We start from the raw sequence: 110,355 nt of genomic DNA on the forward strand, positions 1-110,355 counted from the left end.
GGAGGCAGAGGCGGGCGGATCTCTGTGAGTTCAAGACCAGGTCTATAAAGCGAATTCCAGGAAAGCCAGAGCTGTTACACAGAGAAACCCTGTCTTGAAAACCAAACAACAACAACAATGACAAAAAAAGCTATCTAGGGAGTCAGAGGGAAAATGCATCATTGAGAAAGGACAATGCACAGAGAGTGAAGTGGCCTTGGCTTGAGAAGATGCTCAGCAGGAGGTAGTTGGTGTTCCCACTCCAGGCCTCAGAGATCTGGCAGCAAAGTGAGTTAAAATTGGCCTTAAATTCTCTTGGCTGGTGCAGGAATTTCAATGTCATCTCTAGAAAGAAATAAAGAAAGAAAGAAAGAAAGAAAAAACATTAATCTGCTTCTATTATTTATCTTGCTACTCATGGCAAACCCCCTCTCTCCACGGGAGTTCTGGATGTTTTGCTCACCCTGGAAGCAATGATTCCTATTTCTGATACCCTGTTCCATACCTCCTGAGCATCCTCAGCTGGGGAACAGTGACAGTTCTCTTTGATGTGCAAAGCAGGCTGCTCTCTCCTCTTTGTTACCACTGACATCCAGGCTGTTAGCTGCCACTGTTGTGACAATTTACATTTGTTCATGGCCCTTTCTTCTTGTCAAATTAAGTACATATGTTGATTGCATTTTGTTCCAGCTAGGGATGGAAAAATGAAAGAGGAAGCAGGGAAGAAGACCGATTGGGATAAATTGATTATGGTTCTCAGTGTCCAGTGCCCTCTCACTCAAAGCTCTCATGGTTCACTTCTCTCAGCAACTGGAGGCCCTGGATACTAACTAGCCCTACATCTCCAAGGGAGAGAGGAGAGAGAGAGAGAAGAGAGAAAGAGAGAGAGAGAGTGGATCTTGAGTCCACTCCCACTCAATTTGCTTTACAAAGGAAATATTCAGAGGAGCTTCTGAAAACCTTCATTACTCTGGGTGGGGGTGAAAGAGGGTGAAGAGGAAGCAGGAGTATGATGTTTAAGAAGTTAGAGAGTGTAAAGGTGGGATATGATATTAAACGCACATACACAGGGACACACCCAACCACTAGGAATCAAGATGACTTTGAATTGATCATCCTAACTCCAACTTCCCAAGTTGCCGGGGTTACAGGTGAGAAATATTATGCCCAACAAAGACAACTGTTGTCAAAAGACAGTCGATTTGGGTTAGGTTTGTTGCCAGTTATAAGCAACTGAAATATGTATGTCCACAGCAGTTCTGGGTGTTTATTGCTTGATGGTTGCTGCTGGGGACATTAACACCTCGGCTTTTCTGGTCTGCCCTGTGAATGAGTCAAGCATTCTCTGGTAAACAGGGAACTCTTTCAGACAGAGCATTTACACTTTCCAGAACTTGGGTGCTAAGCAGATGTGATTGGGACCTGAAGCATTTGCTACAACCTCAGAACCTCTTTTCCTGCAGCTTAGAAACATGTGGACTCAAGTCTGAGACAGGAGGATTACTTTGAGTCTGAGATGAATGTAGGCTACCTATTAAGACCTCGTCTCAAAAAAAAAAAAAAAAAAAAAAAAAAAAAAACCCACTATTTGGAGTGAAGACTGGGGAGGATATAACTCCAGGAGACATCCCACACCTGGGCTGGGGTAGGGGTGTCAGCACAGTGTAGAGTGCTAGGGTGGGACTATCAGAACCTCTGACTTTGGGTCTGATCTTGTTCTGTTCTACCTCTCAACTGTGTGAGAGCAAGGTCTCACAGCTGATGGTCTGTGCTTAGATTCAAGTCTAGATCTTCCCACCCCCATATTGCTTAGGCTTGTCATTGTTCTCTGGCCCCTGGCTGGGTATGTATGTTGTGGGGCCCAGAACAGCTTGGGCACTGCTGCCATGGCAGGCTTAATAAAAACCAGCTAAAAAGTAGGCCCGAGTTTCAGTTTACTGGTGGGTTCCAGAAAAAGCCATAAGCTGACACCACCCAGGGAAGGACAGCATCTAAGTGGAGATTCCAAACATCCTAACCATTAGATTAGATAAGACCCCCAGATGTTTTTTTTTGTTTGTTTGTTTTTTGAGACAGGGTTTCTCTGTGACTTTGGAGACTGTCCTGGAACTAGCTCTTGTAGACCAGGCTGGTCTCGAACTCACAGAGATCCACCTGCCTCTGCCTCCCGAGTGCTGGGATTAAAGGCATGGGCCACCACCGCCCGGCTCCCCCAGATGTTCTTGAGTCCAGCACACACCCATTCCCCTTTCGCCAAGACACCCCTAGACAAAGGTCAGCCAATCAAGAGTCTTGAATCCTAAAAATCCCCTCACCCCCAACCTCTGCTATGATAAAAACCCCACCTCCACCCAGGCTGGGCACTCTCTGCTTTCAACCGCTGCCTTGGACAGATGGAGAGTCCAAGAGCTTGAATAAAGGCTCTATGCTTTTGCATACAAGTGTGGACTCTATTTTGGGGGGACCCCTCAATCTGGGCATAACATATGCGAATGTGCCTGTGTACATGTAAGCGCAGGTGTCCGCGGAGACCAGAGGTGTCAGATCCCCTGGAGCTGGAGTTACAAGTGGCAGGTCCCGCCTCCAAGCAGACAAGTCAGGTCAGCATGCAACAGATCACAGTCTGCACCGCCCCCCCCCCCCCCGTTTTTAGACTGTCCTAAGACCAGGTCTGCCCAGAGACCTAAATGGGGAAGGTAGCTCAGAAGGAACCTCGTGATGGTGAGGATATGTGTTGTGTTATGATAAAGCGCGAGGGGAACCTTGGCGGATTCCATGGCAGGAGAGGTTGGGGGGGGGGGGCGGAGAGGGGGAGAGGAATGTGGATGTACAGGGACGGACAGACAAACATGCCAGGCAGACAGAGCTTAGTGAGAAGTCTTATTAGAAAGGGGGTGGAGGGAGAAACGAAGTAAAGAGACACAGAGATAGAAGACAGAAGAGGGAGACAGGAAAAGTCCTGTCTGGCCCAGGGGAACAGCCGGAAAGAGAGCGGGAAAGACAGCATAAGTGGACGGGGGTCTTTCTTTTAAAGGGGTCCTTTGCACCTGCGAGCAGACTTTACAACCATGGAACCCTGGGCTAACCAGGGTGCTTGCCTGAGTGCATTCTGCCAGGTACAGGGCAGGCCAGCATAATGCCTGAGCCCTTAAAACCTGTCTTAAGGCCAAGTTTGTGCTGTTCTGCTCACACCCACTTCAGTTTGCTCTAAATCAATGCTTTCCTGCTATTGGGACTTCTAAAGCTTAGAGAAAGATTTTTCTGAAGAGATCAATGAGATGAAATGACAGGAAGTATCAGGGTGAATTCCTCCATTATTGCACAATAGATGAGCTGTCCTAGGGTCTAGGCTTGTTCCCTGGTACCAAATGTTGTGAACTGACATTTCAGAATATTTTGGAAGGTTACCAGAGAACATTTTCTGAACACTCAAAATGATAAAAGAGAGGCCAGTCATGATAACAGCACATGCCTTCATGCCTTTAATCCCAGCACTCAAGGCTGGTGGATTTCTGTGAGTTCGAGGCCAGCCTGATCTACAGTGTGAGTTCCAGTGCAAAGCAGGGCTACACAGAAAAAACCTGTCTCAATAAACAAACAAATAAATAAAAAGGAGGCCTGAAGGACTAGGCAGATATCATGGTCAGTCGGTCAAGAGCCTGTTGTACAGCATAAAAATGTGAGTTCTATTCTCATCACTCACATAAACAAACCAGGTGAGGTGGCCTGTCTGTCTGTCTGTCTTTCTTTCTTTCTTTCTTTCTTTCTTTCTTTCTTTCTTTCTTTCTTCTCTTCTCTTCTCTTCTCTTCTCTTCTCTTCTCTTCTCTTCTCTTCTCGTCTCTTCTTGGTTTTTTGAGACAGGGTTTCTCTGTGGCTTTGGAGCCTGTCCTGGAACTCTCTCTGTAGACCAGGCTAGCCTCGAACTCACAGAGATCTGCCTGCCTCTGCCTCTTGAGTGGCCTTTGTTTCTAATCCTAGTGCTCAGGAGGCTGAGATAGCTTATCCTTAGGGCTTTCTGGCCAACCAGCCTGGTCTAATCAGAAAGCTTCAGGGCAATGAGGATCTCCATAAAAAAAAAAAAAAAAAACAATGTGGATGGCACTTGAGGAATGACCTGTGATCTCCACAGGAACACACACACACACACACACACACACACACACACACACACACACAGACGCGCGCGCGCGCACACACACGCACACACGCACGCATGCACAAATACCTACCTGCATGCACACACAAAGACAAAGGGCTAATTCCTGTAGTCCCAACTTTCAGGAGATGAAGGCAGGAAAGTGAGGAATTAGAAGCTATCCTGGGCTACATAGCCCATTCTAAGCCATCCTGATCTACATGACGAAACTGTCTCAAAAGGGAAAAAAGGAAGTTTTGTGGATACATGAAGATGAGCCAAGTTCCTGTATTTGGAATACAAGGAAGTGGTTCTACCGGAGACTGAATAGCTTTACTTCCAGTTTATCAGACCACAGGAACAAAACTCATAGCATTTTGCATTAGGTGAGCAAAGACACTCAAGTTAAAACTATCCAAATGCAATAAATTCACTTTAAAAGAAAACCTTAAGGGGCTAGGACGGCTTGGCTGGCAGAATGCTTGGCTAGCATGCAAAAAGCCTAGGTTTGATCCCTAGCATTGCATAACACGGCATAGTGGTACATGGCTGTAATCCCAACACTCAGGAGGTGGAGGCAGTAACATCAGAAAGAAATTCAAGGTCATCCTTTGCTACAAATTGAGCTCAAGGCTATCCTGGATTATATGAGACTCTATCTAAAACAAAGAAACCAGGCAGCAACAATGAAAACAAAGTAAAATACAATTGAAAAAAAGAAGAAGAAAGGAAGAAAGGCCTTTAAGTCAGGTATGGTGGCACACACCTTTAATTCCAGTACTTGGGAGGCAGAGGCAGGTGAATCTCTGTGAGTTTAAGGCCAACCAATGGAACTCCCCGGTCTAAACAGAGAGTTCAAGGACAACTGGAGCTCTATAGTGAGACTCTATGCCCCCCAAAAGCAAACAAACGAGCAACAGCAACAAAAGAACCCTCAAAATCCTGTAATCTTAAATCAAAGATTAGAAGACATGGTATATTACTAAGGGATTTTTGTGTGTGTATGATTTTTAATGTTTTATTAAGTGTGTGTGTGTGTGTGTGTGTGTGTGTGTGTGTGTGTGTGTACATGCACACATGCCACAGCATGCATGTGACCAGAGAACAATTTACAGGAGTCAGTTTTCTCCTCCCATCACATGGATTCTAGGATGGAAGTCAGATCAACTGTCTTGGTGGCAAGCACTTGTACTTGTTGAGCCATCCCTCCAGTCCCACATGGTATATTATTTATATCTCCTCTAGGTTACCAACTGTAGCAAAAGTAAACAAATTGACTTAATTTTCTTATTCTACTATATGCTGTCTCTTATGATAGTTAATTTTTTGTTATTCACATCCAAAACTTCCATTCATTTTATTTACCCTTGGGATGACATCTACTACGCCAGCCAATTCTAGTTTAAATTCATGACCACACAATTCAGGATGGCTCTCTGTGCTGCCAAGCAACCGTGTTATGCTCTCCCAGTATGTTTTCTCCTATTCCCTAAGACAACTGTGACATACATTCTCTGTTCTCTGCAGAACCCATCTTCTCCACTTCCTCAGGTTGCCCCTCTTTCTCAACTTTTCCTAGTTCCCTCCCACCCACCCTGACTCTTTTCTAAAAGTTTCTTTCTGTTCCATGGACATAGGGACTCTCTGTTCTGCTGCAGGGCCTTTGTAAGTTCCCTTCCCTCTACCCCAGTGGTTCTTACCTTCCTAATGCTGCAACCCTTTAATACAGTTCCTCATGCTGTGGTGACCCCCAACCATAAAATTGTTTTCATTGCTATATCATAACTGTAATTGTGAGACTGTTATGAATCATAATGTAAATATTTTTGGAGGTTTGCCAAACTGATCTTGACCCACAGGTTAAGAACCGCTGCAATGTTCTCAAGGATAGAGTCTAGCTGGATTGCTCTTTATAACCCTAGTTCTCTGCCTTCTCCTTCTTCTGCCTAAACCTAATGTCAAATTCTGAGTTTTTTTTTGTTTTTTTTGTTTTTTTTTTGTTTTTTTTTTTTTTGTGTGTGTGTGTGTGTTCCACATGCATGCAGATGTCCAGAGAGGCTTGTACAGGGCATCAGAACCCCTAGAACTGGAGTTGCAGATAGTTGTTGGTTGCCATGTGGGTGCTGGGAATTGAACCTGGGTCTTCTTGAAAAGCAGTCAGTGCTCTTAATGTATAGATATGTCTCCAGCCTTTGTTATTTTTTTGAGGAAGGGTCTCACGTGGCCCAGGGTGGCCTCATGCATACTTGGTATGTGGCTGAGGCTGGCTTTCACCTCCCAACCCTGCTACATCCAGCACCAAGCATGTGGTTCTCCAACACCAGTTCTCTTATTTCCTTTTCTATTAATTTCTCCCCAAGTTCATTCAAATAATTCTTCATGTCTACAGGGTCTTGTGCATCTGGAATGTTTCTGAATTCTTAACATTTAAATCATAGTTTTTTACAAAATAACTAGTAAGCACCTCCACACACACACCCCACGCCTCCCTCCCTCTCTCTATTTTACTTGGTTTCTCGATACAGGGTTTCATTGTGTAGCCCTGGCTGTCCTGGAAGTCACTTGATAGATCAGGATGTCCTTAAACTCATAGAGATCTGCCTGCCTCTACCCCCAGAGTGCTAGAATTAAAGGCGTGGGTCACCATTGCTTGGCTTCTTTTTTCTTTTTTAAAATTATTTTAAGGGCTGGAGAGATGGCTCAGAGGTTAAGAGCACTGACTGCTCTTCCAGAGGTCCTCAATTCCCAGCAACCACATGGTGGCTCTCAACCATCTGTTATGAGATTTGGTGTCCTCTTCTGGTGTGCAGATATACATGGAAGCAGAATGTTGTATACATAGTAAATAAATAAAATCTTTTAAAAAATTATTTTAAGCCGGGCGGTGGTGGTGCATGCCTTTAGCCCCAGCACTTGGGAGGCAGAGGCAGGCAGATCTCTGTGAGTTGGAGGCCAGCCTGGTCTCCAGAGCGAGTGCCAGGACAGGCTCCAAAGCTACACAGAGAAACCCTGTCTCGAAAAAACAAACAAAACAAAACAAAAAAAAAATGGTTTTAACAGTGTGGTGGTGCACACCTCTAATGCCAGAACCCAAGAGGCAGAGGCAGGCAGATATCTGTGAGCTTGAGGTTAGCCTACTCTAAATAGTAAGTCCCAGGACAGCCAGAGCTACATCGAGAGAGATCATGTGTCTCTGTGTGGTTATACACACATAAATGCAGATACCCCTGAAGACCAGAAGAGAGCACTGTATCATCTGGAGCTGGAGTTAACATTGTGCAATTGTGAACCGCCTGATCTGGGTATTGGGAATTGAACTCAGGTCTTCTGAAAGAACAGCAAGTACTCTTAACTACCTAACCATCTCTCTAGTCCATGCCTTTTCTTTTTTTCCTCCTTCCCTCTCTCCCACCCTCTCTCCTTCCCTTTCTTTCTGATTTTTGAACTTTTAATTTCCTGAAACCTTCTTAGTGTTGAAAATTAAAGTTGTGTGCCACCATTGGTTTTGTTTTATTTCTTGAGACAGGGCCTTGAAATCCTGGGCTCAAGTCATCCTCCTGAGTCACTAGGACTTGAGGCATGCATCACCATGGCTTACTAAAAATACATTTTTGTGGTTTTATTTGTTTGCAGACAGGTCTAGTTATATAGTCCACACTGTTGGGAAACTCACTGTGTAGGACAGACTGGCATGGAACTCATAGCAATCCTCCTGACCCTGCCTCACTGAGTACTAGGGTTATAAGCATGAATCAATCACCATGCCTGACATAAAAATGAATATTCAATGAATAAGTCAGTTTTGTCTTTTTTTTTCTTCTGAGCTGAGGACTGAACCCAGGGCAAATTTTAGAACAGGCTCAAAAGCTACACAGAAAAATCCTGTCTTACCCCCTCTTTGAGGAAAAATAAAAAATAATGATTTGAGGGGCAGAGATTTATTTCAGTATAGAGCACTTACCTAGTAGGGGCAAGGCCCTCCATTCAGTCCCCAAAATAACAAAAATAAATAAATTTGAAAAATGTATTTGGCCTCTGAGGAATATGTGTGATTATGAAAAACATTTAAGACAACTTCAGAATGAGTAGTCAAATTCTTCAAGGGGAAAAACCCCCAAGGAGATGCTGAGGACATCTGGCTGGACAAAGCCTATGCTAACTAAAGAGTCACACAGCTGGACTGTTCCCAGACACTTCTGGCTGGCCTCCAGTCTCGGCCTTCCTTCCTGTTTCCTCCAGGCCCACAGCATCTAGCCACCTGCGGTCTAGTCCAGTTGAAGTCATACTGCTAATTTTCTCTCCGTGCTCCCATGCTTAGGTCATTTTTATATATAGACAGTCAATTAAAAAATCCATCTGTGGTAGTGTGAGACCATGTCTGAAGAACCAAAAACAACAGCAACCACAAAAACAAACAAACAAACAAACAAACAATGCAGCTGTTGGCCAGTGAGATGGCTCAGCAAGTGAAGATACTTGTTGCTAAGGTAACCTGAGTTTGATCTCTGGGACCCACTGGATGAAAGGACAAAATTAACTCCTAAAAGATGTCCTCTGACCTCCATACGTGTGCCATTGCATGTGTGCACATACTCACATATAGAACAAATAGAATGGAATGAAATATACAGATAAAACAATGCAAATATAAGAACATACAGACTCGTACCTGTTCCCTTCCAGTTTCTAGTATTTAATACATAGTTGAAAATGACTCTACAACTTGTTATGTAACCCAGGCTATCTAGAATTCATAATCCTCCTGCCTCAGCTTCCAATTGTATCTGGCTCTGGATTATGTCAAGGTTGTAATTCAACATACTATCTGTCTTCTCCTTTCGTCTATGCTCCCACTGGTCATAGAGCAAAGCTGAATCTTGTTGTACTTAGTAGTGAAGTGGTAACTTCCACAGAAGGGGAAAGTGTGGGGATTTTGCCCTCTTTGATGACAAGGTATAATTAGATACAATAGCTCACATTCATTGATGTCCAAGTTCCCACATGTGTAATATAACTCAGATGGGAATTCTGGCCCAGACCATCTACTTCTTCCCTATATAGCCGCTTGCTGAAAGGCATTTTCCTTCTAATTGCACTATTCCCTCCAAATTGAAACATTTGCTCCAGGAAGGAAATGGAGGCTCAAGAGCCTCAGATGGTAACAGAAGGTCACATGCCCAGAGAACAAAAAACTTGGAAGATTCTTGAGGGTCCCTCAAGATGTTACATATGGCAGTTAACAGTTACTGAGGTTAAGATTCTGTTCAGGGAGGATGGTGGTGGCGAACACCTTTAATTCCTCACTTGGGAGGCAGAGGCAGGAAGATTTCTGTGAGTTTGAGGCCAGCCTGGTCTATAGACCATAGACAGATTTTTCTTTGGGCTGCCAGATCACAAATAACAGACTTATTAGTTATAAAAGCTTGGCCTTAGCTTAGGCCTTTTCTCACTTGCTCTTACAACTTGAATGAATAAGTTCCAGAACAGCCAGGGATACACAGAGAAATCCTGTCTAAAAACAAACAAGATTCTGATCTGGAAAACCTCCTAAAGAGAGAGAGAGAGCTGGAAGAACACTCCATAGCTGCAGTTTTGAGCTGCCATCATGTTGGGCTGGGCTTTCTGGTGATATAGCTGCCTTTGTCAGTCATCACTGCTCCTTGTAAGTAACTACTCATCCACACTCTTGTTAGTGACCCCAATACAAGAATCATTGGTTCATCAAAGTCTGTTGTGGGCGCTCTTTCTGGGGCCAGTCGATGAGTGTGTTGTGTTTCTGTGTTTCTCCAGGAAATGTGTCACACAATGCCATTGCTATGCTATTGCTCTACATAAGGTTAGAGGCATGGCCTTTGAGCAGGACCAATCTATATATAGCCTGTTCTCGGTCATGACCTGACTTTAGGCAAGCATGTTAGGGATGGCACATTGGTCAAGACTATGCTTTGGGCCTCAAGTTCTCAGCAATCTTCTTGCTTCAGCTTGAGTTGGGCTTGAATTGACTAAAGACACAGACTTTGTACTAAGGTGGCATATACCATGAATCTTATGTATAGTGCCATGAGTTATTAAAGGAATTGTTGAATATATATATATATATATATATATATATATATATATATATCATATCAGTTGCCAGAATCCAATGATCAGCAGCTGGTAGGCTCTCAAACTACCTAACATTCTTAATCTTTCTGGTTAATACAGCCCTTCTGAACTGAGAGGTAAGGATGTAAGCTCAGTGGAGTGAGTACTTGGCTACAAGTTGAAGTCCTGGATTCTGTCCCTATCGTAAATAAATAAAAATAAATTTAAAATCCAGGAAAGGTTATCAATCTTTTTCTCAAAAAAATCCACATGTAGGCTGGGTGTGATGATGTACTCCTTTAATTCCAACACTCAGGAGGCAGAGAGAGGCAGGTGGTCTCTGAGTTCTGGGTCAGTCTTAAGTCTACATACAAAGTTCCACCATAACCAGGGCTACAAAGAGAGACCCTTTTTCAAAAAGCAAAAGAGGAATTCACATTTATCACACACACACACTTTTTATTGTTATTTATTTTTTTTTAAAGACAGGGTTACTCTGTCTTGAAACAGCCCTAGGTATCCCGGAACTCACTCTGTAGGCCAGGCTGTCCTTGAACTCACAGAGATCTGACTAACTCTGCCTGCCGAGTGTTGGGATCAAAGGCATGTGCCGTAGCCACCTGTGCTATTGTTGGTGCTGTTTTGAGACAGGGTCTGATACAAACAAGAATGGCCTGGAACTTGCTCCACAGCAGAACTTATGGGTAACATTAAACTTTGAATCTCCTCAGTGCTAAGATGACTAGGGCACACCAGGATACAGCTTTTGATACAGAAAATATTGCCAATATAGAAAAAGAGGACCTACGAACTGCTGAAACCCATGTAGGGAATCTCTTACATGCTAGACAATAGGTTACCTCTAGAGTTGTGCCTTCTTGGTGAAGGACTGTAACCCTGGGTACTCTGGCTGAGCCATGAGGATGGCAAGTTCAAAGCCTGCCTAAGCTACAGAATGAATTCATGAACAGTCTGGATAATTTAGTGGGACTCTGTCTCAAAGTAAAAACTGTTAGACCCCCGGAAAACTCAAGTACCTGGGGTCCCAGGCCACGTTTGCGGTCACCCCAATCACCAGGCAGATTCGAGAGCTTGCTGCAAACTGCACGAGGCTTTATTGTAATTTAACGAGCTAACCCCTTGTTAGCTCGGGTCTTTCACCCATCCGCCATGGCGGATGGCTCACAAAAGACGGCTCCTAGGGCCTCCCAAGAGATCTTATAGGACAGCATAAGGGGAGTGTCTAGGGGTACGCACAGGCTCAGGATTGGTGTGCCTCTAGGCTTGGAGGGCTTGCCCTGTGTTGATTGGTCAACTGGTTGTTATGGCCCATAGGCCCTCCCAGGGTGGTTGCTATACTTTGTGCGTCATTGCTGTGCGCTTGTCCATAAAGCACACCCAGGGTCGTAAAGCATAGAGCCACCAGCTAACTTCTGATTGGTTCCTTGTCTAGTGTCTAGGACAAGGTCGTACATAGAACCACGGTGTTTGGCCGTTATGGCTGCCAAAAGGGAAGCTGGTCCCTTCAAAAACAACAAAATGGTTGGGAGTATAGCTGACTGGTACAAGACTCGTGCTAGGTCGAATGTTCAATACCTAGTATCCATGGTAGGCAGGGGTTTTTGCATTGAGGTTTATTTCTAGCCCCTATATATTCATTGTATGTTGTTTGTAACAACTACCCTCCGCCTCCAGGGGCACACACCTTCAATCTCAGAACTCGGGAGGGAATAAACAAAACAAAAAACAAACTTAACCAACCAACCAAACACCACCACCAAAAACCCTGAGGTAAAATGCCCTGTTCTGAGCCTGGCATTGGTGGCTCATGCCTTTAATTCCAGCACTCAGGTGGCAGAGGCAGGTGGATCTCTGTGAGTTCGAGGCCACCCTGGCATACAGCGTGAGTATACAATACAGAGAAACCCTGTCTCAAAAAACAAAACAAAAAAAAGCCGTGTTCTGGATTTTTCAGGAGGGTGTTACTGACATTATGAATGATGAATAGGTCTTGAGCAGACATAGCTGAATCACTCAACAAATATTTAACGAATGCCTGATACATACAGGCACCGTGCCACGGGCCGAGTTTCCTGAGGTAAAAGACATTTCCTCGATGAGGCTAATCACCTGGGAAAACGTAAATGAGGTTTCTAACGGCCTGAAAAAGTTTGAGAGGCAAGGCTTGGGAGCTAACAACCTGGTATTGGGTTTCTCCACATCCCATATACGAGTTTGATAAACCAATCTAACCTATCTCATCTATTAAACTGCGATTAATAATAGACGAGAACTGCCTGTGTGCATCTCTGAAAAGATAAGCTTTGTAAAAATGAACTTAGTGGCACGGTGGTGCATGCCTCTAACTACCAGTCATGGGGACACAGAGGATCTGGAGTTTAGGGTCGGCCTTCCCTACACGAGCCTGTACCATAATCAAGTAAAACATGAAGTTTGTTGGAATGGTACTTGGCAAGATTCCCCCGGGAGAGCGTCGGCCTCTTTAAGTCTCCAGGGCCGCCCCTCGCACACACGCGGTCCGCAACCGCTCAATCAGCCCTTCCCGGAAAGAGTGGATTCCGTTTCCGCCGGCAGATCTTCGCGGTGGGTGTGGCCGCCAGACATCCACCCCACAGGCTCCGGGCGGCCCTCGTCACGCGCATGCGCCCGAGGCGGGCCGGAGGCCGGAAGTGCAGGGGCGTGGCGAAGCGCTCCCGACAGCCGGCTCCCTGCGCGGAGGCCGTGGGGGCACGCGCACTGCGCGCTCGTTCGCGCGGCCGGCTGCGTACAGTAGTGACGGCCGCGCGGGAGCGGTCACATGACCACAGCGGCTGCCTGTACAGTAAGAACCCAATATGGCAGCGGCGTTAGCAGTGGCAATAGCAGCAGGACCGGCAGCCCGGTAGACACCCCCCCTCACTGCGCGCCTCCGCGGCCGCTTCTTCGCTGAGTTGCTCCTCCGCTCCCACTTCCCCTTTCTCCCACCTTTCCCGGCACCGCGGGAAAAGCAGTGCAGGGCGCAGCAGGCAAGGGAAGGCAGCCGGAGCCGGGGCACGGAAGCCTCCCAGTCAATTCAAGACCCGACATGAGGGAAAAGGGCCGTAGGAAGAAGGGCAGGACCTGGGCGGAGGCCGCCAAGACGGTAAGAGGAGGGAGCAGAGGGGAAGGCCGGCGGGAGTTGGTTTTTCTCGCCGGCTGCTCGTCGCAGGGGAAGGGAGGTCACTCGGCCCCGCGACCGGGCTGAAGGGGCACGAAAGCGCGCGCAGAGGGCGGCGGTTAGGGTCGCGTCGGCGAGCCCTAAGGAGACCGAGGCGCCGGCGCGAGGGGTTGGCCGCGCGGCTGCCGCTGCTCCCGGGGGCTGCGACTGGACCCCTCGGTGTTCCGAGGTTGTCTGTCGGGGGGTCCCGTCGCTGTCGCCCCCACACTGCTAGCCCTTGTTTCGGCACCGTGTGTTGTGCTTGCCCAGTAACCGGTTCTTCTCCCTTGTGCGCCTTGGAGAGCCCCGATTGGATGCAGACAGGAGGAGGCTTGTGCGTGCATCCAGCCCCGGAAAGGAGAGGGGAGCGCTGGAGCTCGGTGGCGTTACCCCCGCCGAGGCAGCCGTGCCCCCCAGACCCGGGACCCCCTGCTTATCCGGCTCTGGGAGCCAACTGGAGGTCACGAGGCTTTTGTGTTTGCCGTACGAGCTGAAAGTGCTGGAGGTGTTTAGAAACGAAGTAACAGGTGGGACTTGGAGAATTTTTTTTCTGTTTCCGTAGAGACCTACTCTGAATAAGGCAGCAATGCATGGTGGGACGTGTAGTTTACCCGGCCTTCACTTTTCTTTAGCCAAAGCGAAGGTGGACGGACGAAATTGTGATTCGTGGGCACCCCACCCCACGCGCAGTTTTGTTATAAAGAATTTAGAAGTCATTTAAGATTGAGTATTAGTGGGAAGTCTTGTTTTGAAAAAAAAAGTTTAAAACGTATTTACGAAGAAACGGAAGTTTAAGGAGAAATTAAAATTTCAACATTGAAATTCTAACAGAAAAATGACAGGACATTAACATTAGTAGCACCTCCCACCTCTTTTGTAAATGGACAACATAGTGGGTCCTAATAACTGAACCCTTATAGGCTATAAGGTGTATTTTTCTCCTCAAAAAGTGTGTGTGTGTGTGTGTGTGTGTGTGTGTGTGTGTGTGTGTGTGTGTGCGCATGCATGCATGCATATATGTATGTATTGGGGGTGGGGCATGTGCGGATGGCCATGGAGCACCTATAGGGGATCAAACTCAGGTCATCAGGCTTGGTGGCCAGCACTTTTATTTACTGATTAATCTTGCTGGTCCTGGTTTATTTATTAATTTATTTGCTGGTTTCCTGAGACAGAGTTTCTCTGTGTAGTCCTGGCAGTCCTTGAACTCACTGTAGAACACTGTAGATTACTGTTACCTCTAAAAGACAGACCAGGCTGTCCTCTAACTCGTAGTTCCCCCTGATTCTTCCCCTCAGGTGCTGGGATTAAAGGCATGCACCACCATTGCCCTGCTCCTGGTTTTTGTTTTTTTGTGAGACCTTCCGAATTCAAAAGTAATGTTCATCATGGAGAAATTTAGAAAAGTATGAAGAAGAAAATAAGAACTCTGTTCACTCTTTTACTGCCTAGTCTTACTTGTTTCCCCAAATCTGAGTCATTATTTATTCAGTCTGTATTTCGTTTTGTAAACTATGTGCATTTGTTTTGTTGAATGTTTTCCTTATATACATTTATTTACTTATTTTTGGGAATACAGTCTCACATATTCTGAAATGCAGCCTGAAATGCAGCAATCCTCTTCCCTTTGTCCCTTAAATGCTGGGATTATAGGCTTGCACCACCATGCCCACTTCTATGGGATGCTGAGGATAGAACCCAGGGCATCACGCTTACTAGGCAAATGCTCTTCCAGTTGAGCTACACCCGGCCAACTTAGAATCTGTCTTTGTGACGGTACTGGTAGGTTCCTCTAATAAGAGACAACTGTAGAAATAATTTTTTGGTGGGGAAGAGTTTTTCTTCCACAGAAGTTCTACTTTCTACTTCAGGGACACCTCAAGACTGCTTCCTGTTAATAAAAGAGAAGGTGCTTTTTTAGTTATGAGTATGCAAATCTCAAAATTAATTGTGTGAATTAATTTTACTTATTTATTAGGCTTTAGTTTTTTTGAGATCAGGTTTCACTTTGTAGCCTAGGCAGCAGGCCTTAGCACTGGAAGTGGTAAGATTACAGGCATCTCAGCAGTCTCTGTATCTTTTTTTTTTTGAGATGGACTCTTTCTGTATTCCAGCCTATTTAGCCCATTGTATAATCCAGGCCTTAAACTTGAGGTGATCTCTTGCCTCAACCTCTTCAGGACTGGGATTATAGACTCATACAGCCATGTCTGTTTAAATCTCTACCTTGTGCATTATGATCTTTCTGAGTTAAATAGTTTAATGATTAGGAGGTTGTGACAACTAGGAAGAATAATTTTGCATCTCTTTAATTTCTCGAAATAATAAACTAGAACATTTGCTTATTTTGTGCCCCAGAGACCTATGTGAGAAGTAGTGTTTAAAAGACAGAGAGTAGGCTGAGGAGATGGCTCAGTGTGCTAGAGCACTTGTACACAAAGGCACCTTTACATATCTCATTAAAAAATTCATTTATTTACTTTTCTGCTTCTTTTTTGGGGGGGGGATGTTTATGTATGTGTGTCTAGATGTGTATGTGGAGGCCAGAGGATGATATCAGGTGCTTTTCTTAGTTTCTCTCCATTTTATTTACTGAGGCAAGCACTAGTATTTTAATATGGAGCCACCATGCACACCTGAACTTTAAGAATTTAAAGAATTTATAAGAATTTATGTGCATGTGTATTTTGTCTGCATATCTGCACCACATGCATATCTGGGCTTAGTAGGGGGTGTCTGGCCCCTGGAACTGCAGTTACAGATGGTTGGTTGTAAGATGCCATGTGGGTGGTGGGAATGGAACCCTGGTCTGCTGGAAGAGTGCCTTTATCCACTGAATTATCTTTGTAGCCCCCATACCCTGATTTATTTTCGGGGTGTTCTAAAATCTGAACTCTGGGCCTTGTTTTTGACCATTGAACCATTTCCCCACTCCTCTGTCCTGTTTGTATATTTCTGTCCTGAAAGCCCACATACCTTCTACCTTGTTGAAGGTAAAAAAGAAAATAAAAATCTATTTTGGATATTTAAGTTAAAAATTTCTAGAGGACCATGTTGGGGCAGGGTTGTTATCCAGCATCATGGGGTGAGAAGCAGACATAACTTGATATCTTGTTAACAAGGCCAGCTTGAGTAGGTAGCCAGGCCTATTCCCACCCCCCCCAAGATAGTTAAAAAAAAAAAAAGCGCCTTTTCTACAAAAGGAGCTACTGCTGTATTTCCTAGATTATGAAGAGTTGAGAAAATCTCAGATTTTCAGAGCTGCCTATTGCCTTTTCTTTTGCTTTTTTTTTTTTTTTTTTTTTTAAATATAAATCCGTGTGCATTGGTGTTTTGCCTGCATGAGGATGTCAGATCCCCTGGAACTGGAGTTACAGATAGCTGTGAGCTGCCATGTGGGTGCTGGAAATTGAACTTGGGTCCTCTGGAGGACCAACTTGTGCTCTTAACCACTGCACCATCTCTCTATCCTCCCTTGGTTTGTTTTTTTGAGACAGGGTTTCTCTGTATATCCTGGCTATCCTGGAACTTACTTTGTAGACTAGGTTGGCATTGAACTCACAGAGATCCTCTTGCTTCTGTCTCCCAAGTGCTGTGTTTAAAGACGTGGGCCACCACTGCCCAGCTGCCAACTACTTTTTCTTCTACAGATTTTATCTGCTTTTAAGGCAATTTTGTTATGAGTAAAATGACATTCTGTTTTTGTTTTAATACATGATTTCATGTAGCCCAGGTGTCTTTGATCCTCCTGTCTCCACTTTCTAAGTTCTGAAATTAACAGGTGTGCAATCCCTGCACCTGGATTTTGTTAATGTAAATATTGTTTAGAGCTAGGCTTTTTGTAGCACATATCTAAAATTCTGTATTTGGAAGCTCAAGTAGAGGGTCACAAAGTTTGAGGCCAACCTGGATTACATAGTGAGACCGTCTATTACTAAAGAAAATAAAAAGAATCTATGTGGTAGGAGGTGGAAATGTGACTATAGAAATTGATCAGTGCAGATGGCTCAGTGGTTATGAGCACTAACTGCTGCTCTTGCAGAGGACCTGGTTTCAATTCCCAGTACCCACATGGCAGCTCACAACTATCTTTTTTTTTTTTTTTTTTTTTGAGATGGTTTCTCTGTGTAGCTGTGGAACCTGTCCTGGCACTCGCTCTGTAGATCAGACTGGTCTCTAACTCTCAGAGATCCGCCTGCCTCTGTTTACCAAGTGCTAGGATTAAAGGTGGGTGCCACCATTGCCTTTAATCATGGTGGGGTTCCCCGCCCACCATGACTGTCTGTAACTTCAGTTTTAGGGGATCTGACACTCACAGCAAAAACAACAATGTACATAAAAAATAAAAATAAATTAAAAATTAAAAAGAAATTGATCAGTGCATAGCCGGGTGGTGATGGAGCACACCTTTAATCCCAGCACTTAGGAGGAGGCAGAGACAGGTAGATAGATACCTGTGAGTTAGACTCCAGCCTGGTCTACAGAGGGAGTTCCAGGATAGCCAAGGCTACACAGAGAAACCTTGTCTCGGGACAGACACACACACACACACACACACACACACACACACACACACTCTGCTCATTACAAAAGCCAACCTTTGTTATTTTACAAAAGAATTTTGACTACCCCTCTACTTCCATATTCTTTCCACTTGGAGTTCATGATTCTAAAGTTTCTGATATTGTATATTTTCTTCTTTTTGGTGCAGTGTGATTCATTATGTTTTTAGTTTTGTCCTAGGTTATTGAATGTGGTAAACTTAAAAACTTTTCAGTATGACTTAAATAGTGTCACAACCTTTAAATCAAATATAGAAGTCCCCATGGTGCCTCATGTCTATAATCCAAACTCACAGCAGGATCAGAAATTCAAGGCCAGCTTCAGCTACCGTCTGGGTACATGAAGCTCCCTAATAAATAAAACAAAAAAACAAATCAAATACTATAAAATTTACATAAACCCATTATTGAAAAAACAAGAATAGAAGTAGTTAAATTCCACACATCTAGTCTTCTGGAAAGTGTGCATACTAAAATACTAAAATGCTTAGTTTGGAGCTGGAAATGCTTCCTGCTGATCCTTTGGCACCAAGCATACAGGAAGTACACATACACACATACATGCAGACAAAACACTTATACATAGAAAGTAAAATAAAATAAACATTTTTAAAAAATTCTACTTAAGTTAGCTATGATTGACCTTTTGCTAAATATAAAAGCAGGTGGAGATGTATATTACATAAAGTTCTATAATTTGCTTTATGAATATCATGGGTGTCTTTTCATGCCAATAATTAAATAGCTGCCACCTCCCTGTTTTTTGAGACAAAGTCTCATGGTGGCAGGTTGGGAAGAATAGAATGTGCAAGTGCTAGCAAGCTAGTACACAGACACAAAGAAACAAACTGGGACAAGGTGGTACATGTGCCCTGTCTCTAAGGACCTACTTCGGTTTTTTCAAGGCAGGGTTTTTCTGTGTAGTTTGGCTGTCTTGGAATGTGTTCTCTATACCAGGCTGACCTCAAAGGTGTGGGCTACCAATGCCTGGCTAAGATATCTATCTATCTATCTATCTATCTATCTATCTATCTATCTATCTATCTATTAATCTAATCTAATCTATCTAAAGACATAGTCTCTCTACATAACACTGGCTGTCCTGCAACTTGCTCTATAGACCAGACTGGCTTTGAACTTGAACTCAGTAATCTGTCTGCCTCTGCCTTCTAGAGTGCTGGGGTCAAAGGCATGCGCCACCCCTCCTGGTTTAAGACGTACTTCTTAAAACTAGGTCCTAACTTACGGAGTGCTGGTGGTGCCTGCCTTTAATCCCAGCACTGGAGATGCAGAGGCAGGTGGATCTCTGTGAGTTGGAGGCCAATCTGATCTACAGAGTGAGTTCCAGGACAGGCAAGACTACATAGAGAAAGCCTTAACTAGGCCCTGTCTCTAACATTTCTGCTATTTTACAATAAAGCTATCAGATTGCAGATCCATCAATCAATTTACCCTTTGATGAAATCATGCCTCCACAATCCATTCACTTCCTTGGATTCCCCCCCCCACCCCACTTGAACACTGACTCATTAGGAACCAAGTCTTCAACACTTAAGCCTTTTGGAGAGACACTTTATACTAGAATTATAGTGGTATCTGTGTTGTTATGTACTAAAAATATTCCATGGCCATTGAGCACCTAAAATGGCTACTATGATTAAGAACTGCATTCAACATCTTATTTAATTTTAATTACTGTTAAAAATCAGAATATGACTAGGGGCTATTATTGCATAATACAGAGCTAAAGTAAATTCCCGTATTTATTGACTATTGTGATACTCTACCTCCTACTTCCAGTATTGGGGGTTGAACTTAGGGCCTTTGCCAGTCAGGTGCTACATCCATGTACATCCATGGTGTCATGCTCCTGACCCTCATTTTAAGTTTTGAGACAGTTTCACCCAGTTGCCCATGCTGGACTTGAATTTACTGTGTAGCCCAGGCTGGTCCTGTATCAGTCTCCTGAGTAGCTGGGATTGCAGATGTATGCCAACATGGCTATTTGTATTTTTTGCCAGTAAACTGTGCTATTCAGACCTTATCTTTTGTCTTTGTTTTCTGTCTTATTTCCTGGTAAGATATTTATATGTATGTATTTGTCTCTCTGTGTATATGCCATGTGTATACAGGTACCTGCAGAGTCTAGAAGAGGGTGCTAGGTACCCAAAGCTGGAGTTAGAGCAGCCTGGCATGGGTGCTGCGATCCAAACTTGGGTCCTGGAAGAACAAAATATTCTTAACCACTGATCTTTCTCTCTAGTCCCTATTGTCTGTCTGTCTGTCTGTCTGTCTGTCTGTCTGTCTGTCTGTCTGTCCTCAGTGTTGGGATTTCCTTCAAGTCAATTTCTGAGGTGTTTTTGTTTTTGTTTTCCGAGACAGGGTTTCCCTGTGTGGCTTTGGAGTCTGTCCAGGCTGGTCTTAAACTCACAGAGATCTGCCTGCCTCTGCCTCCTGAGTACTGGGATTAAAGGTGTGCGCCACCACTGCCCAGCCTGAGTAATAGTATAATTTGTTATATTACAGATCTGTTTCCTTGTTTTGTCTTTTGAACAGATTGATGGAGATTTTTCTTCTCTGTAAAGATTTTAATTTGTGTTTGATGTGTGTACAAAATGAAGGTCAGAGGGCAGCTTTTGTGAGTTGGTTCTCTTCTGTGGGTTCCATGAATTTTGTAGATTAAACTCAGGTTGTCAGGCTTATTTAGCAAAAGCATTTATCTACACTGACCCATCTTATTGGCTCCTGTCTTGTGCATGTGCTCAAGTGTGCACCCCCATATATATGTGTGTGTGTGTGTGTGTGTGTGTGTGTGTGTGTGTGTGTAAATATATATGTGTATATATAAGACTTTTATTTATGTGTGTGTCTATATGAGTGTATACCATGTGTGTGCAGGTGCCCATAGAGGCCAGAAGAGGGCATTTGACCTCTTGGAACTGGAGTTACATACAGGTGTTCGTGAGCCATCTGACATGAGCAGGAAGTACTCTCAACTGATGAGCCATTTCTCCACCCCTGCACATATATATTTATTGTTAATGTAATCAAGTTGATCAGTCTGATATGGGATGTCCTTCTGTGGGCTTTGAATATGTGTTGCTTTTATTGGTTGATGAATAAAGCTGTTTCAGCCATTGGCCAGGCAGAATATAGCTAGGCAGGAAATCCAAACAAAATTGTGTAGAGAGAAGGAAGGCATAGTCATGTAGCCGCTGAAGGAGTAATGTGCTGGAGCATTACCAGTAAGCCACAGCATCATGGCAATACACAGATTAATAGAAATGGCCTAATTTGCTGGGCGGTGGTGGTGCACACCTTTAGTCCCAGCACTCGGGAGGCAGAGGCAGGTGGATCTCTGTGAGTTTGAGACCAGCCTGGTCTACAAGAGCTAGTTCCAGGACAGCCTCCAAAGTCACAGAGAAACCCTGTCTCGAAAAAAAAACCAAAAAAAAAAAAAAAAGGAAAGAAAGAAAAGAAGTGGGTTAATTTGTAAGAGAGAGCTAGCCAGTAATATGTCTGAGCCATTGGCCAAACAATTGTAACTAATATTAAGCCTCAGAGTGTTATTTCATAAGTGGCTGTGGGGACCCATCTGACGGAAGAGAAACTGGTCCAGTGGGAATGGTCAAGACAGAGTAAAACCTCCAACTACATCAGTCTTTACCTTTTCTTCTTTCTAGGTTTTGGGAATCTTAAATATTTTTCAGGGGCTGGAGAGATGGCTCAGAGGTTAAGAGCACTGACTGCTTTTCCAGAGGTCCTGAGTTCAATTCCCAGCAACCACATGGTGGCTTACAACCATCTACAATTCAATCTGATGCCCTCTTCTGGCATGTAGGTAGAACAGTGTATATGTAATAAATAAATGAATCTTTAAAAAAAAGAGAAAAGAAATATTTTTCAGACCAGTAAAAGATTATAAATTGTGGGTTGGGGATGTAGCACAGTCTGAAGACTGCTGGCCTAACATGATTGAATTGATCCTATTCCCAGCACTGAATAGTTTCATGGCTTAAATTCAGTGTGTTGCTTTACTCTTGTATGGGCTTATGTAAATGTATTTCCATCTGAAGTAGTTCTCACAAAATTCTAATTATTTTTGTGTTTTTAATTGTGTTTGATTTATCAACATTTCTTCCTCTTAATAGTTTCCCTCTAAATATTAGGGGGGTGTGTTTTGCTTATTTTTGAAACAGTCTTGCCGTCTATCACAGGTTGACCTGGAACTCAAGATCCTTCTGCCTTCAGTGTGCGATCCTGAGCTTTCCTTCTTTCCTCCCTCCCTCCCTCCCTCTTTCCCTCTTTGTCTCTTTTCCCTCCATCCCTCCCTCTTTCTTACAGTGCTTTCTTTGGATAAGTATTTTCTCATTGATCTTTGTGATAATGTTTTCCAACTGGCTTTTCTTTAGACTATGTTTATGAATGCTTGCATGTTACTTCACATAATACTAGCTAGGGTTATCACTTTTACATCATAATTGCAAATACTTTACTTTATGTGTCTCGTTGGAAAGTAGACTTAAAGGTAGAATCCACCAAAGGGAATGTTTGGTTACATAAAGCAAAAAAGCTCTAGGTTAAAATAAAAACTTGTACATAATAGGAAATACAGAAAAGACAAACAAGGAGAAATCATTTAATCTTCCCACTCATTGTCACTGTTGTTGATAGTACAACTTACCCTTTTTAATTTAATACTACCCTCCTTCTCCTCCTCCAGTAACCTTGTCTTGTTTGTGGCATCATTAGTATGTAACAGTCACTGATGTTGAAGAAGTAATCCTGGCTACTTGGAAGGAGTGTTTCTTAACTTAGGTGGAATCTAGGAAGAGTATCGCCTGAGTAGGGAGTACTGTTATTAGAATGTTATCATAATGGAATTTAGAAACTTGTTCATGTAAAAGCAACTTGAAAGTTTTATTTTCTTCCCCTTGGTTCTTTGTGCAAGTTTCCCCTCATTATTTAGCCAGCCAGCCAGCCAGCCAGCCCACCCCTCTCTCTCTTTTTGGAGACAGGGTTTCTCTGTGTAACTCTGGCTGGCCTGGAATTCACAGAGCTCCACCTGCCTCTGCCTCTTGAGTGCTGGGATTAAAGGTGTGCACACTACTGCCTGGCTAGTTCTGTGCTCATTTTGAAGTACCTATGTTCCTTTCTTTCTCCTTCTGCTATTCCTCCCTCCCTTCCAACAGGATAGGATGGCTTTCCTGTGTAAAGTTCAATTTCTGAGCTCTCATTCATAGTGTTTATATATATATATATATTGAGTTTGGTAGATGGGAAAACAACATCTTGACTTTATTTTGTTCCTTAGTTTCAATATCAGGTGGTAGAAGTTTGGATGATGAAGCAATTGTCAAAACTGTACCTGCTTCTCATGTTGGGATCAAAATTTGGAATGGGCAGATCTCTGTGAGTTCGAGGCCAGCCTGGTCTACAGAGGGAGTTCCAGGACAGCCTCCAAAGCCACAGAGAAACCCTTTCTCGAAACCACCCCCCCCCAAAAAAAAAAAAGAATTGGAATGGTTAGGATCTCCTTTTGTCTTGGTTTGGAAATTCATTTTTGTCATTGGCAAAGTAGTTAGTTGACTCCCATCCCCCATTTTGATGTTCTAGGAATACTTAAAGTTAGTTGTTGCCCCAGGATGCCAATTCACTGCTAAGCTTGCTGAATCAGATGCCTTTCCTCCTGATTAAATGGAGTCTTGAGTTGTCATAGCTAGGTAAAACAATTTTGTTGCTGAAAAATAAAATGTTTCTATTAACCTTGCAGTTTGGATATTGTTGACCACTATAACTTCAGAATAAATTTGGCTTTTTAAAAAATGATATTTTTATGTGTTTGAGTGTTTTCCTGCACACCTGGTGCAATAGAGGTCAGAAGAGGGTGTTGGATTCCTTCTAACTGGAGTTATAGAGGCTGTGAGTCTTCATACTGGTACTGGGAATTGAACCTGGATCTTCTGAAGAGAATCCATTGTCCTTTGCTGATGAAATCTCTCCAGCCCAGCTTATCTCACCTTTTTTTTTTTTGGGGGGGGGGTGTCAAGATAGAGTTTCTCTGTGTAGCCCTGGCTATCCTGGAATGAATTCTGTGGACCAGGTTGGCCTTGAACTAAGAGATCCACACGACACTACCTCCAAGTGCTGGAATTAAAATCCTGTATCATCACTACCTGACTCTTTGACTTTTCTGAGGGCACTAAAATGTTTTTGTTTTTCTTCAGACCCATTAGCCATCTAGTCTATCTGATAGTTTTTCTTCACTGGCTTTTAGGCATCTTGTGTAGCACAGACTTCTGGAACCTTCTCACTCTGCATGTGTTCTGGTTGTTCTCTATGACTATGAGAGTATTAGTTACCCTGTTTAAGGCTTTTTGGTCAGTAAATAATTCTTACAGCAGGGACAGACATTTAGAGATTATCATATTGTTAACATTTTTATGTAAAATGAAATGATCCAGGTTATATAAAACTCAGACTTAATCCATCTTTGCACTTCTAGAATATACTTATTAGGTCATTGATAATTTTTTAAACATACTCTTTTTTTAAAGATTTTATTTATTTATTATGTATATAACATTCTGCTTCCATGTATATCTGCACATCAGAAGAGGGTACCAGACCTCATAACGGATGGTTGTGAGCCACCATGTGGTTGCTGGGAATTGAACTCAGAACCTCTGGAAGAGCAGTCGGTGCTTTTAACCTCTGAGCCATCTCTCCAGCCTGATCATTGATAATTTAAATACTGATTTTTGCTTTGTTTTGCTTTGCTTTGTTTGCGATAGGATCTTACTATATAGCCCTGGCCCACTTGGAACTTGCTATGTGGATCAGGCTGGCCTGGAACTCATAGGGATCCAGTGCCTGCCTTTGCCTCTCTGCCTCTTGGGTGCTTGAAATAAAGGCCTACTTCTGGCTAAGGAGTAATATTAGATAAGTACTTTAAGAACCTGTTTATTGCCCTTGAGTTCTCTGTCTTTAAAAATTATTTATTTTTATTTTATGTGCATTGTTGTTTTGCCTGCGTATATGTCTTATGTGAGGGTGTTGGGTTCCCTGGAACTAGAGTTACAAACAGTTGTGAGCTGCCATGTGGCTTCTGGGAATTGAATCTGGGTCCTCTGGAAGAGCAGTATGTGTTCTTAACAGCTGAGCCATTTCTCCAGTACTGCTCTTGAGTTCTTTATACTGTTTAAAAAATATTTATTTATGTATTTTATATATATATGAGTGCTATTTGCATGTATGCCTGCATGATGGAAGAGGGTATCAGACAGAAGGTATCCACATGGTAGATGGTTGTCATCTACCATGTGGGTGCTGGGAGTTAAACTAAGGACCTCTGAAAGAGCAGGCAGTGTGCCTTTAACCACTGAGCCGTCTCTCCAGCCCTATACTGTTGATTTTTAACTTTTTTTTTTCCATTTTTAATCATAGTGTTGTAAGAGTAATTTGTAAATTATGTTTTGTAGTTTGAAGAGTTCCAGTAGAAATTTTTTGTAGACAGACACTGCCCTCCTGTGGCTATAATAAGGTAGCTGTTTTGGAAAACTGCTAGCCTACATTGAGCTTGTCGTAAAAAATATATACTATGGTATGCCTCCCTTGGCATCCTTCCCCCTTTCAAGAGTTTTCCTCACTTTTTCTTAGTAAATCTACACAAAGAAGGTTTAGTGTTTCTGCTCAGAAATATTTTAATTTTTCTTTTCAGGTTCTTTCTAATATATGTATGTATTTTTTTCATTCTTTATATTTTCTTAGGGGAATTAAGATAGTTAAATATAACCTGGGCAGTGTTGGTACACGCCTTTAATCCCAGCACTCAGAAGGCAGATGCAGGTGGATATCTGAGTTTGAGCCCAGCCTAGTCTACAAAGCAAGTCTAGCAGCGTAGCCAGGCCTGTCACACATAGAAATCCTGTCTCAGACTCCCCCCCCCCCAAGATAATTAAATATAAACAAAAATTGTTATTAAAAGGAGAAATTGCCCTTTTTTATCAGTAGTATTTATTTGTGAAGTCATATGCACAAATCTCAGAAAACAACTTGCAAGAGCCACTTCTCTCCCTCTCCTGCTTTGGTCTTAGGGATTGAACTCAGGTCATTAGGCTTGGCAGCAGGTGTTCTCACCTGCTGATCTGATACCTCACCATCCCTGGTTTTGTTTTGTTTTGTTGCCCAGCTGTTATGGAACTCATTATGTAGTCCAGACTAACATTGAATTTTGCTGCAATATTCCTGTCTCTCCTAAGTGTTGTAGTTCCCAGCACAAATCACTTTGAGGGGGCTACAAACTCTACATATGTCGTCTAGGCTGGCTTCTGACTCTCGGTACTGCTGCCTCACCCTCTAACGTGCTAGAATCAGTCAGACACCTTTCTGCCCAGCTTAACCAAAGTACTGTTGCATGTGAACAAAAGTGTTTTACTCATGATATTTTAGTCTTGGTTTTTCTTGCAGCATAGTGTAATTTCTGAACAGGAGTGATTTTTTTCACTTAATTAATTAGTTTATTTTGGTTTTTCGAGACAGGGTTTCTCTGTTTAACAGCTCTGGGGCTGTCCTGGAACTCACTTTGTAGACCAGGCTGGTCTCAAACTCAAAGAGATCCAACTTCCTCTGCCTCCCAGTACTGGGGTTAAAAGGCATGCACCACCACTCCTGGCTCAGAGGGGTGACTTTTATAATGAGTTTTGGAATTTATGATTATTTTCTGTTTGGTTTTGTTTAATTAGTAAACATTAATACACTTATAGTGAAAACTTCAGAAAAAACAAAAGGTTAATAGCCCAAGGAAAACATGCTCTTTTGTTTATTTCTTCTGAGTAATGCTGGTGAAATTTTTGATGAAGAAATAGAATGTGGCAAAGATTTTGGTGAGCAGAGGCAATCCTGCTTCAGCATTCTGAGTGCTGGGGTTAAAGACACACATCACCATTTCTTTTTCTTTTTAAGATTTATTTATTATGAATACAGTGTTTCATCTGCATGTATGCCTGCAATCCAGAAGAGGGCACAAGATCTCATTGCAGATGGTGTGAGCTATCATGTGATTGCTGGAAATTGAACTCAGGACCTCAGGAAGAGCAGCCAGTGCTCTTAACCACTGAGCTGTCTGTTAAGTGTTTTACTTCTGCATACTAAATTCAAGATATCACCATATCTTGAAGCATAGTTTCTTGTGTCTCATAATCTTAACATTTGGGTCTGTTGTATGTAATTTGTCTTTTGTGAGTTATGTTGAGTGATTTCACATTATGTATTTTGACATTTTGATGCTGTTAGGATCACACATCCACGAGGGGCCAAGGATATTACTATTGGGTACAGTGCTGCATAGCATATAAGAAGATCTGGAATCCATCTCTAGCACTAACCAGATGGATGTAGAGTGTCTGAAATTGTAGCACTGGGGAGGTAGAGAGGGGAAGATCAGAAGTTCAGGGCTTACTTGGCTGTGTAGGGAGTTTATGGATAAGCAACCTGGGCTAGAGAGAGAATCTGTCCTTAAACCAAACTAAAAGAAAATATCAAATGCTTGTTTAAATCCTTTGGGGAAATTTTTTGTTTGTTTTTGAGACAAGAGTCTTACTGTGTAACCTTGACTGGCTTTGAACTCACAGAGATCTGCCCATCACTACCTCCAGTGCTGGGATTAAAGGAATATGCTACCATGCCTGGCATTATTAGCTTTAATTCCTAAGTTTCTACCAGTCTTCTGCATACTAAATTTCAAAACATCTTAATTTTTAGAACTCTTGCAGCTATCTGCATCTATTTTGAATTTATGTCAGCTAGTGGCTAGTTTCAAAGTGTGATCTTTGAAAGTCTATAGTTGCTGCTATGTTGCCTGGGTAGATGTAGAGAGGAACAGGACAATGACATACCCTAAATCCTAAAAACAAGTTGGAAGAATTCTCTTCCTCTGTGACATTAGTAAGGGCTCCTTTTACTGTGCTTCAGAGCAAAAATGACAAAATTTGTCTTGGATCACCACTTTCTGTTTTAGTGTGCTCTTGGCGTTTCAGGTTGCTGTTGAGGTTGGGCCAGGAGGTTGTAGAGAAAACAAAACCAGGAAACCCACTTCTGACTATACTGTGTTTTTTTCTAATTGTGTTTTCCTTTTATTTGCTACCATTTTCAGTGTCCTCAAATACTGATTCCATTCATTCTGTCCAGATTTTTAATTAAATTTAATGAGAAAGAACAAACTAAGTTTGCTGTCTTTATTGCATCCAAAATACTGACACTTTTTTTTTTTTTTTTTTAAATAAATGAAGCATGGATTTAGCTGGGCATGGGCATGGTGGTGCATGCCTTTAATCTCAGCACTTAGGAGGCAGAGGAAGGTGGATCTCTAATTTCGAGGCCAGCCTGGTCTACAAAGTGAGTTCCAGGACAGCCAAGGTTTCTTTCTTTCTTTCTTTCTTTCTTTCTTTCTTTCTTTCTTTCTTTCTTTCTTTTTTTGTTTTTCCAAGACAGGGTTTCTCTGTGTAGCTTTGGAGTAGCCAAGGCTATTTTACATAGAGAAACCCTACTGGGGTGCAGGAGGAAGCATGGATTTAACTTAGTTTGAGGGCGTAGTTCATAGTGGGGAAACATGATGGTAGGGGTGTGAGCTAATACTACATTTACAGTCAATAGAGATAGATATTCCACAGAGGCACCTTTAATATAGTTATATGTTCATTTATTTGATTAAGAATTTATTGTGTGTCCATGTAGTAGTAGTAGTAGTAGGGTTTTTTTGTTTGTTTGTTTTGATTTTTGTATGCAGTTATCTGCATGCATGCTTGCACACCAGAAGAGGGCACCAGATCTCATTACAGATGGTTGTGAGCCATCATGTGGTTGCTGGGAATTGAATTCAGGTCCTCTGGAAGAACAGCCAGTGCTCTTAACCTCTGAGCCATCTCTCCAGCCCTAGTAGTAGTTTTTGATAGAAATGTAAAAAAAAAAAAAAAAAAAATTTAGTCCTGACTGTCTTGGAACTCACTCTGTAGACCAGATTTGCCTTGAACTCACAGAAATCCACCTGCCTCTGCCTCCTGAGTTCTGGGATTAAAGGTATATGCCACTATACCCTGCTAAAGCAGATTTTTTTTTTTTTTTTCCCCTTCAAGGGGGAAAAAACCCTTCAAGAGAGGGTTTCTCTGTGGCTTTGGAGGCTGTCCTGGCACTTGCTCTATAGACCAGGCTGGTCTTGAACTCACAGAAATCTGCCTGCCTCTGCCTCCTGAGTGCTGGCATTAAAGGCGTGTGCCACCACTGCCCAGCTCTAAAGTAGATAATATTAAAATGCATACAGTGGTGGCTTATGGGAGTGGAGACTAAAAGTAAGCAATTTTATATTTATTAATATGAGTAATTAAAATGTTAATTTTAGCCTTTTGGATCTATTTCTGCTTTAGAATTTGACTTATTTGTGATTGAAAAAGATTTGGGTGAAGTCTATATATGTATGTTTTAGATCTAATTATTGACACAGTTATAATAATAGACAGTTATAAGAATGAGAACTTAAAATAAGGATTCATTGTTACTATTTCCTTGTTTCTCAGGTCTTAGAAAAATACCCCAATACACCCATGAGTCATAAAGAAATTCTTCAAGTTATTCAGAGAGAAGGACTAAAGGAAATCAGGTGAGTTATTAAATTTTACTACTAATGATTATGTTTGGAAGGAGGGACTAGGCCCTCCCCCAAACAATATGACAGACTTTGAAGGTCCCTGATTGGGGGGGGCTCACAATCTCTGGGGAGGAGTTGGGGGGTGGTTTGGGGGGATTGGTGGAGAACATGGGAGGATGGGAGGGCAAGGGAATGGGGGGGATAGATATGTAAATATGAGTAGTAATTAAAGAATTTAAATAAAAAAAGAAAAAATAATTGTTTGGTTAGAGTATCTAATAATTAGTATATATTGGTATTCTTTGTTTTAAACATTCATTGGGAGGATAATGTACTTTATGAACTTCAGTTTATTCATCTGTCAGTCCTTTGGGTTCTTAAGTCATAGTATTTATAAGATTAAAAGTAAGTAATGCAAATTCTTTATGAGAAGGTAAGTAGTTGTCTTTCAAAGACCATGCACCTTGATTTTTAGGAAGGCTTGGAGTCATCTTTAAGCTGTCACCTATCACTTTGTGCTTGGTAATTGGATAAAAACTATTACACAGCAGCTTCAGAAGTAGGCAGTGTAAGAAGGAAAAAGATATGAAATGGGGCTAGGCTGTGGTGTCGCACAGCCTTTAATCCCAGTACTTGGGAGGCAGAGGCAGGTGAATCTGGTCTACAAAGCTACACAGAGAAACCCTGTCTCTAAAAACCAAAAAAAAAAAAAAAAAAAAAAAGAGAGGGAGAGAGAGAGAGAAAGAAATGGAAAAGATCTTTGTGTGTCAGAGAAAGTCTTTACTCGGGCATCATGACACAAGCCTATAGTTCAAGATGCTTGAAAGAGGCTAAAGCTGGAAGATCACTTGAACCTATGAGTTCTAGACCAGCTTGGGCTACATAGCAAGATCCTCTCCCCCAAAACAAACAGGGCTGCCAAGATGTCTCAAGGAGTTTACAGTTAGAGAAGGTGCTAGAACAGTGGTTGAGAGCTTCCATCTTGATTCACAAAGCATGAGACAGAGTGAGCTAAGCTGGGAATTAGGTGGGATTTTGAGTCCTCGAAGTCCACTCCCAGTGACACATTGGGATGTTCCCAAACCATCCCAGTAGTTGGGGACATTTAAGTATATGAAGCTATGGGGACCATTCTCTTTATGAACTATCACACCCTGTTTCACAACATCAACCCAAAATAAAGATACACAATTTGTAGTGTTTTTTTTTGAGACAGGGTTTCTTTGTAGCCCTGGCTATCCTAGAACTCATTCAGTAGACCAGGCTTGCCTTGAAATCAGAGATCCTTCTGTCCTCTACCCCCCCCCTCCCCCCCAGTTTGGGATGCACTACTATGGCCAGGCAAGCAAACGAACAAAAACAAGAACAAGACAAACAAGAACTCTTCTCTTGTGAAGAGCTCTTCACTTCTTTTTTCCCACCTCTCCAGCACCCCTTCATTTGTCCTGGTGGCATTGGGGCCTCTGTGTGTCACATAGTATACCATTCTGTCCTGTCAGATTTACTAGCAGATTTTGATTGCAGTGAAGCACTGGTCTGTTCAAGGCCTCTGGTTTCTGGTACATCATCATCCCTGGATCCTCACTGGAACTTGCCCTGAGTCATGGAGATCCTGGCAGTATTGTTCCACAGGACCAATCCCTTCACAAGCTCCAGCATGTCCTGGATGGGATAGAGTAGGGTGGGCCAACCCAAGGACCAGCTGTGAGCCTAGATGGTAACTGAGCTGGTCAGTATGGACCACTGGGACCTTCTGTCTCAGGTGAGAGGGCAGAGTCAGCTCCCCTATATCCATACCCTCAGGGTCACCCATGCCCTCAGGATTGGTTTACTCTCACTTGCAGTGAGTGGTGGGGCCATCTCTCCCATGAGGATTTGGGCTGGCTCTCTTGCTGCAATGTCCAGCCATAGGCAAGACCAGCTTTCCCTGGGCCAGTGAAGGGTGAGGCTGGCTCAGCAGGGCCCTCTGATTTCATCTCCATGGTTCCTATGGGCCCCTGACATGACACAGGTCACAGACATCAACACAGACCCCAGCTGCAGCTGCAGCTGCAGCTGGGCTACGGACCCAAGGCATGGACCTTGGCAGCAGCTGGGTCTGTATTTTCCCATTGCCCCAGGTAGCAGCATAGGCCACTAAGATTGGCATGGGCCCCAGTGTTAGTGTAGCCCTCAGACACTGACATGTCCCCAGACCTTATGTGTCTGTAATGTTTTCAATGGTAACAGGAGCCTCTGAAGTCAACACAGATGCTGGCTGCAGTAGGGCCACAGACCCAGACATGGCCTCCACCTGTAGCTCTGGCCCGAATGTCATCATGCCATTGGCTAGAAGTGTAGGCTGCTCAGATCTGCATAGCCCCTATGATACCACCCTGGGTTCAAGTGGCTCACCTGACCCTGGGCACTCTCATGGCCCTTTGTGGAAACAGGAACAACATACGTCAATCCAGACCTTGGCTGTTATAGGACTAAAGACTCAGACATGGCCTTCAGGAGCAGCCTAGGCCCAGATGACAATGTGGGCCCGGGTATCAGCACAGACCACCCAGATCTATATGGCTCCCCAGACTTCAACAGGTCCATAGGCTGCAGCCGAGATCCCAGGCCTTTGTGTGGGTCCTAGTGGCAACTTTGACCACAGACTTCAACACAGACCCCAGCTGCAGCTGGACCACAGACCCAAACATGGTCCCAGGTAGTATCCTGGCTCCAGGTGGAAGCACTGACCACTCAGATCAGCATGGCTCTGGCAGCAGCATGGCCCCTGGACACCAACAAGGCCACGGGTTGCAGCCCAGACTCCAGGCTTCGTGTGGCCTTTGGTGGCAACAAGGACCACAGACCTCAGCTGTATGATCACGGACCCAGCCAGATAGGATCCTTGGCAGCAGCTGGGGTCTTTTTGTTACCATAGCTCCAGGTAGTTGTGAAGGCCACCCAGATTGTCACGGCCCTAGCGGCAGTGTGGCCCCTGGATACCAATACAGCTCCAGGTGGTGGCCCAGACCACTGGAATTGGCTTGGCCCTCGATGGCAACAGGAGCCACAAACATCAACACAGACCCTGGCTGCAGTAGGGCCATGGACCCGGACATGGCCTCCAGCTGCAGCTCTGGCCTGGATGTTGCCACTGCATCAGGTACATGTTACTCAGGTCTGTATAGCCTTGGCTGCATCATGGCCCTTGGGTACCAACATGGTTTCAAGTGGCTGATCAGACTCAGGCAGCCAACCAGACAGCCTTTCGTTACAACAGGAGTCACAGATGTTGGTTCAGACCCTGGCTGCTGAAGAGCCACAGGCCCAGACATGACCCCATGTGTCAAGCAGACCTCCCCCATCGGCCTATTATTTCACCATGGCCCCAGGTGGCAAGCAGGCCTCCAACATCAGCCTTCTCACTGTCTTAATTTCTTCTGTTCTGTATCTTTCCACAGCATATGAATCATTATTTCTCTTTCTCTCACATTTCTCCACCACATACTTGCTCACCATTATGGGACTTACCTGCCTGATGCCTGGCTAGCCCCCTCTTGAGCAGAATTGTAAAGGGGGGGCGGCATGGATGTCTTTCTGCCAGCCAGGGACTTGAGGACACTAGTTGACCTGTGGCTGGCTAGCACTCACTTAAGCAGAACTACAGAAGGAGCGGGGGGGGGGGGGGGGTGGATATATCTTCCTGACAGCTAGGACTTTTAGGGCCCCCGAGATTCTAATTTTCTTTACTGTGATATGCTTCAGATTTGCTTTTTTTTGTGGTAGTGGCGATTAAATACAAGGCATCATTGGATTCCATGTAGGTGAGAGATCTGCCCCTGAGTAATGTACCCAGACCTTGAGATATTTTCAATTGGTTCTTTTCTAGAGCAAAAATTTCCCCTCTGCGTGCAAGGGGCACAATAAAGAGAACACTGAAATGGCTTCTTCATTAGGGAGAAGGTATTTATTGTGAATAAGAGAAAATATCTAGAAGCATCTGGAAGAGTTCAGAGCAGTGAGAAAAAGAAGTAGACTGGTTATTAGACAGGGCTATTTGCAAGAGAAGTGAGAGCATGGGGTAGAAAAACCATGCCTGTTACAAGGAGGACAAGAAGCTGGGGAGAGGAGGGAAGCGCCGGGAGGCTAATGTGGACTTTGACATGTGTAAAAGGTATTTGTGATACCTAGGGAGCCTGGAGGCCTGCATGGGCTTTCATATGTTGATAGCTGCCACAGCCGTGTCTCTTCTATAGTCCAGCTTGAGCTCATTTCTATATATGTGAACTGTCTGAGACAGAACTGCCCTTCCCTTTTGAGCTGGTGCTGTGGTGAATGTCTATATCTCAGCTTCTTGGGAGGTTGAGACTGGAACATTGCACATTTAGTCTGGCTAGAGTAACCTAGTAAGACCCTGTCTCAGAAAGGAACAAACCAAAAATCAGAAAGGGGCCAGTGAGATAGATCAGCAGTTAAGGTGCCTGCTGCCAAGCCTGACAGTCCCAGTTTGAGCCTTGGAACCCACATGGTGGAAGGAGAGAATCAGCATCCTGTATGTTCCCTGGTGTCCATGTGCCTATCATATGAGGTAAACCCACCCACACAAACTTTAAAAACAAACAGCAGAAGAAAAAGAAGCTTTGATTGTGGTTACTTGTCAATAAGTTGAAAATTAGTGAGCCTACCTCATTTTGATGTAATAGCTTCCTGAAAATTTAAGTGTAAGCATTTATAAAACATGAAAAGGCTGTGGTGGTGGTAGCTCATGCCTTTAATCCCAGCACTCAAGGCAGAGGCAGGTAGAACTCTGTGAGTTTGAGGCCAGCCTAGTCTACAAAGTGAGTTCCAGTACAGCCAGGGTTACACAGAGAAACCCTGTCTCAAAAAATAAAAATAAACAAACAAATAAAAAAATAAATAAAAGAAGGAAGGAAGGAAGACAGACAGACAGATGGGCCCTAGGTAGAGAGATGGCTCAGTGGTTAAGAGCACTGACTGATCTTCATAGGACCCAGGTTCTGTTTCCAACAACCACATGGCATCTCACAACTGTCTGTAACTAGTTTCGGGGGACCTGATGCCCATGGTATAACACCAATGCACATTAAAAAGTAAATAACAACAAAAAAAATGGAATAAAGAGTGAAGAATTTTTTTAAAAGATTTTTTAAAAATTTATTTCTGTCTCTGTCTATTTATATCTATACAACATTCTGCTTCCATGTATATCTGCACACCAGAAGAGGGCACCATATCTCATAATGGATGGTTGTGAGCCACCATGTGGTTGCTGGGAATTGAACTCATGACCTCTGGAAGGGCAGTCAGTGCTCCTAACCTCTGAGCCATCTCTCCAGCCCCCAAAGAATGAAGGACTTTCTAAGATGACTCAAAGATAAAAGCATTTGCTATACACACCACAGTTTGACTTCGGGATCCTATGGTAGGAGTGAAGGGGAGAACCAATTCCCAAAAGTACACAGGCTTTTTTTTGTTTGTTTGTTTATTAAGTTACTAACATGTTTTTCTAAGATTACCTTATGCCATTATGGTTAAGCCTTTCTCTTCTTATCTACTGGTTGTAGTCTGTCAAGCCCGCAAACTTGGTAGGATTGTCAAAAAGAAAAATATTTTATAAACAAAACCAGTAGGTGTTGATAGAAAAAAGTTTTTGTTGTTTTCTTTTTTTCCCTCTCCTTTTTTGGTGGGGTGGGAGGAAGGTAGGATCTCAGAATACCCAGGCTGGTCTGGAACTTTTGAGTCTTGTAAGTGATGAGATCACAGGTGTATATCACCTTTCCCAGCTTCCTGTTGTGTTTTTTTTTTTTTTTTTTTTTTTTCCCTTGAGCCAGGATTTTCTAAGTAGCCTGTGTTGGTCTAGATATAACTCATAGATCTCCCGAGAGTACAAGCATGTGCCTCTAGCCCCAGCAGCAGCAGTAATGTGTTCTCATCTGTTGTTCAGATTTGCATCAACTTCTATTATAGATCAAAGAGAAGAAAATAACCCCCAAGGCCCATAGTTGATGGCTTTATGATGACTCCTTGCAATCAAAATGCATGGGGAAAAAGGACTATTACAAAATTCACACTTAACTTGGAGCTGCTCTGATAATTACACTTTTTCATAGAATTGAAGTATTTCAGTTGTTTTTCCAAAGTAATTTATTGAGACTATATAGCTGAATATAAGTGTGCAATTTAAACATCGATGTTTTGGACTCATTTGTGCATTTAAAAAAATTGTTTTATGTAGCAATATGGGGATTGGTACTAATTTGAGGTTTGTTAGTATTGTTGGAAGATCAAGGTATAGCTTAATTGGGGGAGCTTACTGTTGCTTGTAAAGAAAAATTAAAACCTTTTTTTTCCCTCTTTTTGTTTTCTTGGGGTGCATTCCAATTCCAGAAGGTAAGAAGTATTACTTTATTCTAAAGGAGCATTAAGCAATTATAATGCAATCTTTTACAAGTTTTGTTGAATGTGCCTTTGAATGCCTGATTTTTTACTTTTTAAAAATAATTGGCCTAGAAATGAAGTAATAGTGATAGTATATAAATGTTAGTTACTAAATAAGCTTTTTTGTTGTTTGTTAATATTTACAATTTGTAACCATTACATGGCCATAATTTTAGAAATTGTTGACATTAAGATTTATCAAAATTTCTGGGTGGTGGTGGCACATGCCTTTAATCCTAACACTCGGATGCAGGTGAATCTCTGTGAGCTCGAGGCCAGCCTGGTCTTCAAAGAGAGTTCCAGGACAGTCTCCAAACCTACAGAGTAACCCTGTCTGAGAAAAAAAAAAAAAAGAGAGAGAGAAAGAAAGAAAGAAAAAGATTTATCAAAATTGTCATTTGTCTTATAACACAGAAGTACTATTCAGCATGTTAATGAAAATACTTATAGACATGTGTGTTACCTATTGCTTATGAGATTGAAAATATATTTGCTTGACTGATAACAGAGAAAATACTGGTAAATTGTCTACCCTAATGCTTACTTTAAACTAGGCAGAACAGATAAAAATTCATAATCTCGGTCCTATATTGAATTGACTGTTTGTCTGTGTTTGCTTGTCACTTTAGATAACCTTTGGTTATAGCAATTCCCTTGTTTATAGTATAGGTTTTTTTTTTTTTAATTTTAGTCATGTGACTTTCATGTGAGGCTTGAGAACCAGGAACCATATCTGTATTTTCATGTCATAGACATGCCATGTTTGGTTATAGCTTGAGATTAATCTCTCTTAACTTTAGTTAGTACTCTGTTAAGCTCATTTATAATAACATACTCATTTTGTTATGAATGATGCTAAATTAAGATTTAAAATTTTAAGTTATTTGTGTGCATGATCTGTGAATGTAGTTACTTGTGTATCATGGTTCTCTTGTGGCAGGATCTTTGATTTTGGTCTGAAGGACACTTTGCAAGTAGTAGTGGCAGTCTCATGTTTGGTCTGTTTTTGGTTTGTTTTGAGCAGGGTCTTAGGAAGCTCTGTATCCAAAATGCTTAGAGATGTGTACCACCATTCCCAACTTTTTGTGGTCTTACCTACATGCATGAAACCACCTAATAACTCACTACTATTTTAGAATTTGTTTTTGAGGCTTGAAGTAAAAGCCATTTAATGTAACTTAAGATTTGCCTTAACTCTAAGTTACTTCTCTGAAAGAATTTCTAATAGAAAATATCAGTAATTGATTAAATGATTGGTTCATACAGCGACTTAAAAACTCAAGTTTCAACATCCACATCCATGTGTGGCATGATAGCTCTGTTGCAGAAGCAGAAAGCAAAACCTGTCAAGAGGGACAAGAAGTTGCCAGTCAAGAGCACTTGCTACTCTTTCAGAGGACCCAGTTCAGTTTCTAAAAAGTAGTTTTTTAAAGACACAGAAAGCAATTTGTTATAAAAAATTACATTGCTAAATAAGCCATAACTACCCAGTAAGGACAGTGATATAAAATTTTATCTGATTTCTGTGTTTTTATGTCTCCAGTTCAGTTCTTGTATAATTATACCCATAATTTATTTTCTTCACAAAGAGTCTGGGTTTCAATTTTTGTGTTCACATTGGCACCCCTTTTCCTGGAACCATTAGGTTTTATTCTTAGTTTGGAGACAAACACTGTTTGGGATTTAAGAACTTTAAGCATCCCAGTTGGGCCGTGGTGGTGCACTCCTTTAGTTCCAGCAGTTGGAAGGCTGAGGCAGAGGGATCTGTGAGTTCTGGGACATCCAGGGCTACAGAGAGAAATCCTGTCTCCAGGAAAAGAAAGGAAAACAAAACAAAAACCCATAGGCATCCTAATCATCTGTAATAAGATAGTAAATATGTCATCAGTACCTTTATTATAGGATTGAAGAAGCATTCTGTTTCCTTCAAAACTACTTTTTAATTTTATGACCTGTTTGTCATAAGATTAAAAAATTAGGTGTTATAATAAACCAATATTTGAAATGACTATGGCTAAAATGGGAGTTAGGTATTTCATGTGAATTATGTTTGCACAAACTCTTAGACATCTGTCTCATAGACATTAAAACAGGGAAAAATTGCATAGCTAGTTAGTGACAGAACGTGAACTCACATCTTTGCCTCACTTTTGTGTAAAAGGTAGGTGTAGGTGATTGGGCAAGGATCTTACTTCGCCTCCCTTGGTAATAGGGATTGAACCCAGGGGGCCTTACAAAGCATGGGAGGCAAGTACTTTGCCAACCCTTGGACAAGGAATTTGTGTGTGTGTGTGTGTGTGTGTGTGTGTGTGTGTGTGTGTGTGTGTGTGTTTGTATTTTAACAGCTGGGCTTTGAGGCACATCATACCTTTAATCCTAGCACCCTTTGTGTTTCAGCCATCTCTAAGCATTTTGGATACAGAGCTTCCTAAGACCCTGCTCAAAACAAACCAAAAACAGACCAAATATGAGACTGCCACTACTACTTGCAAAGTGTCCTTCAGACCAAAATCAAAGATCCTGCCACAAGAGAACCATGATAAACAAGTAACTTTGATATACCACATTATCCCAGTTCAAAGGATGTCCATTAGAGACATCCAAGGCAGTTTTAGCTGCCTTGTGGGTGCTGGGAATTGAACCCAGGTCCTCTGGAAGAACAGACAGTGCTCTTCTGCTGAGATCTTTCTTTTCTTCTTTCTTCTTTTTGGTTTTTCAAGACAGGGGTTCTCTGTGTAGCCTTGACTGGCCTCAAACTCACAGAAATCTACCTGTCTCTGCCTTTCTTAATGTCAGTTCCTCCACTTCTGTCCACGTTGCTTCAGTAGACTTGGTTTGGTGTTTTGAGTATCACCACCAGAGAGCCGAGAGGAAGATGAGTTGAGAATGTCCACTTAAATTGTTTTGCTCCTCAATAATTGTGAGAAAAAAAAACAAACAAAACTACTTGAGGCTGTAGTCAGACTCCAGACCATCCCCTGACTCTGTATACTTCTTTCTATATGAACTGTCAACATGTTTTCTTGTTACTTCTGTTTCCTAAGATACATGAATACGTTACTTTAAATGTTGAAGCACCAAATGCCAGGCATAGTGTCCCATACCTGTAATTCTAGTGCTTGAGAGATTGAACTAGGAAAATTGCCTTGCGTTTGATGCCAGCGTGGACACATCTAAAGTTCCATGCCACTTCAGACTTGAGCTACAGAATGAGGGTTCTGTCCCCAAAGAAATTCTATCAATCATACAAAAATATTAATCTACTTTTGTGAATACTATATAGCCCTTGACCTTAGACTAACAGTTGATTTTTAGGAATATGTTCTATCATACTTTATTTTCTATATTTCATTTCTGTCCTTAATTTGAAGCTTTTGTTTGTTTTCCAAGACAGGGTTTCTCTGTGTAGCCATAGCTGTCCTGGAAGTCCCTTTGTAGACCAGGTCAGAGATCTGCCTCTACCTCCTGAATGCTGGGGTTAAAGGAATGAGCCACTACTGCCCAGCTTGAAGCTTTTATTTTAATGACTATTTCTTAGTTTGTTTTTTTTTTCTGTTGAATAAAATCCATAGGGTTGATCATCTGAGAACATAAATTTTACTCATTTTGGGGGGGTCAGTCTATAATTTGACTTTTAAAAGATTTTAAAGAATTTGTGTATGAATTTGTTTTTTGAAGTGGAGTTTCACAATGTATCCGTGGTTGGCCTAATACTCATATTAGACCAGGTTTGCCTCTTGAGTGCTGGGATTAAAAGCATGTGTTGTCATTCATACCTGGCATGTATCAGTATTTTACGTGTGTGTGTGTGTGTGTGTGTGTGTGTGTGTGTGTGTGTGTGTGTGTGTGTGTGTGTGTGTACCACATGCATGCCTGGTGTTTACAGAGGTTAGAAGGATCCCTTCGAACTGGAGTTATAGATGTTTGTGAGACTCCATATGGGTACTTGGAATTAAACTTGGGTCCTCTGCAATAGCAACAAGTGTTCTAAACTACCGAGCCATCTTTCTAACCTCTACTACAATTTGACAGTTTATAACATACCCCATTTTGTGTGTGTGTGTGTGTGTGTGTGTGTGTGTGTGTGTGTTGTTGTTGTTGTTGTTGTTGTTGTTGGCAGGTCTTACTCTGTAGCTCAGGTTAACATCTTCCTGCCTCAGCCTCTATAGCAGCAGTTCTCAATGTATGGAGTTGAACGATCCTTTCTCAGGGATCACCTAAGACCATTGGAAAACCACAGTTATAATGTAGCAATGAAAATAATTTCATGGTCGGGGTCACCACAACATGAGGAACTGTGAAAGGGTGGCAACTAAGGAAGGCTGAGAACCACTGGACTAGAGGTGTGAGTCACCACGCTCAGGTGTTCTTTTGTTCCTTCCCTCTCACTTTCCTACCTTCCTTCCTTCTTTCATTCCTTCCTTCCTTCCTTCCTTCCTTCCTTCCTTCCTTCCTTCCTTTTGTTCCTTTCTTTCATTTTTTTTTTGGGGGGGGCGTTCAAGGAAGGGTTTCTCTGTGTAGCTTTGGACCTGGAACTAGCTCTTATAGATCAGGCTAGTCTCGAATTCTGCCTGCCTCTGCCTCCCGAGTGCTGGGATTAAAGGAGTGAAGTCACTATGCCTGGTGTTCCTGTTTATTAATGTATAAGTACTTAACATTAGACTTAAGGTAGAACATTAGCTCCATATTCTTTTCTTTTTCTTTTTAAAAATTATTTGCTTTTTATTTTATGTGCATTTGTGTTTTGCCTGCATGTGTGTTTGTGTGAGTGTGTTGGATTCCCTGGAACTGGAGTTACAGATAGTTGTAAGCTGCCATGTGGGTACTGGGAATTGAACCTAGGTTCTCTGGAAGAGCAGCAGCTGGTACTTTTATCTGCTGAGCCTTCTTCCAAATCCTAGTCCCATTTCCTTAATGCAATGACAAACCATGGTAACGATACCTATTAGTGAATCTTATTGCCCCCCCCCCCCCTTAAGAGTATAATAAGGTCTGATGACAACTTGGAAATGAATTAAATGCATTCTTCCCCCCTTAGGAACTTGCTTTTGTTTTGTTTTGTTTTTGTTTTTTCGAGACAGGGTTTCTCTGTGTAGCTTTGGAGTATATCCTGGCACTCGCTCTGGAGACCAGACTGGCCTCAAACTCACAGAGATCTGCTTGCCTCTGCCTCCCGAGAGCTGGGATTAAAGGTATGCACCACCAACGCCTGGCAGTAACTTGCTTTATAGTAAAGAGTGGCATTGAACTTGTTGGCCTCAGTCTTCTAAATTCTACTGTTATAGTTGTGTGCCATCATGTCCCACCCAGAAAATATTTTTTTGCATTTACATAGTAAATTATTATGTACTTAAAATTTCAGAAAATGGGAAAGAAAACTAATCCATGCAAAATAAGAAGTCTACTAAATATTATTTGAACCTGTGTGTTGTGTGTTTATGCACAAGTGTGAGCACGTATGAATGCATGTGTGCATGCTTTCTACTTTCATGTATCCTTACATTGTTTCGTGTGTAAATAAAGTAGGTTTAAAAAATAAATTTGATATTGCTCTATGTGGTTTTTTTTCCCCTTTAGATACTCAAGGATGATTTTTCCATTTTCTCTATGACGATCTCTTTCTATATTGATTTTTTTTGTAGTTAGTAAAAATTTATTTAAAGAAAAGAATAATGATAATTTAAAAATTAAGCCAGAATTACAAAGAATATTGAGAGATAATCTAACCACTATGCTTTTCACCTTCTTTGCCTTGTAGCGGGACTTCCCCTCTTGCATGCTTAAATGCAATGCTGCACACAAACTCCCGAGGTGAAGAGGGCATCTTCTATAAAGTCCCAGGTAGAATGGGAGTGTATACTTTGAAGGTAAGTTCCTGGGGAGACAAGAAATAGTAAGTGATAATATATAATAATTGAGTCACACAGACAGAATTCTGTTTTTGAGGAACTTGTTTCTAGGAAGAAATAATATTTCAACCCTAAAATAAGTAAGTAAATAAATTTTGGGGAGGGAGGTGTTCTGGGAGTTGAATTCAGGGGTCATGAATACTAAGAAGGCACCTATTGTATATATTCTTATTTAAAATAATTTTTTTTGAGATTTTATGTGTATTGGTGTCTTGCATGCATGTATGTCTGTGTGCCACATATATGCAATACTCATGGATTCCAGAAGGGGGTGTTGGATTCCATGGAACTAGAGTTACAGGTGGTTGTTAGCAACTATGTGGGTACTAGGGATTGAACCTGGGTCCTCTGGAAGAGAAGTTGGTGCTCTTAACTGCTGAGCCCTTTCTCTAGCCGATGTTTCTTGTTTTAAACATCTTCAAAACATTTACATTACAAATTGGGAATTATTTTGAAACATACTTTGTAGAGCTATAGATTCTTTACTCATGGAATTCCCCACTAAAGGTTATTATTCCTTTTTTATAATGGAGAAAACTAAAGTTCAAAAGACATAATTTCTTGATGAGTGTTGGCCATATTGTATCAGAACACAAATAGGAACTTTGATCCGGGTGGTGGTGCCACAGACCTTTAATCCCAGCACTCCGGAGGCAGAGGCGGGCACAGCTATGTGAATTGGAGGCTAGCCTGGTCTGCAAAGTGAGTTCCAGTACAGTCAAGGCTGTTACACAGAGAAATTCTGTTTTGAAAAACAAAAACAATAACAACAAAAAACAAACAAAAAAGAATAGGAACTTTGATCAGATTTAACTCCCACATTTCTTCTTCCATAACAAGCTGGCTGATATCTAATTTGTACACTGAAATGGTGACCTTTTCACTTATGAGTAGGAAAGCCAATCTAAATGAGCTTAGTAAGTAGGCTAGAGAATTTATTAGCTCATGCAGCTAAACATTCGTGGGAAATCCAGGCTGGATCCAGCTGATCAAAAGATGTCATCTGGTCTTGGTCTCTGTTCTTTCTTTTAGCTTTATTCTCAGTCAGCCTCTCCTCATCGTATATGAATTCATTCTGCGTCTCCATTCTACAAACTGTAAGTCTAGAGAGACAAGAGTCCAGTGACTAAAGCAAGAGGCTCCCACCTCATTAAGATTTTACTTACTTGGTTTGGCCCAACCCATGTGAACACCATACATGAATTATGGCTATTGACATATGTATCATTATCACCCTTGATGTAAGGTTGTGGTTAAGCTTGTGACAGCCTGATAATTAAGGAGAGGGTTTGTTTCTCAAAGGCAGTTTATCAGCAAACCAGAATGAATGTTTGGCAGACAATTACCCAAAGTGACACATCCATAGGGACCTCTGTCCCACTACCTTTTACTCAGAGCTCATCACAATGCTCAGTGGTATTATAGAGTCCACTAACATTAAGAACATCTAGCATGGGGTGCTGAGATGGTTCAGCATCTAAAGGCACTGGCAACCTGTTTTTGTTCCCCTGGGCACATATAATTGAAGGAAAGAACCGACTCCCACAAGTTGTCCTCTAACTTTCATGTGTGTGCTATGGCATACAGGTGCCCATAATTACACAGTAAATAACATAAAACAGAACACAAAACACGAACATCTTCCAGGTGTGGTGGCCATGCATCCCTTTAATCTCAGTACTCAGGAGGCAGATGTAGTTATCCCTGAGTTCTAGCCAGGCAAGCCTGTGATGCACAGTAAGATCCTGTCTCAAAACAAAACAAAAAGATGAACAAATCCTCACAACTAGTAGCTGAATGTAGTGGCACGTGGTTATCAGTCATAGTACTGTCATAGTACTCAGGAGGGCATGGCATGATGTCCAGTTTTAGATCACTCTGAGCCAGAGTGTGCTCAAGGCCAATCTGCAATATAGCTCAACCCTTGTCTGCTTTTTAATATTAACTTCTTCTGATTCTCTGCAGTATTTAACTTGTGGGTGTTATAGGACTTTAGTTCCAGATGAAGCTGTTACTTTCAGTTTTGATATTTTAGTTATTGTAGACCATCCATGATTTTAATTGCATTCATTAAATGCATACTGTGCTGTAGAGATGGGAAGAAAACCCCAAAATGTATTTTTTATTATTACATACCACTTAGTACAGTTCTTCTGATACGAGGTGTTTGGAAGCTTCCACATATCAAGCAGGTCTCCAACTGTAATCAGCTAGGTGCCTTTTAATTTAACTCAATTTTTACACTGTCTGGCTATTGTGTCAGTCAAAGGGCCCAGTACCAAAGGTTATCCTTCACTTGAGCTGTTAGTTACAAGTCTTTGGTTGTGACCTAAGCTCTGATAGACCAGCTATAATTGATGTTCCCATGTCCTTATCCTTGGATTTGATTAACTTTCTAGGACTGATTATGAAAGATGTCAGAGGAAGAAATGTAGATAAAAGACATTTATAAAGTGAGGTGTGATCACGGAGTATGGAATCTGTCTTGGCAAACCAGCCCCAAGCACAAACTTGACTTTAGCCATGTGCAAGCTCATCCAAAACCCTGGTCTTTAGAGTTTTTATGGAAGATTTGTGATATGAGCATGATTCTGTTATTGACCATCAACTTAACCTTCATCCTTGAGAAGCTGGGCTTAAAGTTCCAATTTTATAATCACATAATTGTCTCGATTAGAAGTCAGCCTCCACTCCAAAGCGGGCCATTCAGTAGCAGACAGTCATCTAAACAGACTCTTAATACTTAGGAGGTGTTAACTCATTTGGATGCTCTGTTTCCTCAACTAGAGTCAAAGACCAAATAGCAGAACAATAGGTTTTCCTAATCCTGCTATTGGTCAGTAAAGTACAAAAGTTTTGGCGCTCTCTATATATCAAGAACTCATAGTTGATTGTGGACAGCAGTGAAGAGTACTTGCTGATATTAAAGAGGAACAGGATTTAGTTTCCAGCCTGATGGCCTCTTCTATTATGTACAGGCACTGTACACACATGGTGCAAAACTCTCACACACATAAAATAAATAAAATCTTTAAAGAAAAAAAAAACTTGAGTTCAAATAATATGTCTTATCATATTGTCAAACCTATGCCCGAAATAAAGAGATTGTTGGATAATCTGTAGTTTCTGATCTCTTTAATGCTCACATTTTAATAATCAAAATATTTTATATTTATGAAATATATTGTGAAACTACCATTATAATGAAGCAAAATAAAGATTAGTTTTGGGTAAAGGGGTCTAGAAAGTTTGTGTTATTTACTTGTAAGATTTAAGCTGGGCTTGAACATATTCATAAAAGGAGTGAAGGCCTTCAAAGATAAGTAGAGCAAATGAAGGGACAGATAAAATAATGAATTTGAAAGAGAAAATTGGATTAAGTGATAATCACTGGAGTTGTGATAATTGATGAACATGAGTTAATTATAGTTCCACCCTGATTTGAGCTCTGTGTTTGGGTGGGGTGTTGAATAAGTAGATGGCAGTGGTCTTTAGGAAGAACCATGTAATCAAATCATATATTTTAAGATTTTCATGAAAAGGAAATTGCAGTTTGGAGTAGGAACTCACGTAGATCCAAGAGACATTTGAGGCATAGAACACATTGTGTCTGATATGTGTAAAACAGTGGATGAGAAAAAAGATATTAAAATTTGGGGCATGAGCCATTGATCCCAGAGGGATCACAAGTTTTTTGCAAAAAGAAGATAATTATATTTGTATTTCAGATACTTGTTGAACCTACAGGTCAAGATGTCTGGCTGGCAACTAACTCTATAAAAGCTGTCCTGCATTTTGAAGGAAGGAATATAAAAATATGGGGTCTGTATTTTAAGAAAGTGTATAACATAAGAGATGGATTGAAGAGCAATTTAAGTGGAAAATAACTGTTCTTATTCAGTCGGACTTAATAGTCTTGGTTATATGTCATGTGGTGCTAGTTAGATGTAGGGCAGTTTTTTTGTGTGTCAGTTCACTTTTTAATAAGTATTTGGGACAACAAAGTGCAGGTGGAAAGAAAATCCATTAGAGAAATAACATTTCCATTATTTGTATGCTTTTTATACTAGGTAAATACATAGTAACTAATATTGAGCCCTCGTCAAGGCACTATTTATTGTGAACATTTAATATTAATTAGCTCATTTATTTTCTATATGACTTTTTATGGTAGGTACTAATACCCCACCTTAGAAAGTGAAATTGAAGTGTGAGAGATTAATTTAGACTAAGGCTGTGTAATTGGGAGAATATAAAGCCAGAAAGCCCTACTTTCCTTGCCTATCATATGCTACTACCCTTTTTTTCTCATATTAAATGGTCTTAGTTATCCTTTCTAGTTAACATTCTCATTACTTAGAGTTAAAAACTAAAGAGATTGATGTGCTTCTTTAAAAAAAAAAACAAACAAAAACTGGCTGGGTGGTGGTGTCCAACACCCTTAATCCCAGCACTCAAGAGGCAGATCCACGAAGGTTGAGTTCGAGGCCAGCCTGGTCTACAAAGGGACAGCCAGGACTGATATACAGAGAAACCCTGTCTCAAAAAGCAAAAGACCAAAACAAAACATATAAAGAACAAAACAAAAACTCCTTTTCTTGCTGCTACTCTTTAGTGAATATTGAGGACCCAGTTAGGTGAAAATAATGTGATAATCTTGTTCTCCTGACTTTAATTCTATAATTGAATTTAGAATACATAGGGTACCTACACACAAATGTGTCTAAACTTGAACATTATATCTTTTACCTGGATTTATAACTACCAGTTTTGGTGTAATTTAAATATATGTTGTGCCTGCATATGAATGTTGTGTCTAATTTTTATCTTCTGGATGTAGATGGAAAATTAACTTATTTGACCTAAAAAAGGGAAGTATCAGGATTTCAGCAAATATTGGTGGGTTTACTATCTTATAATAGTAAAAATTAATCAGTTAATTAAGTTACTGCATTACGTATTAGAAATTTAGTTTCCATTTGCGAAAACGGTAATAATCCTAACAGGATGCCTACATTTTCAGAAAGATGTGCCAGATGGAGTGAAAGAGCTGTCAGAAGGTTCAGAAGAAAGCAGTGATGGTCAGTCAGATTCTCAGAGCTCTGAGAACAGCAGCAGCAGTGATGGTGGCAGCAACAAAGAGGGGAGAAAGAGCAGGTGGAAGAGGAAAGGTAATCTCCACTGCTGCAGGGCAGTGCTTCATCACTCTTCTCAGACCATCAGCTTATTCCCTTTTAGCATAGTGCTCTGCAGCAGCTTCCTGCAGGGGTGCAAGTGTTTGTATTTACCCTGCTGGACACAGTGAGTGCAGCAGTCACCAGCCTCATGGACCTCTTGGACTGTGTAACTGAGGAATTTTCAAAAAACCACTTTTCTAGCCAGGTATGGTGGCACATGCCTTTAATCCCAGCACGTGGGAGGCAGAGGCAGGTGGATCTCTGTGAGTTCGAGGCCAGCCTGGTCTGCAAAGTTAATTCCAGGACAGCCAGCTCTGTTACACAGAGAAACCCTGTTTCAGAAACCAAAATCAAACAAACAAATCTATATCTCTATATTAATATCTCTCTCTGTAGATATCTATATGCATACTTTTCTTTTAGGGGCTGGGAGAGCGCTCTATGACTAATAAGCTGTGTAAGCATAAATATCTGAGTTTGCATCCCTACCACCTATGAATATATAACACCAATAAAGGGATGAAGTGTTATGCATTTTGTAGGTCCCGCTGGCCATGCAGCCAGCGAGCTCCAGGTTCAATGAGAGACTCTATCTCAAAAAGTCAGTCTCAGTCTCCCTCGCTCCCTCGCTCCCTCGCTCCCTCGCTCCCCCCCCTCTCTCTCTCTCTCTCTGTGTGTGTGTGTGTGTGTGTGTGTGTCTATGTTAGTATCTGGACTTTGTGGGTTGACAGAGGGGTATATTGATGGGGTTAGGCTGGGAGAAGTAGTAGGGAAATATATAATAAGCATAAGGACCATAGTTCAAATCCCCAGAATGTAAAAGTTGGAGCCGTCATGATAGCCACCTATAATCAGCACTTAAGCAAAGACAGGATCCTTGGTTAGCTAGACTAGCTCAAGTTGGCAAGTTAGGGGTTTGGTGAGAGAGCCTGCCTTGATAGACAGTGGATAGTAGTAAGGGAGGACACCTGACATCAGTGTTCAGCCTCTGGACACACATGACATCACACAATACATATACATTCAAGAGGGAAAAAAAAAAAAAAAAACCATGGAGAGTGATCAAGGAAGACCCTTAAAGTGAGCTCTGATCTCTACAAGTGCATGCACATACCTGCACGCAGTGTCCAGACACTAAATGTCCTTTTGGAGAATACTTTTAGGTTCCAATTGGTTGTAAAGTATGGCGTTTCCTTTTGCTTTCTACTCTTACAGATGCACAGACTTGCTCACATCAGGTTTTGTTGGTTTGTGCTTTTTTTGCTTACATACTTTTTGTTCTTGGCTTTTTGGGGCAGGGTCTCCCTATGTATGTAGCACTGGTTTACAGTTGGATATATAGACTGGGCTGGCATTCAATTGGCTGATCATCTTACCTCTCTGTCTCTTGAGTGCTCAGTTACAGACCGGAAGCTACGTTTTGGTGGTAGTTGTGTTTTAGCAGTCAAGTTTGTCCCATGTCTCTTCTTTCTTTTGTCTGTTCTACATTTGTTAGTTGTACTTTGTAACTTGTACTAGCAAATTTTTATTACCCTGATTCTGTTTACTTTGGAATTCACTCTTGATAGTGTACTTTCTAAGAGTTGAGACACACATTTCTACAAAGACATGTATGCACGTGTGTATCATACAGTATACTTTCACTGCTCTAAGTAGTCTCTGATCCATCTACACTGTCTTCTGGCTAACTTGTGATCTTTTCTGCTGTCTGCATAGTTTTGCCTTTCCAAGACTGCCAGAAAGTTGAAATCTTTTCAAGTGGGCATTGTCTTTATTTATTTAGTTTTAGTTTTTTGGTTTTTCAAGACAGGGTTTCTCTGTATAATAGCACTGGCTGTCCTGGAACTAGCTCTGTAGACCAGGCTGGCCCCAAACTCACAGAAATTCGATTGTCTCAAGTCTCCCAAGTGCTCGTATTAAAGGTGTGCACCACCACCACCAGGCATCAAATGGGCCTTGCTTTAAAAGTGACATTAAAAATGTTTTTAGTGTGCGCCTGTACACACCTGCATTCACTTGTGTGCTGGGGCCATAGCATTTGCATACAGATCACGGGACGTCTTAACAGGAATTGAGTCCCTCCTTCTACCCCTGTCAGTAATAGGGATCAAACTCAAGTGTGGTCAAGCTTGCCGGCAGGGTGTTTTCTAACCAAACAACCTCACTTGCTTTAGATTGGCCTCATACATTTAGTAATCTGTTTTGGAGATTTCTTCATGTGTTTTCATGGCTTATGGTACATTTCCTTGTAGAACTAAATGGTATGTGCCATAATTTGCATATAGCCATTCACCAACCAAAAGATGTATTTGTTGCTTCATGTTTTAGCAATTATGAGTGAAAACTATTATGAACTTTGTGTATTTTTCTGTGGGCATATCTTGTCTCTGTGACTGCTGGATTATGATGAGAGTATGTTAAATTTTGTAAGAAGCTGTCACACTGCCTCAGTGAAGGGCAGTTGCTGTTACCAGCAGTTTGTGTTATCTGCCAGTCTTCTAGATTTTGGCCATTCTAATAGGTGCATATCAGTATGTCACTGTTGTTGTAATTTGTATTTCTCTGATTGCATGTGATGTAGAAGTCTTTCTGCATTTGAATATGTTCTTTGGTGAGAAGTGTGCCCTGTTTCTTGAACCATTTTTATTAAAATTAGGATGTCCGTTTTTCCTTCTTTTTTTTTTTTTTTTTAAATAATTGGCCTTCAGGAGTTGTTTGTTCATTTTCAATAGTACTCTCTCTTTTTCTTTTAAGATTTATTTTTATTTTATGTGTATGTAAGTTTTGTCTGAGTGTATGTCTGTGACACGTGCATACCTGGTGCCCCACAGATGCCAGAAGAGGGCATTGGATGCCTTGGGACTGGAGTTATGGGTGGTTATGAACCACCATTGTGGGTTCTGGGAAATGAATCTCGGTCCTCTGCAAGAGCAGCCAGTTCTCTTTACTGCTGAGCCAGCTCTCTAGCCCGGCATTATAGTCTTTTATTTGGTAAGTTTTTTTTTTTTTTTTTTTTCTGTATATTTTCTCAAAAACTATACTTCTCCCTGCCCACCTTGGCAGTTTCCTCCTCTCCAAATGTGTGTGTTTGTATGTGTGTGAATGTGAGTACATGTTTACACATGTCACTGTGTGGAAGTCAGAAGACAGCTTTCAGGAGTTGGTTCTCACCTCTTACACCTTGTTTTGAGGCAGAATCTCTTATTTCTGCTGCTCCCCTGCAGTTTCCAGGCAGTTCCTCTATCTTTACCTCCTATTTTGCCTTAGGAACACTGGCTTGTGTGTAGGTAAGTGCTTCCAGAACTGGCTTTTCTATGCATCTCAGAGAGCTGAACTCCAACAACTGGGGTTTTTGGAAAGCACCTGTAGAAATTGAGCCATCTCTTCAGTTCTGGCTCTGGCAGTTTCTTTTCACAAGCAGAAGTTTTTAATTTGAATGTAGTCCGGTTTATTTTGTGAAATTAAGCCTTTGTTACTGTATTTAAAAGTGATGACCAGGCCCAGGCTTGCCTATATTTTCTTCTGTATCTTCTAGAAGTTTTTTTGGTTTTCGAGACAGGGTTTCTCTGTGTAGCTTTGGAGCCTATCCTGGCACTTGCTCTGTAGACCAGGCTGGCCTCGAACTCACAGAGATCCACCTGCCTCTGCCTCCGGAGTGCTGGAATTAAAGGCGTGAACCACCAACGCCTGGCCTTCTGGAAGTTTTATAATCTTGAGTTTTATGTTTAAGTCTGTGATTAATTCAAAAAAAATTTAGAGAGTATGTGTGTACTGTGTGTGGAGGGCTGACAGAGAAAAAGAGACTTGTAGGTATGGTGTTTCTGTCATGTGAAGCTCATAGGACAACTTTTTCAGTCTTTCACCTTTATGTGGGTTTTGAGGATTGAACTCAGATCACCTCTGCTTGCTGAGCCATCTTACTGACCTCATTTGAGGTCATTGTTAAGCTAAGTCTGCTTCTTGCAGTGTGGGTATCCAGTTAGCTGTGGTGCACACCTTTAGTCCCAGCATTCAGGAGACAGATGCAGACAGATATGAATCCAAGGCCAGCCAGAGCTACATAATGAGATTTTACCGCAAGAGAAAAAAAAGGTACAAGTTTTATTTTTTAAAATTTTCTAAATTTCACCTTGTTTTATTCTCAGCTGTGATCACCATAGAAGATGTTTACAATTGCTTATTTATAACTCTTCTCTAACTCTGCCTTCCAAACTTGGAGCCCCTACTGTAGATGTAGTCTGCTTGTCTTTGCTCTTATACCATTTGATATCTTTTGTAGCTAACCTAAGACATGTAAGGAATAATGGCTACATTGCAGTCTCGGAAGGGTTTCCTGTTATGAATAACATTTTATCATCTATTCCTGTTAATCTATAACTTTTTGTTAGATTCTGTTTGAAGAAGGAAAAATTTTTTTAAATCCCTATATTTAATAAGCTGTACTACTATGTACACCTTATTAATTTTAGACTAACTTCTGAGTACTTTATTGGGGGGTATTGATTTTCCTGGATAGAGTAGACATTCCGTTTTCTCCAGTGATTATCTTCTAAATTTGAGTGATAGGTATACTGCCTTAAACTTTTAAATTATGCTTCCTGTATCCATAAACTTGTTAATTTAACTACCTTGAGAACTGCTGATATTCTATATTAGAAAAATACGAACGTGCCCCCCCCCAAGTTAATGATTGTACTACTCTGGGGGAGCATGGCAATAGTGCATTAACTCATGTTCTCTGGTATAGCCACTACAATGACAGTTCAAGAGAGCTAATCACACAATCTGAGTTTAACTTACAAGTTCATTGGAGAGGCACTCAAACTCCAGTTGTCAGACACAAATGAGATGAAAACAAGATGAAATGGGGCCCTCTGTGCAAGCATTGATGAATCATTTCATCAAGGATGAACAGCAGCTGTGGCTCAGAGTCTTTTATTCTACAGACCCTCCCTTCCCCCCACAAGACATGATTCCACTGTGTAGCCCTGGCTGTCACGGAACTCCCTCTGTAGACTAGGCTGACCTTGAACTCCCAGAGATCCACTTGCCTCTGCCCTTGAGTGCTGGGACTAAAGGCTGGGCCACCACCACCTAGCTGTTCTACAGATTTGGGAAGGATAAAGCTACAAGTGAAAGGTGCTTTGTATTCCTCCACTTCTCTCCAGCTTGGACTTTTCTCTGTAAGTTTGAAAAATTGTAGAACCAAGCCAAGACATTGGACAAGGGAAATAACTAGCAAGATTCATATTTTCTTGGTGGCATCCTAAACTAGGAGATCAACCTTGAGAAGGTATCTTGGAGCAGTTTTACTTGGGAGTGGAATGCTCACAGGTTGTCATATAGCCCATGCTAGTCTGGAACTGACTATTTAGTCAGAACTGACTGTGAACTCCTAGCTTTCTTGTGTCTTCCTCCCAAGTGCTGGGGTAACAAGCATGTTACCACATCTGACTTTATGCTTGCTGTTTTGTTTTTTTGAGACAAGCTCTCACTGTATAGCCCTGCTTGGCCTGAAACTTGCTAAATAGAGATCCATATGCCTGATTCATTCTTACCTTTTAAGAGTCACATGCACAGGAGTTAGGGTAATGGCTTAGCAGTTAAGAACACTTGTTCCTCTTGCAGAGGATCTGGGTTCCTTTTCCAGAACTCATATGGCAGATCAGTAAGAGACCCAGTGCCCCTTTCTGGCCTCTGTAGGTACTAGGTACCATACAGTGTACATGTGTACATGGAGGCAAAACACCCATTCATGTAAAGTAAAGCTGTGGGTTTGCTTGTTTTTGTTTTTTTTTTTAATAAATTTTTTAAAAAGCCACACATGGGTACAGCAGCCCTTTGAGTAGTGGCTCTTGCCAGTGTTTAATTGCTCTGCTTTTGTCTGTTAATGGCCATGTCAAAAAAATTTGAGGTAAATTCAGTGCTGTGCAGAAATATCTTAATAATCATAAAATTCCATTGTCAGTAGCTCCATAGGCAAATGTGAATAGTATAACGTTACTCTACATTCTGCATAATAATGTTAATGAGATAATAACTAATTCAACATTGTTTTTGATCTGTCTTTGATTTATTTCTCTTCTAGAAATGAGTACAGTATTGGCTGTTTCTCCTTGGAATATACTATGATTAGATACTCTCTGGAGTTATTACCTAATTGTAGATAATCTGTAAAACTGAGAGGAGAGTGGTTTGGAAAGTGAAGTGGGAGATGCATATGTAACTCATGTTTCCTTGAGTAGCTCTGATGTTGTCAAGAAACGGATAAGTCACGTGTAAATAAATGCTGCGCTACCAACGATACAGAGTAACAGTTTCTAGTCACGTGTAAATAAATGCTGCGCTACCAATGATACAGAGTAACAGTTTCTCTTATAACCTAGCTTCGTTATTTTTGGATTGTTCCTAGTATAATATCCTTAAAATGGTAGGCATGTGTCACATATCTATGACCTTCTACACTCCTGAGGAAATCTATGTGGCAGGCTTGTAGCCTAATAGGAATAGCTGCATCACTCAACAAGGCCGTTCCAAGTTTGGCTGAGGCAGGACTTTGTGTTGGAATGCTTCCTGGGCTACCACACATGACTGTCTAAAATAAGGGGATGGGAGAATTGGCTCAGCAGGTACACTTGCAGCTAAGCTTCATGACCCGAGTTTGAACCTTGGAACCTAGATGGCAGAAAGAGAGTGCTGACTCCCTAAGACTGTCCTCTGACTTCCACAGACATGCTTCTACACAACAATTACCTGAAAGGCAATTCAATTCTAAGCTGAGTGAGTTGGCACACATCCAAGCTCCTAGCACTTGGCAAGGAGTGGACTTCAGGTGGAAGCAGGAGTGTTGCAGCAAGTTCAAGGTCAGCCTGGTCTACAATGTAAGTTCTAGGCCACCCATCACCATGCAGTGAGACACATTCTGAAAAGATTTTAGCACAAAAATATTGAAAAGACACTTCTACTTAACAATAAAGTAAACTAATCGTGGCTGCTCATTTTCCTTATTTAGGGCTTTTAGTCTCAGTTTGACATCACTATTTCAAATGCATTATAAGACAGGAAAGAACATTCAGATAGTATCAAAACCCACTTCCTTTTTATGTGCAAAAATATAGCGCTCTGACAGCAAAACTGATACTTTTAGTTGAAAATTGATAGAAACTCTTGATATATGTATACCTTTCAGGCAAATAGGAACAGATTAGAACTCAGTCTTACGTTGAATATAGCTTATTGATTTATATGTAATGTAGAGAAAATTCCTAGTTTGTAGTTTTGGTTCTTAATTTTCAGACAGGAAACATGTTCAGAGAAGAGCTTAATGGAATTTCAAGTCAAGGTAAGGTGGCATAATGTCAGAAAAACTGTTAGTAAAATCAACTATCTCGCTTTACTGTTCTATGTCACAGCTAAGGGAAATCTCTGTCTTTCCCCAAAAAAATACTATACTATACTATGTAACAGCTGCATGGATAGTTGTTTTGGTTTTGGTTTTTTTGTTTTTTGTTTTTTGTTTGTTTGTTTGTTTTTCCCTTGGAGACAGGGTTTCTTTATGTAGGCCTGGCTGTACTAGAACGCATGTAGACCAAATTGACCTCAAACTGACAGATCCTCCTGCCTCTGCCTTCCAGGTGCTGGAATTTAAGATGCTGCATAGATACAGTTTTTATCTTGTTATAAGGAAGTTATGAGATTTGGTTTGCTTTGCTATTTTTAAGAAAAAAAAAAAAAAACATGACCTAGTGAAATAGTCCTTTTCATTGTAAGGGATCCCTTTTCCCCACAGCACATTACTGTTAACATGTGTTCAGACTTTTTTTTTTTTTTTTTTTTTTTTTGATTAGTAATGGTAACTGGAGTTAGAAAATACTGTAAGTCTACCAGCCTTCTATCATTTTTATATGTGGTAATTTACTCAGTGGGGAAGATTGGGTTTTGTTTCAGATGTATCCTGGAAATGAAACTTTTTGCAAAGTTAACTTAGGTTGAAAGACTTCTGGGTGATATTCTTATTGATAGTGGAAGAGATGAAGGTTTGGGCACAGCATATGTTAAAGATGACCTTACTATTAGGGTTTAAGGATAACCATGTCCCAGCAATTGGGAGGCAGAGGCAGGCAGATCTCTTTGAGTTCGAGGCCAGCCTGGTCTGTAGAGAGAGTTCCAGGACAGGCTCCAAAGCTACAGAGAAACCCTGACTCAAAAAAAAAAAAAAAAAAAAAAAAGATAACCCTAAGCAAAGGAAAGTTTCTGTCATTTTTATTTAAATATTTCGAATTTATGTTTCAAATAAATGTAATACTTTATAGCAATAATTTAAAAACTTAAAAAGTGGTGGTGGTCCACACCTTTAATACCAACACTTGCAGAGGCAGGCAGATCTTTGAGTTTGTGGCTAGTCTGGTGTACAAAGCAAGTTCCAGGACAGCCAGGGCTACACAGAAACCCTGTCTCAAAATCAAACCAAACCAAAAAAAAAAAAAAAAAAAAAGCCAAACAAAACAAAAAACCCAGCTTACTATTGTTAGTTACTGTATTGTTCCTCAAGCAGCAATTTACCACCGAGTACTGTGTGGCTTAAGTAACACAAATTTGTTCTCTCTCAGTTCTAATGGCCAGAGTTTGTAAGCCTAGGTGTCAGCAAGTTTGCTTTCCCTCCAGAGGCTGCCAGAGAGACTCCTCTGGCCCTTTCTCACTTCCTGTGATGGCTAACTAATATAATAACTGCATTATGGCCACTTGATTCTAACCCCAGCCTTTTCTTCACCTTCTTTGAATCTGTTTTCACTATGTATCTTATAAATATACTTTGTTGTGTGGGATGTGGTGGCACACTAGTTAATAGCATCACTTGAGAGACAGATACAGTTGGTTCTCTGTGAGTTTAAGACCAGGTAGGGCTATAAATTGAGACCCTATCTTGAAAAATAAAGTATTTTGTTAAGACTGACTTGCATAATGTAGGTAATTTAATCACAAGATACCTAACCCTTTCACCAATAAAGCAATGTTCACAAGTTTTGAGAACTAGGGCATGAGCACGTTTTCAGTGGTCACCCTTGTCAGCCTACCCCAGGTACTTCTTCATTACTCTGAATATAAGATTTAAATCTTGGCTTTGTTCTATACTAACTTTGTAACTTTTCTCAAGCTAATTCATTTTTTGATATGTTAATATAGGAATTGATAACATACACAGCCGCCAGTATGTATTTTTGTATTTTATTTGCACAGAAAAATATGTAATGATACTAACCTAGTTAGTTAGATTCAGTTATATCTGGAAATAGAATTTCAGGAGTTTGAAATAGAAAGTAGAACTTACGCTTTCATTAGAAAATAGAAGAGTTGATCAAAATCTCATTAAATAAACTTAGTATAGTTTTAGGCACATAGAAAGATTTGCTTACTGTTATTAAATTTTAGAAGGGAATATTGAGAGAGAGGTTTTTCAATATGTGTTTAAGTGTTGTTTCCTCTTTGAAATTCTGAGATTTTAACATTTGAAAAGAATGTTTTAACTTTCATAGATGTTGAGACTAGAGCTTACTATAATCTCAGCCCTTATTGGTGGGCTGTGTAATTTTCCTGTTACATTTGAGTTGGCTTAGTGAAAGATTTGTGCTTTGTTTGTTAGAAAAGGCGTTTGCCTTAAGGAAGAAACTTTCAAGTAACATTTCTTGGTTATTTCAGCTAGCTTTATTATCTTCTTAAGACAATGAAGTCTGATTCTTAGATTCTTTAGTGGGGCTGTTCTGAATGTTTGCTGTTTATAACCAGTAAGTTTTTAGAAGAAGTGAGAAAATGTGTATTATGAAATTTTTGCAAGGCTTTAAAAAAAAAAACCGTTAACTATTAATGGTTTAACTTTGTATTTTCATATGTTCTGTGTAATATCATTGGCCAAATAAAAAAGACATAACACATACTGACAGTATACAGAGAAAGTGGAACCCTGTTGCATTCTTAGTGGAATTGTAATCATTTTGTAAAACAATGTAGTGGTTCCTCAAACATACTAAGCAAAGAGTTATGGAAAGACCTGGCAGTTCTTTCCTGGATTGAAGAAATTGGAGACTTGTGGATAAGATGCCTTGCAAACTGGAATTGTTTCTCCAAATCCAAGGGTTTTTGTTTGTTTTATTTTTTTTTCATGCTACACATTTTCCTGTTCCCCAACTCTTCCTGGATCCTCCTACCCTCCCTACCCACCCAGCTTCATGGTCACCCCACAAAACAAACAAACAAAAAACACCATAAGACAAAAAAGCAAAGGACAGAACAAACCATATAAGACAAAAACAAACCAAAAACCAATAAAGAAAGGAAGAAAGCAAGCAAGCCATAGAGTCGTGCAGAAGGAGGGAGAGCAGGGAAGACTCAAGCAGCTTGTTACACACCTATAATCCCAGGAAGACTATAGAGTGAGGTCCAGGATATAGTGTAAGGCTATTTCTAAAGAAACAAAATAATAATAATAATAATAATAATAATAATAATAATAATAATAATAATAAAAAAGGCAGGAGCAGCCCCACTTGACAGTATATGCATACAAACAGAGTGTTACTCACAATGTTGTTCTTAATTGACAAAAGTGGGAAGTTCACCAGTTAATGAATGTAAACAAAATGTGACATACGTAAGCAGTGAATAATTATTCAGCAATTAAGTGAATGTAACTGAACGTTCAAAAGATTGCACTATTTGAAAAAAATAATTCACTCACAAAAACACATTTTGTTATTCTATCCTATCAAACATAGTAATTAGATAGATCCATAGGATTGGGGCAAAGGAGAGTGCTAGAACAGTGGCCATGTATCAGATGTGCTGTTTGGGGTAGGATGATGAAAATTGGTGGTGGTAATTGTTGCATAGTTTTGTGAATATGAATTGTACACTCTAAAGAGACATGGCCTTAAATATTACCTCTGATTTTATAGTTTGTCACCATCCAATACCACATTGAGCATTCATTTTCCTTCTGTTGCTCAATCATTTCAAGATTTATATTGTTTGTTTTTCTTAAAACATATTTTCTGCTGGGCGTTGGTGGCGCACGCCTTTAATCCCAGCACTAGGGAGGCAGAGGCAGGCGTATCTCTGAGTTCGAGACCAGCCTCGTCTATAAGAACTAATTCCAGGATAGGCTCCAAAGCCACAGAGAAACCCTGTCTCGAAAAACAAAAAACAAAAACAACAATAACAACAACAACAAAACATATTTTCTATGTACATTTGTTTATGTATACCATAGAGGCCAGAATAAGATATTAGATGGCCTGGAGCTGGGGTTCTCTACAGGCAGTTGTGAGCCGACTGATGTGGGTGTTGGGAAACAAATCTGAGTTATCTTGCGAGACCAATAAGTACTCTTAACTTCTGAGCCATCTCTCACTATTTATTTAGCTCAATTTTTTTTTTTTTTTTTTTTTTTTGTGGTAGGTTATAGGTGTTTTATTTTTCTGTTTTGTTTTTGCTTCAAGCTGATTGTATAGCAGTTCCTTCCCATATACATATACATGACACTTATGAAGATGAGGATATAAAACCAAAGTTAAATTGTGTTAATATTAGGACATTTAAGAGGACAGTGGCAGCCGGGTGTTGGTGGCGCCTGCCTTTAATCCCAGCACTTGGAAGGCAGAGACAGGCGGATCTCTGTGAGTTCGATCCCATCCTGGTCTACAAGAGTTCCAGGACAGCCTCCAAACTCCCCCCATCCCCCCCACCCGGTCTCCAAAACCCCCTCCCAAAAAAGAGGACAGTGGCATGTTGTACTCTAGGCATTGCATAATTCACTATGTATATTTCTTATTTGTTCTGTCAGATATCTGGCAGCACATCATGTGTCTTAAACCTTCCTGGTCTTAACCATGCAATATCATTTTGTTATAATTCTTTCAAGTCAAATATTTAAAAAGAAGACATTAGGCAATATATATTTTTCAGGAGTCGTCTCTAGGTTGTTTCTCAAATTGAACTTCATTGTTCTTCTTACATGAGATGTCTGAACCAACAATTTTCATCTTTCTCCTTAACTAACATAAACTAGTCATTGGGCTTGTAGAAGACATGAGTTTGGCTCCCAGTATCCATGTTGGGCAGCTCACAGTGCCTATAACTCCATCACTAGAGGATCTGATGCTGCTTTTGGCCTCCATGGACACTGCCCTCATATGTGTACACACACGCACACACACATGCACATGAACACACACCTTTTTTTCTTTTTTTAATAGAGTACTGGCTGCTCTTTAGAGGACCCAGGTTTGATAACTAGCACTCTCATGGCACCTCACAACTATCTGTAACCTCATTCCAGGGGACGCCACACCCACTTCTGTCCCCTGTGAGCACTAGTTATTGCATGCATGTAAAACATAAAATTTAAAATGTACTCATAGTGTTAAACTTTACAGAGCATAAAGATATGCCGTGATTTCAGTATAGTTAGTCTCAGGCTATATAAAACAGATAATGATGACATAGTATTCCACAGGGAAATCTTCAAAGTCCCTCTTGTACAGATAAGCATGGGTAAAACAATGGAAGAATTTTGAAGTGGAAATGGCTTTATTGTCTTCAGTTTAAATTTTTCACAACTTTCCACCATGTCGTATTGTTATTATTCACCTTCAAGTTTACCTTAGGACCATAGATACGACTGAGAGCCTTGGGACCTTATTCTAATTGATAGCATGATTTATTCATGACTTCCTGCTTCTTTAATTACTTCTATATATCAAACAATGAGAAGTAATATATACTAATACTCGCCCCTTCCCCGTCCTATCATCCTACACTAGAACTTTCTGAGGAAATAAACTGAAAAGGGAGACTGTTTGCAGGACAACTCCAAAGAGAAGATCCTCCCCTAAAGTGTTTGGTCACAGTTCTTAACAGGTAGCAGCATATGATCTGGGGAAGGAGTGGTGCTTGATATCAACTCTGATAACACAATTTTTCCTTGTCAATTTTTCCCTAGTATCATCTAGACTGTCACAGCCATCCTCTCCCCAGTCAGGCTGCCCATCACCCACCATTCCAGCAAGTAAAGTCATTTCTCCGTCACAGAAGCACAGCAAAAAGGCATTGAAGCAGGTAAGCATTAAGTCTGTGTTTATCAGAAGAATAATCTCTCCAACTAAAAGCAAAGCCAGGGCTGTTAACAGAGAAGCCGTGTGTGTGTCTGTGTGTGTGTGTGTGTGTGTGTGTGTGTGTGTGTGTGTGTGTGTGTGTGGGGGGGGTGCGTGCGTGCATGTGTGTGTGTATGTGTTGACCATATGTATATATACAAGTTTCCATGTCTATTGGCACACAGATGTGGGTGCATGTTCATGTTTCCACACTTTATATACATGAGTATTTGTGTGTTATACATGTTTCCATGACTGTGGACACACTGATGTTGGTGCATGTTAATGTCTCTACACTTTATATTTCTTAGCATGTGTGTATGTACATGTTTCCATGACAATGGACACACAAATGTGGGTACACGTTCATGTCTCCACACCTTATATCCAAATTTCTAAGATTTGGAAGAGTGAATTTTTTTTTGTTTGCTTGTGTTATGTGATGTGTTGCGTGTGTATATGTCTTCGCATACACATGGAGGTCAGAACAACTTTTAGGAGTCACTCTGATATTGAGGTTTGAAGATTGGTCCCTTTACCTACTGAGCCCTCTTTTCTTTTTTCTTTTTCTTTCTTTTTTTTTTTTTTTTTTGTTCTTCCGTGACAGGGTTTCTCTGTGTAGCTTTGAAGCCTATCCTGGCCCTCGCTCTGTATACCAGGCTGGCCTCGAACTCACAGAGATCCGCCTGCGTCTATCTCCCGAGTGTTGGGATTAAAGGCTGTGCCACCAACGTCCGGTCCCTCTTTCTTTTTAAATGGTCATTCTAAATAAGATCATATTAACTCTATTAATTAAGATCCTCTTAAGGGCTGGAGAGATGGTTCAGGGGTTAAGAGCACTGACTGTTCTTCCAGAGGTCCTGAGTTCAATTTTCAGCAACCACATGGTGGCTCACACCACCTTAAATGAGATCTGGTGCCCTCTGCTGGCATGCAGCCAGAAGACTGTATACATAATAAAAAATAAATAAAATCTTTAAAAAAAAAAAGAACCTCTTAGAAATAAAAAGGACCTAAAGCCAGGTGGTGGTGGCGTCTCACGCACGCCTTTAATTCCAGCACTCCCGAGGCAGAGGGATGTGGGTCTCTTGGAGGCCAGCATGGTCTACAAGAGTGAGTTCCAGGGCAGCTAGGGCTGTTACACAGAAAAACCCTGTCTCTAAAAAACTCAAAGTTTCGGGGAATAAAGACTGTCATTTGGGCAAATCTCTTTACTCTTACTCAAGGTAATTCAAATACTTTTTAAAATGAACCATCTGTGTGGCTGGATAGATGGCTCAGAGGTTAAGAGCACTGATTGCTCTTCCAGAGGTCCTGAGTTCAATTCCCAGCAACCACATGGTGGCTCACAACCATCCGTTATGAGATCTGGTGCCCTCTTCTGGTGTGCAGATATACATGGATACATAAGAAATAAAAAATCTTAAAACAAAAAACAAACAAACAAACAAAAAAAACGAACCATCTGTGAAGTATAAATAATACAGATATTTGCCTTTTCTCATAGAATCAATACATATTGAACTCATACTGGTACATGACTTAGAATTCTGCTTTCAGAAATGATAGAAGTGTGTAATTCTCTAACTAGAAAACTGTAAATTCCTTGCCTTACTGCTGACTTTAAGTTCTGGGGGTATATACAGTTATATATAATGGAATAAGCTTGGGTCTCTCCCCAATGTACCCAAATTCTATAGGTCATTTAGACCTTGAGTCAGTTTTATTAAGTTTAGGGTGTTGTTTGTATTGAATAGATGTCAGAATAAGTTATCGCCATAACTGATGTCACTCACTTACTGAAAAGCAGTTTGCTTGTTTCTTACTGCCAGTTTTTCTTTATAGGCCCTAAAACAGCAACAACAGAAGAAGCAGCAGCAGCAGCAGCAATGCAGGGCAAGCATGTCCATCTCCAATCAACACCTCTCTCTCAAGACCGTCAAAGCAGCCAGTGACACTCTACCTGCCAAACCTGGTAGGCAGTTTGACTATTCTTCCCTCCCCAGTGGAATTTTCTGTTTCCTAACATATTTGTACTTTTGATGTTGTAAATTTTTATACTGTATTGTTTTTTTTAAATTGCTATTTTTTCTAGCATAACCTTTCTGCTGCTACAAAACTGATATAAATTGTAGGATAAGGTCTGATGGTCATGGCACACGCCTTTAACCTCAGCACTGAGAGGCGGAATCAAGCATATCTCTGAATTCAAGGCCAGCCTGGTCTATATAGAGCTTGCTCTAGGACCACAAAGCTACACAGAGAAACCCAGTCTCAAAAAACAAAACAAAAAGCAAAAACAACAAAATCTAGGATAAATAGGAGATATTTTAATATAAAATTACCATGTAGTTGATTAAAAGTACAGGATTGACATTTGGAAGCCTATATTCATTAACTTTATAAATCTGTTGTTTCCAAAGTCAAAGTGACCTTTGTCTCTGCTGGTGCATATGTGTGTGTACATACATGTTAAGGTCAGAAGATAGCCTCATGTCATTCCCCTGTACCATCTGTGTTCTGTTGGCTTTGTTTTTTATATCATTTTAGACAGTCTCTCTCACTGGCCTGTGATTTGTGGGTCTAGGGTAAACTGGCTGACCAGCAAACTTCAGGAATCCTCCTGTCTCCACTTCCTGCACTGGGATTGCAAGTGTGCTGTACTGACTTTGGCTCTTTATGGGGTTTCTGAGGATCCAACTTAGGTCCTTATGCAAACTTATGCAACAAGTACTTTTTTGACTTTGCCATCTATGCAGCCCCAAAGTGAGCTCTTTACCAATGTTCTCATTTAAAATATGAAGATGGGGCTGGAGAATGGCTCAGTCATTAATAATATGTACCGATCTGATTCCATCTTCTGGTATCTCTAGGTACTGGGCATACAGGTCCGGCAATAACATACATGCAGAAGAAAACTCACACATAAAATCAAAATGAAAAGTGAAAGATTAAGTATGCAGGCTTTTTAGAAATGTATACTCTTTAGTTTCCATTGATATGTTTCATGGACTGTATATGTTGTTTCTTGCTTTGTTTTTAACTTTGTTTTGCCATAGATTTTGTTTTTCATTTTATAATTCAATTGAATACTATAAGCTGATTTTAGGAACTGCCATGAAAGTCAAAGGCCTAAGTCTTACACATGTTTTCATTTTTATTAGAAAAAATTTATTAGCTGGGCGTTGGTGGCGCACGCCTTTAATCCCAGCACTCGGGAGGCAGAGGCAGGTGGATCTGTGTGAGTTTGAGGCCAGCCTGGTCTACAGAGCAAGTGCCAGGATAGGCTCCTAAGCTACATAGAGAAACCCTGTCTCGAAAAACAAAAACAAAAAAACAAAAAAAAAAAAAAGAAAAGAAAATTTGCTACTGGAAATAAATGATGTGAGAGAAGAAGTAAGAGATTTTATTTCACAAAGCACTCAAGGGGCCTGCATTTCTTCACTTACAATTTCTGTAGTTACCTTGGAATAATGGTTTGACTTGAATAATGGTTTGATGTTTTTATTTTTTAAATTATTATATTTGTTGGGGTGTGGGGCTTACTTGAGGGAGTCAGTTTTCTCCGACTATAGATAGTCTGCCTCACTGTCTTGCTTACTCCTTGCTTATGAGTCTTGGTATCATCCATCATCATATTTTTCCCTTAGCGCTATGGGAAGGAAAGCAATCTGATGGACAGTCGAGCAGTCCCCAGAACTCAAACTCCAACTTTTCTTCTTCAGTGAAAGTGGACAGTTCTCTTCTAGGCTTGGGGAAGAAGTCTTTTCAGAGATCTGACAGACTCCACACAAGTAAGTTAGTTTATAAAGACTTCTGTTTTCAGTGCAATGATGTGTACACAGTATGTTTAAAATTCGTCAGCTACTGACTTGAGTTTAATGTATAATTTGAATTTTATTTTAAAAAGCCAGGTGTGGTTTCTTCTTCCTTCCTTCCTCCCTTTACTTGAGGTACTGCACGACAAGCTATGGTTATGACTAAAACTGTGAAAGGAGAGCCAAATGTTAAATTATTATTTTCTAAATTTTGTAGGACAAATGAAAAGGACTAAATGTGCTGACATCGATGTTGAGACACCCGACTCCATTCTGGTTAATACTAATCTTCGAGCACTTATTAACAAGCACACCTTTTCAGTTCTCCCTGGAGACTGCCAACAGCGCCTGCTTTTACTGCTTCCAGAGGTGGATCGACAGGTGGGTCATGTCACACATGAGCGGTTTTCTAAATGAATGAGGCTTCTGGCATTCATCACCTTTAGAACTTCATAAGGTTTTGTTTTTTTAAGATAGTATCTCATGTATTCTACTCAGGACTTAACTTACTATGTAAGGTTTACTTCTGAGTGTTGGGTTACAGGTATGGGTCACCATGTATTTGTATATGTGTTGCTAGAGATAAAATCCAGGGCTTATTTTTGCTAGGCAAGCACTCAGCTGAGTTACATGCCTAATTCTCAAAATTGTAAAAGGCTCTTTTTATGTATTCCTATAAATGTGTGGTATTATTGGTACTGTTGTATGATTTTCCTTGGAAAGCTATGAAGAAACATACCAGATAAAGTACCACTAATCAACAAAAGAAAAACCAAACCAAACAAACATAAAATACTATGAAAGGAAGGTGTTTTCCTTGTATGTAGTAACAGACTTTCTTCCCTTGTTTATAGGAAGAGATTCATAAGGTAAACTGCACAAGTCATTTTAGCTAATTGACTACATAGTCAAAATGAAGTCTTTCTTGTTCTGAAATCTTTGTTTGTTTGTTTTGTTTTGTTGTTGAGACAGGGTTTCTCTTTGTAGCACTGGCTGTTCTGCAATTTGCCCTGTAGATCAAGCTGGCCTCAAACATAGTTCCTCAAGTCTCAGAAAAAAGTCTGTTTTCTCTGAGACTTGCTTTGATACCAGTTTCTTAGTGCTATAATCAGCATATGTGATTGGTCATGTGCTTTTGGATAATTGAGATAATTGGTATTCTTGTAGCAAGCAATAGGGACTAAAGGAGAGCTATTCTCGGTGACTGCAGAACCTGTCCTGGAACTCCCTCTGTAGACCAGACTGGCCTGGCAATTCAGAGATCCACCTGTCTCTGCCTCCTGAGTGCTGGGATTAAAGGCATGTGCCACTATCTCCTGGCTCCAGCATGGTTTTTTAAAGGACCTGGTTGACATCATGGCTGCTCTTTTCTGTATGTGTCCTATGTTTTGTGTTGTTCCCATCCTCCAAGTGGAAGTGTTGGGGGAATCATAAGCTAGAAATAATATATGAAACATAACTAATAACCTATTTGTGCAATTCTGATACTGTTTTCTGAGAAGCATTGATGACCCTTTCTGTCTTCTGATAGAAGATTGCCACATGTAGTTTATTGTGGTAGTGGTTTTAAAGATACTCTTTAATTTTATGAGTGTTTTACATGTGTATGTGCAATATATGTGTACGTGATGCCTAAGGTGGCCCGAAGAGGATCCTGTATCTCCTGGAACTATAATTATGATGGCTAAAGCTGCCATGTGAGTTCTGGGGGCCAAACCTGTGTCCTCTGCAAGAGCAAAAAGTAGTCTTAACCACTACCCATCTCCGTCTTATCTCCTGCCATGTGAAACCCCCCCCCCCCTCGGTTTCTCCATTTAACAGCTCTGACTGTCCTGAAATTAACTCTGTAGGCCAGGCTGGCCTTCAACTCACAGAGATCCTCCTGCCTCTGCCTCCCAGGTGCTGGAATTAAAAGTGTGCACCTGCACACCCACACCCACCTATCATCCTCATCCCCGGCGCCATGTGTACCTTTAATAAAAGGAGCCCTAAAAGTTTTCTAGTTGAAATTCTCCCAGATGGCAATCCTACAGGTTTTTTTTTTTTGCTTATTTATTTGTGTTTTTCTGTAGGAAGCTAGTTGGCCAGTCTTTGAGCTATGGGTATAAGTAATGAGAGAGATACTGAGAAGACACAGTTTTAATTAAGTGAACTTGTAGCTGAAGTTACCATGTGTTCAATGTGGATGTTTATGTTGAGAATGCTATAAACAAAATTTGTTGTTGTTGTTATTTTGTTTCTTTTTGTTTTTTCAAGACAAAATTTCTTTGTGTGGCTTTGCAGCCTGTCCTAGAGCTAGTTCTGTAGGCCTGGCTGGCCTTGAATTCACAGAGATCTGCCTGCCTCTGCTTCTCAAGTGCTCGAATTAAAGGCAGGGGCCATGACTGCCAGGCTTGTAAACAAAGTATTTTCGAACATGATTTGAGTGGCACTTTTTAAAAATAGTATTTTAAATAAGAGTTAGATTTTTTTTAAAGAAAGATAGAAAAATTCAGATCTTTAAATGTTTAGATTTTTTTTTTCCCATTTAATAATTGTCCCATGGCCTGTGGTTTAGTGGGTAAAATGATTGGCCATTAAGCCTGACAACCTGAGTTCAATCCTTGTACTCAGCATCTCTGAGTTTGAGACAGCTTGACTGTTACACAGAGAAATCCTGTCTTGAATCTGCACACCCATCCCCCCACCCCCACCCCCATCCCCCACCCCCCACCCCGCAAAAAAAAAAAAAAGGAAGAAAATGATAAGTACAGCTAGACAACGTGGCACATTTCTTTAATCCCAGCAGTTAGGAGACAGACCTCTGTGAGTTCGAGACCAGCCCGTGCTGTATAGTAATAACTTGTTGCAAACAAATAAAACAGTAAAAGTACTAGTGCATTCATCTCTGCCAGGATGTTTGTTGCAGCTTTATTAATTATGGGAAGACATTGGTCACAAAGTACTTGTTTATCATTAGGAAATATGTTTACCATTATTTGGAACAGATCATATAATGAATGAATTATATATGAAATAATGAATATGCAGCAATTTCAGAGAAGCTAAACATATGCCAGTTGACTTGAATAGACTTTCACAGTGTACTCTGTGAGAAAACTAAAGTTACAGTGTGTTATATATAATTTGGTCCCAATTCTGTAAAGAAAATAATAAACTCTGCTAAGAAGAAACTACACATGGATTTAAGTATCATTCAGTGAGCATTATTTTTTTATTATTGTGGAATGGAGCTGAAAGCAGAGAATGGAAAAGTGATATGGGAGAGGTTTTCTTTTATTTAAGGAGAAACTCGTATTATGGTTTAAAGAAAATAGTAAATGAGCTAGCCATGTTTGGGTGAGTCTCTGTCTGTGTCTCTCTCTCTGTCTGTCTGTCTCTCTCTCTCTCTCTCTCTCTCTCTCTCTCTCTCTCTCTCTCTCTCTCTCATGTGACAGGGTTTCCTCTGTAGCCTAGGCTGTCCTGTAATTCACTCTGTAGACCAGGCTAGCCTTGAATTCACAGAGATTACTTGCCTCTGCTTCCTGAGTGCTGAGATGCCATGTTTTTATGGGATGGACTGTGCATACATTCTCTTGTAACATGAAATAAATGTCATCACACCCTTTGTTTGAACATTTTCTTTGGCTTGCTCTTTGACCTAGGTTGGTCCAGATGGTTTGATGAAATTGAATGGTTCAGCCCTTAACAATGAGTTCTTCACTTCTGCAGCTCAAGGCTGGAAGGAAAGGCTCTCAGAAGGTAAATATTCTGCCCTGTGGCTCCCACTATCTGTGTGCCTATGTACTGGAACAGTCAGGTCTGTCTAGAGGAACAGAACTTATAGAATGAATGTCTACAACGGGGGTTAGGATGGTTTTCTGGGGTCCAGCTAATTAATCTATCTACCAATGGAAGGTCCAAGAATTCATTAGTTTTTCATTATATGCCAGAATCCCAAAGTAGGCTATAATGCCAGTGAAGGGATGGACTTTCCACAAGCACAAGCACAAACTTAGAGTGAAAGCTTCCTTCTCCCATGTCCTTTATATAGGCTGCCACCAAAAGGTGTGGCCCAGATTAAAGGTGGGTCTTCCCACATCAAATGAGTTAAGAAAAAAATAAAAAAATTCTTCACAGTTGTGCCCAGCCACTTGGGGTTTAGTTAATTCCAAATGTAGTCAAGTTGACAACCAAGAACAGCCTTTATAGTGAAGGTCAAGAAGTTTCCTAAACATAGCTTTTCTGTCCTGTGTGAAGTGTTTTGACAGACACCTATCTATAGCCCCTTGATTGAGTCCAGTTGAGAAACAAAAACATACATTTTTTTAGTTGTGAGCCATTTCTTTAGTACTGTTTTAAGGTTTCAATGCACCATTTCTAACCTCTCTGATTCAGTATTGTAGTGTACTGTCAGCTCCAGTGTGAAGGACAGGAAGGGAAAAGCTGAGTACACATACTATAGAATCCACTCTTTTTAAGTGATGGAACTCGCTCTGTAGACCAGGCTGACCTGGAACTCAAAGAGATCACCTGCTGCTGCTTCCAGAGTACTGGGATTTAAGGTGTGTGCCACTGCTGTCTGGCTCTGGAATCATTTATTTAGTTATTGTCTTAGTTACTTTTCTATTGCCCTGACAAAACATCATGACCAAGACGTCTTACAAAAAAAAAAAAAAAAGCATTTAATTGGCATCTTACAGTTTCAGATCGATTATGCCTAGGAGGATTATCAGAAACAGGCAGATCTCTGAGTTTGAAGCCAGCCTGGTCTACAGAGCAAGTTCCAGGGCTACACAGAAACTCTGGTGGAGGTGGGGTGGGGAGAAAAGGCCTCAAGCACAGTTTTCTCTGAAGAAACCCAACTTTGGAATGGCAAGATATTCAGTGGCATTATTTACTGAAAGCATGATTGCCACTGCTCTAATTAGCATTGGGACTTGGAGAATGGAGCTGATAAATGAGGAGGTCTGAAGTCTCATGCAATAGCCAGTTTTAGTCATAGCATCAGACAGTTTATAGTCTAAGGATAAAGAGGAGTCACATGGGAGGCCGGACGTTGGTGGCGCACGCCTTTAATCCCAGCACTCGGAAGCAGAGGCAGGCGGATCTCTGTGAGTTCGAGGCCAGCCTGGTCTCCAGAGCAGTGCCAGGACATGCTCCAAAGCTACACAGAGAAACCTTGTTTCAAAAAAACAAACAAACAAAAAAAAAAAAAAAAAAAGAGGAGAAGTCACATGGGCAAGCTGCATGTGGCAGGCAAGCTGAATACAGCCAATTTTAATGACTAATCTGAAGTAAACTCACTCTACTACACCTGAGAGGGACACAAAAGCATAATCCAAGAACAACTTGTGCTTTTGAAGAAACTGAGGTCACAAGACTTGTTTTCTTGGAGTTTGCTCACAAGTATTGAGAATTCTCCTCACATGACTCCATTCTTAGACTATGTTCCAACATACATTTATTACTTTCATTCCATTAGGAAATAAACTAAAAATTTGAGGTTAGAGGTAAAAAGAAAATTGTATGGTATATGATGTTTGTAATTGGAAGAAGATACTTTTGCACACACCTGGAGAACAAGTGTTGTGTACCTTAGCTGCATATTGAAAACTAAAGGGTAGTATGTGACTGCCTGGACTCCACCTAGTGGCGTTTCTGTCTCCAGTCTGGCTAGGTTCTTTGGGAGGCTTGTTGTGTTGACATGATAGTATTCATGAATAATGGCTTTCTGTTTGTGTCATTGTGTTGATGCCTCGTAGGTGAATTTACCCCTGAAATGCAGGTGAGAATTCGGCAAGAGATTGAGAAGGAGAAGAAAGTAGAGCCATGGAAGGAACAATTCTTTGAAAGCTACTATGGTGAGAGGTAAGAGAAGGCAGACTCTCTAGTCCAGATATTAATCCTCCACATGTCATGTGATGCCTCCAGGTTTTGACCTTACTAGATAGTCTAGTGTCTAGTTTCCTGTAATTTTTATCACATTATTTTTGTGTGTGGGGGGGCACTTTTTGAGACAGGGTTTCTCTGGCTTTGGAGGCTGTCCTTGAACTTGCTCTGTAGACCAGTATGGCCTTGAACTCACATAGATCCACCTGCCTGTCCCTCCTGAGTGCTGGGATTAGAGACATGCATCAATACTTCCTGGCCACATTAATTCTTTTTCATTCAGAACACTGACAGAATTTTATCACTCATAATCCTGGTTCCTAAACTTCCATCATTGGCAGAGTAGGTTCCTTTCACTTAAAAAAAATGGATTGGGAGTTTTTCTTCTCTTTTTAATCTAAAGTCTTTCCTTTTAACAGATTGGCTTCTGGTAATTTCATGAGCTAGAATAATATTTGAGAGTTCTGTCTAACATGTAACTTACTCAAAACCAGTCGGAAATCCTAAGAATCATATAATGTGGGCCATTATACCAAGCATGTAATTAAAATCCTTTCCTCTGTGACTGGGAGATGTGCATAACTAAATCAAGACACAGATTTTGTTTTTAAAGGGCTGGTGTGTGAAATAATTTTTTTTGGGGGGGGGGGTGCATTTCGAGACAGGGTTTCTCTGTGGCTTTGGAACCTGTCCTGGAACTAGCTCTTGTAGACCAGGCTGGTCTTGAACTCACAGATATCCGCCCGCCTCTGCCTCCCGAGTGCTGGGATTAAAGGTATGCACCACCACCATCTAGCAATAATTTTTTTTTTAACAACCAAAAATCAAATCAAAATGAAATTGTACCAGAGACATTTAATTGTTAACAGAGCCACTTGGTTTGAATAGGATTGTGCATTCTAACCCCTCTCTGTTAGTGTCTCTTTACATACCAGTGAAAGCCAATCAGAGGACTCTATTGATCATAGACTGAGAATAAGGGCTTTTTTTTGGCCCCAAGTAGTGTTCATTGATTCCCTTCCTTCTTAGTCACTTAAGATAGACCCTACTGAAAATAAGAATCTCAAATGCTAGCCCAGCCATGGTGGCGCACACCTCTAAAGCCAGGACTCAGGAGGCAGGCAGATCTCTGAGCTTGACACCAACCTGATCTACAGGATTCAGGACAGCCAGGGCTACAAAGAGAATAACCCTGGCTAGAAAAAAAAACCAAAAAGTCTGAAATGCTGATTTTCCTGTAGTAAGCTATTAGATTGGTGGTGAGTGTATTATTGTAAGTTAGAGTGATTCTGTGGGTTGCGTGTGCTGCAGTGTGCTTTTGGAGACCAGAAGACAGCTTTTGGGAGTTGGTTCTCTCTACCATGTGAGCTCCCTGCTTTGAACCTAGGTGATCAGGGAAGCATCCTTTTCTTCTGAGACAGACATCTTCTGGCCCTAGATAGACTGTTTTTTGGTTTTTTGTTAACTAATTCTTTTAAGGTGAGAGGGTTTAATTGATTGTTGCTTAGAAAAAGAAGAGGAAGAAAGGAAGGAAGGCAGGCAGGCATTAAGAAGACTAACTGGTGTCACTTTTTGCCAGGCCATGCTGTGCACGTCACAGCTGACTTTTACTTCTGGATAGCTCAGCAGTGGCATCCTCAGAACTTTGGATCTGGCCTGAGTGTGATATCAACAGGCTCTCTACAAACTCACTCCTGGTTTGAGCTTCTGAAGAGCATTAATAACTTTGCTGCTGTCTTCTCAGGTTCGCTCTGAAGGCTTGGGTCAGGCTTTCCACAAACACTAATGAACAGAATTGATCACAGTTCTTGTGGGTAGCCTGAGACTCTCTAGATAATGTGGCTCCTATAGAAACAGAACTGGCAGTAACAGCTACCACTATCGAACTTTTACTGTGTGCCAAGTGAGAACTTCACCTGGAGTAACTTCATCATAGCAAGGTGCAGAAGCCTAAGTCAGTCAGTATCTTGTCTACAATTGTTACCAGAGCCAGAATTTAAATTTAATTATTTTGGCTCAGGAGTTCTACAGAAAATTCTATGTGTCTGGGGTTTCCTAGTTGCTGATGTAGTCTACTTTTCTTATGTATTAAGTAATGTGGACTGTTTCCCAACTAACAACATTTCCTTCAATTTTTTAGTTCTGGGTTAAGCCTTGAAGATTCACAGAAATTGACAGCTTCCCCTAGCGATTCCAAAGTAAAGAAAACCCCAGCTGAGCCACCAAAATCCATATTTCCTTCAGAGTCCTCTCCTGTCAGAATCATCCCAGTAGTTCCCCAGTCAGAGTGTAAAGAAGAAGCAGTGCAAATACCATCACCATTCAGAAAAGAAGAAAGCCAAGATGAGGCACGACCAAACTCTAAATCCCCAGAACCCGGCCTTGAGTCAGCCAGCAACACAAATGAGCTTAACACCATGAAGTCTGTCAAGTGCCCTAAGGATGAGGGGCTCTTAGAGCAGAAGCCAGTTGTCTGTGCTGAACAAGAGTCTGAGAAAGAAAATCATGTCACCACAACTTCTAATTATAACAAAAGTGAGAACCAAGAAGTGTCAGCTACATCCCCAAGCAAATCTAAAAATGCTGGGTTAGAAAAACCTGTAACAAAGCTTGATGCAGAAGCAGGTTCACTGGACCCCGATGTGAAGATGCCTCCTGCAACTCTTACTGATCAGATCCCAGAAAGTCTCAAAAGGAAATCATCTCTTATCCAAGAAGAGACCACTAGCAGCTGGGAGAAAAGACCACGTATCACTGAGAATCACCAGCACCAGCAGCCATTTCAGGTCTCACAACAGCCCTTTCTTAATAGAGGGGACAGGGTCCAAGTGCGAAAAGTACCACCTCTCAAGGTAAGATAGTGGTTGTACCTACTAAGTTTCATAACTTGTGCTATTAACATAGAAACAGTAGCATATATTTAATATACATATAACTGTGGTATTATAGAGATAGTAATAACCAGACTTTAGAACTGCACCCTTCCCCCCCTTCAATTTCTTCCTTGATACTTGAATAAGGAGTCTGAGTATGCAAGCCACTCCATCCCCTGACACTCTTCTTTGAGGCAAAGTCTCAATACATAACTCAGACTGGCATTGAATTCTCAGGCTTTCTGTTGCTGCTTCTTGAGAGTGAATTACTTACCCAAAACTTTTCTTTAGTTAATGTCAATCACAGAGGAATTCATATGTTGTTATTGTTTTTTTGTTTTTTATTTTTGTTTTATGTTTTTCTAGGGTCTCACTGTGTAGGTAGTCCTGGCTGTGCTAGAACTAGTTTTATAGACCATGCTAGCCTTGAACTCACAGAGATCCACCTGCCTCTGCCTCTGCCTCTCGAGTACTGGGATTAAAGGTTTGGGCCTCCACCTCCTGGCTCAGAAATGAATTCTAGACCTAGGAACCATATTACATTTTGGTTTACTCCATAATGGTTCTACACTGAACACTTGAATCCACTCTGATCAGATTAATAGTTTCTCCTTGAGAGGATTTTGTCAGAAGTCGTTTAATTCTTTTACTTTGTACCCTGTCTAGCTTTTTATAGACAGAGTGTAATATAATTTATAACAGAATATAATGTTTTAGGTGTTTGTTTCTACATGCATATAATATCAGCACTGGAAAGATAATGAATTTGCTAGCTCACCGAGGCCTTGTCTCATAACAACAACAACAAAAAAACTATAAATAAATCTGAATTTTAGTATAAATGTTACAACTTGATGTATTTTGTTTGTTTCATGTTATATTTAAAGTAAAACATCAAGCTGGGGGGTGGTGGGGCATTTTCTTTAATTCCAGCACTCAAGAAATAGAGGCGGGCAAATCTCTGAGTTCAAGGCCAACCTGGTCTACAGGGAATTACAGCACAGCTGAGGCCACACAGAGAAACCCTGTCTCTTAAAAAAAATAAATAAATAAAATACAAGAATCTAATGACTTTGCTATGTGTCCACTTAGTTTTGTTATCCCTTCCACCATAGAATGGTTTATATTCTTAAAAGCAAAATATAACATCTCATTAATGCTTCATGAACACAAAAAGAATTGAAATTTAAAAGTAAGAAAACTTTTTTAACTGCTTTGCTTAATTTCAATATGTTAATACTGATGGCTTTTAAGTTATCGTATATTATGTTAGGTAAGGTGACACTCTCAGTGTTATGAGCCTGGTGTAATGACACATTATCTGTAATTCCCGTACTTGGGAGGATCACAAGTTTGAGGACATCCTTGGTCTACAATAACATACACTCCATACATGCATATACCCCCAAAAAGAAAGTGAGAGAGAGAGAGAGAGTGTGTGTGTGTGTGTGTGTGTGTATACACACCTAGTACTGTATGGCCTTATGCTTAAATTACCTAACTAAGGTCATTTTTCCCCCAAATAAATTTCTTGCTTTTTATTTTAATGTCTTATCTATTTTTCTCCCATAGTCGCTTCTCTATATTAACAAGAGTCAATAATTGCTTCTTTTTCCTCCATGCCTCTTCTAAGCTACCATGTGCTGAGTAAAAATGCTGTCTAAGCTTTGACAACCAAGTATTAAGCATACTTCTGTTTGTTTTGTTATATATATAATATATTTTGGGGGGGCGGGGGTTTGAGACAGGGTTTCTCTTTGTGGCCTTGAACTCAGAGATCCTCCTGCCTCTACCTCTCAAGTGCTGGGATTAAAGGTGTGTACACCACTGTCCATCTAAACAAACTTAACTTTTTAAGTGCATGAATTTTGTGATAACTGTTACAAAATATCACTTTGATTTCTAAAGAGAATTGATTTTTAATAATTATGACTTTCTGAGTAACAAAAAATAGTGACTTCACAATTTATAATTGAAGAATTTATAGAAACATGGCATAATTTTCTTGGAGTTTAATCACTTAATTTTTTGAAATTAAATGCTCTAGAAAGTTAACAATTTTTCCTTCTTTAGACTGAGCCAGATACTGAAAAGGTCCATATCTGAATACACTGTAGTAATTTCCTTAACTTCTAAAGTTTTATTTAGGACAGGGATCAGATTGTTTTATGATGTAGAAAATCAGTGGCTTCAGTTGAGCATAATGACACATGGTTTTATGTTTAATAGCAGAGGCAGGTGGATGGATCTCTGTGTGTTCCAGGATAGCTAAAAGTACATAGTGAGACTGTCTAAAATAAATAAATAAATAAATAAATAAATAAATAAATAAATAAATAAATATCAATGGTTTAACAGTCAGTAGTTTATTACAAATTTTTTTTCTTTACTACAATACTCATTTTTCTAGCCACTCTGATTCATAAATTGGGTGATTAGACCCAAAAATACATGCATTTTAAAAAGTTTACACAAATAAGGGCAGTATTTACCAAAGGGTGAAAATTCCTGGCAGACATTATGTATGTGATCCCTTATGTGGGTAGACAGAGTAGGGTTGAACCCTCAACACATGTGTATTCTTAGTCATAGAGCAACCATGTATTTCATGGGTGCATTGTGCCCATCTGCTCTAGTTAGATCTGAAATTGATCTCTGCTCCCCTCCCCTCCTTTTTTCAGATCCCAGTCTCCAGAATCTCCCCGATGCTGTTTTCTACATCGCAGGTCTCTCCCAGGGCTCGTTTTCCAATCTCCATCACTAGTCCTTACAGAACAGGAGCCAGAACTCTGGCAGACATCAAAGCAAAAGCCCAGTTGGTCAAAGCACAAAGGGCAGCAGCCGCAGCAGCCGCTGCAGCTGCTGCAGCCGCCTCAGTTGGAGGGACCATCCCAGGACCTGGCCCTGGGGGTGGACACAGTCCACAAGAGGGTGGAGAGAGAAAAACTGCTAGAGGAGGGAGTCCATGCTCAGACAGAGCCAGTACAACTGGAAAGGGTCCCACACTGGAACTGGCAGGAACTGGAAGCAGGGGAGGTACGAGAGAGCTTTTACCCTGTGGCCCCCAACTTGAGACCAATACACCAAGCCAAGCACAGCCTCCTGGTGTCTTTGGAGCACAACTACAGCAAAACTCCTCCGTGCCTACAGCACTTGCCATCAGTGGAACATGCACAAACACCCCATTACCAGCCCACCTAGAGAAATCAAACAGTGAAAAACTGAACTCCCCTAAGGCAACATCCACAGTACCCTCTCCTTGCCACTCTCAAGACCCAAGTAGTTGCAGACAGGAGAAAGCTTCTTGTCCAGAAGGACCTGCTCTGATCTCAAGAGCTTCACCTGTTTGTTTTATAGTTGATGGCACAGTTGAGCCCAAAGCAGGCTCTAATAAGAATGCACCAAAGCCTTCAGCCTCAGCAAAGGTAGCTGCTTCTGCTCGACTGGATATGACTCCCCACCCTGTAACATCCTTATTGACAACGGCCAGTTTAGAAAAACTCTCTGTGCCCCAGGTCAGTGGAACTGCACTATCTACTGGATCAGCTTCATCCTCAAGCACTTTGCCAGCAGCTTCTAGCCTTAAAACCCCAGGAACTTCTGCATATATAAATGGACCCATTTCAAGACCAAGTTCTAGTATCCCTGCTAATAACCCTTTAGTTACTCAGCTGCTCCAGGGCAAAGATGTTCCCATGGAGCAAATTCTGCCTAAACCTCTCACCAAAGTTGAAATGAAAACAGTCCCACTGACTACAAAAGAGGAGAAGGGGATAGGAGCATTCCCTGGTACCAATGTAATGGAAAGTAACACCAGAGAGGAAGTTAATGGCAGGCAGGCCTATTTGGCCATCCAGCAGTTGTGGAAACCCTTTCAGAGTAAGCAGCTTTCCCAGGTCCCAAGGCCAGTCTTCGAAGCTAAGGACCTGAGGGACTCTTGCATTGACACTCACCAATACCCAGAAGGACTAAGTAAAACAGCTCAAGATCAGCTTTTTCAGACCTTTATCCAGGGGTCTCAGAGGCTTTCATTTGTGCCACCCTCTCAGTTTGACTTTGCTCACTCAGGTTTCCAGTTGGAAGAAGTAGCCACAAGCCAGAAATTCATGTTGGGCTGTCCTGGCAGAAGGACATCCAAGCCTGCAATGGCGGGTCACTATTTACTTAATATTTCTACCTATGGCAGGGGTTCAGAGAGCGTTAGGAGGACCCATTCTGTAAATCTTGAGGAACGATTTTGTCTAAGTAGCCCCACTGAAGATGTGAAAATGGGATATGCAGATTGTAAAAACACAACTGGAGACAGCAGCAGCAGCAAAGAAGATGAAACTGATGAAGAGAATGTGAGTGATGAGCAGAAGCCTGTGTCAGTGAAGGAGGAGCCCTGGGATGCTCAAAGCTCTGGCAAGCATCCCCACAGTGGGGAAACTGTGTCCTCCGGTGATTGTTTAGCTAGCAAGAATGGTAAAGCTGAGGCACCAACGAGTGAGCAAATCACTTTAGGCAAGGAGAATTACATATTCTCTAGAGGCCAAACATTTGATGAAAAGACCCTAGCCAGAGATTTTATTCAGGCAGCACATAAACAAATGGCTCATGCTGTGAGAGCTAAGACAGTATGTAGCAGCCCCGAGCTTTTCAATTCTACTGCTCTTTCTCTCCCTGCAGACAGTCCCACGCATCAGCCTCTGCTCCTTCCACCACTGCAAACCCCCAAATTGTATGGAAGCCCCACACAGATAGGGCCAAGTTATAGAGGCATGATCAATGTCTCCACCTCATCAGACATGGACCATAGCTCTGCTGTACCAGGTAGCCAGGTATCTAGCAATGTAGGGGATGTAATGTCATTTTCAGTGACTGTCACTACCATCCCTGCTAGCCAAGCTATGAATCCCAGCAGCCATGGCCAGACAATTCCTGTTCAGGCCTTTCCTGATGAGAACAGCATCGAGGACGCGCCCTCAAAATGTTACTGCCGGTTGAAAGCCATGATCATGTGCAAAGGATGTGGAGCTTTCTGTCACGATGATTGCATTGGCCCCTCCAAACTGTGTGTCTCCTGCCTCGTCGTTCGGTAATAAGACTACAACGTATGTAAAGGAGGGAAGGGTAGGTGTAACCAGATGTGTTCTTGCACCCTTTTGAAATCACAGAAATAAAGTTTCAGTTGTCTCAAGAGACGTTAATCAGGAATGCAGAATGCAGGTCTTCATATTTACAGGAAGCGCACCTTGTATAGTAAGTCTGAGTCAAGTAGGACTATGAATTGGTGACAAGTTTGCACTTAAAAATCATGTAAATATGTCACATTTTGTTTTAACATTGTTTTCCAAGTATTTAGGTAATGATGTGTTAACTTTACATTCAGATTTATGTTCCATTTCTTTTGGCTCTGAAATAGTTGTGTGGTATGCATGATGAAAGGAAGCTGTCTGCCTCTGACCTTTCCCAGGCTCAGGAAAGGGAAAAAGTGGTCAGGAAGTGAGTGACCATCATGCTGATTATGTCCTCACAGGCTGGCTGCAGGTCCTTCACAGATAGCATGCCTTTGTGGGATTTAGATTTGGGGTTTACTCATTCCTTTGCTTTAGGCGGAACCATTCTAAGAGGAATTTTTAAAAAGATATTCACATCCCAGACGGTGTTTTTGATCCTGACAGTCCTGACTTAGCTTTTGGCTTCCATGAATCAGTACTGTTGTCAAGCCGAGCTCTGCTGTTGCCTTGACAGTGGATGCTATTTAAGAAGGGTCTGCCTCTAAAGGACTCCTGTAGTCATTCTAGTCTGTGCATTCTAGTTCCAGCAATAATACATCCTGACACTGCATCATTCATGGGCTCCCACAAACATGTCTGAACTACAAGTGTAAAATAAAATGCACAAACACAGTGGTGTGTGTGTGTGTGTGTGTGTGTGTGTGTGTGTGTGTGTGTGTGTGTGTGTGTGTGTGTGTGAGAGGGAGAGGGAGAGGGAGAGAGGAAGAGAGAAGTTTGTCTTGTTGGCAAAGGGGAATGAAACTGAAGAAGTTTAACTGAAACTTAGCTTGAGGAATTTGGAAGAGTGATTTTAACACTGGACACAAAGTATTTTCTTTTCCTATTCTCTCTCAAACCATTTCAGGTAGAAATGCTCTTTAGTGGGACCTCTTTTCTGCTTTGACATCCAGGCATGAGAGATGGATGCAGTGATCTTATGCCATCCTACATGTTTACATCCACACACGGAGAAAGAAGACAGTTTGCTGTTTTAGAAGTGAGTCTGCTACTCTAGAATTTCTGCTGTCTGGAGAGCCAAGATGCCTGATGTGAAAGGGCATTATGAGTGACTAATCGAATAGCTGGCTGTGAAATTTTACAGTTTTTCTTTCCTTTTGATTATTATTCTTAAAATTCTTCTCCCAATACTCTGGAGGCAGATGCAGGCTGATCTCTAAGTTCCAAGGCCAGCTTGGTCTTTGTGATGAGTTTCAGGACAGCCAGGGTATATAAAGAAACAGTGTCTCCAAAAACCTAGATAAATTTTAAAAAAGTCTGTTTAAAAACAAAACAAAAAAAAAAACCTTCTGTAGTTGATGGACATGGTGACTCACACTTTTAATTGCAGTACTTGGGAGGCAGAGTCAGGCAGATCTCAGAGAGTTCAAGGCTAGTCTGGTCTACATAGCAAGTTCCAGGGCACACAGTGAGACACTGTCTTTAAAACAATACAAAGAACTAGAGACAAACTTTAAGCAAATACTACTTAAGTCACAGTTAAAGACAGTTAAGGAAAACAGTTCACCAGAATTTAGTATCAAATACTCAAGTGTGTTTTGTTTGATTTCAAGTCTCCTAATCTGAAGTGTGTGATGTAATATTGCAGCCCAGTACAGTTTAGTTTCAAAAGCTACTCATAAAACTCAGGACAGTTCAACCCTGTTAATTACATCACAGGTAAGGAGACAATACTTTGTTTTGTCTGCCTTGTGCTCATCCCTGGGCATCCAGCTTCTTGCATCACACACATGTGCTTCCTCAGTCCTTGCTCCAAACTCTGAAACTCATGTTTCATTTTTCTTTCCTGCTCTTGTGGCCCTAAACAATAACAGGCTCAAATTCTGTGTTCCAGAACCAGTCAAGACAGTAAGATGTCTTTCCATCTTACCTTTATTCCAGTAAATTTACAGCTAAGAGAAAGAAAGGCTGCAAGGATTTAGGGTTAAGGACTGTGTATGTTCTGAAGTGAAGGACCAGTAGGAAATAGAAGCCAGGGTTCTGCTCCCAAACCTTCAGGACCTTGGGTAGTCCCCATGGGACCTTAGAAGACCCACATCTGAGTAGTCTCCTTGTCTAGCCTGCTGGAAGAGGGTGAGTGATGCAGAATGGACCTGTTGCTGACTGTCAGTGACTAGTTTGTATTGGGGAAAGTAATTTTTCTACTTTCTACCTTGCTTACTAGAAAGGTTTTCTCCATGGTTTTGTTAATGTGAGAATGGTTGGATATTAGGGACTGTCTGGTCCATTTAAAAAGGAAACCAGCTAATTTGCATTCTTCTATTCCAAAAGCAGAACTTGCCAGCTAGGCACACTGCCTCAGGCTTGACAAGAAACAAATTAAGTATGAATCTATTTAAATGGTTTGTTTTAAAACATGGTTTCAGATAGAAGAGGAACGTTCATCTTATAAATGAACAGAAAAAAATTTCTGTGGCCCTTTAAGTTGAATTTGGTACTCTAGTACCTGTTAACACACTTTTTAGCTATTTTACCTTTAAATTAACTCTGAAATGGTTCAGTAAGTGTTAAGTTTATTCTTTGGGCTCTAGGTGGCAATTTCCAGTGAGCTTTAAATATCATTCCTGATCCACATGCCAGTGTGTCCCCTCCAGCCTTCACTGAAGTCACTTCTGCAAGAAGTTCTCTGGGAGAATATTTGTGATATGTCATCTCAGGGTAATTCTCAAGTGTTCTGAGTTGCCTAAATAGAACACTCCCTGAATTATAAAGGATTTTTTTAAATCAGAATTCTTTATCCTATTAGTTAGGGAGGGGGCACAAATAACCCGGAGTTGTTTGCCCTGCTTCAGTTCCTTAATCCCTGTGCCCAAGACACAGGGTTCTATGTAGCATTTCTTAAGAGTAAGAGCTGGCAAATGAGGAGCTTTTCTTGGGCGTGGCAAGGCTGCACTTCCCTGGGTATAAAGATGTGGATATTTGAGAGCCTGTCTCAAATGTAGATTAACAGCCAAAGGACGACCTCACTGTCTTCCAGGTGAAGGTGCGATGTCCTGCACGGAACAGGCCCATCAGTTACCATTCTAATTGCTCCATACTGCCTTCCTCCACTTTAGAAAATCTTAATGAGCTCTTTGGTTAAATGGTTCATTAGAATGAGAGACTTCCTCTGGTCATTATACTGCTATTTGTTTTAGAGCTCATTGCTAATGAGCAGTGTCAGTTGTTTTCTCTCTGACTTCACATCATAACAAGAAGGAAGCTTCCCATTGCATCACAACAGTATGTGCTAAGTGGAAAGCTTGGCCATGGGTAGTTTGTAGCTCAATTTATAGAACAGTCCAAAGAGACTTTGCAAAAACATGATGACAGGCAGGGACCTTTTCCTATGTGTTTCAATACCTACATACCTATTGAACAAAACAGTAGGTAAACATTTCCTAAAGTTGAAGCAATAGCTTCATAGAGTCTTGGTTACTTTATTTTTTTTAATGCTTTACATTTGATACAACTATTAAAGATCAATTTTAAAATAACTTTCCAGTAATATATTTTAAGTAATATATATTTTAATATCTATGTAAAAAGTGACAGTGGAAGACGGAATTTCTCATATGTGGTATGTTTAATGTAGGATCTCACTGTTAAGGCACAAATTATTTCAAAGGAGTTACTCTAAAAACACTCAGATTATTTCCCCCCCCCAAAAAAAAGAAAAGAAAAATGCAATAAGGGGAATGATTTGGGGGCTTTATTTTTTATTTTAAAAGAAAATAGACTTATTTACCACAAGCTATTTTTCCCTCTCTGATGATAAGGTTTGTACAGACTGGTTTGGTAAATTCCAAATTTTTGTGTCATTTGCCTTTTTAAAGGAATTGTTAACATTGGAATTGAGGGTATGTACAGAGAAGTTGGTGTCGACGCCATTTAATAAGTCATATTTTTTCACAAATAAGGAAAAATCATTTTAATAAGAATTTTAAGTATTTGCAATAAATATATGTATATAGATTGTATGTATTCATATATTATTTTTCATTTTATTATTAAGTAAAAGATAATTAAAAGTGAAATTTAAAACCTTGTAGTTTTTTGGTGAATCTTGAGATCTGACATCTGGATGTGACATGGGGAAGGGCCCTCAAATAGTTGCCTTAAACAGTTATGGTAAGGTCACCACAGACTGGGAAAGAGGAACTGAGGAACTTGACAGTAAGTCAGGATAGTGTATCTCAGAACTTAAGTAAAAATATTAAAACTTCATGGCTTATCTATCTTGTGTTTTCACCCTCATCTGTTCTTTCTCCTAACCACGTACTATCCCTGGAAGGGTGAGAAAAGCAGTAGTCTCTTGTAGAGTACCTGTGGTTTCTTCTAACACCAAGGGAGCTAAAGAGATGTTGGGGGAAACAGGCTTTTTTTGTATAGCAATTGATGCTTTGTTAGATATTGCTCCCACTACATACCAAGCCCTGGGGCTGTTGAAGAACTGGCCTCTTAAAGATAAAAAAGGCTTGTTTTCTGTTGCTCAGTCATTCTCCAAGGTGAGTTTCATAGCCAAATTCATGGCCTGCTTGACTGATGTAGGCAGGTCAAAAGCTTCATTCTGTGTCAGAGGAACATCTGTGCTTGATTAGGTTCTGTTTTCATGTAATTGTGAGGATGGCTTGTATCAAGAAGAGCATTTAGGGAAGTGAGTAGTGGCAGAATATTTGAATTTAATTATCTTTGGTATCACACCTGGATTACTGTTTTGGTGTTTCCCTGTGATACAAGCTCTAGGGAGTAGAGCAAGGCTCATCTGGAGATTTCCTGGCCAATTAAGCACCAGGTTCAGTGAGAAAAACCCTGTCTCAAAAATAAGGTGGAGAATCGAACTCTACATGTGTCCATGCAGGCAAGTATGCTTGAATACACTTGTGTGCACAAACAAAGGAAATTTTGTTAACTCAGGGAACATGTATCTGTGTCATAAAAGCAATGAAGGTGAGATATTTACATGTATTGTGGCCATTAAAATAATTCCCATTTTTATAGTGGTGCATATTGAGCTCAGTCCCATAGTCATGTGATATGGGACTCCATTTACTTCCAGAGTCTTGAAAACCTATGTTCATTGCATTTTACATTACTTTATCTCAATTGCTTTTCAGTCACATTGGACACTTCTCAGCTTTTATATACAAATCCTGTTACTTAAGTATTTATTGGGTGCTTATGTGCTCAGTGTGGCCAAAGTGCTCAATATACAAGGATAAGAAAAAATTCACCTAAACAGTTCTTCCTAAAATTGCAACCCTGCAGCACTGGCTGTAGATTTTAGTATTCAATTAATCAATGCTGTGTTTCCCAAAAGAAGTATAAGTGAATTGTAAATTAGAAACTTTGATCACTGAACAAAGCAGTAGTGACATGAAAAAAAGGCACTGCCACTGGGCCCCGTAAGGGGCCACATTAATAAGATGTACCTTTTGGGATCCTTGGAGTATAGAGAGGCAGGTTAAATAAACAGCTGGGGCACACACAGCTTTAGGGAAGTTTTAAATGTTGAGTTTCATATTCCTGCTGAGAAGAAACCGAGTCCCTTCATTTGAATTCTTGTGTCCTTGTTTTTTTCTCCATGATGGATGGATAGGATCACTTTAATAAGCAATCTCAATATTGTAGAATTGCCCTTAAGCTGCAGGATAAAAATGCACTTCAATCTCTTTTCCTTAGGTCCCAGTCCTAATTCTCTAGGACTTTCTGGGAGGTAAAAAGTCATGGTCAGAACTTGCTCTTGAATTTTCCTTACCTCTTTTCTTTAACAAGATGTTTGGGTTCACAACCTGATTTCTGTATGCCAAAAATAATCTGTATCCACGCTTCAAAGGGAGGCTCAGTGTATTTCACCAAGCTCTGTCCAGGACACTTGCTGCCCTTGGGACATCTCACAGAAGGAGTGAGTGAGTATTTCCCTATACAGTAGTTTCACCCTTCCCCCTAAGACTCCCCTGGGGAGTTCCCAGAAGGCTTTTAGAACAAGAAAAAGGAACCCTGAAAAGGCCAGATGGTCAGTTGTGGAGGCTGACTGTGACTAGATAGTGGCTTCTCCCCAGCTCAGTCTCGTTTCCCTTGTTCTCGACACTCAAAGAATCTGAGGGGTAGAAATAAAAATCAAAAGCTTGATTTTCATCTTCATTGCAAAACTTAAAGGATCTCTTGGGGAGAAGAAGGATAAACCCAAGATGGGGTTTTTTAATGGACTCCGGTAAAATTTCAGTTGAGTGCCTTAAGTCCTTTTAAAAGATCACAGGTTCATTAACATGAGTCACCATGAGTGTTGCATGGAAGTTGATTTGGGACATGGACTAAAATAATAGTTTTCTGTGAATAATGGCAGCTTTTGCCACAAGTCAGGGCTTTGGGCTATGTGTCTGTATCTGAACTTCATGAACCCTGTATTAGTCCAACTGAAGCCAACACTCAGTTTTATTAAGTTTAATCAAGATTCTTCTGAAGATGTTAGGATTTATTTCACACATAGCCTAGATCCTTCACATGGAATGTGTACGATATAAAATTACTTTAAAAACCAAAGTTTCATTTTTTCAGAAGACCTATAGTTTAGGACTGAAATTGGAGTTTCCCCTTCAAGTTAGCAATTCTTTTCCAGTCAGGTTTTCAGGGAGTATTAACATTTGAAGACTTCAGTAGTGACCCTGCTAAGCCCTGTATGTCATCACTTTAACATCTAAAATGGAGTTCTGCCAGAGTTCTGATCCATCACCAGTGGTCAGGGGAGGGGAGGAGGGTGTGGTCCCATGCCTGAAGTTCCCAGCAGTTGGCAGGTGAAGGCTGCAAGATGAGTCCAAGATCATCAACTATGACAAGTTCAGGACCAGACTGGGCTACTTGATACCCTTTCTCAAGAGGAAATGTCCTGGGCTGGGAATATGATGCTTAATCAAACTGTTCTTGGAAAAATGCATGACAATTCTTGAACACATGAAAGAGCTAGAGTACACAACAAATGAATCTCTACAAGTTAGAAAGCATCCTATAGCCGTAAGTACTTTAATGTGTTCTCAGAACTCCTAACTGGGTGAATTTCTACAGCACACTTTTCACCAGCAGCAGGAGAGTCAGAACAGAAGAGATGGGCTTAGCATTACTTGTTGACTGAAATCTTTGTGCATGTAGGCCTCAGTGCTTTGATACACACTATGCCTTTCAACTCCACACTATTGTCCGTTCCTTTCACTTTCTACTCTTTTATTGGTACTACAGAAGCTGTTCTTGAATGTATGATATGGTTCTGTCTTAATGACTTGTTGAATAAAGGCATAGAGTTTTACTCTTAATTGTTGTGCCTTTTCTTTCCTAAAGGAATGGAACACATGGTTCATGGCTTACTTGCTGCTGGTCTCTTCCTTGGCTTATCACTTAACTGTAATGTTTCTTTAGGACACATTCAAAAGGAGTTCAGGAACTCAGTTTAAGCCCTAGCCTATCTTTAAAATACAACAGGAAAAAAATATTTAGATTGGCTTATTTTACCACCACTGTTATGAGTTTGGGATTTTCATCTCTCAAGATTATACATGTTTTTCTAGACTGATTTACAGCATGCTGTCAATGGATCCATCATAATACTTAGTCCAACCTTGACCCTGAGTCCTCAGATGTCCACTGATGGGAACCCCCCCCCCAAAGATTGTATGGGCTCACAGCCAGAAATGTTAATAATGGACCTTTACAGCTTGATTCTCAATCCTAGCACCAAGCTCACTCTCTTCTCCCAGGAAAATTTACCTCAGGGTTGAGACAGAAGGGAAAGGATCTTTCAGAAGACCACAGGTAGCTTTGCACTATGGGAGAATGGGGCTGCAGGTGTCACTATTGTGGAGAGAACAGATGTCAAAATTGAGATAAAGCCTAAGCTGCAGATACCCTTGGCTCAAAGTCAACCGGGAGAGTTGGTCTTGAATGAGCTCGGAGTGAAGCAAGAAGGATGCTAGCTATTGAATTGCGCCTGCAGATATCATGTGTATCATTAGATCCTTCAATTAGAATAGGGGGCTCGTCACAATAGGATTGTTTTAGGTGTAAGTTTTCTGTTCCTTCCTGCTGGTCACTTAGATGCAACAGGTGGCAAAAACTAGGATGGGGACTGTATGACAGCTTTAATACCCAGCACATGATGATGTGAGTGCTGTGACATCCCTGGCACTTTCAGGGTAGAGTTGGTACTAATAATTGACAGTTTGCACGGCTTGGATGTATACAGATGTCCTAGTCAATTTAAGCACTCCCATGTGCTAGAAAGAACATGAAGTCTTTTGTGGGGAGGGAGAAAGGGGAACTGAGTGTGGTGGTGCACGCCTTTAATCCCAGCACTAAGGAGGCAGAGACAGGTGGATCTCTGAATTAGAGGCCAACCTGGTCTATAAAGCAAGTTCTAGGCTAGCTAGGGCTGTTAAAACAGAGAAACCCAGTAACTTGAAGGAATATAAAGAAAGTTTGGTCACAAGGAATCAAGAGGTATGTTTTCTGGTTTTCAAATTTTTGCAGTAAAAGTAAATGCTTCTATTTTCAATAGCAAATGTATGAAAGTATATGTCCTATTTTGCTTTTTTGTTACTGTGATAACACACTAATCAAAAGCAACTGAGGGAGGGAATAGCTTATTTTAGCTTATAGGTTATAGCCTACTATTGGAAGAAAGCAAAGCAAAAACTCAAGACCAGAGCATGAAGTAGAAACCAAAATAGGAACACTGGTTACTGGCTTGCTTCCCATGGTTTGATCAGCTTGCTTCATTATACAGCCCAGGACTTGACACTGCCTGAAGTGGGCTGGGCCCTCATGAATCAGTAATAACAGGAACAACCTTGTGCTTTGATCCACAGTGGTGACCTGCCTGCACGATATGTTGGTGGGGTGGTGGCACAACAACTTGGCAGTGGAGGCACACACCGTTAGTTCCAGCCCCCCCAAGAATACATGGAGAAACCCTGACTTGAAAAACTGAAGAAAAAAAAAAATCTATGCTGCAAGCTACTAATCAAAACTAGTTCTGGCAAGAAGACAGGTCCATTGTGTAGGGTGCCCCAGAAAAAAACTCAGAGGCAAATGATTTTCAACATGTCATGATCAGTTAGTAGGAAAGGGCAGTTCTCAAAAAATGTGAACACTTGTTAACTTCATTGTTCATGTGTAAAATAATGAGACCCTTATCTAATGATTAGAAATTAAGTCAATCAGAAGAAAACAGAACATGCTTTATAATTGGATTTGACAGTGGTTTTCTGGATATGAAAAGCCAGAAAAGGAAAACAGTGGATACAAACTGAGCTTAAGCCAGGCATGGTGGTACATTCCTTTGATTCCAGCACTCAGGAAGAAGGGGCAGACTGATCTCTTGAATACCACGATAACCTGGTCTACATAGTAGTTCCATGCTACACAGTGCTACTAGTGAGATCTTTTCTCAAGAAAATGGAAAAAAAAATTAAAACAGCTTAAAATTTTGTGCATCAGCTGGGCAGTGGTGGCACTCACCTTTAATCCCAGCACCTGGGAGGCAGAGGCACGCAGATCTCTGTGAGTTTGAGGCCAGCCTGGTCTACAGATCGAGTTCCAGGACAGGTTCTAAAGTACAGCAGAGAACATTATAAATAGAATGAGAAAGCAACCTGGAGAATGACAGAAAATACTTGCAGATGATACCCAATAAGTTCTGGACATATGAAATAAAAGAGGTAGGGGCTGTCTTTTTGTGTATTTGTTTTTAAGACGGGGGTAGGGGGCAGTCTTTGTAGCCGTGGCTGGCCTGGGACTTGCTCTGTAGATCAGGCTGGCTTCAAATTTACAGAGATCCGCCTGCCTCTGCCTCTCAAGTACTGGGATTAAAGGTGTGCACCACTACCTCCTGGTTTGAGGGACTGCTGTAGTCACTGTTCATGTGATGAGACACCAAGACCATGGCAACTCATAACTGGGCAGGCTAACAGTTCAGAGATTTAGTCCATTATCATGGCAAGGAGCATGGGTCAGACATCATCCTGACCCACCGAGAATGGTGGGGAGAGAGTGTGCCTGGGCCTGCCATGGGCTTTTGAAAACACTAGTGGCACTTCCTCAAACAAGGTTATACATCCTAATCTTTCTAATCCTTCTCAAATAGTGCCACTCCCTGATGACTAAACATTCAAATATATGAGCCTATGGGAGCCAATTCTTATTCAAACCACCACAGGGGCAAAAGATTTGAATAGATTTTTTTTTTTTAATCCTGAAGTCAGTATACAGATGGCAAAACAAAAATGTCTTTGCAAGTACTAGGGGAAAATGGAACCCTTATGCCTTAGTGGTAGAAATGTTCAAGACTAGCCGGGCATTGGTGGCAGATGCCTTTAGTCCCAGCACTCGAGAGGCAGAGGCAGGTGGATCTCTTGAGTTCGAGACCAGCCTGGTCTACAAGAGCTAGTTCCAGGACGGCCTCCAAAGCCACAGAGAAACCCTGTCTCGGAAAAAAAAAAAATGTTCAAAACTGACTAGTGGGTTAACAGTTCCTGTTTCACCTTTGTGACAAGCACTTGGAGGAGGAAGTCGTTGTTGTAGCTCCTGGTTTCAGTCCATGGCCAGACATTGCTATTGCTTCTGTACAACAGTGGCAAGACAAGGTGTAGTCATGACAGAAGGGACGTGTGGAATAGAGCTGCTTACCTCATAACACGGGAAAGCAGAGAGGCTGGGGTGTGGAGGACCAAGTACACCTTTCCAGTACATGACCCTTGTGAACTATTTCTTCTAGCTCGGCTCCATCCATTTTCTCTCCCCTCTCCAGATAGGACCAATATGATCCTGCAGTGTGCACTTCACATTCAAGCTGTATTATCCAGCAATTAGAAGTCTGGGGATATAGCCAGAGAAGTAAGAACAAAGGGACTCTGATCTTTATTTTTGAGACAGGTTCAAACATACTTGTGCACCAACGTTTGTGGTATTACAATAGCCTTAACAGAAGCAACCCAAACCTTCACTAGCAGATGGGAAAAGGTGTTTTATAAATACAGTAGTAGAGCATTATTAAGCCTTACAGTGGGAGGAAAAAGTGATATTTGGCAACATGTCCAACCTTGAAATCATGCCCAATAAATAAGCCAGACACAAAATAGATAATTACTGCATGATTCCAGGAATGTGAAACTCTCAGAGCAGTCAAAACCACTGCCAGGAATGAATGGATGAAAGAAAATGGGAATCATGTTTAATGGGCTCAGAAGTTCTAAAAAATATGAAAAATTGTACTGTGGTAGGTATTATAGTTTTGATTGCCAATTCCCCACGGTGTAGCATTATCTAGGAAGAAAGTCTCAGTGAGGACCTATGTTATATTGGTCTATGTACATACCTATGATGGATTTTTCTTAATTGCGTTGAGGTGGGAAGCTCCATCTTGAAAGTGGGTGGCACCATTCCCTAGGCTGGGCCCTGCATGTAAACAAGTTGCTGAGCCATTGTTTGCCTGCATTGTCTGCTCTGTGCTCCTAATTATGGATGTGACATGACCAAGTCCCTCAAGATTCTGCAGCTGTAAGTCAGGGTGAGTTGTCATAGCAACAGGAAACAAAACTAATACAGCAGGCTTCACAACAATGTGAATGTACATTATGTAAGTAATCATTGCTATATTTTGTGGATATGTGACTTACATAAATGCCACCTGTGTGCCATATGTACACATGTGTGTGGTCTTTATATGAGCATGCAGAGTCGGAGGAAGATGTTGGGTGTCTTGCTTTGTCAGTTTTCTCTTGTTCCTTTGAAACAGGGTCTCTCACTGAACTTGGAGCTAGGATAGCAAACAGCAAGCCCCAGTGATGTTACTGTCTCTGTCCCCAACCACCACCACCACAGTGGTGGGGGTTGGTATTTGTTATTAGCTTTCACTTCATCATACATTTCTTTTAAGATTTTATTTATTATGTATACAACATTCTGCTTCCATGTTCATCTGCACACAAGAAGAGGGCACCAGATCTCATAACAGATGGTTGTGAGCCACTGTGTGGTTGCTGGGAATTGAACTCAGGACCCCTGGAAGAGCAGCCAGTGCTCTTAACCTCTGAGCCATCTCTCCAGCCCCATCACACATTTCTTTTGGCCTTGGCTGTTTTTGTCCCCAGTGCTAGGTGTTGAAACTAAAGTCTTTCCGACAAGCATTCTACCACTGAGGAATATCAGTCCCCAGCCCCCTCAACTCACTTGTTTGGCATCCATCCGTGTTGTCAAGTGTATGAAAAGCTGATTCCTCTTTATTGCTGGGCACTATTGTGTGGTTGTTTTACAGTTTAGCCAGTGAGAGACTGAGTTGGTTTTAACCCTTTCCTATTCCTAATAAAGCTGCTTTTGTTCACATCTTCTAATGGGCATATGATTTAGTTTCTCTTGGGCAAAGACCTCTGATTGAGAAATGGCTGGATAAACTGATGGCTACATGGTTAGCACTCCATGAGATAATTGATTTCCTAAACAATTTTAATAATCTATGTGTCTACCCACAGTATGAAGATTCAGTCCTTCTGTGTCCTTGACAACATTTGGATCAGTGTTTTGGCCATTTAAATAGATGTGTAGTGGCATCTCTCCAGGGATGAGTGCTTGACACCCATAGGTCTTCTTTCATGACATAGGTGTCAGTTAACTTTTAGATACAGTGAGAGGTATAGCTCAAAGTGCACTCTGCATCTTGATTTCCAGTTGCTCAAGCATGGTGTTCGTTTGTTTTGAGACAGGGTTTCTCTGTGTAGCCTGGCTGTCCTAGAACTCAAAGAGATCTGCCTGAAAGGGGGAAACTAAACTCAAAGGCTTTACTTCTAATAATTTAAAAATAAAGGGACCAGACCCTCACTTTAGCAGCCATGACAGGCTACAGAAAAGACACGTAGGCCTCTGACACAAGGAAACTCAAGATCCTCTGGCCTCCTGGAGCCTAGGGCCAAAACTAAACACAAAGGAACTCTAGACACACACCCCAGCCTCCTAGGTACTTAGTTCCTGGGAACTGTTTGGCCACAAAAGAAACCAAAACCTCCCCTATAGTCTCCAGGATACAGTTCTGAAAACTATTGATATCTATGAACAACAGGCCACCTACAAGTAAGACAAAGCCATAGAAACCACAGAATGTTCCCTCTCAGCACTGACCAATGAGAATACCTGGTACACAGGTATTTCATGCCAGAATATGACTGAGAAATTTCTTGATTGTTCCCCAAATGTCAACCAATCAGAAATCAACCCATACCTACTGATGTAATCCTGCAACTTTTTATCTTTAAAACCTAGCAATAGACAAGGAACTTCACCCCCTCTGGAGGCTGCTGTGTCAGCTTGCTAGACAGGGTCCCTTCTGTGGTGTAGGGTAAACAATTTAATAAACCTTATGCATTTGCATCAATGGTCTGTCTCCCTGATCTCTTTGGGGATCCTTGTGACTCAGGCACAACCCTGCCTACTGCTCCAGCACATTTTAAAAGACATTTCCACAGAATGACATTTGTACCTTTGTTGAAAGCCAGCCTTGTAATATATTTGTGGATGACTTATTTTTTGAACTCCATTCTAATTTCAAGAGCTGATGTCATTAATATGAGACAGTTTTATTTTTTGGGAGGAGGGTCTTGATTTGTAGCTCAGACTAGCCCGGAACGATTACAGGAGTGTACCAGCACACAATGGCCCCTCCTTTTCCTTCTATTTCTTTTTCCTCCTCCTCTTCCTCTTCTTCAAGTTTCATTTTATTTTATTATGTGTATGTATTTGTGTATGTGCAGATGACATGGAGACCAGAAGATGGCACCCAATCCCTTGGAGCTGGAGTTTGTGAACACCCCCCCCCCAACACACACACACACACTCACAATGTGGGTGCTAGGGTGTGAACTCTGGTTCACTGGTACAGCAGTAAGCACTCCACCATGAAGTCACCTCTCCAGCCCCCAGAGCCTTCTTTTTTAGTAGATATGCTTAGTCTGTAAGCTTCTCCCAAGTGCTACTTTTGCAGTATCCCAACAATCCTGATATGTTCTTGTCTCACTTCTCCAGTTCATAATACTTCCAAATTTCCACTTAAGTATACCTTGTTGGGGCTGCATTTAATCCCAGCAGTTGCCAGATGGTGGTGGTGGTGGCACACTTCTTTAATCCCAGCACTAGGGAGACAGAGGCAGGAGAATCTCTGTGAGTTCAAGGTCAGCCTGATCTACAAGAGCTAGTTCCAGGACAGCCTCCAAAGCTCAGAGAAACCCTGTCTGGAAAAAACAACAAAAACAAAAATCCCAGCAGGAAGAGGCAGGAGGGTCTCTTTGAGGTCAGCCTGGTCGACATCATGAGTTCAATGTCAGCCAGCACTACAAAATGAGACCCTATCTCAAAGAAAAGAAAAGAAGAAAGAAGAGAGGAGCTAGAGAGATGGCTTAGAGGTTTTAAGAGCACTGGCTGCTTTTCCAGAGGTCCTGAGTTCAATTCCCAGCAACCACATGGTGGCTCACAACCATCTGTAGTGAGATCTGGTGCCCTCTTCTGGCCTGCAGGGATACATGGAAGCAGAACACTGAATACATAATGAATAAATCTTAGGAGGGGGAGAGGGAGGAAGGAGGAAGAAGACGAAGAAGAAAGACATACTCTACTGGAGCTCAAGAGATGACTCACTGGCCTAAAGGGCACACTGCTCTCCCAAAGAACCTGGGCTCTGTTCCCAGCACCCAGAGGCTCACAACTCCCTGAAATTTTAACTCCAGAAGGATGGGCAGCCTCAGCCTCCAAGGGCACTTGCACACAAATTCACACACCCATACACAGACATGCATCATTAAAATGATACCTTTACAAATGGTCTATTAGGCTGGTGGTGGTAGCACATGCCTTTAATCCCAGCACTCATGAGGCAGAGGTAGGCGGTTCTCTGTGAGTTTGAGGCCAGCGTGGTCGACAGATTGAGTTCCAGGACAGCCAGGGCTGTTACACAGAAAAATCCTGTCTTGAAAAAAAAAAGTTTATTAGGAAATACCTATTTTTATAACCCTTTTACAGCCTCTAAACACCTGTCATTTTAGTATCTATGAAAAATGAGTTTTCTCAAGAAACACTTTTGTTTATTGAATGCAAAGCATAACAATTATTTTGGCAAAAATTATTTATATGGCTGAGCCATGAAGTAAGCTAGGCTTTCACCATGTAACAGTGTTCAGGGAAATGATGAAATTATAGTCTTGAGGCTTGGGCATTTCTAGAAATGAACAAACTTAAAACAATGGTATTGTTGTTATCAGTGATGAAATTTGAGCTTTTAAGTAAAAACAAAACAAAATGCCAAAAACAAAAAAGTTTATTTGCCACCATGAACTTGACAGATTTTCAGCATTTAAAATTTTCTGAGAAATTAAAAATACAAAAGACACACCCACATGCTTTTGATGTTACATAATTAATTTGAAAGCCACACTGGAACTCTCTCCTGTCCTCCTACCTTGTGGGTACACAGCAGCTACTCAGTGGCAGAGTTGGGGACTGAACATTATTTCCTGATGTGTCCCATGACACTTCCCCTCAGAGCATGTCCTGGTGTGGCCAGCCTCACTCCCCTACACTGTTCCCCTCTGGCATCAATGTCTGCTAGGGAGGAATCCAAGACTCCTCTGGGGAAGAAAAGCTATGCAATTAGACTAAATATAGCTGGGAGAGGCTGCATCTCATTTGGACTAATTATCCTGTCACCCGTCAGAAGAACAAAGAGTGAAGAATTTCAAGCCTCATCATCTCCATTCCCTTCACTAGCTTGGGCTTTTATGTAATGGGCCTGACCCTGGGGCTGGGAGACAACACTAACCTGATCATAAATGTTGGCTGGCTGAGACGTAAGTGCCTAGGCTGCTGTGGAAGACAATGGCAAAGTATTGCTTCCATCTCCAGCACAAGGACTTCATGAGGATCAGGGAGGCTGCCGTGTGGGTCACTGAACTGTATGGGATATGCTGATGAGCAACCTAGCCAACAGGCGACTACACAATACAGTTGTAACTCATTCTGCAGAATTCTCCTATTCCTTAGCCTCACAAATGCTGAGCACCTGATTCTGCAAGCAGGTGATCATCTACTATGCAATAAAGAAGCCAAGGAAACTCACTGAGTCTCTAAGACTAGAGAAATTCAAGAGTGAAACAGGATAAGCCATTAACTTTTGGGATAACAAAGGCTTTCATTACTGAAAGTTTGCTTTTGAGATGAGGTCTAACATAGCTCTGGCTGTCCTGGAGCTCACTATGCAGACCAGAAAGAGATTCACCTGCCTCTGCCTCCCAAGTGCTGGGACTAAAGCTGTGCACCACTATCCTGCTGGGTTTTTTTTTCTCCTTTGGGCAGTTCACTTTTTTTTTTTTTTTTTTTTTTAATCGAGACAGGGTACACTGTGTAGCCTTGGTTGATTTACAAAGTCATATGTAGTCCAGGCTGACTTCTGCCTTCAAAGTGCTGGGAATAACGGTGTTTGCTACAACACCCAACATGTTTGTTGAGACAGGGTCTATATAGCCTGGCTGGCCTAGAGCTCGCTCACTTTGTAGACCAGGCTGACCTTGAGGCTCAGAAGAGTTGCCTGCTTCTGCCTGTTGAGTGCTAGAATCAAGGGAATGTGCCACACATCTAGCTGATGCTTTCCCCCTAACATTTACTTACTTTTATTTTATGAGTATTATTGTTTGCCTGCATGTACCACATGCATGCCTAATGCCCACAGATGCAGAAGAGGTCATTGGATCCTCTGGAACTGTGTATGTGTGTGTGTGTGCTTTTGAGCCACCTTATGGGTCCTGGGAACCAAAGCTAGATCCTCTGCAAGAGCACCTATCTACTGCTCTTTACCACCCTGAAGGCACCAAGTTTAACTCTTTTATTAAATTCTTATGTTGATGAAGCACCATAGAACACTTACAACCAGCCACAACAAAAGAATTATATCAGACTTAATAAGAAAAAAAAAATCCTGTTAGCCACAAGCATTACTTTCTCTTTGTGACTATGATGCAAACAGAATATCAGTGGGTGGCTCAGAAGCTGTTACAAATGCAATCCATAGCAACAAGAACCTATAGGTTAACACCTGTAATACATTTCAAATAGAAGCTGTACTGGGAAAAGGATTTTATATATCAAATCTCAATGCTAACAAACGGGATGTCACTTTTTCTGCGAATGGGTCATACACTACAGAGTTCACAGGATTCCGGGGACAGTTTATCAGCCAAGTGAAGGCTGGAGACTTGACTCACTCACCTTGTATGCAGAAGCAACTGGGAAATACTCATGCTGCATCTAGATAAGCAGCAGGGGAAGTGCCTGCTGATGCCCTGGTACCACAAGTAAACAGGACAGAATGGCCCCACTCCCTTCTGCAAGCATGCTCCTTCAAGACAGGGCTGTGCTTCAGAAGCCAGTGTGAGACCAGAGCCGTCCCTCTACCCAGAAGCTTGAAGACAGGGAAGCAGGCTGGAGTTCAATTCAGTTCAGTTCAAGAGACAAAGGAGTTGAGGAGACAAGATGAGTGAGACCAAGATTAGAACTGGCTGTTCATTTCATTCTTTCCATGTTGCTTAGCTTCTACCCCCTTGGTCTGTTGTAGCACGAGTTCTAATTGGTCTTAATAATAAAAACCCAGAGTCAGATATTAGGGAGTGAAAGCTGAAAGATCAGAAAGAAGAAGGAACAAGCTACAACCACCTTTACCTCCTTAGCTTCCTAGCAGAAAGGAGACTGAGCTCCTGTCTCCTCCCACTTTATCACTTCCAGTCTCTGCCCAGCCATATTACTTCCTGTCTGTCTCTCCAGACCTCTGTGATTAACTAGTAGCTAGCTCTGCTCTCTCATCTTCAGGCAAGCTTTATTTATTAGAGTATAAACAAGATATCACCATATTTCCCCTTTTTGTCTAGAAATAAAAAAGGTTATAACCAAGATAAACTATATATGCCAGGCATTGGTGGCTCCTGCCTTTAATTACAGTTCTCAGGAGGCAGAGATAGGTGGATCTCTGTGAGTTTGAGGCTAGTCTGGTCTACAGAGCAAATTTCAGGCCAACTTTCAAAGCAATAGAGAGAAACCCTGTCTTGAAAAACAAAACTCAACCCCCCCCAAAAAAAAACAAAAAAGGATACACTATATACAATAAGTACAATAACTACAATACATACAGGTAATGTCTAGTCCATTAACAATTGACTAGAAATTCAGAGAAAATACTCTATATCTATTCTATCTAGTTGAGTCCAAAAGGTTATACCTAATTCACTTTCTATTCTAACTTGCATTACCAAAACTTTCTTTTTATGTCTCTCAACCTTATACACTTAATTTACATTTCTTTAGTGAACTTCTTTTCTGACTCTGGTAACAAGGAAACTGTAACTATAAAGTCTTCAACTCCATCAGAGACCTGAGAAGGAAATAATATTACCTGAGTTAAATAGGAAGTGCAAGCAAGCAGATTCCAAAAGAATGTGAAAAATGACAGAAACAGCTGACTGCCTGGACAGTCACTCAAGATTCCTTTGCAATATTGGGGTATCCGTCTTCAACCTAGAGGCCTAGCATATCTGACAGACTTTTCTGTGAAGCATGGTATTTAAAGGGTTGTTCTACCTTGCCTTGGCAAAGTTCAGCAGTCCTTTCTTTTCTGTCCTGGTTGTCCAATTTGGACAGCATTCTGTCAGTAATCGAGGCAAGAGCACTTTTCTTGCCCAGTGGCTTACCTTTGCCACAAAGAAAGTAAACTCCATGTGGAGTTTTTTCAATGCCCATCATCTTCCCTGAAGTAAATTAATGCTGCAAGGAACAGATATGTCTCATTGTCATTAAAAAAAGAGAGAAAAGAACCTGTTGATGAGGGATGTCCTTCTGTATATATGTTTCTCTTATTGCTTGATGAATAAAACACTGTTTGGCCAGTAGCCAGGCAGGAAGGATAGGTGGAGCTACCAGACCAGGAGAAGGCTGGAAAGGGAGGCAGAGAGAGGCCAAGGAGACACCATGCTGCCAAAAGAGTAACATGCCAGATTACCGGTAAGCTACAGCCTTAAGGCAATACATAGATTAATAGAAATGGGTTAATAATTAAGATAGAGCTATCCAATAAGAAGCCTGAGCCATCAACCAATAGTTTATAAATTAATATAAGTCTTTGTGTGTTTATTTGGGGCAAAGTGGCTGCAGGACCAGGCAGGACAGAAACCTCCATCTATAACCTATATTATTAAAAAATCTTAAATGCCATATTCTGCAGATCTCTAAATTTTTGTTTGACCTTGAAAACATATGGCCCGGCATTGGTGGCTCATGCCTTTAATCCTTAACACTCAGGAGGCAGAGGCAGGCAGATCTGTTTGAGTTCCAAGCCAGCCTGGTCTACTGAGTGAGTTCCAGGACAGGCTCCAAAACAATACAGAGAAACCCTGTCTCGAAAAAAAAAAACAAACGAAAACAAACAAACAAAACATATTATGGCTATAAGTTTGATTGTAATAGTGACTAATTGCTAACCTGCATTTCCTTATTATCTTAAATAGTTGGTAATAATAACTTTCAAGGGCTAAAAATTTGCATTATATTGCTAAATGAATTGCATAGGTACAATACCTTGAACAAGATTAGAAATGTATGTACAATATATTCTAACAAAAATAATCTCAGCTTTGTGTCAACATACAAAAAATCCAAGTCAATGTAAAATATTTAAAACTAGTAATTGCTTTTATGGTTTAAGAGTAGATTCAGCCAAGTGGTGTTGCATGCCTGTAATCCCAGCACTCAGGAGTCAGAGGCAGGCGGATCTCTGTGAGTTTGAGGCCAGCCTGGTTCCAGGACAGGATCCAAAGATACACAGAGAAATCCTGTCTTGAAAAAACAAAATGATAACAAAAAAAAGAGTAAATTCAATAGTCTACCTTTTTATCCTATTTCTGTATCCCCTTTTTTCTTTTCAGAGTAGATTCTGTAATCTTCCCATATATCCTATCAGAATGTTTGTTCTGTCTCCTGCTCCAGCTCACCCCCTTTCTTGCCACTACCCCAACTCTGGCCTTATTTTATTTAATCTTTCTCTTTCCCATCCTCAGTTTTGTCCAAATCTGATTGTTTTGCTGGACGTACGTGAGAAGAGCAACAATGAAAACTCTGGAAGCCTGGGCTCCCTAAAGACCAAAAGACCAAATTGGATCATTTCTGTTCCAGCGCACTTTTATAAAAGAGAGAAACAAGCAAATGAACTGAAAACTTGGATCCAGTGACCTAAGTGTGATTTGGCTCATTTGCATATCTGGGTAGAGTTTTCTAAGGATAAATTGGACATGGTCTTTTTCTGGGGCACCGTGTCTGAATAACCTGTTTATATAAGACAATTAACCCCTTCCAAGTACAAAGCTCTGGACTGGGTCTCCAGTGCTGCCCCCAGGGTTGGGGAATCAGCCAAATATAACCATCACCAATGAATGACATCAGAATGCAGAGCACTGTATAACAGCACTGTGCTGGGTTGGTACTGTCAGGTGGCTTCTCAGTGTTTCTGAGAAGGTCATTTCCTGTTCCCAATCCACTCTCTCCTCAGTCATGGACAGCTGTCATGGAATACAGGGCCACGTTTTACTAAAGAGTAAAACGTGTTTCTGTCTGGGTATAGCTTGAAACAAATGACTAAAGCCTCAGAAGTTTCCTTCTAGAACAGTGATGCTCAGCCTGTGGGTCTTTGGAGTTGAATCACCTTTTTACTAGGGTCACCTAAGACTATCAAAAAAACAGATGTTTAAGGCCATCAGAAAACAGATGTTTAATTACAATTCATAACAGTAGCAGAATTACAGTTATGAAGTAGCAATGAAAATAATGTTATGGTTGGAGGTCACCACAACATGAGGAGCTGCATTAAAGGGTCGCAGCCTTGGGAAGGCTGAGAAGCACTGTTGTAGACTTTTTCTAAGCCTGAGTACTGCTGAAATCTGGGGTCTTGTCCTGGGCATTCTAAGATTCTTAGAGCCTCCCTGACTGTAACTCACTAGACACCAGTGGTGGATACACAGCCAAGCTGACAACAAAAATGTCACCACACATTATCAAATGTTCCTTGAGGAGTAACACTGGCACCTATGAAAATGACTGCTCTAGAGACAGGGTGGAATACCACACTCCAAAATACACTATCAGATTGTGAGTGTCTTAAGTGTCTTGGGGAAGGTGATAGTTCAGAAAAAGCCACGGACATTTAATATTTCACCACCAGGTCACTTCTCTAGGCTGCATTTTTGCTAAAGAAACGGGGTTCAGAAGGCAAGAATAACATGCATCTTGTTTATCTCTATAGTCACGAGATCAGCCTATTGCCTGAGAGTGACCATTCGCAAACGTCTGTAAAATGATCACCATTAATTGTCAGATTGCCACAGATGAGGTACCATGATGTTTCCTTCCTTCTTTTCCTTTCTTTCAGCTTCTTTACACTAGGGTCTCGTAGCCTATGCTGATCTTGAACTCACTTTGTAGCCAAGGAGACCTTATCTCCTGTTCGTCCTGCCTCTATCCCCGCAAGAGCTGGTATTACGGGTGAGCACCACCAAACTCAGCTGACGTTTCCAGTGTTAGCCCTGACTCTTACATTAGCACAGCTAGGCTGGCTGCTGCTGTTCTCTGACGTCCTGTTATCCCTCCTGCCCTCTCCCCAGTTCCTGTCCTTATCCCAAATTGTTGTTTTAGATGAAAAACAACAATGATTTCTTCCTTTGTATGTGTATGTGTTTCCGTGTGTGTGACACATTCATGTTGCTGCCTGGAGAGGAAGAAGAGGGTGTGAGATCTCCTGGAGCTGGGGTGGCACACAGTTGTGAGCTGAAGGGCATGGGTGCTGGGAACCAGACTGGGTCCTCAAGAAAAGACATGTTGTCTAAAGGAAAAAATTATGGATCTATAGACTTAGACATAGACAGCATGGATTTGAGTGGCTTACAGGCTGTGGTTCATAGTGTCTATTTTCTGAACTCAAATGTCCCAGGTTTTAGGGTGGGTCTCTCACCTCAAATAATACAACCAAAAAAATCCCTCACAGGTGAGACCAGCTGCTTAGGTTTTAGTGAATTCCAGATGTAGTGAAGTGACAACCAAGATTACCTACCACACATGGTGAGTACTCTTAACTACTGAGCCATCTCTCCCACTCCTAATTTTTTTTGAAGAGTCCCATGTAACCCAGATTGGGTTCAAACTTACTGGGTAGTTGAGGATGACCTTGAATCTTAGTGCCCCCCAACCCAACCCTCTTGAGTGCTAGGATTATAGGTTGGCATCACCGTACCAGTCTCTTTTTCACTTTTTTTTTTAAATCTTCTTCCTTGAGCAGGGCAGTGGTGGCACACACCTTTAATCCCAGCACTTGGGAGGCAGAGGCAGGTGCATCTCTGTGAGTTCGAGACCAGCCTGGTCTACAAGAGCTAGTTCCAGAATGCCCTCCAAAGCCACAGTGAAGCCCTGTCTCCAAACACACACACACACACACACACACACAACACACACACACACACACACACACACACACACACAATCTTCCTCCTCCTTCTTTATAAACAGGGTCTTACTCTAGCACTCTATAACCCAGGCTGGCCTAGAAGTCACTATGCAGCTGGCCTTCAAGTCATGGGCAATTCTTCCATGTCAGCTTCCCAAATTCTAAGATTGCATGTGAACCACCATTCCAGGATCCTTTTCTTAGTGTCTTAGGCATAAGCTGAAATGCTTACTGACCCAAGACTCAGTTCCCTCTAGGAAAATTTGAAGAATGCCAGATTTCTCTAGATCCGATCAGTGACAGGTACCAGCCAGTTAGGAGGTTCTTGGGATTAGCATTCTGTTCTTCATACTTCAGCCAGCTGCAGAGCTTGTACTTGTCCCCATCAGTATTTAAATTTTCCCAGGAGGCATCAAACCATAAATGAGGCAAGACTCATATAGTCAGACCCCCTGGAAATGTTATGTTAATTATCAAGTCATGTTAATTATCCCTTCCTTCCTTCCTTCCCCACCCCTCCTTCTCTCCCTTCCTTCTTTTTCTTTTCTTTCTTTTTTTTTTTTCCCCAAGACAGGGTTTCTCTATGTAGCCCTGGCCTTTCTGGAACTAGCTCTGTAGAGCAGGCTGGCCTTGAACTCACAGAGATCCACCTGCCTCTACATTCCGAGTGCTGGGTTGAAAGGTGTGTGCCACCAATGCCTGGTTCACATGTTAATTTTTCAGCAACACATCCTTGCATTTTACAAGACTGTCATGGTGGGGTTTTATGGTATCAACTCCTTGGTACAAATGGGAAACTGAGGCCCCCACGACCTTCAAGTCACAAACGTGCTATATGGTAACACAATTGGAATCACACAAGGTTGCTGTACTGACTCTTTTACACTCATGATTCCAGAATGGAGTTAGGAGGGCCATTCCCAAGCTCAGTACCTTGAGAGCCGGCCCCTTCGTGAGTCTAGTTCCTGGAAGATTTTGAGGGAAGAGATCACATTCTCCATGGTGTGGGCTTGGAAGGGGCAGAGGAACAGGACCTGGTGTGGAGCCAACAGCCCCTAAGCTATGCCAAGCCAGTGTGGCAGCAGGAACACAGGATGAATAGCAGGCAGGATGGGGCTGGCCTTGTCAGAACAGGCAGAAACAAAGCACACAGCATTTATCACAGGGTTGAGCAAGATGAGGCAGAATCCAGGACCCAGCGTCTCTCTCCACCCCAGCTGCAGACAGGACAATCGAGTGCATCTCTCCTCCAGAGAGTCTGGTATCAGATAAGCCAAGGCACTAGGCAGGCTGCCCACCAGTGCGGGGCAAGCCAAGGACTGAAGGAGGACTCTAGAAGATGTAAAGATACTGGGCTCTCTCCTCAGAGCCTCCAGCAGAAGCTACCCCTGTAACTACCTTGACCTTTGCCCTCTAAAATGCCTTATAGATTCCTGACCTCTAGACCTGCAAGAAAATAACTTCCTTCATGTTAACTGAAGCCAGGATCTGCTGGTAGTGTGTTACAGCAGTGACAGGAGCTGGCATGTATGTGTTTCTTTTTTCTTCCTTCCTTCCATCCTTCCTTCCTTTCTTCTTCCCTTCTTTTTCTTTCTTGTTTTCTTTTCTTTTCTTTCCTTTTTTTTTTTTTTTTTTGAGACAGGGTTTCTCTATGCAGCCCTGGCTGTCCTGGAACTCACTTTGTATACTAGGTTGGCCTTGAACTCAGAGGCCTGTCTCTGCCTCCCAAATGCTGGGATTAAAGGCGTGTATCACCACGCACAGCAGCATGTATGTGTTTCATCCTGACTCACAGTAGGAAGGTGTGAGTCCTTCTAATTCTGGTCCCAAAGCCTTTATATGATGCAGCAGAGGTCTATATGTGGGAAGCCAGAAACTATGTAGACATTATTTAGGGAGAGGTCCTGGAGCTTCAGGGATATTCCCTCCTCCCACCCAACTGCACCTCTTCCCGTACCTCCTTAAGTCTCTTCTCAGGGGTCATAAACCAAGCCTACTTCCTTCTTCCTGTGCCACTGCTAAGCTGGAAACTGCCACTGCTCCTCTGATGTGGGCTGACCTCACAGTGCAGTCCTAATGTTTCTTCCCTCACCATCAATAAGGAACAAATCAGCAAATGAACAAACAAATTTAACCAGTCACTAAGTATCTATTTTGCGTCTACAATTTGGTAGGCACTGTATTGACACCAAGGGCCAAAGACAATTAACATATCCCCTCACCCATGAGAAAGACAGATGTACCCATGATTATCTGTGGCACTGCATACAAAATTGTAGAGTAAGAGGCTTAGGAGATGGCTACATCAGTAAAGTGCTTTCTACGTAGATAAGAGGACCTGAGTTCCATAGCACTCATGTAAATAAGCCTATTATCCCAGCACCCTCTGGGGAGGTGGAGACAAGGGTATCCACGGAGCTCAGTAGCCAGCAAGAATATCAGAATCAATGAGTTCCAGGTTCAGTGAGAAAAGATGCCTCAAAAAAGTGAAGTGAGCCTGGAGAGATGGTTCAGCAGTTAAGGGCATGTATTTCTCTTCTAGAAGGATCTTAGTTCAATCCCCATGTCAGGCAGTTCACAACTGCCTGTAACTCCAGCCCCAGGGGAGCTGGTTTCTGAGGGACCCATATACACATGGCTGATACACACATACACATGATTAAACTTTTTTTAATCTTAAAAAATAAGATGGCAAGTGATAGAGAAAGGCACTCAACATGTGTACATACAATACAAATTTCACATGTATACACACGTGTACACATAACACAAGTAGGTGAACCAAACACTCAAGAGGAATGCAGTATTCATTCTGGTTAGGGGTGGTTCATATAGGATATACTATGTAGTCTGGGCTTTGAGAGAGGCTTAGCAACTTCTTCACAAAGGAAATAGGACACATGCTCCATGCAGAAGAGATGCACTGGTTAGTAGCCTACAACACTGTACCACTCATCATCATCTCCACCTATCAGTGCCCCTGCCTCCCAACGGATCCTTTAAGAGACATCATTAAGTTTCATGGAGAAAGATTGTCATGTACAAGGTTCTATGCAAACCAGAAATTAGTACTTTCCCAGGTAGGACCATTCTCCATAAACATGGGATTGCAGCCACAAATAAGCTGCCCATCAGCCTTCATTTGTCCTTGCTGTTTTTCCAACTAAATCTGAGTCCCTGTTCCTATGCAACCCAGTGGCACTTAGGCATTTTTCTCTGTATTTCAGGGAAAACCACTCACTGACTACCCTGAAATACCTTTTACAAATTAAGAATATAGGGGCTGGAGAGATGGCTCAGAGGTTAAGAACAGTGGCTGTACATCCAGAGGATCTGGGTTCAATTCCCAGAAGCCACTAGGTGGCTCACAACTGTAACTCCAAGATCTGACATCCTAACACAGACATACATGCAGGCAAAACACCAATGCATATCAAATAAGATTACATAAATTATTTTTAAAATTAAGAATACAGGGAGTTATTTTTTGGTTTCTCTGTGTAGCTCTGGCTGTCCTGGAACTCACTCTGTAGACCAGGCTGGCTTTGAACTCAGAGATCCATCTGCCTCTGCCTCTGCCTCTGCTGTATTAAAGATGTGTGCCACCACCACCTAGCTGAATACAAGGAGTTTTACAGTGGAAACAAAGGCACCTGAAAAAAATGTCTATCTTGGTGGTGGTATTCACCTTTCTGGCTTTGTTAGTGTGCCTTTCACAAGACAGAAATGGGTTAAAGCATGTTATTTGCTTTCTGATGTCTTTTGGTAGGATCACCTGGAACTGGAGTTACAGACAGTCCTGAGCCACCATGTGGGTGCTTGGGAATTGAACCCGGGTCCTTTGGAAGGACAGCCAGTGCTATTAACCACTGGGTCATCTCTCCAGCCCAGTAGAATGTTTTTGATGACCATATATTAATGATATATAATAATGGGTTTGTTTTATTATGACATGTTCATGCATAAATAATGTATTTTGAGCCTATTTTTCCTCTGTGCGTGCGGGCGTGCGTGCGTGCGTGCGTGCGTGTGTGGGCTAGCCTGGGTGAAGAATAATCTACAGAGACATGAGCACCTTACCAATGGCTACACCACTGAAGAATGCCCCTCCCCTTCCCATAAACCATTAACTATCTATAAATTCTTAAGGAATTTAGGCTCTTTCAGGCTGAACCTTTTCTCTAGATCCACTGCCCTGCCAGACACCAGCACTCACTCCTTCAGCTCGCCTCTGAGTAGGACTCATCCACTAAAGTCCCTTAAGCTAGAAAGCCACTGTGGTACCGAGGCTGGTGATCCGACAGTGACAACAGCAAAGCAGATGTACAGAGAGGCAAGAGAGGCACAAGATGGCTGTCAGCATAGGCACTGCCCTTCTGGGTGATTGCCCAGTTCCATGTCTCAGGCCTTCTAGAGATCCGGGTCTATTAACTGTCCTTGGAGCCACAAGATTCTTCTGTCTTTATAGTAAATTTCCCTTTACTGAAACTAATTGGCTGAAATTCTACCCTCAAGAGGAAGCAACCGACCTCATGAGGACAAACCTGCCTGCCTGTATCAACAGTCCACATTCCTGCCATTCTCAGTGGTTAAGTGGCCATTGCAAAATGTTCATGTATTACGCAACTTCACAAGGTCTTGGGCCACTTCCAGTTTTTCATGCTTATTGATGGTGCCACAACCAACACATGGGATAGTTACCGTCTCCACAGACCAGATCAAACAACGCTGAGGGTTTTGTCTGTTTTCTCCAGAACCCCTTCTAGCTCACAGACACCAGCCCTCAAAGGGCATCTCTTCCCACAGCCCTACTTAAAACAGATTTTATTTTTATTTCAATTTGTGTAATGATACTTTGCAATCACTTAACTGGAGCTCCTAAATTGCTAGTTAGATTCAATGAGAATTAAATTGGATAATATACACAGAGACCTGGCATATAGCAAATTGGATTTTTAAATCATTATTCTGAATATTATTTAGTTAAAATTTAGATATTATCTTATTATAGATTTTTAAAATATATTTTGCTGAGTGTTGGCCTTCCCTATCTATACAAAACTCCTTCTTAGCTATGGCAGCTACCCTGGAGCTCAGCCCTCAGAGTCCCTTCTCTCTTCTTGCTTACTGGTAGGGACATCATTTATGAGGTTAATACTGTCTACATGCTGGGAACTCTCCAATTTGTATCTTCAGAGTGGCCCTCTCCTCTGTCCTTAAACACATCTAACTGCCTGTTGGGTCTTTTCATTTTGAGGTGGCACATCACACTAATCTGTCAGAGCTGAATTCCTGCTCCCCACCTTAGCAAATACCTACCTATGCTTCCAGGCGCTCAAGCCAAAAACATGTGAGTGATTGCTGTCTCGATCTTGCCCACCCCACATCCAGCCTCCATATCTTTTTGGCACTATATTTTTATTCTATTTTTTAGTATTGATGAGAGTTTTGCCTATATATATATATATATATATATATATATATATATATATTAAAGCACTATCTTTAAAATATATACTAGGGGCTGGAGACATGGCTCAGCTTTTAAGAGCAGTGGTTTGCTCTTTTAGAGGACTGTGGTTTGGTTCACAGCACCCATGTGGCATCTCATAACCATCTGTAACTACAGTCCCAGGGAATCTGACACTTCTTGTTCGGTTGGAGCCTTTGACTGGTCCCTGCATGATCCAGAAAGCCCCATCTTTCTCTCTCTCTCAAAACTCTGCCTGCTCATAGAGTCTCCTAACAAAGGAAAGGAACCAAAAAGCCCTGTTCAGAATTCTTGGTGACTATTGCAGCTTCCTCCCTTGAAGTTGTCTGCTGCTCAAGTCCCCACCTAAGTGCTCAGCCTTTGACCATACTTGAGCACAAATCCAGCTGGTGGCAGACATGTCATCACCCTTCACCTATAACCTATAAAATCTCTCTGCTTTAGTTTGGGGTGCACTTCTCTTTTAGGGACCAGAGAACCCGCCCTGGAGTCACTCTCAATAAATCTGTTCTTAAACTTTTTCAATTCAACTTGATCTGGCTTACTGCATCAACAGAGAGACTTACATTAGGGTGGGGGGGCAGGAAAACCTATTACTTCTGACCTCTTTGGACCCCTGTGTGCTCGTGGTACTCATACATACACACATATAAAATAGAATAAATAGTTTTAAAAACATATGCTAAATAAAATGCCATCTTTACACTGTCCCAGCAACTTCTCACTCTTCATCCTCACCACCCTGGCCAAGACACCACCATTCCTCAGCTGTAAACCTTTCCTACCCCTACCGGGCTGCCCACTGACACAGATCCAGATGTTCTCTGGGCCTCACTCTCCTGCTCAGTGGGCCACTCAGCAGGGACACATCACAGGGTGCAGGTTTGGAGGACACTATGCCTTATGCAAAGGGAGAGAACCAGATCTCCAGCAGAGCTTTCCTCCCTGGCCCATCCCTACAGCAGCAACTGGCAAGAGGAGTGGATTGCTGGGTGGCTCAGGGCCAATCAGGATTTCTGCAGGGCCTGAATTGTTGACTGCTCTGGCAAAGAGACCCATGAGCAAAACTGGGGCTCTGCTTGTTAGGGAAGAAATGGGGATAAATAATGGGTGGGCATCTAAACAGCCCATCAAGGTGAGGGGTCATGGTCTTGCTATGTAGCCTAGGCTAGTATTGAACTCATAACCCCACCTTGGCCTCCTAAATGCTGGGATTTTGGTGCACACCACAATGCCCAGTTTATACTTTGGTTTTGGTATCAGTATAATATTAGCCTCCAGGTGAATTAGGAAATTGTCACTTTTCAAATCCCTTCTGGAGAAATTTGTGAAGGATTAGTAATTATTCTTAAAAGACTTTTATTTTTTATTCATTTTATTTTTTATTTTTATTTATTTATTATGTATACAACATCCTGCTTCTGTGTATATCTGCACACCAGCAGAGGGCACCAGATCTCATAGCAGATGGTTGTGAGCCACCATGTGGTTGCTGGGAATCGAACTCAGGACCTCTGGAAGCACAGTTGGCGCTCTTAACCTCTGAGCCATCTCTCCAGCCCAAGACTTTTATTTTTTAAAGTGTGTATCTCTGTGTGGGTCTCTGTGTGGACATGTGCACAAGAGTGCAGGTGACTATGGAAGCCTGAGGAGGGTGTTGGCTCCCCTGGAGTTAAAGACAACTTGGGTCACCTTTGAGAGCCATCTCTGCAGCCCTTTAATTCTTCTTGAGATGTTTGGTAGCAGTCACCAAGAAAGCCACTGGAGTTTAGGCTTTACTCTGTGGTCTTGTTTGGGGATTGGATTTGGGGACCTTGTGCACATTAGGCAAGCCCTGTGCCCTGTGGGGCTTTTTTTGCTCCTAACAAAATCTCTGTATCCTTGCTGATCTATTCAGGTTTTCAGATCTTTTGAGTCAATGTTGGCAGTTTTCATCTTTCTGAGAATCTGTCCATTTCATTTTTGTTACCTAATTTGTTGGCACACAGTTGCTCAAGATATTCTGTGATTCTATTCCCAGAAAGTTGGTAGTCATGTGTCCTCTTTTACTTTTGATGTTAGCAATGAAGTCATTTTTCTCTTGGTAGGCTAGCTAGAAGTTTCTTATCTTGTTTCTCTTCTAAAGACCAGCTTTTGCCTCCATTGGTTGTCTCTTTCTTTCTTTCTTTCTTTCTTTCTTTCTTTCTTTCTTTCTTTCTTTCTTTTTCTTTTTTTCTTTCTCCTTTTTTTTTTGTTTTTGTTTTCTCTGTGTAGCTTTGGAGCCTGTTCTGAAACATGGGCCACCACCGCCTGGCCTTGTCTCCGTTTTTCTATATGCTTTTTCTGTTTTCTATTTCATTGGCCTACGCTTTCATCTTCCTTCCTTCCTCCCTTCCTTCCTTATGATTATTTTGGTTTTAGCTTCTCTGCCCTTTCTTAGTTTGTTTCCCTTCTCTTTGGTACTAGGTGATTTGTTTTAGTTAGGGTTTCTATTGCTGTGAAGAGATGCCATGACCACAGCAACTCTTATAAAGGAAAAACATTTAATTGGGGTGGTTTACATTATCAGAGGTTCAGTCCATTATCATCATGGCAGGAAACAAGGCAGCATGCAGGCAGACATGGTGCCAGAGAGGTAGCTGAGAGTTCTCTAACTTGTAGGCAACAGGAAGAGGTCTGTCTCACTGGGCCTGGCTTGAGCATATATGAGACCTCAAAGCCTGCCTCCATAGTGACATAGTTCCCCAACAAGACCATATCCACTTTAGCAAGGCCACACCTCCTAACAGTGCCACTCCCTTCTTTGAAACCACCACAGGAATGAATCTAAGCCTCTGCTTTATAACTCAGCTGTATCCTAGCACCTTTACCTTGGCTTAAAACTCAAAATCCTCTAAGCTTAAAGGACTAAGATTATGTGTGCCTCCTCACCTAGCCCCTGGGTGTGTATATGTGTCTGAGGAAGTTGACATTGGATGTCTTCTACTGCTTCCCACCTTATCTTTTGAAAAAGAGGCTGAGGTGGTTTGAATAGGAATGGCCCCCATAGACTCATGTGTTTGAATACTTGGCCCATAGCGGCAGCACTATTAGGAGGTATGGTTTTGTTGGAATAGGTGTGGCCATGCTGGAAGAAGTGTGTGGGGGCGGGCTTTGAGATCTCAGATGCTCAAGCCAGTTTTCTTCCTGCTGCCGGATGATCTGGATATATAACTCTCAGCTCCTTCTCCAGCACTGTGTCTACCTGCACACTGCTGTGTTTCCCGCCAAGATGATAATGGACTTAAGCTTTGAACTGTAAGCCAGCCCCAGGTAAATGTTTCCTTTATAAGAGTTGCCGAGGTCATGGAGTCTCTTTATGGTACTAAAACCCTAAAAAGACAGAGGCTGTCACTGACCCTGGAGTTTGCTGATTTGGGTAGGCTAGAAGGTCAGGAATCCACAGGAATTGTCCTGTGTCTGTGCCCTTCCCATCACTAGTGCTGGGGCCACAAGCATATGCCACCATGCCCAGCTTTTCACTTGGCTACCAGGGATCTGAACTAAGTTCCTAATGCTTGCACATCAAGTACTTTTACCAACTGGGTTATCTCCTTGGGTCCTCTATTTTTGTTTTTGTGAGACAGTCTTAGGTGGCAGAGAAGTTCCTGCATAGCTGAGAATGACCCCGAACTCCTGCTCCTCCCACCTCTACCTCCTAAGTGTTGAGACTGTGTTGTGAGTGAGAGTAAATTATCAAGTACTTTGGTAAAACATCAGCCATGAGTAATATTAATACACAGAAGAACATTCCCCATCAGCCATGAGTTAAAAATCACAGCATCCAAGCTATGCATACCTGTTATTGTAGCACTGGGGACCCTAAAGCTGGAGGATTGTAATTCTGAAGTCAATTTGGCCTTTATATAGCAAGACTCTGTCTTAAAAATACATACTATGGCCAGGCAGTGGTGGCATACACCTGTAGTCCCAGCACTCAGGAGGCAGAGGCAGGCAGATCTCTGTGAGTTCGAGACCAGCCTGGTCTACAAGAGCTAGTTCCAGGACAGCCTCCAAAGCCACAGAGAAACCTTGCCTCGAAATCCCTTTGCCCCCCAAAAAATACATACTATGAGCTGGTTGGTGGTGGCACACGCCTTTAATCCTAGCACTCAGGAGGCAGAGGCAGGTGGATCACTGTGGGTTCAAGGCCAGCCTAGTTTAGAAATCAAGTCTCAGGATAGCCAGGGCTACTCAGAGAAACCCT

At 41.5% G+C, this 110,355-nt stretch overlaps 1 protein-coding gene across 5 annotated transcripts; it reads left to right on the top strand.

The window, feature by feature from the left end:
* Positions 1–12,958: 12,958 nt before the first annotated feature.
* Asxl2 (ASXL transcriptional regulator 2) lies at positions 12,959–85,387 on the top strand. Of its 5 annotated transcripts, XM_027424535.2 has the most exons (14): positions 12,959–13,344; positions 29,531–29,613; positions 30,032–30,034; positions 41,798–41,906; positions 46,972–47,119; positions 60,120–60,235; positions 62,116–62,245; positions 63,921–64,064; positions 64,306–64,469; positions 67,733–67,829; positions 69,833–69,938; positions 72,100–72,811; positions 75,514–77,944; positions 78,956–85,387. In XM_027424535.2, exons 1-13 carry the CDS (start codon positions 13,288–13,290, stop codon positions 77,911–77,913), a joined length of 4,269 nt encoding a protein of 1,422 aa, XP_027280336.1. In that variant the 5' UTR covers positions 12,959–13,287; the 3' UTR covers positions 77,914–77,944; positions 78,956–85,387. The 5 variants fall into 5 exon arrangements, with proteins under 5 accessions (XP_027280336.1, XP_027280335.1, XP_027280337.1 ...); XM_027424534.2 differs by having other exon boundaries at positions 75,514–82,131; XM_027424536.2 differs by lacking the exon at positions 30,032–30,034 and having other exon boundaries at positions 75,514–82,131.
* The last annotated feature ends 24,968 nt before the right edge of the window (positions 85,388–110,355 follow it).

The sequence above is a fragment of the Cricetulus griseus genome, chromosome 7, assembly GCF_003668045.3.
Source record: "Cricetulus griseus strain 17A/GY chromosome 7, alternate assembly CriGri-PICRH-1.0, whole genome shotgun sequence".
Taxonomy (NCBI): Eukaryota; Metazoa; Chordata; class Mammalia; order Rodentia; family Cricetidae; genus Cricetulus; species Cricetulus griseus.

Excerpts from the sequence above, each read along its gene's own strand:
- Asxl2 (XM_027424535.2), top strand. The coding sequence starts at position 13,288 with ATGAGGGAAAAGGGCCGTAGGAAGAAGGGCAGGACCTGGGCGGAGGCC. Across the intron at positions 64,065-64,305 it reads ATCTGACAGACTCCACACAA|GACAAATGAAAAGGACTAAA; the intron begins GTAAGTTAGTTT and ends TAAATTTTGTAG. Across the intron at positions 69,939-72,099 it reads GAAAGCTACTATGGTGAGAG|TTCTGGGTTAAGCCTTGAAG; the intron begins GTAAGAGAAGGC and ends TCAATTTTTTAG.